At 44.4% G+C, this 144179-nt stretch overlaps 3 protein-coding genes and 1 long non-coding RNA gene across 8 annotated transcripts in view; 2 read left to right on the top strand and 2 right to left on the bottom strand.

Moving 5' to 3' along the window:
• Nucleotides 1-43163, bottom strand: part of ACSL5 (acyl-CoA synthetase long chain family member 5) — a 44955-nt gene extending 1792 nt beyond the window's left edge. The window contains exons 1-20 of one of the 5 annotated variants that reach the window (XM_043597520.1): nucleotides 41238-41241; nucleotides 35960-35964; nucleotides 23067-23251; nucleotides 20335-20440; nucleotides 15507-15571; nucleotides 15287-15388; nucleotides 13565-13664; nucleotides 12393-12571; nucleotides 11665-11697; nucleotides 11525-11576; nucleotides 10700-10773; nucleotides 10082-10159; nucleotides 8309-8443; nucleotides 5706-5840; nucleotides 5085-5180; nucleotides 3467-3539; nucleotides 3100-3188; nucleotides 2682-2798; nucleotides 1258-1401; nucleotides 517-618 (exon numbers count right to left, since the gene is read on the bottom strand). In XM_043597520.1, the coding sequence (XP_043453455.1) occupies nucleotides 517-618; nucleotides 1258-1401; nucleotides 2682-2798; nucleotides 3100-3188; nucleotides 3467-3539; nucleotides 5085-5180; nucleotides 5706-5840; nucleotides 8309-8443; nucleotides 10082-10159; nucleotides 10700-10773; nucleotides 11525-11576; nucleotides 11665-11697; nucleotides 12393-12571; nucleotides 13565-13664; nucleotides 15287-15388; nucleotides 15507-15571; nucleotides 20335-20440; nucleotides 23067-23222 (1836 nt within the window). In that variant the 5' untranslated portion in view covers nucleotides 23223-23251; nucleotides 35960-35964; nucleotides 41238-41241. Of the gene's footprint in view, nucleotides 1-516; nucleotides 619-1257; nucleotides 1402-2681; nucleotides 2799-3099; nucleotides 3189-3466; nucleotides 3540-5084; nucleotides 5181-5705; nucleotides 5841-8308; nucleotides 8444-10081; nucleotides 10160-10699; nucleotides 10774-11524; nucleotides 11577-11664; nucleotides 11698-12392; nucleotides 12572-13564; nucleotides 13665-15286; nucleotides 15389-15506; nucleotides 15572-20334; nucleotides 20441-23066; nucleotides 23252-23384; nucleotides 23495-35959; nucleotides 35965-40355; nucleotides 40622-41237; nucleotides 41242-42495; nucleotides 42608-42997 lie in introns of those variants that run through there. The other 4 variants (XM_043597518.1, XM_043597516.1, XM_043597517.1 and 1 more) reach the window with 4 other exon arrangements.
• On the top strand, nucleotides 1397-3537 carry LOC122493253. The gene is made up of 2 exons (XR_006299852.1): nucleotides 1397-1694; nucleotides 2626-3537. It is a non-coding gene; the product is annotated as an uncharacterized LOC122493253 (long non-coding RNA).
• Nucleotides 43164-53550: 10387 nt separating the features above from the next.
• LOC122492637 (guanylate cyclase 2G-like) lies at nucleotides 53551-96823 on the top strand. The gene is given in 23 exon segments (XM_043596120.1): nucleotides 53551-53931; nucleotides 55358-55703; nucleotides 57244-57353; nucleotides 60553-60738; nucleotides 62166-62331; nucleotides 63963-64098; nucleotides 64527-64533; nucleotides 65223-65325; nucleotides 65981-66144; nucleotides 68432-68568; nucleotides 70755-70866; nucleotides 71590-71694; nucleotides 72217-72288; nucleotides 79311-79479; nucleotides 81529-81651; nucleotides 81654-81683; nucleotides 87436-87610; nucleotides 89204-89343; nucleotides 90244-90437; nucleotides 92378-92552; nucleotides 93958-94056; nucleotides 95304-95395; nucleotides 96719-96823. Coding segments are annotated over 23 exon segments (3327 nt in total).
• A 3529-nt stretch (nucleotides 96824-100352) lies between these two features.
• Nucleotides 100353-117638, bottom strand: TECTB (tectorin beta). Its single transcript, XM_043597515.1, has 10 exons — nucleotides 117563-117638; nucleotides 116673-116863; nucleotides 115344-115486; nucleotides 115166-115238; nucleotides 109911-110014; nucleotides 109707-109790; nucleotides 105387-105549; nucleotides 103806-103878; nucleotides 102582-102614; nucleotides 100353-101435 (listed from the first exon to the last, which is right to left on the bottom strand). The coding sequence occupies exons 1-10, from the start codon at nucleotides 117636-117638 to the stop codon at nucleotides 101386-101388; spliced, it is 990 nt and encodes a 329-aa protein (XP_043453450.1). The 3' UTR covers nucleotides 100353-101385.
• Nucleotides 117639-144179: the final 26541 nt, after the last annotated feature.

The following is a 144179-nucleotide window of genomic DNA, read 5'->3' as shown; positions in this document are numbered from 1 at the left end:
TTTGATTCTCTATTCTCCACATTCATACTTTAAAAAGAATAGAGGGTTTTTTTTTTTTTTTTTTTTTTTTTTTAATTTTTTTTTTTTTTCAACGTCTATTTATTTTTGGGACAGAGAGAGACAGAGCATGAATGGGGGAGGGGCAGAGAGAGAGGGAGACACAGAATCGGAAACAGGCTCCAGGCTCTGAGCCATCAGCCCAGAGCCCGACGCGGGGCTCGAACTCACGGACCGTGAGATCGTGACCTGGCTGAAGTCGGACGCTTAACCGACTGCGCCACCCAGGCGCCCCAAGAATAGAGGGTTTTTGCTGTCGTTTGTTTTTAACTCCCCATCCCATCCTATCCTCCTATCTAATAAAACCAGTCAATTTCAGCTACAGCCACCTATCCTAAGTTCAAGAACAGCCAGTTCTTCCAGAGAGGATGGCATCATTGGTGCCTGAGTTGGTGGGGCCTTTACTCTCCCACGGTGGGCCCTGTGGGTATGCATAGAACTTTCTTAAGCAAGACTTACTTGGTTTTTGCACAGTTCTTCAAGGGAGCCTTTAACCCCAAGTTTGGCTACAAAGGAGGGCAGCACTTCTGGGTCAGGAACCACCACTCCCACTAAGGAGGACTGTGGAAGGCAAACCAGGAACAAGAACACGTGAGAGCTAGGATAGCGGTGTCCCACAGTGGATGACAACAGCAGGATTATATCTTTGTAATAGATACTTCCCAAGACCTCAGCTCAATGTAGTGTCCAACTCTTTTCTCACCATACATTTAAAACCTTCATAGAACTCTGATCCCATTTTCCTACTCAGTATCTTTTTACAAAAATGTTCTATTCGATATCGATTACTCAAAAAGAAACAGTGTTCAGCCTGAAGCCTAAAGCATCTCTGGCCTCTTTGCCAACCCTTGCCCACTCCCCAAAAGCTAAGTTTACGCACGGTATATATAGTTTGTAGCTCTAGAGGAACTCCCACTGTAGTGGGAACTAAGTGTGACATGGGGCTGTTTCTTATCAAATGACTACCCATTGGTGTAACCATGACAACAGATGCCATCTGTTTACAGATGCCATCATAGTTAAACCATTTTTGTTTTTTACATTGTATTGCCTTATTTGAGGGTTGAACTGTGGCTTCATTTCTTCGGTTTTATAAACTCAAATCTTTTCATCCTAAACCCATTTATACAGATTTCTTGTAGCTACAAGAACCGGCATGGCCTGTGCCTGAAAATGGCTAATGTTAAAACAGTATATTACCCGTAAGCTATCCCCGTGCACAAAAACTTGCAACACCGGACTACTCCTGATGTAGATATTTTCTATCTTCTCTGGAGCAATGTATTCTCCTTGGGCCAGCTTGAAAATGTTCTTTTTACGGTCAATGATCTTCAGAGTTCCGTTCTATACGAAACAGAAAACAGCATCAGTGTTTTTGAGCCCTAGAAACGATGTCAGTGTAGAGGCGGAAGAAGTCACAGGTATTTTCCTTCTACATCTTGACTTCGCTACAGACTTTTGAGCAAGCTTTAATTTCTCCTTTTTGGCTTTGGGGAAAGGGGAGGGGAGCAGCTTCCAGCAATAACCTATAGTGTTATGTCCTTGTGGAGGGTCAACGTGCAACCTCGGAAAACATCCCCAGGACCTGCTGAAGTTGTGTAAATGGTTGCCTCATCTAATGAAGAAGCTTTGCAGCTGTGAATTTCCAAATAATGTAATTTCCAATTAATCCATTTCCAGAACTCTCAGGAATAGGGAAGGACTTCTCTTTTTAAAACGAAATTTTTTTTAATGTTTATTCATTTTCGAGAGAGAGACAGAGACAGAGCATGAGCGGGGAAGGGGCAGAGAGAGGGAGATACAGAATTTGAAGCAGGCTCCAGGCTCTGAGCTGTCAGTACAGAGCCCAACTCAGGGCTTGAACCCACAAACTGGGAGATCGTGACCTGAGCCGAAGTTGGATGCTTAACCAACTGAGCCACCCAGGCACCCTGTGGGAAGGAGTTATCTTTCTTAAGACTTTTGAATTAGTTAGATCTCCCCCTCCTTGACTCCCTTCCATGTATCCCTCCTGTTAGATCCTGGAGCAGGGTAAGATAGCTTCATGGTGCTAATCAAGTCAATTATTGTGCTTCGTGAGACTGAAGCAGGGCTGGCGAAGGCTCTCTGACCAGCCACCAGAAGTCATGTGCAGCTTCATTTCTCTGAGCTTATTGGCCTGAGGAGCTTAGGGTTTTAGGGATTTAAATTGTAGAACTGGGCAAGTGGCAAATACAATCCACATGATCACACTCTAAGGACAATAGACTGAACCAACCATGGAAACATCAAGGAGGTTGACTCCAGAAATTAGCCATCAAGTCAGCCTAACAGACATCATCTGGAAGTAACTAATAAGGCTCAGCCTTTGGTAGTGTGGGGACTTTCTCAGAGTTATATTTTTGGTCCATGGGAGAGCTGGGTCTAGAACAACAGATGTCCCACCTGCCAGCCTAGGTTCTTCAACTGTATTTTCTTCTCTTTATAGTATGAGGATGCCACAAGCCAGGTAGGATTCAGACATAACTCCTCTAAGCTGCCTCAGCTGATTAATCTACTCATATCTCTGCCTGTCTTGCTTATAAGCAGGTAGTTCTCTTCAGTCCAACGACAGAGGCTCCTGGCAATTTTGAAGAAGCACCCACCGGGAGCCAACGACCAATGTCTCCTGTGTGAAGCCAGCCGTCCTCATCCAGAACCTCCTTGGTCTTCTCAGGGTCCTTCAGGTATCCTTGGAATACATTGCTGCCCTTGATGCAGATCTGCACATAAGACAGCACAAGCCGGTAACAGTGGGAAAGGCTGCAACTCCTAGCAGAGGCACTTCACAAAACGCCTGCTCCCACCTCCAATCATTTGATGGTTTCCACTACAGCGTGAAGACCACCAAATTTTACTCCCTGTTGTAGGGGATAGGAAAGTGAGACTCAGAGATGTCCATTTCCTTGGTCAAGATCTCAAGTCAAACCCAAGTCTCCTCCTCCTCACAGTTGTGTGCTCTTTTTGACATAAACAGATTTACTATGGATGTCTGGGCATGACTACAGAGCACAACCTACCCACCTCTCCTTCACTGTTCACTGAAAAGTAGTTCATGTCAGGCACATCTTCTAGCTTCACATGATTGCAAGCCAGGGGGACTCCGACGTGGCCTAGAAAACACCACCTTGAATCAGCTGGGAAACCATGAAACAGTGATAATGTCCAGGAATGTTTCTGACTTATTTATGGATTGACTCTAAAACAAGAAAACTGAAAAGTCATCCAGTGCCAATGCTGGATAGCCAAGATAGAAAGGTCTGGACTGAAACTTGAGTTTGGCATTTGCCACATTTGTCCAAAGCACTGAGGTTATCTAACTCAAGCCCTAGTTCCTTTAGAACCCTCCTGCCAACAACTGCATCTCCCACCCAGTAGATGGAGAACCTACCTGATGTCCAGTCTCCAGGTAATGTAAATGTACAGCCAGCAGAACATTCTGTTTGGCCATAAGCTTCAAACACCTGGGGAAACCAAAGAAGGGTTTGAGACTTACTCAAGAGAAAGCATGAGGTGGCAATACCCTGTGGAAAGACATGAGGAAGGCAAGGTCTCTGAGGCTTGGAAGATACTTGGTGTCCTAACACCTTCAATCTGCTGGTCGGGGGCAAACAAGCACATAAGCTACTGCACTGGGGTGGGGTGGGAGGGGGCAGTGAGGGGGCCTGTGATAGGCAGACTTTGTAGAGATGGAGAAGAGGGCATTTCCAAGAAGGGTGTGACAATAGGACCTACGTATCTGTTGGTTTTAGGGGCTGAGGGAAATGAAGTCATTAAGAATGGCCAAGAGGGTGCTAATTTGAAAGAGTAGATGACCTCTAGCCTTGGCCATCAATTAGAATCATTTTGATGGTGGTTATATACAGAAGGGGACACTATGAGGACACAGTGTTTCATTCGTGCCATGAATGTTGGTCAGATGGATGAACTAATTAGCTATTTGGGGGAAAAGAGAGAGAGAGAATTTCTACACCCAAGCACTTGTACTAAGTTCCAGATGGAACACAGGCTTAATTAGGAAAAAGTAAAATGATGAGATTATCAGAAAATAGGAATGAAAGCAGTCTTATGAAATACTGGAATTAGGAAGTCCTATCTAAGCAATTCACAAACCACAAATAGAAAAGATGAATCAGTTTGATTATGTAAACATTTGAAACTTTCATATAGCAATACACAAGGCAAAAAGATGAGACTAGGAAAAACATTCACAAAAAAACAAATACTACTATATGAACTCTTAGAAGCAATGTGAAAGAGAACTTTATTATCCATTGGCCATTTTTCTAAACGAAAATAATAGAGTACTCCCTGAAAGAAATACAAGTGCCATTAAGTGATAGAAAAGATGTTCAGTGCTAATAAAAGAAATAGAACTGAAGTGAGACTTTTCACACATCTGCTTGGCTAAGCTTTAAATGACTGGGAAAGCCTGACAATGGCAAGAATGTGGGGGAGATAAGATCTCGTGCATTATTTACAGGACTGTATAAAAAGACAAGATCTTTCTGGAGGGAAGTGTGATAATCTACATTCACATGTGGGGAAAAAAAAACAAAACATATATTTTGACCCAGTAGTCCCTACTTGCAGGCATTTAATACCCTAAATTGGTATTTGCATCAATACTAAAGGATACACAAGTATCCTTATCACTTCATTGATTATAACAGTGAAAAAATAGCGACTTAAATGTCCATCCATAGGAGACTAGTTACTTAGGTACATCCAATAAACTAATAACCATTAAAATGATGCTGGTCTTTATTTGACCAGGACCAATGTTGATGGGGCACTGTTTAACAAGTATTTTAAAACTGATGCCAGTTTATGTAAAGGTACGTATGTATGTATACAGATGCATAAAGAGAAGGCTATTTTCTCTTGACTTTGAGATTTTTGGTGACACTCTCTTTGGTGCTTTTCAGTTGCGTTTTCATTTTTAAAAGAGTGAGCTTTTTGTGTGCACAAGTGAAATAGGCTATTTTCAAAGAAGGTGCTTGGCTTACCGGACATCCTATTGCTGCCCGGAGGAACATCAAAACTGGGCTGGAGATGGGGGCAGCTCCAGTGACCATGAGGCTAACCCTCCCGCCAAGGCTGTCCTGTTCAGGAGAAACAAAAGAGCTGCTGAAACCTATGTCCTTGGCTTCAGTTTCTTCCACTGCAAAATGGGTAGAACAGCCTACCCAGTGTTTTTATAAGAGTTAAACTAGTTAATTTACAAAGCACTTACACCAGGGCATGCCATTGAGGAAAAGCACTTAAAATGTTAGCTTTTATTGTCACTTACATCCCTAGCTGAGACTAGACTTGCAAGTTTTTAAAAATTTCCTCAGATGATTTATATTCCCAGACGCTTCACATTACTTATAATCTCAACAGACCACCCAAGAGAATAAGACTGTGTGCCAAAACTTAAGAAAATCCATTTTCTACTTTTTGACCAATTTCCTTTAATGACAAAGTTGTCCCAGAGAGACCTCACCTCAAAAGGGGAGTAAACCCAGTAAGTGTGACAGGATAACCCATTAAAGAGACACTCAGCCATCAGAGAAAAAGCAAAGTATGATAAGCTAGCAGGAAGCCCAGATATTTGCCTGGCTCTGTCCTATACCCAACCAACCTACCTGGATCTTTCCAAAGATGAGCTTGTCCCAGAAACTGTCACGCCTGATGATACCCTTTTTTACTTCACTGAATTTACAGGAAATAGCCAGGTTCAACAAGAACTTCTTCAAGGGTGTCTTGGCTTCATTGTGTACCTGGAAAATGATAGTTCCTCTTAGTTGGAAACCTACTGGAGATACTCACCAAAGCCATTCACCAGTGAGCAAAAGACAGTGCCTTCTTGCTTCATACAGAAGTGACTTTCATGTCATGAACTGCATTGCTAAATAATGATTCCAGAGAATTAGGGCCACACTAAGAAATAAGTGCACTGAGTGTATAGGTACAGAATTCCAGCTCCTCCAGATTCCTTGTCCTTGGCAAACAACTTTGACAGCTGAAATAAGCGTGTCCTCAAAATGTTGTCAACATCTGCCTACCAAATCACCTGGGGGTACTAGATAAAAAACAGCTCAATGGGCAACACCTTTAGGGCTTTGATTTAATAGATCAAAGAAAGGCCTAGGAATCTCTCCCTCCTATCTCTCCCTCCCCTTGCCCTATAATGCTTATATACATTAAATATGGAAAAATACCACTCTTCTCTGTAACTAAAGTTTGTTTAACCACACCATACAAAACCCAACAGATTTTTCTATTCACTTATTCCATTTGGACTTAATTATGGCACCATTTTACCAGCTTATTATTTCCCTAGACTCCCTTACTCTTGCCTCACTGTGACTAATCTATAAACCATGTACCTGCCAAAGGAGAGCTTCAAGTACAACTCGAAGAAATCCCTTACTTCCAAAATGAAATCCTGAACCCCATATTCTGGCTTTCAGGACTCCATCCTACCAGAAGTCAGATTCAAGGAAATCAAAGTTCTTTTCCAGTTCAAAATTGGAAAAGAACTCTCTAGCCATCTTCCATATTTACACTTCCATTTCTAAGCCTTTAGCTAAATTGAGCTATTCATCCTTAGCCCCTAATGCCAACTGTGCTCTAGGTTCTAGGCATCTACTTATGCCCATACCATCATTTTGTCAATATCTCACCACCTCTCTCCGAGATCTATGCTCAAATGTTGCCAGCATCCTGTCATTCCTGATACCTCTTTCAACCTTAAGAGATTTATCTTCATCATTCACAAGGCAACTTCCTCCTAATATATCACTGACAGAGGCTGGAATTTGTAGTCACAGTAATAAAGCCCTTCATTTTTAAAATAAGTTGCAGAGTAAGCTGTGTGTTTAGTATTAACATATCATTAAAAAAATATCAAAAGTAAAAATGTCTAATAACATGAACCAAAACCATAACAGCCGCCAAATCTAATAATTCCGTAGCATGCCGACAGCTGCTAGGGTTGCTAACAATTCTGTTAAAACTAGCACTTTCAATATTCAGGGGTCATCTGTGTGCTAGAATGCTGCCTGCCCCATCACCAAAGCCCCAAGATAGTACTGAGATTCACAAGTGTGAAGGGGAATGCTAGAATCTCAGGGGTGGAGTCCAAAGCATGTGCAGAGTGGCCATGTGTTATTTCCTCGGGGATCCCATGTCTATGGAATTGTGAGATGATCAAATATCTGATTAAGAGCCTGGACTCTATTACTATATTTCCTGGGTTCAAATTCCAGTTCCAGGGACTCCCTGGAAAAGTTAGACAATCCAAGGCTTGGGTGAGAAACACAAAAGATAAGCTTGGGACATGTTATGGGGAGTTATGTCAAAAGGACACATGAAGAACTTGATTGGGCTCCCAACTTTGATGGTGGGACAATTTGAACATCAGAAAGAATGACTGAGATGGATTAAGCATACAACTATGCAAATCACGAGTTCAAAATATTACAAATGAAAAATCTTGGTCATTTCTGAAGATCTCTGGGGGCACCAATTCATTATTCTAAAGATTGATAAATAAAGGGAAAGAACACTTGTCACATCTTTCTAGAAGAATCTCAGCTAATGAATGCAGGAGAAATGATTAAATTGAATTAGAAAAATCACCGTGTTGTAAAGTCTAATGAAAAATAGAGGAGCGGTCAATGACAACTAACTACTATGTGACAGTTTGATTCTGGCCCAAACCCTTATTGGTTATGATTCTGGCCAGGTTTTTTTTTTTTTTTTCTTTTCTTTCTTCCTCCTCTCCCCTCCCCAAGGCTCAGTCTCCTCAGCTGGAAGTTGGAAATAGTAAGTGTGGATGGGATTTCCTGTGTTTTTGCAAGGATTAGATAGTGGAATGCATATGAAATGTTGCCCACGGGCCTGGTACCTCAGCAAGAAACTCAAGAGTCTGTAGGCATTATGAATCCAGAGTAACAACTCCTCAATAAGTCAGCTTAATTTTGAGGGGCTCCCTAAGTCCCTGACTTGAGCTCTTTCTCCGGATCTGGTCCAAATGATCTTATCCACATGAAAGGAGTTTTCATTTATTGTGGTTTTTCACAGTTGCATTTGTGAATGTGGCTATTAGGTGGATGCTCATGCAGAGTATGGGGCGTATGTGGAAAAACTTTCTTAGCAACGTAAAGTCCCTAAAAACCTTAGGCCTAAGCCACAGACCGTTCCTTCATCTCCAGGGCAAGCCCCGCAGAAGCAAGGTTGGCACCTTATCGTAGATTCTGTTGAGTAGTCGAGGCACAGAAGGAAACACTGTGGGCTTCAGAGTTTTCATGTCATCAGGAAGCAACCGAATATCTCCTTGGAAGAAACCGACTTTGGCACCACAAGAGTACACGACAGTCTAAAAGCAAAACCAAAGAGCAGAGCTCAGAGCCAAAGGCCCACTTCATGGTGGCGGGAGGGGGGCTGTCTTGGGCAGAATTGAGGAACTAGGTTGCCATCCACAGGCACTTTTCTCTGTACAGCACCCTCCCCACAAATTTCAGATACCCAGAACTCTGAGAGCCTGTGCCCAAGACAGGTTGGAAACTCATTTCTTTTTTTTTTTTTTAATTTTTTTTTTTCAATGTTTATTTATTTTTGGGACAGAGAGAGACAGAGCATGAACAGGGGAGGGGCAGAGAGAGAGGGAGACACAGAATCGGAAACAGGCTCCAGGCTCCGAGCCATCAGCCCAGAGCCTGACGCGGGGCTCGAACTCCCGGACTGCGAGATCGTGACCTGGCTGAAGTCGGACGCTTAACCGACTGCGCCACCCAGGCGCCCCGTGGAAACTCATTTCTGCTGAGGTGGCAGGACAGGGAAGACAGACCGTGAGATGGAGGGCCCACCCTATTCCACCTGTAGCTCTGAGTGACAGTTCGAGACACTGTCCTTTGTAAGAGACCGTCCATCATGTAGCACTAAGAAAAACCCTGCCACTGAAACCAGAACATGCCTACAGTTGGAAGACTATCTCAATGTCGGAGGTGTTAGAATGTGAAAAAGTATGCTTATTAGAGTTCATATTTTATTAATCAGATGCCACTACTTTAGCCCAAGGAACTGAATTGTTCATTTTGGCATTTCATGCATCAACAGATAAACTGGTTGAAGAGGTATTTAAGTGAGTAGCAGCGAGGGGATTTTCCATCCATACTACTAGATGTGTTTTGGGAAGGCCAGCACTATTTTCCGTTCTCAAATCAGCCCCAGAATTGCCTGACAAGCCTGGAGTCCACTGACAGAAAGGCAGCAGCTCTCTGGCATTCATATGATCCTAACTGGCTCTACCTTGACACATACTGAACATCTTACCCGGATCAAATGTTCCTTCTCTGCACCTTTGTGGGAAACTTCCTTTTCTCTAACCCTAGGTCTTTTTTTTTTTTTTAATTTTTAATGTTTATTTATTTTTGAGAGAGAGAGAGAGAGAGAGAGAGAGAGAGAGACCTAGAGCATGAGTGGGGGAGGGGCAGAGAGAGAGACACACACACACACAGAATCCAAAGCAGGCTCCAGGTTCTGAGCTGTCAGCACAGAGCCCGATGCGGGGCTCACCCCCACAAACCGTGAGATCACGACCTGAGCCGAAGTCTAACACTCAACTGACTGAGCCACCCAGGTGCCCCTAACCCTAGATCTTTTTAAAAAATTCTAACCAAAATGAAATGTAAAGGAAGAAACAATATTCCTATCCCAAAATAGAATTGAGAGCAGATAGTAAGCTCCTGGCTATGACGTCACTGGACTCACAGGCCCCTGGGTAAAGGCAGGAGCAACCTTTAATTCTGCTGGACATACATAGACACAACTAGAAAGGCTTGCAGCAAGTGAAGTGTAAATGCCAGGGTTAGGACTCAACTGCACCAGCTCCCTGTGTGCTTCTTTCTGATTAGAGAAAGGACCACAAATGTTGTATAGCTGCCTTTGAAATAAACATGGAACTACTAATCAAGACTGCCTTTTCACATACGTGGTAGGAACATAGGTCACTCACCTGTACAATCCTCTCAAACATATGAGCCAAGGGGAGGTAGGAAATGGACACATCCTCAGTGGTGGGCTTGAAAATACACTATAGATCAGAACAAGAAAGAGACACCATTGGATTAGTGCTAACTTTCTATTCTAAAGGAGATTTAAAAGCAGCTCCTATTAACTACAGTTAATAATACTGTGTTGCAGATTTGAAAGTTGGACTTGGAATTTATCACAGGGACCATTTTGCAGTACATACATATATGGAATCACGTTGTACACCTGAAATTAATACGTCAATAATATCTCAACAAAATTTTATCTTTAATTTTAAAGAAATTTCCAGGATTGCCACACATAGTTGCACAGGTTTTGCACTGTATGACTGAAGTTAAGGTGCTCCTTAACTTCACTGAGTGTAGATACAGGCAGTGATTCTAAGAGACCAAGGCTGGAAAATGCACAGTCCTCTGGACAAAGATGCACCAGTATTTGTCCACACTGATTCATTGTCAGGCCTTTAACGTGGCTTTTGGTTTTGTTTTGTTTTTTGTCTCTGCCTCCTGTAACATCAAGATTAAAATCTTATGACGGATTTACATTTTAATGAATACCTCTTTTTAAATTGACCACTGACCTCCATACATTTGAGGAAAGCAGAACTGTTTGCAACAATATTTTCATGGGTCAACATGGCTCCTTTAGGGTCACCTGTAGGAAATAGGACATGGAAAAAAAGACCCTTTAAGTAACTAATAGGTAGCCTTTGGTTGTGAAATAAGAAGCTGCATTCAAATGGTTCTGTTCCAGAGAGTCAAGAGCTTCTCTGGTCACTGTGTCTTTTTATGAATGGTATAGGACTCTGTTTATGAATGATTAATGCACCCAGAGACACTACTGCTGACAACATTGCTAGACTTCTACTACCACAGAGGGTACAGCCACAATCTCACATTGCAACAGTCGAAAATAAAACTCCAAGTGACCCCCCACCCCCCCCCAACCTTGCACTGTTTTCATGTTTAAGACTTCAGACCTAACTATATTTCCTAACTATCACATTACAAACTGGCACATGGGGCCATATCTAAATCTACTCGGAGTTATAACAGATAAGTAGCTTCAGGGGTAGGGATGGGCACACACTGATCTGTGTAGAACTGTCCCTGAGTCACCTTGATTGAAACCATTCTGGTGGTGTCAAGTTGAGAGAGTGGTGGTTGGGGAAGAAAATTGACTCTGATGCCATCTGTATGGTTCCTGAAGTCCATAGCATGGAAAAACCTCCCGGTGTGTTCCATGAAGTTTACTTGCTTATACTTACATTTTTCCATGTGGGCATCCATACTCAAAACTTAGGTTGTATGACCCTAAGGATAGGGTATATTTACCAGACCAGTGGTGACTCACACTATGTTTTTGGCTGAGCAGAGGTCTCTGGGACAGCTTCATGGGCACTGACCTGTGGTCCCACTGGTGAAGCAGATGATACTCAGGTCTTCTGGTTTAGGGGGCTAGAGGAGGAAGCACAAAGGATTAATCTACCAAGAGCTTTGGGAGTTGAATATGGCAAGACTCAATTTTGGGCAGAAGAAAACTTACCATAGGTTTTCTGAAGTTCTCTTTGCCTAGATTCTACGTGAACAGAAAGCCAAGAAAGGAAGTCATCGGTTAAGATGGACAGACTTATGACAAACACAGCCCTCTCTTTCCTTTTCCATGTAAACACCTCCCTTTTCTGTGGGAATCAAAGCAATGCTCTAACCCAGATCAGGCCTAGAAGCCAATATTCAGGCAGGGAGGAACATAAGGTTTCCCTAGAATACCAGCCTCAAGCGGGCAGATTTCAGATGTCCAAACTTCCCATTGTATTCTTGAGGTCCAGTCATCTAGGACCATTACTAAATCTTTCTGAATAATAGGAATAGTTGACATTTCAGGGCTCACTATATACCAGTCGCTGTCCTGAACACTTTATATAACACTTTACATTTAACACTTTACAACTCCTCTGTGAGTTAGGGACTATTTCATCCTTATTTTACAGAGGGGAAAAGGGAGATGTGGAGAAACTTGCCTAAGGTCACCTGACTAATAGATGTGGAGCTGGAATATGAACCCTGTAACCTGACTCCAGGACCCACATCCTTAGCTACCACTGACCTCAGTATTCATAAATCCTCCACTTAGAAGGCTGTGCCCATTGACCACAGACCTTTCTTCTCCTCTGGCATGGCTTCTGAATTGTTTTAGAGAAATAATTCTCAAACTTCACGGCATGAATCTCATTTACTCCTCTTAAAGCTATTATTTGAATTTAAAGCCCATACCTCAGCATCAAACAGCAATAAGATCTCAACTCCATTTTTCTCTCCTCTTTCCTTTAGGTCATCCTCAAAGGGATCCATGAGGATGATCAATTTCAGGCCTGGGGTGAGGCCCTTCTTCACATTCTCTATCAGGAGAGATGCCTTTTGGGGAGTGTCACAGATCACCGCAGAGATATTAGCTGGAAGCAGAAACAGAGCCAGAGGTCACCTTCATGCCCTGCTAGGTACCTGATTGCCTTGCAACAAGGAAGAGATTTTTGAAAATTTCAAAGCTAGTGGGTACCCAAAGGAGATTATGTCTGCAAATCAGATTTATAATGCAGAAAACCTGAAGCATTCCATCGATAATAAATGAGCTTAATTGAAACAGAAGCACATAGTTTTCATGCATGCTACCAACACAGTTTGCAGTTTCTAGAGTCATGTAATTCTTTCTGCTTAAGAATACAGACAACAAACATGGATCACTTAGGTGTGGTCCTGTCACTGTGTTTTATTTGGGGGAGGGAAGTAGGGAGTAGAAGAGAAAAGGGACAAATGGGATTTTAGCAGACAAACATTTTATGATTCTAAATGTTAGCATTTGCTGTGATAGTTGTTTGTAAAAATAAAAAAAAACAACAACTGCTGATTATGTTTATAGTTTAAATGGGTCTACTCACTCAACCTACTAGTTCTGGGACAGAAGGTAAGATCTTGGATATGTGAAAGAGCTGTTACTTGACCTTTGAGCTTGTACTTATTTCTCTAACCATGGTAATTTTTTTCTACAAATTCACCATGGACATTGGTGCATGCTGGCTAACTGTACTGACTTGGATTTACAATGATAGGAAATGAAATCAGAAGTTCCATAGTGATTTAGTCAATTAAATGACTCAGTCACTCACTCGATGACCTTTTATCCAGTGTGGCCAAAGTAAGGCATCTTATCTCTAAACTATACTGTCACACCGTGCCACCTTGAACATTTTATTGCACTTTCTATCTGTACATATCCCTGCTTGTGCTTTTGGTAACTTCCTTGTAAATTATATCCTCGGTACTACAGGACAGGAAAGACTTGAGCACATTCTGGCCATAGCATTCCAAGTCTGTTAACCAAAGCAGATATTGAGGAATCACTCAGCATGAACACAGAATCAAGTTATAATTTAATAGCAAAGTTTTACCCTTGTTGACAATGTATATGATGGCGTCTGCTCCCAAGGTATCATACAGGGGGACGGCTACCATGGAGTATGTGTAACAAGCCAACTCAGAGATGATCCACTGTATGGAGAAAAGCTCCAGTAAGAACTAGAGAACGCTTTGAAAGGGAAGAGTATTACTTCAGTCATTCAGCCCACAAATGCTTGTTTGAGGCCTTCGTGTTAAAAGAAATCACGTGGGGCCCTAGAGACTTCCATTGCTAATGCTGTAGAGTACAGCTAAATAAAGGAGATAAGCTAGGCACAGAGACGACTACTACACAAAGGACCAAAATCCAAAGGTGGAAGTGCAGTAAGTTCTATCCATAAGAGGTACAGAAAGCATTCGTTTTAAGGAATTTAAAGGAAGGAGAGATCACTTTTGGGGTGGGGTAAAGGCCATCTGGGACTACTTTGGGGAAAGTGATGGAAATGGGGCAGGGCTTTGAAGGACTGGTAAGATTTGACTATGGAGGTGGAGGCAGAGCAGGCATTCAGGGAAGAAGGAAGTGGATGAACAAAGGATAGCACAACATCACTGTATATACATCAAGAAGCGTGAAGGTTAATACAAAATGAATTGGAAAGGTGGGTCAGCATCTGCGAGTGGTGGGCCTTAAATTTCAGTCTAGGTGTTACGGACTGAGTTGTGTCCACCCCCCAACCCCCCTGAAAATCATGCTGAAACCCTAACACCCAATGTGACTGCTTTGGGAGATAGGGCCTTTCAAGAGGTAATAAATAAGGTCCTAAGGGTGGAACTCTGATCCAATATGACTGGTGTCCTTATAAGAAGAGGAAGAGGCACCAAGGATAACAGAAGAGGCCACGTGAGGACTCAGTTTGAAGGCAGCCATCTGCAAGCCAAGAAGAGAAGGCTCAGTAGAAACCAAACATGCTGACACCTTGATCTTGGACTTTCAGCCTCCAGAACCGTGAGAAAATAAAGTTCTATTGTTAAGCCACCCAGTCTGTGATATTTTGTTGTGGTTGCACAAGCGGACTAATATACCAGGTTTGGCATTAAGTTCCTAAATTAGAGTCAAGGATATCTCTTCCTATTGAGGCTGGGTGTAACAAAGTGGAGTGTGTAGATTCACCCAAAAGTACAGCCAGTGCCCTCTCAGCTTTTAGGTTAAGCAACTGGCTCTAGTAAGCATAGGACTTCCAACTATTCTGAAGCATACAAAGGCTTTCTCTGAGGATACTGGCCTAATGACTTAACTAAAGCTTGAGTCCAATCATCTTAATGTCTACATCTTTCAACTCACTATATAAAGATGGTTATAGCCATTCTCAGTAGCAATGGGTACCTTGTTTGACAAGTTCAAGTACAACATGAATGTTCCAATTCTAATACAAACACCTCCCCTCCTTTCTACAATGTCCACAAGCTCTTATTTGCCAGCTCCCCACAGCGTCCTTACTTTCTCCTCATTTGGCAGAGACTGACTTAAAGTGAATCATAATGGGCTAGGAAATAAGAGAAATCCAGTCACCAACTTAGATCATTAGACATCCAACCAGGGATTAAGGAGGCTCTGAGGTGTAACTCTTTACACTGGAACAATATTTAAAGAGTAGGAGGTCTTTAAATAGTTTTGGTAAGTCATCAGCAAGTATAACAGTATTGGTTTCAGGGTGGGGTTTAAGTCTTTAGACCTAGCCCTGACTCATTTCTGGAGTTAACTTCAACATGGTTACCTCTGGCCTATTCTGAGCAAAGATGCCAATGAATTGGTCTGTTGATGGCCCATATCCTTTATGCAAGAGACAGGAGCCCAGGTATTCTGCTCGATCAGACACCTACAAGACGGGGGTGGGGGTGGGGGAAAAAAAAAAAAAAGAAGAAAAGCAGTCAAGAGACCAAAGTAGCTCAGAATACCACAGTAAGAATCTATCCAATACCATGGGCATGACTTACCTGCTTGTAAGACAGCCATCTGTAGGGCTGGTTTGGTTTTCTATATCCCAAGCAAGGCCCATTATCTAAAAACATAACATTAAAAGAAAATCAGCTCCATCTGCAAATCCTTTGGACTATAGAATATAGCAGGAGATTCAGAAGAGACAAGACACAAAGGAGGAGAAATCCAGTAAGAATGTGAGCTACTCTTATGAACGAAATTCAAAGGCAGTAAGTACTCAGTTCTCAAAGGCAGAAAGAGTTTTTACAAACTACATTAGAAATATTTAGGAAGTGCATTTGGAACTACATTTGAAACATTTAGGAAATGTTTTCAAACATTCAGGGTGTTTTGGTGTTGTAATATGTGACCCTTATTGGAACAGACATTTGAAGAAAACCGGCAGGATGGACAACCCATATGATGTGAATAAGTAAAATCCCACAAGAAACACAAAGAACCTATATTGGATAATCTTGGATTGAGCTTCCTTATAATAAGAGAAATGTATGCTCATAAAAATATGTAAAAAATCAAAATATGAGCTGTCAATGATTCCATCACCTAAACACCATTATCATTATCAAATATCAAATTATCAAACACAAATATCATTAACACTGATCTTTATTTTCATAGTTCCTTTGTATAATTTTACAGGGTTATGTTCATTCCACATATACACTTTGGATCCTGCTTCCTTCTCCCATTTGACTTAAAAATTCCCATGTTGTCAGGTCTTCTCTATAGAGATTTCAGTGACCTTATATGACCATCTGATGAAGGGTTCTACTGCAGTTGAATTTATCTCAGTATGAGTATTTAGGTTGTTTCCAAATTTGACACCTTAAATAATGCTATAATAAATACTCTCAAATCCTAATTTCAAGTTTAGGACATTTTCTTGGAGTCTCTGAAATGAAACAACTTGGCTGGGGAGGGCTCGGGGGTTGTGGCGGTCAGTGGAGCTCTGCTGCACGAAGCAGTTGTGACAATTGGCTTTTCTCCCACCAGCGACATTTCAAGTAGTAGACACTAAATAGTATCTTTTTATCACACCTTCTGGTTTGATACGCTTAAAAAAGTACTTCCGTCTAAGCTTCTTTAACAGCTATTCAGGTGGTACCCTTTCCCCTCATTTCATTTACTCTCTTGAATCACCTGTTGATGTACTTAGCCTGTTTATAGAATGTCTTCTGAGATACTGAGGCTCATAAGGAACCATAGTGGCATATGTGCACTCGTGCACACACAGTTGCACACTTGTACACACGCACACATACGTTCACCTTCGATATTTTTACAATTGTGGCGTACATTTGGCAAGAGAAGAATTAAGCTTCCTAATTGCTGAAGGTTGGGAGCTCCACTTGCTAGAAACAAACAGTAAACGCGGCTTTGAAAGTCACAGAAGTGGTGTTGTCGAGCTAGGGAGCAACGCTAACTAACGGAGAAGCCCCCTCATCCAAGCCAGAAATAGACAGAGTTATAAATAGAAAAGTGGAAGTGAAGGAAATTTTACCCAGAGGATCTAGCCAAATTGCTGGAGGAATTAGGATCTTGCCAAAAGGAAGCATTCTGAGACAGAATTACTAAGAATTCAGAGGTAAATAAGTGAACTTCCAGCCTAAGTGACAGAAGGAAAGGGAAAGAAAGCCAGGAAGAGAGAACCACTCTGATTAAAGACATATTTAAAAAATGAATGAGGAGACTGTCCATGGGAAACGTTGCTACTTTTTCCTTCTGCTGAAACAGCTGCACGAATGTGCAAGAAGTCAAGCCTGACACTAACTTTCCCGGAAGCCGGGCACGTGCTGGTCTGCAAGCTGCTCCCAGCCACTTCTCCATCCCGGAGAACGCACCTCCCGTGGCCTACTGCTGGGATCCCTTGTATTAAAATCCTCACTAGTGGGGCGCCTGGGTGGCGCAGTCGGTTAAGCGTCCGACTTCAGCCAGGACACGATCTCGCGGTCCGTGTGTTCCAGCCCCTCATCAGGCTCTGGGCTGATGGCTCAGAGCCTGGAGCCTGTTTCCGATTCTGTGTCTCCCTCTCTCTCTGCCCCTCCCCCATTCATGCTCTGTCTCTCTCTGTCCCCCAAAAAATAAATAAACGTTGAAAAAAAAAAATTAAAAAAAAATCCTCACTAGTGATAGCTAGCACCAATGGCATGTGACTCTGGGCATATGGGTAACTATTGCTACCCCTAAGGCACGAAGCATCATGAAGGACTGGGGCAGTTTCTTCAAGCCCACTCAGTAAGAGAATGGTGATAAATGTGGAAATACCATTCTGCATCCCATCACTTCCCTAATGATGAACATTCTAGCAGAGGCCCACGGCCAAGGAACAAGTCAAATAATTGGCCCAAAGGGGCACCAACTGAAGCCTCATTAAACTCGGTGCCCTAATCGGCTTCAGCCTGATTAGCCAAAGTCCTGACCAGGCAACAGCCTTGCCTTTGATTAGCTTCGTCCCTCTGTTCTAAGGTGCGGCCATCTACAAAGAGCCTGCCGGTGAACAATTGCTTGGCCAAATTGCTGCCTTCAGCTAAGTAAGAGTGGAAACTCTGGCTCCCAGAGCCCCTGGGAAGCTTTGTCAAAGATTCAGATTCTTGGGTCTCACTGTGTGGAATTCTGATCTGCTGCAACAGGGCAGAACTAGAGGAGAGTGTAGTTTAAACACTCCCTGTAGATGATTTGCAACAGAGACCATCTATTGGGTAGGGGTTAAAAGCATATGTTAGGGCTGATGTTTTCATCTCCACTTGGGACCAGACGTGTCATTTTCTGTTTCACGTGCCTGCTTCCAAGAGAAACCCTTTTAACTTTATCTGCTTAGTTTTAATTTCGTATCAAAAAACATCTTCCTTTTTTTGAAAACTATGTAATGCTTCTTAATTTTGTTTTTGGGATAGACAGAGTGCGAGTGGAGGAGGGGCAGAGAGAGAGGGAGACACAGAATACGAAGCAGGCTCCAGACTCCGAGCTGTCAGCACAGAGCCCGACGTGGGGCTCGAACTCGCAAACTGTGAGATCATGACCTGAGCCAAAGTTGGAGGCTTAGCCAACTGAGCCACCCAGGCGCCCCTTGAAAAACCTCTTCTCAATGAAGTATCATACATGCCACTTATCATGTGCTAAATGGCTTGTTTCCAGTTACAATAACAACACAGTAAAGAAAACTCACTGAAGCAAATTTTGAAAAAGGGAAAGTTCTAGGGGCGCCTGGGTGGCTCCATCAGTTGAGCGTCCAGCTCTCGCTTTTGGTTCAGGTCATGTTCATGAGATGAAGCCCCGCTATCAGCACAGAGCCTCCTTGGGAATCTCTCTCTTTCTCTCTCTGCCCCTCCCCCTACCAAAAATAAATAAACTTAAAAAAAAAGAAAGAAAAAGAAAATTCCAAAGGAAAATCTTTTATGTTAGCCATATTGTATCTAAAGTTGCCAAAAAGTAAAGAAACTGATGGTTGGTTGGGGGTTTCTTTGTCATTTGCACGGAAGTCTAAATTAAGTGCTGACCTAGAGCCAGAAATAACCAAGTACAGTCCCCTTTGGAGACTTCAGAGAGAAGTTTGCTTTACAATAAGCCTTTCTTTGTCTGAAGGAGCAACTACTTTCATAAAACACTTAAGAGCTGACTGAAAATAGAACAATCTAGTCAAACGGACAGATTTCAGAATCAGCTGCAACATTTTCTCGTTCCATCACCTTTGGAATGTCCCCGAACCTCTGACTTGCTGTTTCCTCATTTTTAAGAATAGAGGCAATAATAACTACTCATGAGGGTTTAGGGGAGGTTAACAGGCTAGATGTGTGTTGTGCCTGCACGATTTGCACCTGGCAGGAGTTGGCTGTTACATATTGCCACAGGTAAAAGGCAGAAGGGAAGAAGGGATAGGAAGTCACAGAGGCAAGGGCGCCCGGGTGGCTCAGTCAGTTAGGCATCCAACTTTGACTCAGGTCATGATCTTGTGGTTCATGAGTTCGAGCCTTGTTTCAGGCTCTGCGCTGACCGTGCAGAACCTGCTTGGGATTCTCTCTCTCTCCCTCTCTCTCGCTCTCGCTCTGTCTCTCTGTCTTCCCCTCCCCCACTTCTGTTCTCTCTTACTCCCTCAAAATAAATAAATAAAATTAAAAAAAAAAAAGATGTCACACAGGCAAACCCATGTCTGGATAAAATGTCACCAAAGACTAAAGATGTAGGGAGAGCTATAAGCTGGTTGATTTTGGAAGGAAACTAGTGTGCCTCGCCTTGTGTTCAGTAATACAGATATAGGTAGTGAGCCTTGGTATGTACCAAATGAACCTGCCAAAGTGCATGTGGTGGTGTTTCTAAGGAGGTCCAAAAGATAATTGCCTTCTGTGATACTAAAGAGTAGTGGCATGGACCAGGATCGGGGTCAAGGACAAGGTAGATCGGGAGCCCTGGATGCCAATTCTGGCTCATATGTTGCATCTGTAAATTCAGGGAATTGCATTTACGAAAATCCCATTTCTGAACAAATATAATGGACCCGTGAGCTAATCAAAATACTTTCCTCCACATTATTGTCAACTCTTTACCAACTTGCCGGGGAGGTCCTCTTTGTGTTAAGTAAGGAACAGATTCAGAGGCAAAGTGATTTTGTACAAGGTCACACAGCAGAAAGGGAAGAACTGGTTTTAAACTCAAGTCTGTCTGACACTGGTTCTCTCCCCCCATTCTGATGCTATGTCTCCTGCATTTTGTATGTCAGCATTCTACTCAGACTACCATTGGGTTTAAGAAGGGAGACAGGGGAGAAGAGGTATACAACAAGACCACACGTTGGTCTTCTTGCAGTCAAGATTAGACTTCCAGGCCTACCAGACACAGCAAGTCCTCTTTGGAAAACTTCATACAGCGTCCTGGCATCTGAGAAGTAGTAATGTGAGTCATTGTCCTTCTGGCCAGCACCCTTCCGTGCTCCTCCCTAAAACACAAGACCAAGTTTAGGCCAAGCCTGAGTGTCTCCCACCCTTTCCAAACCACTATGGATTGAATTCTTCAATTCAACCATATATTATATATTCAACCATGTATACTGAACATCGAGGTCGCAGGAATGGCCCCTTTATTATTGAATGAAGTTTTAAATCTCAAAATTGTAGTATCTCCACATTATAGAAACCCAGTGAATGTCACAGTTACATTTTTGGCACTCTCCTCCAACCCATCTAGACACACACACACACACACACACACACACACACACACAGAGGAGACATAATACTATAATTTTATATTTTAAAAAAATCACACCAAGTTTAAACATCTGTCAAATGCATACTATGTTCCAGCACTGTGCAAATACTGCAGATGCAAAGTGAGTTAAGACAAAGTCACCATCCATCAGCATCTCATAAATGAGAGTCTACGGAGTGGAGGTGAAAAGGGAAAACATGCGACTATAATACTGTGATGTTCATACTGTAATACCAATGTACATTCTGGGAGATGAATAATGCTACCCACTCTGGGTTAAGTAGAAAGGTTGCAAAGAAATGATACTTAATAGAGGCTTTGAAGATAAGTAAGCATTTACCAAAAAGTTTTTTTAATGTAATTTTATTCTTAGGGATTAGGTGTTTCTTAAAATTTTTTGTAATGTCTATTTATTTTTGAGAGAGAGAGAGACAGAGTGTGAGCAGGGGAGGGGCAGAGAGAGAGGGAGACACAGAATCCGAAGCAGGCTCCAGGCTCCGAGCTGTCAGCACAGAGCCCAATGCGGGGCTCAGATTCACGAGCCATGAGATCATGATCTGAGCTGAAGTTGGAGGCCCAGCAAACTGAGCCACCCAGATGCCCCTACCAAAAAGTTATAGTTTGGTAACTTTGGTAGAGGGGAGGAAAAGGAGAACAATTCAGAGTGAAGAAACGGTCTGGATAAAGACGCAGAGGTGAGAAGACACATTGCCAAGCCTGGTGGATAGCTAGAGAGCAAGGTGTTAAAGAGGGATGGTATTGTGGCTGGGGATATGCCTAAAAATGTAAGTTACTGCCGAGAAAAGGGCCAACAAAGTACAGGGGATAACACATGAGGTTACAACAAGAGACCTAACTTAGTCTAGAGCATCAGGGAAGATTTCCAGGAGATGTCACATTAACTCAAGACGTCAACAACAAAGTTCCCTGTCTAGCAAAGGAAGATAGGGTCTTAATTCTTTGTTTATAAGGAAGAAGGAAGAAGGAAAGATGATTCAGACTCAACTTTTGGTAACCGGATGAGAAGAGATGCACTTAACTGAGAGAAGGGGAAACAGGAAAATGTGTGTGTGTGTGCATAAGGGAGAAGCTATGAAATACAGAGATCTGCTGAATTTGAGTGTCACTGAGATGGACTGGAACTGGGGAGATTTCAGAACTAGAAAGTTAGATTCAGGTGTCATAACCTTTTAGGTACGTGTTCACCAACCCTTGCGTGAGAGAAATCAAGAGATGGTGAGATGGAAACTCTAGACGAGGGGGAGGAAAGAAGCTAAGTGACAAAGAATACCTTGCAATTAGGAAGAGATCTCACTGAAGGATATTATGAAAGACAAAAAGAGGAGTTTTAAGAAAGATGAATTCTCAAGTCAAGTGAGAGGAAGGCTGAAGGAGAAATCATTGAATGTTGAAGTTAGGTTATGCGTGAGCCAGAGGAGCTTGGGGAGATGGTAGTAACACAGGTGAGATCTCAGCGGGTCAATGGTCAGAAAAGGACATCGACAGGCTATTCTTAAAGAACTCTGGTGGAAAACGGGAGGATTGAAAGGAGGTGGTGATCTGAAGCTGTGGGATGAGCAGCATAGGAAGATGTCAACGAAGAATGTGCAAACATCCCAGGATAAAAGCGGGGGTGGCGGAGAGTGGAGGCAGCTTGGAGGAGATTCTCGAGTAGAGGAAAGAAGTTCCTGAAACGATCAGAAGAGGTTAGCCTTATAAAAAATGAGGAAGAGAACATTCTGGGAGCTCTGCCTTTGCTCAGAGAGGTAGGAAGCTGTGTGACTTGCTGAAAGTTGGGGAATTGAGGCAAAAAGCCCTCTTCAGCTTCTGCCAGTTTTAAGAATGAATATGGACCCAAAGCCAGAATTTAACTTCAGGAAATTACCTCTTTACCATTCTCAGGTATTGGGTATCTCAATGACGGCTTTCTCCTGCCACCAACACTGGCTCTATCACCTAGATAACAGGTCAGCAAAATTTTCCCATAGAGGGCTACATAGTAAAAACTTGGGGCTTCGTGGCGCACATCTCTTTTTATTTGGTTAACATCTCTTAAAAGATGTAAAAACCATTCTTAGCTAGCTAGTTGCTCACATAAAGGTGGATTCTGCCCACGGGCTGTAGTTGACCAACCCTGATCCAGATTATTAGCATCCTAAAACCTCGCTGTGGTTTTATGGCTGTTAAAAAGAAAGTACGCCAGTAATAGAAGTTGAAATTTGTAGATTTTCTGGCGATGGTTAACCTAAAAGGCTTCCTTTCCAACGCTATACCTGATTCTCCTCCTGAGTTATGCCAAGGACTTGGATTACATTTTGCGCTTGATCAAACTAGAAAGAGGATTGGTCAGTTACCTCGATTCCCACCGACTGGTTGTTCAAATCCACAGGAGGGAGGACTGGCTGCGGTCTGTTGATCAGCCACAGGAAGATGGCAGTTCCTAAGGTCAGGATGCAGATGAGTGCCGGAGTTGGAAGTGGAGAAAACAAGAAGTTAAAGATAAAAAGCATCTTTGTGAATAGCAGCAGGAAATTCAGGCCTTAAAAAAAAAAAAGAAAAGAAAGAAGAAAGAAAAAGTTAGAGGAAATGGCCATATATATTTTTTTTTACTCGATAGTCGCGTTTACAAAAGGACGCACACACATACACGCATGCACTCCCGCACTTCTAACCCTCCAACAAACCAGGGTTGGACCTCTCTCGGGACAGAATTTCTCTTACTGTTTACTTTAGCAAAGTTGAAAATAATACAGTGCATTCTCTACCCGCCCCCCACCCCGCCTGGCCACAACTTGAATGTCCTCCCACAAGGCAGAAAGGATTAAAGGAAACAGGTTAATCATTTCCTAGACAATTTTGCAAAATGATTGCCTTTTTGTTTTTTGGCCCAACAGGGCCTAGAAGAGCCTTTCTGGATCCAAACTAAGCTGGTTGTCAGAGGAGGGCACTCTGGAGAGCTTCTCCTGACCAGTCAGACCAAGAGTCAGGAAGGACTCTTCTGGCTGGATTTTTCTAGTATAAAACAAACAGAACAGGGAACCTCTGTAGAGGTGACAGAGCAGATTTTAAAAATCAAGCTTTCTGCATGAATGACATTTCCTGCTGACCAGCTACACCTTGCTCATTGCTTGCTTTCTTGAAGCATCGGGAGAGTCTCAGGGATCAACAGCATCAGCTTGCTGTGTCCAATGTCCTTTCCTCCAGGGAGCCTTGGAGAAACCATTTTTACTGGAGGCAATGTCAGCCAGGTACATGGAAAGGATGCTGGAAAATGCACCTGATGCATGGTAGCAAGTGAGCACTGAAGATTGAGGCCAGGAGGAGATCTCAGGGAACTGAAAGCAGCAAAGCTTTTTCCCCAACCCAGCTTTTCTTGTAGCTTCTAGCGATGTCTGGCTTCAAACTGCTCTAGTAGAAGGAGCTAGTGTTTGGGCAAGTCCTAGGAATTTACTCTGGCTAAGGCCATCTCTTCCATCTCTTGCCTCACAGTTTTCAGACTGGATTGTTTGCGAAAATCATGGAATTTAATCCAACCAATGTCATGACATAGCATTTTACAGATAAGCAAATCGGAGCTCCCAAGGGTAAAGTGACTTGTCCCAGTTCACTCAGCATTTCCTGCTGCCGCTTCCCCATAAAAATATGCAAAACCCCTCTTTCATCCCGAGTCTAGCTTTGGGGTTCAAAGAGACTGAATCTGGCTGGAACCGTAGAGGTGACGGCAAAGGAACATCTGGGTGTTCTCAAGAACACAAATTCTGAATTGCCTTTACTGTCACCTCTAAGATTCAACGGATAAAGAAGATGTGGTTTATATATACAATGGAATACTACTTGGCAATGAGAAAGAATGAAATCATGCCATTGCAGCAACGTGGATGGAACCAGAAGGTATCATGCTGAGTGAAATAAGTCCATCAGAGAAGGACAGATATCATATGTTTTCACTCATATGTGGATCTTGAGAAACTTAACAGAAGACCACGGGGGAAGGGAAAGGGAAGAAATAGTTACAAACAGAGAGGGAGGCAAACCATGAAAGACTCTTAAATACAGAGAACAAACTGAGGGTTGATGGTGGGGGGTGTGGAAGAGAGGGGAAAGTGGGTAATGGGCATTGAGGAGGGTACTTGCTGGGATGAGCACTGGGTGTTGTATGTAAGCCAATTTGACAATAAATTCTATTAAAAAAAAAGTTTACTGCAGGGCCCTATGGAATAGTATCTCAGAGATGAGACCAAACATTCCCACTTTAAAATTGAGAGAACAAAGCAAGCCTGAGAGAACAAGTTTTATCAGATAAAGATCATAGTTGCCCTGAGAACTCTGAGAACTTTGGGGCTGCCGCCATTAGCTGGCATCTGGAACTTTCTCCCTCCACCCCAGCAAAGGCTAACCGAGCTCAGGAATTGTGTGTGGGAGCAGGCATGGTCACAAGAATGCTTCAGCCACCTTAGCATTTTTCTGCTCCCTGATTGGCTATTACCTGAATTTGGAGCCATTTTATGGAGGAAAACTGACCTTCCAGAGACTGGGATGACTGTCCCCAACTCCTTGGTGTCTTCCACATTGTGTTTAGGGGAAGAAAAAGACGACAAAACAAAAACAAAGGCAAGGCCCCACAGGTGCTAGGTCACATAAGGACTGGTGGTGCTACCTACTGTGACCGCCTGCCAGGATTGTGAGAGCTGGGATTTTTAGAATCCAGCCTGTCCTGGACTTGTGAAGTGGCACTCGGGGCGACAGAATGTGTTCAAGAGCCAGCCACCCCAGGCGGGGAGGCGGGGAGGCGGGGCCGCCCCAGGGAAAATTATGAAATTGACAAAGCAGGTAGCAGAGCTGAAGCGAAGAGAGACCTGCTCTGTGCTCACCCATCCTGCCACCGCCAGCCCGGTTCCTGAGCTTGGGGACACTGCCACAAGCTAATATCTTCTGATCTGGGATTCTCTCCTCTGTCCTAATCTCACCTTCAAATTAAGAGATTCTTACCTTCACTCTCCTTCTCACCTATGAGAACAGCCTGTCACACTGAGGACTTTTGCTCCCTTCTTGCAGATGGCAGATTTACATTTTAACAAGAGATTTTGCAAATGTTGTCTTCAAAAGAAGGGCTAGAAGTGAAATTTCTGTGGCAGGTGGCAGCCAGGGATGCGGGGAGGAGGGTGGTCGAAGAGATGGGCAGATAGCACAGAGAGAGGCAAGGAGAGAGACAGAACCCGTGACCAGAGCAAAGTCAGCACCTGCTGTCGACCCGGGCTGGTTGTTACCACACGGTAATGTGAACCCACGATCACGAGATCATCAGATTTTGTTCTCCCTAGATAATCTAGCACACTGGATTTTTATGAATCCTCAGTTTTAACTACAGGCCCAAGCAGTAAGAGTCTGGTATGGGATGAACAAAAAGACATCTGGATTAATCTGGACCATGGTCTGTCAATTCTTAAGCCTTCCTTTCAGACATACTGAAGTTATACAGCCCACAGATGTGATGAGACTGGCCACTGGGATACAAACAAGGGAGATACTTATGAAAGCCAAGTCCACAGCTTCAGGAGAATGAAGTACCTTGCTTGCATTGGCAAGGGATTTTTTTGCAGAAGACACTGAGAGATATATCTATTTGTCAAGTGAAATAGCTTACTCACTTTGTTTGCTATTGTAAATCAGATGTTGAACTCAAATAGGACATGTGCAGAATATCAGACAGCTCCTCTCTGCCTCTCCACATTGTTAAAAGTTTATTTATTTTGAGAGCAGTCGGGGGGGGGGAGGAGCAGAAAGAGAGGGAGGCAGAGAATCCCAAGCAGGCTTCATGCTGTCAGCCCCTCACAAACTGAACTGCGAGATCATGACCTGAGCTGAAACCAAGAGTCGGACGCTTAACCGACCAAACCACCCAGGCACCCAGCCGTTTTAAAATGTACAATTCAGGGGCGCCTGGGTGGCTTGGTCGGTTAAGCATCCGACTTCGGCTCAGGTCATGATCTCACGGTCCGTGAGTTCGAGCCCCGTGTCGGGCTCTGTGCTGACAGCTCAGATCCTGGAGCCTGTTTCAGATTCTGTGTCTCCCTCTCTCTCTGCCCCTCCCCTGTTCATGCTCTGTCTCTCTCTGTCTCAAAACTAAATGAATGTTACAAAAAAAAATTTTTTTTTAAATAAAATGTACAATTCAGCAGCATTTAGTACATTCATGATGTTGTACAACCATCACGTCTAGTTAGGTCCAAAATATTTTCATCACGCAAAAAAAAAAAAAAAAAAAAACCCAAGTGCCCCTTAAGCAGTTAGTCCCCCTCTCCCCTTCCTCCTCAGCCCCTGGCAACCACTGATGTACTTTGTTTCTATGGGCTTACAAATTCTTAATATTTCATATGAATGAATCGTGTATATGGGACTCTGTGTCTGACATTTCTCACTCAGCATATTTACAAGGTTTATCCACGTTATAGCATATATTAATACTTCATTTCTTATGGCTGAATAACATTCCATTGTATAGACAGACATTTTACGGATTCATTCATCAGCTGGTAGATATCGGGGTTGTTCCTACATCTTGGCAATGGTGACCAGTGCTATGAACATTTGTATGCAGATTTTGCTTGAATACCTATTTTCAGTTCTTTACGGTAAATTTCTAGAAATGGAATTACTGGGTCACATGGTAATTTTACATTTAAACCTTTTGAAGAACCACCAAAATGTCTTCCACAATGGCTGTGCCATTTTACATTCCAAACAGCAATAGACAGTTCTGATTTCTTTATATCCTCACCAACACTTACTATTTTCGGGGGGGTTTTGATAATAGCCATCCCACTAGGTATGAAATACCATTTCCCTAATGACTAATGACGTTGAACATCTTTTCATATGCTTGTTGACTATTTGTATTTCTTCTGTGAAGAAAGATCTATTACAGTCCTTCGCTCATTTTTAAATTGGGTGGTTCGTCTTTTTGTTGTTGAGTTGTAAGAGTGCTTTACATATTCTGGATACTAGACCCTTATCAGATATATGATTTGCCAATATTTTCTCCCATTCTTTCTTTCTTTTTTTTTTTTTTTAAGTAGGCTCTAAGCCCAGTGTGGGCCTTAACTCATGACCCTGAGATAGAGTCAGATGCTCTATCAACTGAGCGACCCAGGTTCCCCTGCTCCCATTCAGTAGTGTGGATAGCCTTCTTAAGACATACACATATTTTTAACCTTATGATGCTAGTGCCAGAGAGGATTTGCAACTATATCACGTAACTCTCTCACTGTTCAGTTGGGAGAAGCTGAGAGCCCAAGAGATGGTAAAACCTTTGGGCTACACCACTACTGAACTGGGAAGCTCTGGTTATCATCCCAACCTTTAGAATGAATCCATTACAATTTCCAGATACGTTCAAGTAAATGAGGAGAAAATCTACTGTCTCTTTTGTCACGTGTCCTTTGTCACTCAAATTACAATTCTGGTTCAGTCATTTCGTGGAACCCTCCACAAGGAGTTGATGTGGTGGCATTTCCTTCTCTCTTTATATCACTATTTGGGAAGGAATGGAGGAGGGGAAAGTGTGATGGTGGCAAAGAGGAAAGAGAGCTGTGTTATACCGTATGTAGGAATGCCTGTTCCAGGTCATCTACAGATTGTTGAGCAAGCCATACTACACATTAAAATGGTTAGGATGGCCCCAGGTGGAAAGCTTCCTTCACTTTTTGACGTGGTGATAGTGACATGCTGTAGTCCCTTACACCAGCATGTCCATTTGTCCCCAGTCCTCCCCTTGGCTCCCTCCAGGGTCTTCCCTCCTCTGTGGTATGAAGTCATTCGTCTCCTGGCTCCTGACACATTTAGTTCCCAAGCTAGCTGAAGGATACCTTCCACCTTTATACCTGCTTGCAAGCTCCCAGGACCAGCCCCCATGTATAGGTTATGACTACCCCATATTCAGCTCAGAGTTTTGCTCCTTTGAGGATTTGGGCCACCATTTCTTCATGAAGTCTCATTTTCTGTGAATGAAGTCCCCAAATGGACCCTTCTACTATTCTACTATGGTCAACTATGTTTATTGCCATGAAGCTTTCAGGTTATCTTCGACTTACAAATATTGTTTTGTAGTCCCTTTTCTTTGAAAGATCTTATTTTTCCTACATGAATTCAGGTTTCCACCCATATGTCAATTCCCTTCAAGCTTCTGTATTTGCTCTTCCCTTTGCCTGAAACACTATTCCCCGGATCTGAAACAGTGTGTAATACTTATAGGCTGGGCCTCAACTCAAATGTCACCTCCTCAGAGACTTACTCTCTCTGATCACCCTACTTAATACTGCCTTTTCCACTCCAGTCACTACCACAGAACCTTTCTTTCTCTTCTCCATGATACTGTTCACTATCTGAAATAGTCCTAGTCCCTTATCATCCGTTGTCCCTACTGAACTGATGTTCTAACTAGAACAGAGATTTTTGTTTTGTGCACTATTGTATCTCCAATGCCTCCACCATTTCTGGCAGATAGCTAGCTTTTCATGAGTGGTTCTTGAATAAATGGCCAGTTTTCTGGTTTAGAACTGTCTGCTTTAAATCCTCTGTTAGACCATGTTTCCCTTCCTAAAACTCAAACTCCCAAATCTTAGATCATCAAAAGTCACTCTGGCCAATATTGAGATAGGTACTCCCATATCAGTATTTGGCACAGTATTGGGTTAGGAATGGTAGGGAGTGAAAAGGAGGCATTTCTAACACATACCCAGGACTACTCAGGATGAGTATATACCTCTGAGCTTGAAAGACTCTACAAGATGAATCTTATCAAATGATGTCATCTACAGTAGTAAGTGAGCAGGAAATCCAGCCTAGAAAAAATAATTGTGTCAAAGAACAATAAGGCAAATTATCTGTGCTTTTAGGCCTGAAGAACTAACTATTTTCTGTGTGGTAACAAGATATAAATTGCAATCATAAGCTTTTGGGGAAAAAAAAATCTACCTTCTAGAATAGTAACTAATTTGGATTTAATTGGTTTCTCTGTTCCCCTACATGTATGGACTCATTTTGTGGTGATAGAGAGCTCATTAAAAGGGAGACCAGAGTCCCCAGGTTCTTATTCCCAGTTAGTTAACACATTCTTCTGTACTGAATCACTTAGTTTCTTCTAGGGACTAGGTCACAAGCCTTTACGACTCATAATGACTCCAGAGGGGCCTGTGTGTTATTTAGGAGGCTGTATATGAAAGTTATGCTTTCTTAGTTGGGCTTTAAATCACCTGCCCAGGCTCCATTGTTAGTTTCCCTAAATCCCTGCCTCCCCCTCCAATGTAGGAAGCTTCCACCTCAGTTCTTAACCACATAGTTAATATTTCTAGACAAATTCCAAAGTAATGGCAAAAGGTCAACAGAGCATTACAAACATACAAATAGCTTCATGAAAATAACTTTTCCTTAATATGCAGTGAACATGAAGCAGATGTGCATTCTATTTCAAGACCCTTCACCCAGTATCTTCAGAGGTCTGGAGCTAAGGGTTTTCCACCTTTTCTTACACCAGTTTACTCTTCTGCATCAAATATAGTTTTCTGCTTTTGAGAAATAAAAGATATGATACTGTTTCTTAAAACTTAAACAGTCAGAAAACCCTGATATTAGAAAAGCATTGACTTCAAAAGAGGTCAATCTCAGCTACTCATACTATTTAAAATGATGTAAAGGTCAGAAGGGTCAATGTTCGGTTATATCTGAGATAAAATTTGTTGTCATATTTCCCAATTAAAAAAAAAACAGCTGGGAGGGGAGTCTTAAAAACTCTCTAAGGAAATAAGAGGCAATTAGAAGCCATGAAATAATTCAATAACGTAGCTAGTTACCAAATTCGTAGCTAGAAACTCAATAGCTTTCCTTCATTTCATGCAAATAGCTGATTCAAAAGTAATGGGGGAAAAGTCATTCACAATAGCATATATAAGAGTAAATGTGTAGGGGCGCCTGGGTGGCTCAGTCGGTTAAGCGTCTGACTTCGGCTGAGGTCATGATCTTGTGGTCCACGGGTTTGAGCCCTGCGTTGGGCTCTTTGCTAACAGCTCGGACCCTGGAGCCTGCTTCAGATTCTATGTCTCCCTCTCTCTCTGCCCCTTCTCCACTCACCATCTCTCTCTTTCTCTCTCTTAAACACAAACATTTTTTAAAAAAGAATAAATGTGTAAAGTCTCTATTTAAAAAGTTTAGATCTGAGGGACATAAGAAAGGCTTGAAAACTGGAAACGCATGCTTGAGATAGTCAAGAGGACCCCATATTCCTAAATGTATCTATACATTTAATGTAACTTTAATAAGAACCAACAGAATTACTTGGGAAATAAAAAGTTGATTCTAAAGTTCAGCCAGAGGGGTGCCTGGGTGGCTCAGTCTGTTAAGCCTCCCACTTTGGCTCAGGTCATGATCTCATGGTTCATGAGTTCAAGTCCCGTAGCAGGCTCTGTGCTGACAGTTCAGAGCCTGGAGCTTGCTTTGGATTCTGTGCCTCCCTCTCTCTCTGCTCCTCCCCAACTCATACTCTGTCTCTCGCTCTCAAAAATAAACATTTAAAAAAAAAATAAGCTCCACCCAGAAAAATAAAGCTTATTAATAAAAGTCAGAAATTTTTTTTAGAGTTTATTTATTTAATTTGAGAACAGACAAACACTAGCAGAGGTAGGGCAGAGAGAGGGCGACGGAGATCCCAAGCAGGCTCCACACTGTCAGCACGGAGCTTGATGCCTGGCTCAAACCCACCAACTGTGGGATCATGACCTGACCCAAAAGCAAGAGTCAGAGGCTCAACCTACTGAATCACCCAGGTGCCCCAAGAATCAGAAAAGTTTTGAAAACCAACAGGAATTGGGGCTAGGGGGGGACCAGAGAGTTCAACATTACCACATTTGCTTCTGATAGAGCTAGAGAAGTTTTCTATTGATCATGAATACATGAAACTCTGTAACAAAATGATACTGAAACTCCCAGGGGATATATTCACATATACTAAATTGCATTTCAAATAAAGATAGATTTTTTTTCACTTAAAAGTATCAAGACAACTGGCTAGCCATTCAGAGAAAAGACATCAAGCTGATCACTGTCTTACCCCCCCCAACAAAAATTAGCTCAAGGTGGATCAAAGACTTAAATATGAAACAGTGACAACCGTAAGAGTATTTGGGGATAAAAAGTATGAGAGAATGTTTTCTTTTTATAATTCTGGTAGGAGGAAGACTTGAGATAGACACAAAGCCTAGAAGCTGTAAATGAAAATGTTGGCAAGCTTACATAAAATTTTTAAAAATATTTGCCTTGCAGGAAAGATACCAGAGACAAAGATAAACTGGGAAAAGTATCAAATACTTTGCCTATCTAAAGAGCTCATTTCCTCAATAAGGAATGCTTAGAAATCAACAAAAAACAAAACACAACAAACACAATAAAACACAAAGCAAAGGTCACAACCAGAATGTTCACAGCAAAACATTATTTATGAGAAAGACATTCATCTTCGCTTATCATTTAATAAATGCAAATTTAAATGAAATGTCTTTTCCCCCACCCATAAGAGTAGCAAAGATGAAATAGTGTAAAATGCACTGTTAGGGAAACGTAAATTAGGTGCAGTGTCCTTAAAGACGTGCTCATTGCCTTCTAACACAATTTAAAACGTGTGCCCTTTGAACTAATGACCCTACTAGTGACTCATCCTGTAGAAAGACATCAGTTCTATAAAATATATTACAAATGGCTGTTCAAGGTACTGGTTAGGAATGTGGTCTCCTACCCTAGGTAACCTCTGTGTGGTTTCTTTAAAAAAAAAAAATTTTTTTTTTAATCTTTATTTTTGACAGAGAGACAGAGACAGAGTGCGAACTGGGGAGGGGCAGAGAGAGACAGAGAGGGAGACACAGAATCTGAAGCAGACTCTGGGCTCTGAGCTTTCAGCACAGAGCCTGACACGGGGCTCGAACTCACAAACAGCAAGATCATGACCCCAGCTGAAGTTGGATGCTCGACCAACTGAGCCACCCAGGTGGCCCTGTGTGGTTTCTCATCTGTAAAATGGCAATGAAAATATCTTCTTCGTGATTAAAGGAGTTAATGTACCTGTAAAGTACTTAGAACAGTGCCTGGTGTATAGAATCAAGTATCAGCTATTCTGTTCACTATTGTTACATCTACAGGATTTTTTTATTATTATTTTTTTTATAATGCGGGAGACCAGGAAAGCCTACCTTGATAGGAGAGCAACCAAATAAATCAGAGCACTGTCACACAGTGTGCTCTGGGCAGGTATTATAAAGAATAAAGCAGATCTGTATGTACTGATGTGGAAAGGGCTCTATGATACATTACTGAGTAGAAAGAAAAAAAAAATCCACACTTGGACAAATGCCTATGTGTTTGTGTTTCTGAAAGTATATTCCTCATATGAAAAGATGTATGGAGGAAGAGGAATCATGAGTGGATTTTCCCTGAAAATTTCAAGTATTCAATCATTCAGCCAAGAGATATTTAAGGGCTTGACTGTATATTGGTGTCATTCCAGGTGCTGGGGACATGGCAGTGAAAACCCTGTCCTTGTGGGGTTGTATTTTCTCGGGGAGTTTGACAAGTCTGACCAATGACTAGATTGCATAGTATATGGAATTAAAAAAAAATAGAATCAGGGAAGAGGATTGTGGACAGCAGGGGTTAAGTTTTCAAGCAAGTCTCATCAGGAAGGTAACTTGAGAGCAGGCGCTGTTTAACGTGAAATACGCGTGCTTTACTGCTTTAAAAAAGACAGCAAAAACCCAAGAACAAACAAGAGCTCCAAATGACCCCACCTCGGCCTGAGGCAGCTGATCGAGAAAGTTCCACCACCTCGGTTGTTGACATTTCATGTGCATGTGCCTGAGAACGTGGCCTCAGCTTCATTTCTGCAAGGGCAGCCTTCCCACCACCAAAGCCACACTGAACGCGGCCGTTCTGAGCGCTCGCGTTGTGTGCAATCCTCTTAGCCACAGAGTGAGCCGGTTCGGACAGCAGCGCTGGGGGTGGAAACGTTTTTCATCCATTTCTTTAGCAGATAAAGAGAGCAAAGGTGAAGTTTGAGTCACAGGGCCAAAAGGGGCCCTGAAAGGGCACCTTTCAACATTCACTGCAAGGAGCCGAGAAGAGGCTGGCGTAAGATCCTGACCTAGGAGATGGCAGTTGACTTTCCAGCCAGTCACCGCTGCCCAGGTGCTCAGGCCACCACTCGCGCCAGCCTTCTCCAGCAAGCAGTTCCAGGTCACCAGACACAGACCCCTCTCTCCATCTGGGGCCTGGCACCCAGTGTGCTCGGGGGCACACACACCAGGCAATGTCCCCAGGCAGACGGCAGAGGGCCGCCTCCTCTCCACGGGGTCAGGCAGGACAGAGCAGGGAGACTGTATTCCCAAAGGGGACCCCTATGAAGTCCCGGGGGGTGACTGAGCGGTCATTTCCACAGCATGGAAATATTCTGTGAGTGTTTAATTAAAACAGGAAAGCGATATCAAGGTCACACGCCTTGCCCTTCCCCGCCCAAATGCTAGGCCATAGCCAACAACTCCAATTTGTAAGGCAGCTGGCAGGGAGAGGGGGAGGGTTAGGCTTGAAATGGTTTTCCTGGCCTGCGAGTAAGCACGCTATAAATAAATCAGGATGTTTTTAATGCATATCCATGGGTAATATCTTTGCTGCTGAATCACACAGGGAAAGCTCCAGGAACCAGAGCTCAGGAGGCTTGTACGAATCGGAGGTGGCTCCGTTCTATCCTGAGGTTTGGGCCTCGGGAAAGCTTCCTGTGACTCAGTGGATGCCTTGGCTGTGAGTGTTCCCAGGCAGTAGCTGTCTGAGCCTTCAGGGTCTACTACACCCTGCACAGAGCCTGAGGTCCAGCAGGAACCCTCTAGGTCCCAGCGAGTCACTTGTTCCTTTTGCTTACCAATGGCACAAGTTCAGGGGAGAGAACGAGGGAGGAACATCTGTTGAAGGAAACAGGTTGCAGCATTCAGTCCTACAAGGACCCAATGTGCTCCTACACACACAGATGGGGCAGAGGTGGCTGAGCCCTCTTCCGAAACGCCACAGCCAGGGGCCACATGCCATGACATTGACCACACCAAGCAGCTTGACCTGAAGGAGCTCAAGGGTCACTCATTCTACAAGCGTTTGAATATTTGAGCACCTACTATGTGCCAGGCAGTGTGTTCAGCGTGCGGAAAGCACGCTGGGACTTCACGGTCAAGGAGGAGATAAAACCAATTCCCCAGGCAGTAAACAAATGCTTAATGGCATATACACCAGTCTTGGCAGAATCTGGTGGACTGGAGAGGTCCATGTGCCAAGAGAGAGATTTACTCTCTATATCTTATTTATAAAATTACATATTTCATTTTAAAAAGGAAAACAAAAGGTCTTGGACCAACTGTGTGCCCAGCACTTTGCCATGTGCAGAGAAACACTTAGAAGACCTACCCCCTGTCAAGAGCCTATTGAACACACTTACAGAAGGATTCAGTGTGGGAGACGCAAGTGTAGACTGGACTAGGTGAAGGGGGCTGTGTGGAGACTAGACTCTCAAGGATGTGTGGCTCTCGATCTCCTAGGTTTATGGCCAGTGGTGTCATTTCCAGGGTCAATCAAGGAGGATGACCCCACCAATTAGGCCAATGGCTAATAAGTCCCCAACTAGGATTCTAACCATGATTCTGTCACCAAACCATCTTTCTCAACTGTCATCTCTGTCTCTCCGGTTTTTTTTCCACAGAGAAGGGAGGGGAGGGGAACACCCAGATGTGGGGGCAGAGGTAGAGTATGACTAAAGGTGCTGATGTGGGACAAGCATGATACCTGGGGAAGGGAAATAGTGAAGGGGTGTTTCTGATGCAGGTAGAGGATCCCTCTTGAGTTGAAAGGAAGGTGGGGGAGAAAAAGCCTCAAGAAGACTGAAGGTAACAGTATCTGGTGCCTGGTGGAGACACTATACAACTCAACTAAAGCCATTTCAGTTCATAAATACCAGAGAGCCCTAGGGTGCCAGGCCTTGCCCTGTTGAGTAGGATTTAACAAAAAAGCCCTCATTACATTAAACACCACAAGCCTCTTAACTTGGTCCATGAAGACACCATAGGATGGTTGAGCCACCCATAGGCTGACCCCCAATCTGGGTCTCAGATTGACACAGTCAACCTTAATCTACCAACAAACCACAGCCCAGCAGCCCTACCCTGAGGAAAACCTTGTCTCAACAAACACCCCTCAAGGCTTCCCAAGTGTGTTGCTCATTATGAGAACGGGGGTCAGGAGGATCAGCACCAGAAGTTCACGGGACTTGATAAGAGAGCCTGTAAAAAGATAGTCTGGACAAAGTGCTAGGCCCCCATCACCCATGCAGGAGAAAAACAGTGAGTTGAAACTTTGTGAAAGGGGCCTTCCTGCCAGAGCTCCTGCAGAGTCAGCCCTCAAATTACCTGGTTGGCCGCTGGTCATAAGTCACCGGATTCAAAGTGCAAACAACAAGCTTTATGGCCAACAGTCTCATTTACAGCAACAAACTTTCAAGGCCGTTGCCCTTCCAGGTGCCAGAGCAACAGCCCTACCCCTCGCGTGGCCCTGGGGATAGCTACGTAAAGTCAATGGCGTCAGTTTCCCTCAACTGCACGCAAAAGGGGACAGGTAACCATTCCTACTTAAAAGGGGTACTGTATACCGAGCCCTCTAGGCACTGCTGGTCATGAGAGGTCCTCAGGAAGCCGGGATCTCTTTCCCACTTCCGCTTCCCTCCGTTCCGGACTCCTGGCCAAGTACCAGGTGTCCTACCCAGAGGCTTCCTGAAGGAGAAGAAACCAAGACCTTCATATTGTCACTGCCCTCCACCTTGTGAGCCAAGGTCTTAGCAACTCCTCGTTTCTATTTAAACGAAGGATTTCTCGTTGCAGAGGGCATGATGCACCTCTGAATTCTGACCCAGCTATCTCCTCTGACCCTACCCCACCCCTGCATCCTCTTCCACAGCTACCCACCACTTCACACATCCTAGAGGAGACTGACCCACGGAGACCCAGAGTTTGGCTACCAGCTCCCCCAAAGAGGGTCAATACTATGGCCTGACCACAGAAGTACAGGGGCTGCTTCGCCTTCCAAACTCCAAATCTCATATATTTATTGAGACATCATGGATTAAGAGCCTAGGAACTATCAGGCCCTGTGTCCTGGGGAAGAGTGAGTGAGAGAGCCCTTTTTCGATGCAGAGGCATGGTTGCTTAAAAGAGATAAAGACCTGGACGTATTTACAGCAGGTGTGCTGAGAACAATGACGGCTGACTCAGGGCTGCTGGGGACAGGTCCCCCTTGCAGGGTGCTGCCACGCACGAGAACCACCTCAGACTGCACCCCAGCTGAGGGTCCACGCATCTACTGGCCAAAAATAGGAAACAGACAGGAACAGAAACTTCATTCCTGGTTAGTAAACAATTGCCAAATCCTGGTTTGGTAAGCCACCTTCCCAGAGGCAAGAGGATTGTTTTTTCTTTTCCCAGGTGCAGTTCACATACCATCAACCATTTAAAGTGAGTAATTTCGGGGAGAGGGGGCGCCTGGGTGGCTCGGTCAGTTAAACGTCTGACTTCGGCTCAGGTCCTGATCTCACGGTTCGTGGGTTCAAGCCTCGAGTTGGGCTCTGTGCTGACAGCTCAGAGCCTGGAGCCTGCTTCGGATTCTGGGTCTCCCCCTCTCTCTGCCCCTCCACCTCACCTACTTGCATTCTGTCTCTTCTCTCTCCAAAATAAAAATACATCAAAAACCAATTCCTTTTAAATAAAGTGAATAATTTCGTGGCATTTAGTACATTCACAGTTTTGTGGAATCAACCACTTCTATCTAGTTCCAAAATATTTTCATCACCCCTAAAGGAAACCCTGGGCCCATTAAGCAGGTACTCCCGATTCCTTTCCCAGTCCCTGGCACCACCGACCAATCTGCTTTCTTTGTCCACGGATTTGAATGGGAAGGATTTTCAAAAGAGAGATTTCTCCCAGTTTCTAGTTCTTTCATCACTAAACTAGACCAGACTCACTGGAACGGAGGCACAGTTTGCCCTTTGGTACTACATGAGCCAGGATTCAAATCCCAGTTTCTACCTTTCCTTAAGTGTGTCCAGTTTCTGTACTTGTAAGCCTCAGTTTCCCCATCTGCGAAACAACCCACCTGCCTCCCAGGACCGTTTCAAAGATTAAAAGATAACCCCTCCAAGACTAAGCCCAGCCCTGCCCCATAGGAAACAGTCAACGAACGGTAGCTGTAACATTGGCAGTTCTAGAAAAATGTCAACCTGAGAAGCATTAATAAGTATGTGAAGTCAAGATCTGCCGAGGTCACCACACAGGAAAACCTTTTCACGAATGCAGTTTTCTAAGAGATCTGAACAAAGGCTAACTCTGTAGCTGACTGGTTGGACCATGGTTTTTCGTGTCACACAGACAGCTTTGATCTCTGATGTTGGAAAAGCTACTTATTTCCCTGAGCCAATTCTCTCAGCCGTAAAATGGTGAAACCATCCATGTCATAAGGTTGCCTTAATTAAATGTTAAGAGCAGCTATTATGAGCTGGTGCTTAACTCTAACTGGCCTCATCTTCCTCTTCATTCATTCTCAGACCCCGAGCCTCTCTATAGAATCTGTGGCCCTCACTGCATGTTTAGCATGGAGGCATTCGATCATATACTAATATTATAGTAGGTGTTTTTGCCCTGAAGTGTTAGAATATAGCCTGAGAGAGAAGACTATGTTAGGTCAGGACCTAGCCAAATACCTGGCTGAAATATTCTGTTTGGCCTTAGCCGTGTGTTGTTGTTTTATTTATTTTTATTTTTATTTTTCAACGTTTTTATTTATTTTTGGGACAGAGAGAGACAGAGCATGAACGGGGGAGGGGCAGAGAGAGAGGGAGCACAGAATCGGAAACAGGCTCCAGGCTCTGAGCCATCAGCCCAGAGCCCGACGCGGGGCTCGAACTCACGGACCGCGAGATCGTGACCTGGCTGAAGTCGGACGCTTAACCGACTGCGCCACCCAGGCACCCCTGTTGTTGTTTTAAATTAAGTTGGAATGGGGGCACATCCACCTTGCATTTTGCTAGAGACCCCACCATCTGCATTTTCTTACCTACCATCTATTTAACTCTATGATCCGCCTGTTCTATAAATATCTGTGGCCCTTGTTCTAATTTTTTGTTCCTTTTATTGTGTCAAGCACACAAGTGACGCCCACAAGAATTTAGACCATGCCTCTTCTAAGAGGATTCTGTGTTCATCTCAAATACTCATCAATTGGAGGGGACCACTACAGAGTAACGCCCATGCTGCAGTAGAAAGGGAGCGTTCAAGTGAAACCAATTATTCTGTTTTTATTTTTTACTAAATAAACCTTTTTTTTTAAGTTTATTTATTTTGGAGAGAGAGAGAGGGAACACACAAGCAGGGGAGGGACCGAGAGAGAAAGAGAGGGAGACACAGAATCCAAAGCAGGCTCCAGGCTCTGAGCTGTCAGCTGAGAGCCCGAAGCGGGGCTTGAACTCACAAACTGTGAAATCATCGTCCGAGCCAAAGAAAGATGCTTAGCTGACTGAGCCACCCAGGTGTCCCTAAATCAATCTTTTTAAAATCAAATGACATTTTATTATTATTTTAAGTTTATATATTTTAAGAGAGAGCATTCATGCAAGTGGAGGAGGGGCAGAGAGAGGAGGAGAGACAGAGTCTCGAGCAGGCCCGTCACGGGGCTCGACACCACAGTTGTGAGATCATGTCCTGAGCCAACATCAAGACTCGGATGCTCAACTGACTGAGCCTCCCAGGTGCCCCTAAATTGTCTTATTTTTTTAGGATTCTGCTGCTGTTAGAGAATACCAATCATTTACAAATTGGAGTGATAGATCGATAGATTCAATTTTACTTTTCAAACCACTAAAGAAGATTAATGCCCACAGAAGGTAGCAATCCCCAACCATGGAGTCCCTTCCCAAAGCTCACTCTTTTTTTTTTTTTTTAAGGTTTACTTATTTTGAGAGAGAGAGAGAGATCAGAGAGGGAGATAGAGAGAGTATCTGCATCGTCAGCACGGAGCCTGACACGGGGCTCGAACTCGTGAACTGTGAGATCATGACCTGAGCAGAAACCGAGAGTCGGATGCTTAACTGACTGACCCACACAGCACCCCCCCCCAAGTCCTTGAAGTTCACCTTAGATTCAACATATGGCCCTACCCCTTAAAACTGATCTAAGTCCGTTCAGAAACCATCCATCCCTCCCTCACCCATTAGCTCTCACCATAGGAAGGAGTCAAATTTCACAATGAAAACTGAAGAGGTCTCGGTTCTGGTCCATCTCCTCCAAGAGAGACAGGTGAAAGAAAATCCAGTCCACATGCCCCACATTCCCCCTTCCCTTCACCCCTCCTGATAAGGACGGTTTAAAAGTGTCCATTAGAGAGCTGGGAGAGAGAGAGAGAGTGCTGACACGTGCCAGGCACACAGCAGGCTCTAGACTGGCTGAAGCTGGGGGTTGGGGCGGCCCCTCGCCTCTGCCCCATGCTCACAAGACCCCTTGCTAAATACTCCCTCAGGAAGGTCCCCTTACCCTGTGAAGGGGTCGCATCTGTTGGCGCTTCCTGCAAATGGGGTCTCCTGGCTCCGGGTTCCTCCTGGCACAGAATCCTTGTCCCTCTTCCCTCACCCCCAGTTCCTCCAAGGATAGGCTGGCTCCAGAGCATCCATGCAGAGGGATGGCTCGGCTCCCAGCGTCCCCAGTTGTGCCCTGTGTGAGCTGTCCCGAGTCAGGCCATGGCCAGGCTTTCTAACGTGCTCCGGGACTTCACTTCCTGGTTTTTCTTTCACAACTGAAAGTGGAAGCGTTCTGAGCAGCAGGAGAAAAGCCGCCAAGCTGCCTGGCTCCTTTTCAAAGCCCTTAACCCCAGCTCCTAAAGGCTGAAACAAAAGCCAGCCCGAATCGCACCATTCACCCTTGGCTCCTGTGACTGACTACCTTGAAATGAAGATCAAAACAAAACTGGACTGACTTGAGGTGCCCGGAGCAGAGCACCCATGCCAGAAAGGGGACACCGCTCCCCGCCTCGACTCCCAGGACAGGAAGGTCCAGCCCGCTGTTGCATCCCTCCCGATGGTGGGGCACTTGGCACAGTGTCCCCCTCCTCCAACCTCCGTCCTCCCTCCACCTGCCTCAGTCCCCAAGCGCTTCTGATAAAGCCAATGGAACCAGCAATGACAGTGACCCAGACGGAGAGCTTTTGTTCTTTTCCTCTGACACAATCAGCTGCCCATCCTTTTCACACCTTGAAATCTAAATTAAAAAATCGATTGTGCTGCCTCCTTCACCTCCAATTAAAGCTGGGAACTTTTGAAACCACAGGAAGGCAACGAGTACGTATGTCCTTAGCTGTCCAGTTGATCTCGTATCTTGCAGCTTCTGGAAAACCCACTGTACATGCATGAGCCACTTGACAGGAAAAGGCAAGTCACTTCTCAGTGTTACTGGAAAAATTGTCCCGCATGTGCAGACCCCTAAAAGGGTCCTGGAGATCGGTCTGCAGGATGTCAGAACCTATAGTAGCTTCAGAGGATTCACCTCGGGCTGTGGCCACAAAAGGGCGCAGGAGCTCCCATTCTTGGATTCGGAAGCAGAAATCGTGAGTTCTCCGGCTTCTTCCTCCTCACCCCCCACCTTACCTCCCAGATGCCCAGTGGTCCCTTCAGGAAGGCTCATGGTAAGTCTGACACAAGCCTGACCCTTTACCAGAGCTAGATGAGGGTTCATTTCGCTCTACAGAGAAGAGATCCTAAAAGCCTCCAAGCTAAAAAGCAGCCAGGGCGAGCCAGGTCAATCTCAGAGAATGGCACCTGATCCCTGGGCCTCACAGGAGCCCCACTTTAGATGTAGAAGAAAGACCAAGTACAGGAAGAGGAGGTTAGCCATCCTGTCAGTCTAGCTTATTGGTGATTTCGTGGCTGGAGGGACACGTGGCATTGCTTAGTTTCAGGAGCTCATTCCTTTGAGAAGTAGCTCCGTCCAGCAGAGGTCAGAGAATGGCAGAATGGATGTTAAGTCTCAGCTATTCTTTTTTTTTTTTTTAATTTTTTTTAACATTTATTCATTTTTGAGAGTGAAAGAGACAGAGCACAAGTAGGGGAGGGGCAGAGAGAGAGGGAGACACAGAACCCAAAGCAGGCTCCAGACTCTGAGCTGTCAGCACAGAGCCCGATGCGGGGCTTGAACCCACAAACCGTGAGATCATGACCTGAGCTGAAGTCGGACGTTTTACCGACTGAGCCACCCAGGCACCCCCTCAGCTATTCTAATACCCTGAGTGCTGGCTTCTTTTACCAGATGAATGGAGAGCGCTCAGGGCCAAATGAGCTTTTCCTTTTATTATTATTATTAATTAATTAATTTACTTTTTACTATTTTCCTCCAGGTGCGGGCACTCAAGTTGAGAAGTGCCTCGATCATTTACAAATTCTAGCAGAGTGGCATTCCCATTTGATTGTATGCACACGTCAATAACACTCCCAAGATTTCCGGAAATAACGGGAGGTTTTGACAACACAAGAATTCTGTATTCTATAGCAGCAGCCTAGAGCGACAGGACTGGTCAGAAGTCTAGTCTAAGCCACACAACCTGCGAACTAGGTAGCCCAGGCCAAGTTGTTGAACAGCCCAGAGACACTTTATTCATCTATGAAATGGGAACAATACCACTTACCTTCTAGAAGGTGGTGAGCAGACGAGGTAACACAGGTCACACACCTAGTACAGACCTCAGCACCCAAGGGAACGTCTGCTGAGGACTCTCTCCCCCCAGTCCCTTCCAAATGGGAATCCCTGCCATCAGCAGCTGGCAAATAGCCCTTGTAACCATCCTGACACAGAAATTTTTGAATGGAAGATGAAGGAGACATACATCTTGGTTTTGTAACTCTTAAAATGTTTGTCTATTTTAGTTGGATTCAGTGAAATTAACAACTTTCTCTCCCAAATCCACCTCCTGCCAGCATTCACATAGCCTTGATGTCTCCACGCCTTTCCACTTGGTTTCTGCTTTGCCTCCCCACAAGTCAGCTGAGATTACTACTAAACCAAATGTAATTTCATATAGTAAAAGATCTCCAAGGCTGAGGAGAGACATGTGTCTTCCCTCCCCACCCCTGCCCTTGCCATCCTGTCGGTGTAGAAACCAGAGAGTAGATAGTGTTATTGCAGCTTACCTTGTAGGAATAGGCTCACTTCCCGGGGCCAGGAAATGAACGCCTGACAGCCGGCTGCACTGGTTCAGCACCACATTCAGACACCTCTGTCCTTTCCTCAGCTCCTGCGATGAGGCCACATCTGAAGCCAATGCGTGCTGCCCTGAGAGTGACCAAAGACTCTCCTGGAACCTTTGTACCTGTTGCAACAGAGGTTCAAAGGTAGAAGTTACCTGTTCCAACACTTGAAATAACATCCAACAGCGAGAAGCACAGAATTTGGCAAAAGGTTAAAACAGAGATGGTTATGCAAGGGCTTAAGAGGAAGGAGAAGAAAAAAGACAGCCCTCTGCTCAGAAAGCTAACATACAACAAGCAAAACCTTTATAAAGCCCATACCTCAGGGGAAAGAAAGTGGACAGACAGGGCTTGGCATCTGCCTTTGGGACAGAGTCCCTGAGACCGTGATAGCAAGAGGGAGGTCTAGCGCACAAGAGGGAAAACTCGTTCCTTGAGTTGTGGTTGAGCAAAACATGAGAAGCCACGTTAATTGGCTCAAGCTAGGACTTTACGGATCAGATAAGAGAAGTCTGCATTTCGAGATCGGCCTTTTTCTAGAAGAGGCCAGTGACCCCTCCAGAATTAGAACATCTCCAAGACCATGCGATAAGGCAAGTGACTCTAGCATCCAGATCGAGGGACAAACCTACCCGGGTCATATTTAGAATGCAGAATCATGGATACAGGCTGCACCTCCCATGGATTTCTTGTGTGCCGGGCCAGCAGAAACTCGTGGAAATGCTGCACTAGGTTTCTTCTCATTGGATTCAGTCAAGCAGCCAGTAATATCAAAATCAGAAGCCAGTACCGCTTCCTGTTGACTACTGTGTGAAGCAGTGGCCACCACATTACCAGTGAGGTCTTATTAGGTCATATTCTCATCCAGGTCTTAGGTGCGTTAATTCTTGAAAGTCACTTCTTTGCACACAGCCCTAGTCCTGCCTTAGTACCTGAAAGAAAGGGGCTTTCTCAGAAGTGACTAAAGGAGATACAATTCAACTAGAACTGAGGCCATAAGTCCCACCTGATTGGATTCATGCCAAGTTGTGTTAACTAGCAGCCTACTGACGGCATACCTGCTGGAGAGCGAGTTACTACAAGCTGGTGGTTCTCAGACGTCAGGGAACATCACGACCCCCTGGAGAGCCTGTTCCAACACAGCTGGTGTCAGAGCTTCTGATTCAGTAGGCCTGGGTTAGGGCCTGCAAATCTGCATTTCTAATAATTCCAGGTGATGTGGATGTTGCTGGTCTGGGAACGACGCTAGGAACACACTTGGAGCCACTCTGCCTTCAATGAGCCTGACTGTTGAGATGTCAAGAGGGACTGTGTTTGGGGTAGTCTTGGTTATGGTGACCCTGCAGTTGGGGGGCGGGGCGGGCCATTTGGCACAGAGTAGAACTCACCGTGTGCTCCAGAAAAGAGGTGTTACTCAAGGTCAGTAGGCAGACCAGTCCCAGAGTAGCGCTTTGGCAATAACAGGACATATTGCCATTCCCTGCCCCACTCCTCATGTAAATATATATCAAAGCCACACAGCATGACAACTAGACAAGCCATGTGGGTATGAGCACAGGCATATAGGGGGCATCACTTGATCCAACAAACTTAGCTTTATTCTTAGGGTACCTGAGACAGTAAAAATGAGAAACAGCTGAGGCATGGACTTTAGTAGGAGAGGGGAGTCCAGAAGCCAGGTCTCCAGTGCCCCATCTCTTGATAAATCATTATTTCCCATAGCATCTCACTTCACAAAAACACGTGTGAGCTAAGGCTTCTATACCACATCCTCTATTTCTCCCCCGCTTCCCACAGCCATATGCATTTAGAATTCAATACAAGCAAACCCCTTCTGGGTTTGAGCTCCCATAACCCTGACAAAGTGCAAACCTTAGTTATTGTTTTAGGTCATTTATAGGCAATGTGCTCAAGATGTGAAGAGTCTGACCCAACAGCTACAGTTCAGACACACTCACACATGGTGCTCTGGTCAGTGTGTTTACATGCCCTCCCCTTTGGTAGGGACAAAGAAACGACAAATCGCCTACACAACAGTTCTAGAAGACCAGGAGCCAATACTCTAGGGTTTTGTAATACAGCCTTGAGAAAGCCAAGATACATCTCAGGATAGGGGCTGACAGCTCCTTAGAAACAGAACTCAGGTTTTCCCCATTTTTGAAAGCAGGGAAAGACAGACCTTATAAGCAGGTCAACTTCTTAAGTAGCCCCACAGTGCATTGATGAAGCTCCTCCCAGTTTGTAAAACTTTCCCAATCTATCTTTTAACAAACCTGTGAGGTATAAACGGGGACGCTGCCCTCAGCATCCAAACCTTCGGTGGCTATTGGGGCCCGTGACAAGGGCAGTTACGATTCGTGGCTTAAAGAACACTATTTAGAAAGGACCTTTGCCTGTTCTAACAGCTCATCCAAGTCTTTAGAAGTAGGGCAACATGACCCAAGAAGAAAGAGAAGAGTTCTAGACCTATCAACTGAATCTACTCATGTTAACTTAATAGTGATGGCTCAGAAAGAAAGGTGAGATGTTCCTCTCTAGAAGTGGTGGAATAGGAAAGACATTGTGGTGGCACAGAGTGGGGGACTGTGAGGGACTGACCTTTAGCTTCCCACATGGCAGAGCTGACTTTGAAGTTTACCCTTCTGAGATGTGAAAAGGAAGGGGCAAAGTTCCTTAAACTCCTACCAAGGGTGCCTTAATCAGCCATTCCAGTTATCAGAACTCCATACCCACCCTTTCCCTGGTTATCTGATGTTTCAAAAGGCTTATGGCATTCAAAGTACACCTTGCCAGGTAGCAACCCAAGGTTCTCATGCCAGCTCCTTTCTGAAGGCATTCAAGATGTTCATGAACATTACTGCGCACCTCCCGTGGGATAGCGCTGTTCTAAGAACTTCATCTGCATTATCGTATTTAATCTCACTGCATCTCCACGAAGAAGTTGTTATTTTGCAGAAGAAAAGCTGAGAGGCCAATTAACTTCCCCAAGGCACGTGGCTAATAGCGGACAGAGTCTCAGAGTCAGATATTGAATTGAAGTAGCCTGGAGTCCAGAGTTCAAGGGTGTATCTATGAGTATGATCCATTCGATGAACCCTATGCAATCTTGTGTATATATAACTACACACACACACACACACACACACACACACACACACACTTATCTTGGGAACTTTCATTGGTCTCCCAAAGAAAATTAAGAACCATGGTCCTAGAGGGAGCAGGACACAATGCCAGCCATATGGTTCTGATGCCAAGGATGAAACAACAGCTACCTTTTCCCTCCTCAAAAGGGCTTTTTATCTGCCTGGATATCCTTCCTGCCACTGAGCTCATTTCCCACGCACGGCCTTACTTCACACAACTAGAGGGGCCAATACACTATACATCCAGCTGCGCAAACCTCAGGTTGTTCTGCTCAGTTGTCACAGCTCCATGCTGGGCCCTGCTATCAATCCTGTACCATGGGACATCACTGTACACATGGGAGAAGCTGGCCCCCAGCTCGTTTTCATCAACCTGGGTCATGGACAGCTTGGGCACCCAGGCTCTTGAGGCCCACTTGCTCATTCTTTGTGGGAAGGAAGTGTTACTCAAGCACAAGCACTTGGTTGACGAGAATGATGTTTGCACAGATTGCAATAAGAAGTTTTCCCTAACCCCAGATAGGCCAGCCCCCCCCCCTCCCAAAGAACACACACAGCAAATTGCCTCAGACTTATTCTCAGGTTCATGATGTCAACAAGGTTGGAACACAGTGACACAGGCAACTTTCTCCTTTGTTAGCAAGAGCTTTCCAAGAGCGTTTCTGAATCAGACAGAAAGTGGAGAGATCCCCGGGAGAGGGGTCAGCTCTAAATTCCCAGAGCCCGCAACAACCCCATAAAAATCATTGCTGTTTCCTGGCAGGTTAGAAAGGTAGCTCAGAGGGAAAATGGAGATCTGTGTGGTCCAATACGGTAACCAGGGGCTGCATATGGCTGCTGAGCACTTGAAATGAGTCAAGTCTACGTTTAGAGGTGTACAAAACACACACCGAATTTTGCAGACTTAGTTTGAAGAAAGTAGCATAACATCCCCGATTTTAAAATGCTGATTACATGTTGAAGTGATAATATTTAGGATGCACTAGACAAGTAATTCTACCTGTTCCTTTACCTCTTGTAATTATGCCTGTTGAAAAATTTAAAATTAGGTATGTGGCTCGCACTGTATTTTCCTTCAACAACACCGATTAGGCCCATAATTCCTCGGCCTGATGCCTACGGAATATAAACAAAAGGTGGCATCACCCAGCAGCAGCAGCAAATGTGTTATAACTGCTCTGGATGAACTTAAAGGCAGCAGGGTCTTCTACCTGTACCCCTGGTTTACACATCCAACAGAGTTTATGACCTTGACTGAATCAACAGTCCCTTATTATAAAACTGCTAGCATTCCTATCATTCCCTGAGTGTTGTTCCATGCCAGACACCGTGCTGTGTGTCCTACACCTAGGACTCCATCTAATCCTCACGTGAGCTCATCAGGATAACTACAAATAAGGAAACCAAGGTTTAGACACTACATAACTTGTCCAAATGAGCTCAAGTCTCCTTCCAAACCTGTGCTCCCAACCAACTCACTACACTGCGTCCTCCAGGAGAGTGGGTGACAAACAATAGATGGGGGACATCAATACTCGGGGGGGTATGCCAACACCTCCTTCACCATCCCTTCAAGGACATGGTCCTCTGCTCCGCAGTCTTGGTTCACTGAGCTCTCTGCATGAGAGAACAATCCTGAGTGTGTGGCTAGAGAGCCATTTGGGAACTTTTCACATGAGTGGTTCAGGAATATCAGGAAGTGGGAGGGGTTCTGGTCTCTCCAGACAAGAAGCCAAAGAGGGTGGAGGAGTCAGAAGGGACATCCTGCCTTGCTTCACATGATTACATACCAGAGAGAGGCTGCCCAGATGACCAGCCGGCCCCTTATTGGATGGAGAAGCATATCGTGCTTAGGAGTTAAGTGTATGCTCACCAGAGAAAGATGTATTAAGGCAGGGGCAGGCTCTTTATTTGCTCAGTGTTTGGGACACTGTGGCACAAAGGTGTTCTTGGAAAACTTACAATTTGATTGAAACTGGCTTGGGAAGTAATTGTATCACTGTTAATCATTTAGGATCTTTGATTACTGAGCAGACAGCTGCCCTCCCCACCCTTCCCCACCCCGTCTGAATGTTTTGGCTCTTCATGCTAAGGCTTTACTGGGGGGGTCAGGAGCCGTCATCTGGGAGATAGGATTGAAGACCACAAAATAAATATTCAGATCAGAAATATGGCATTTAGGCTGGACCCACCTGCTAAACTTCAGGTTATCCCTGTAGCCAGAAGAAAATTTGAAAGTATTGATCAGAATCCCTAGAAGGTGAAAAGCACTGGCCAGGTGTCAAAGACACGTTCCTGGTGGAAACAGGTGTGAGAAAGAACACCACAGCACAGGTCAGAAGAAGTCTTTTAGCAGCACAGCATAAATATCAGGTGGTTGAGGTATGTAAGAGGTCACGTCCCTGTGAAAGGGGAATCTTTGCCCCTCACGTAAACATTTTCAGACACATGACTGGCATGTCTCCCTCAGAAAGCCAAGGTCAGTGGCCCATCCTTGGCCTGGTAGGAGAAGCGTGCTCATGGTTAACTAAAGGAATGGCTTTGGAACCAAGGAATCTGCCTTGTTTCAGTTTTCAGAAACACAAGTTCAACCTTTTCTCCCCTTTCCTATGCCTCGTCGAACACTTACTTACTAGAAGCTTCGTATTAACTGCATCACAACTATTTACAAGAGCTGAGAACACAACGAGGAAGTTGAAAGTTCACACTGAAGAGGTTAATAGCTACCTTTTCCTTGCTCTTACTTCCAGGATGGCTAGTATAAGGTGTGCTAGATCTCCAGGAATGCTTCATTTAGGAACCTGTAAGCAGGACCTGGAACGAAACTTGCTGCCATCATCAAGCACGGAGCACTTGGTTTCCTAGAAATCTACCAGAGTCCTAGGGTTTTAGGACAAGAAGCTCGTAAGGTCAAAGGGCTCTGGCCCCTGCCATTTTCCTATTTCACCAATAAGAAAACGGAGGCTCAGATCCAGTCTTATTTACTTGGCAAAACCTGAGGTTGATGCCTTTGCTGAGAACACACAACGGGATGCGAGAGAGTGTGGGAGAACGGGGGTGATGGTTGCCTCTCCTTCGGTCTTTCCCTCAAGGTGATTACAGGCTCATCTTGTTGTATTCCAACACCTTCTTCTGCTTCTGGACAAGTTCAGATCCGCACATTCCAAACCTTTACTTCTTCTCTACATGTGATTAGGCCACATATTTATAAATTGAAAGGAGATGGTAGGGGCTGGGGGGAGCAGGAGGGGAGGGAGGGCCGCTAGAAAAAAAGCAAGAGGTCTTACTAAAACTCTACCACCCTGGACGCAGCTAATCTCACCTGATCATGGATATTGAACAGCTGGCTCTGAATCTGGTTTATGGCCCAGGCTGGTCAGCATTGAGGAACCCATATGTCAGGCTAAAAGAACCCTCCCTCTGCAATAACCTCTTTAGGAAATAGAGATGGGATAAATTAGGAATCAAAGCACTACCCCACTGACATAGAGAACCAAACGCTGTACCTCTGCTGGCCATGCACAGTCTACCTTTGTTTTAAACCATCATCAGGTGGAACAGTGTAGCTGCCCCAGTCCACCACCGTGGCACTGGTAACTTGCCGGCATGAGAATCTCCTAGAGTGGAGGAGGGCTGGAGAAGCAAAGTGGAGAACCGCGTGCCCCCTCCCTGACACCACAGTGCCTATCCGGCCCCTTAATCTGCTTTTAACCTCAGGCCTTCCCACTCCAGCCAGTCAAACGCTTCACACAAAGTGGGTGGGCCCGTAACCATGGCCACCTTTCCACATGATGATTGCCATTACCTGGGCCGTTGCGTCTGTTTCTCTCCCACTCTGAGGGCAATGGAGAAATGGAAGGGACTGAGCTCAGCAGAGAATGATTAGAGCCTACGGAGGTAAGCCAGGTGCCTAGAGGTGTGTAGACTCAGGCCTCTGTGAGGTTCTTCTGGCCTGAGAATTCAGATACCATGAGTTAAAGCCCATGCTTTTCCTCCCCAATTCCAAGTCTGTAGGGTTTAGTTTTTATTTGTCCCCCGCCCCCCATCTCCCAGGGAGAGAAAGAGCATGCATGAATGGTAGAGGGAGAGAGAGAATCTCAGGCAGGCTCTACTCCCAGCGCAGAGCCTGACAAAGGGCTCGATCCTATGACACTGAGATTGTGACCTGAGCTGAAGTCGAGTCTGGATGCTTAATTGACTCAAGCCACCCAGAGGCCCCTGGAGGGTTTATTACTAATCAAAACTTTCACTTTTCTTTCTCATTGCAGACATGAAGACAAGAAACATGAGAAGGAAAGTAAAGAGAAGAAAAAAAACACCCATATAATTTCCCTCATCCAGAGAGAGCAACTTACAGTGATTTGGTGTATGCAATCTTTGCTATACAAACTTGTGTGCCTCCTTTAAGAAAATAAAAATGGAATAAGGTACATGCCACTTTTATAGTGTGCTTCCTCACTTAATATGATCTAAGTCAATAAGTGTACATTTAAAATATCATTTTCAATGACTGCATGATCCTCGATCATATGGGTTTGCTCCATGTTACTGATCCAGGCCCCTACTGTTAGACATAAAACTTGTGTCTAATTTAAAACAATTTTTTTTTGTTAATGTTTACTTATTTTTGAGAGAAAGAGAGAGCGTGAGTGGGGCAGGGGCAGAGAGAGGGAGACACAGAATCCAAAACAGCCTCCAGGTTGTGGGCTGTCGGCACAGAGCCTGACGCGGGGCTCGAACCCACAAACCGCGAGATCATGCTCTGAGCCGAAGGTGGACCCTTAACCGACTGAGCCATCCGGGCGCCCCATCTCTAATTTTTTAGATTAAAATTTTACTTTTAATTCCAGTTTAGTTACCATACAGTATTATATTAGTTTCAGGTATACAATGCCATTGTTACGTTTTATCGTATGATCTTATTCTTTAGGACGGATCCCCAAAAGTGGAATTTCTGAGTCAAAAATGCATATATCCTAAGGCTTTTGGATCCATGTTGAAAAACTGCTACCAACTAACATTTCTATAAGCAGCGTATGTCTGTTTATCAGACCCTCACCAACACTGAACCTCACTGGTATCTTCTTCTGGTTTTGACCATACCCGCTTGTGAGCACTTACAAATACAAAACATATTTGTACTTATTATGATTAATATTAATTTGCATGTTTAAAGGCCCAACACTGTGTTGGATCTGAGGATCCAAAAGGGGACACATACAGTCATCTTGGCTTCACAGTTTCTCAGAAAAAGACACTCTGTAAATGTGAAGAATCTAAAATTATCTAGAGTGGGATTATGAGCTTTAACACGTTTGTATATGGGAGGGGGAGACGGGATGCAGTGTATGTAATAAGACATATCCAGACTCCCAGCTTTGACATTATGACTGGTGCAATGATACATCCATCAGGGATGTTCCTTTTTTGAGTTCCTACTAAATGCAGAGCACTGTGCTGAGGAATTAGGTAATCTCACAATATCTTTACAACATCCTTCTGTAAGGGGTATTATCGTGTTCTTCTGAAATTGAAGAAACTAAGGCACAGATGTAACTGACTTTCCCAGGACCACATACATCTTGTAAGCATAGGAGTAAAAGAGGTTCATGGAATTCTAACTATGGTCAGAGCACGGGGGTCCACACTTGATTTTTTGGCCAATTGACACAGAGCTGTCCTAGCAGAGGAGAGAGAGAATCTGTAACTGGGTGAAGAATCAGTTATGATGAGTTTGGTTTGGAGAAAAGCAACCCCTCTAATGCACAGGTTTGAAAATGGACCTCTGAGGTAGGCTAGACCTAAGGCTCAGTAGTCCCATCCTGGGGGCTTGATACTGAAGGCAGGTAAATAGATAATGAATTGGCTATCCTTTCCTTCCTCTCACCTCAGACTGTCTCAAAGTCTCTCAAACCTTAGCGTTCCTGGGGATATATGAGGGTCTGTTAAATGCTGATTCCAAGGATAAACCCAAGACATTCTGGTTCAGAGGCTGCACTGGGAGCCTGGAATCTATACATCTGACCATCAGGAGAGACTGAGGTAGGTGGTCCTTAGATCAGGCTTTAAGAATCACAACAAGGGGCGCCTGGGTGGCTCAGTCAGTTAAGCGTCCGACTTCGGCTCAGGTCATGATCTCGCGGTCTGTGGGTTCGAGCCCCGCGTCGGGCTCTGTGCTGACGGCTCAGAGCCTGGAGCCTGTTTCAGATTCTATGTCTCCCTCTTCCTCTGACCCTCCCCTGTTCATGCTCTCTCTCTCTCTGTCTCAAAAATAAATAAATGTTTAAAAAAAAATAAAAAAAAAAAGAATCACAACAAGCCTACAGTGCCAAAATAATCCCGAGGTGAGTTGGAGATGCCAGCCTCTTCTCTGCCAGTGGGATCTAGAAGAAAGCTGATGGTAGATGGGGACTGAACCATTTATACTTATGAGCATTTGCCCAGCTGGTGGCTGGGTCATCGTACCTGGGGATAGCGATGGCTCCCCAAGGGGCCTGCCATCCCTGCAATGTAAAGCAAAATTTCTCTGTAAAATATTATACATGTAATATATCACATGTAATTCATCAACAAAGAGCTGTCCTCAGCTCTGCCCTGAGCTGCGCAGCGGGAGAGTTCGTGTTCATCCATCAGTAACATCTCCCTGGTGCCCTAGGCCTGGGTGAGGGATACAGACTATACCAGCTGTTGGTAATCCCACTCACAGCCATCACTTCACTTAATCTAGAAGAATTTCCTGGAAGATAGGTTCAGCAGGTGATAACAATCATTGTGATAATGATATCAACATCATCAATCACCACCATCATCTAACATTGACGAAATGGCTCTTTGCCCAGATATTATGTCGGGCACTCGATCACTTTTAATCCTTACCATGTCACTTTGGTGAGGATCCCTTTGCAATCTTACCCCCATTTTATGGATCAGGAAATGAAGGCATAGAGATGGGAAGTAACATGTCCTAGGTCACACAATATATGGTGAAATCAGAATTCCAGCCCGGGGCATCTGTCCACACTTGAGTGGTTCTCGTGATTTTATTTTACTAGCAAAAGGCTAGTGGAGATGGAGTGGGAGTTACGTGACCTTCCCAGGACCATGAATTTTGTCAGAGGTGTCACTGGACCCATTACCAGGGCTTTGATGACTCCTTGCCCCAGTTTCTTTTTTCAACACTGCTGCTTCTAGAGGTGTTAGGACAGACTCTGAAAAGGGAAGGTTTTGGTTAATTAATGCCACTGACTGGAAAGCAAGCTGCGGTCCTCAGGGAACTCTGCACAATCATTTAAACTCCTGGCTTGAGTGGTTAGGAGGCTCCTGCTGTGATACAGGTGTTAGCTGTCATCCATGGCTCCCAGGGTAGGTGCGGAGGCCTCACTCAGATCTGAGCTCCGTTGGGGGATTGAATGTCATGTTGCCCACCCAACACTAGTTCTGACACTCTTGGTCAGCATGCTGGTGACTTGGCTTGAGGCTGCTAAACTCACCGTGGGCTTCCAGGCCCCCTGGAACATCTCTCACCCATTCAGCATGCAAAAGCTGGGTGCGGGCCTCCAGATTGCCATGGACAAGATCAACTCAGAGACAGCAGATTTTGGAAACTTCAGCTGGGAGTTCACTTATACCAACTCAACCTGCAGCACCACAGAGTCTCTTGTTTTCACCAACCAGGTCCAGAGAGAATGGATTCCTGCCCTGTTCGGACCAGCATGCCCAGAAGCAGCAGAGGTAGAGTATAGCCCTTCAGAAACTTTGGCTGAGTGTCTGTTGGAAGGGATGGTTTTTAAAATGATGGCACAGGGGCACCTGGGCAGCTCAGTTGGTTAAGCAGCCGACTTTGGCTCAGGTCACAATCTCACAGTTCGTGAGTTCGAGTCCTGCGTCGGGCCCTGTGCTGATGGTTCAGAGCCCAGAGCCTGCTTCAGATTCTGTGTCTCCCCCTCTCTCTGCCCCCTCTCCAGCTCACACTCTGTCTCTTTTCTCTCAAAAAGAAAGAAACGTTAAAAAAATTAAAATGATAGTACAGACTGGAATAATCTCTTGGCAAGGGTGACATTATACATACTAACTATGTAGGTCTTGAGTACCATTTCTTTGAGATGTAATGAGACCATGTAATCATAACAGTTAACATTCTCTTTAAGGAAAGCCTTTCAAATCACTAATTATTAGTTCACTCCCTAACTTGTTGATTGTTTAGACTTGGTGCTATTGTACGAAGACCCTTCTTATTCACTCTAATGCTGTCAGCCACATGGCTCACAAAGAGTAAGTGGAAAGTGAATGCTTCATTTCAAACAGAAAAATATCATTTGCTTGTGTAGATTTCCCTTTGGTGGGTGTAATAAATTATTCAGCGATGGTAAAAGTAAACGGCAAAGAGTGAAGTATGACAGATTGCAGTAAGCCAGAGCAAGCAAAGTAGACACATGACTTGTAGCTGTTTAGCTGATGAGATTAGCTTTGTGGAAGTCCTTGGCATCCCGTCTCTGACAGGTGTTAATGCAAAGCTGACTAGGAAGGAACATCACAGTCCTCACTCTCAAACATACCGGGGAGCTATCAGTACTGGGTGCTAACAAATGAAGTTCACATTTGAACTTGGATCTTGATCTCTTCCGGAATTTCTCCTTTGACATATTTCTAGCTTTCCAGAGCCATCCAATTTCCAAAGGCAAATTCAAAGGCCGTGGAGTGTGTCTTCATTCCTCCACCCTGACCCTTCATATCCCCAATTCCCAAATCAGAAGTAATTTCTTACTTAACTCCTATAAATCTATAGCCGATAAGTATTGAATGGTATACTTAACTCTAAACTGTTTTTATATGCCTTAGCTCCTGAAAGAGTTGATCATAAGCTCATTTAAGAGCAAGATCTCCACAGTTCCTTGTAAATAGTAGGACCCTAATGAAAAGTATTGAGAAGTAAATAAGGAACAAATCGATCAATAAATGCTCGCTATCGTTATTCTTGTCCTTTGAGGTTTTGCATCCTGAGGATGGATCCAAGACATTATCATCAATATTCCAAAAGAGAGGATTCAGTCTGACCCATAGACTCACTGAATCCAAAGTTTACGCAGACACCTTCCAACGGGGTTTGAGTGTAGCCTAAACCGAGTTATGGAAAGGCATCCTTTTGGTTTCTTTCAAGGTTATTGGCTTCTTGGCCTCAGAGTGGAACATCCCTGTGTTGGACTTTGTTGGACAAACTGCAAAACTGGAGGCCAACTTATACAACACGTATGTGAAACTTGTGCCGCCCGGGCACAAAATTGGTGATGTGCTCTAGAAAAGTCTCCGGTACTTGGGCTGGAAACACATTGGGATGTTTGGAGGTCACTCTGGGACTTCCTTCTGGGACAGAGTGGATGAATTATGGAAGGTTGTAGAGAACAGACTCAAATCCCATTTCACCATCGTTGCCAGTGTGAAATACATCAACAGCGATCCAGCCTTCCTTCAAGAGAACCTTAGAAGCGTGTCATTGATTGTCAGAAGTAAGTAGGAAAGAGTCTTTCATTGCTTATGTTTATAGAGACAAATAGGAAAGCAGATGGTTTGGAAAAAACTAAGAACTCTTCATTTTTCTATGGATGTAAAAAGCAGAAGGAAATGGTGCAAAATTAATGATACATAAAAGCACCACCAAGAACAAAGTTATTTTTTCTTTAATGTAAAGTGAAATCCCTGATGCTATAGTGTTATGATGCACAGAGCCAGTTCTGGAAGCATCTTCCAGATGGGCTGGGTCTTTGCATTTGGGTTATCGTTTAGAGATGGGCTGTGGAGATAGAAAGCTCTAGGTTTGAAACCAGCCTCTGACACTTTCTAGCTGTGTGCTCTTGAGCGAGTACATTAACCTTTCTGTGCCTCTGGTAAGACGGAGACAATTATCTTAGCTACCTCACAGAATGGTGAGGATTAAATGAAGTCACGCCTGTGAAGTGCTGAACACAATAACTGGTCAGCATGTGATAGCAATTATTTTTGTCATGGTACTTATGAGGCTCTGCTTTCTGGCATGAATTAGTAACTGACTCCTTTCTGTTCTTCCAATAAACTAAGCCCTTATGGCCTTTACGGTCTTGGGACTTGGGGACGTGCTGATCCCTTGGCCTGGAGTGCTACCTGCAATCCCACCCCACCCCACCCGGCCCTCTTTCTGTGGAAACATAACTTCCTCTTCTCCTTCCAGACTCAGCCCAGAGCCCACTTGCTCCAATGAGCCTTTTCGGACTACCTGACCTGGAGCAGTCCCCCCTCCCACCACCACCTCACCCACATCAGTATGAGAGCATCCTTCCTCCCTCCCGAATTAGAATCTTAAATGCTCTCTGTAATCTCTTCACTTGCATGCCTTGTGGCTGTCAGCTCCCTGAAGGCAGGGGCCTTCTCTCTTGCTCACTGCTGTATCCTGTCTATAGTATAGTGCCTGACACACAACTGGGACTCAAATAAGCAGATTATCATTTGCCTCCTTTGAAAAAATAAGTCACTACTTCATTTGGGTGTCAAAATGCATGCTGATGTGTTTGGACGGCATAAAACCACCGTGACCTCTGCTTCCTGTCCCCCCCGCCCCCCCCGCCCATCCAAAGTCAGAAGGTCTGAATGCTCCTGGTTCTGGGTCTTCTGTGAACTCCTCCTAATTGCTGTGTGGCTGATGAGTCACAAGCCAGATCTGTTGCTCTGAGTGAATTACGTGAAGAAATGAGAGCCCAGAAAGTGGTCACAACCTTCTTTTGGCTTGTACTTTGGGAGAGAGCGCAGTGAGGACTTTTGTGACACCAGCTTATGTACTGCTGGTGTGGTTCCGGAAGCGTACATGCTGGGAATAGTCTGGGCTTTCCTATTTCCTAAAGCATGCTCAAGGAAAGAAAAAGTCCATGTCTCATTGGCTCATTTGGAGTGGCTTCAGGCTGGACTTTACAAAGTGTGTGTGTGTGTGTGTGTGCGCGTGCGCGCACGTGTGTGTGTAGTGTGGGCACATGTGCATGTGAACATGTACAACTGGCCGACTTTGTTTTCTCTTCTTAGTTATCATCTTAATCGGCAGCTCAGAGGATGCAAAAATTATGCTGCTGACTGCAGAGAACCTGGGACTCAACACAGGAGAATTTGTCTTCACTGTTTTGCAGCAGTTGGAGGTGGTGCTCATGAGCCCTCTATGGTTCCCACAGTAAGAAGTAGCAAGCAAAGAGCACTTGCTATGCACCAGATGCATCAGCTCACTGAGTACTCACTACTATCCCATGAGGCGGGTGCCCTCGTGTTCTCATTGTAGGATCAGGACCCTGAAACTGAGCTGAAAGAATTTACCCAGAGTTCTTCTGCACAGTAGGTGAGAGGTCTCTGGTGGAGCCCTAGGAAAAGCCTCAAAAGGCCAACATACTGGTCCCATTAGACAATTCTTAGGTGGTTTGGTTCATTCGGTAATGGTCGGGAAGGCTAAAACGTACCATGTACCTCCTCTAAGTACCAAGGTACACATATTACTTGCCTCGTTGCTCTCAACACTCCCAAGGGTCCCGTGAGACAGCTATTCCACGCATAATTTACACGCATCATGGCTCTCTTATTTCCAACAGTCTCGTAAGGTGGATGTCACTAGCATTCCAGACCAAAAAAAAACAGAGGCTGAGCTAACTAAGATACCCTACCCAAGAGCTCAGAGCTCTTGAGGGGAATAGCTGGTCTTCCAATTGGGTCTTGTGGACACTGGGACTGAGCTCTTTGCCCCGATAGCTCTGCCTTATGGAGTGTTTACTGGATGCCAGGCCCCACCGCGAGTACTTGACATACTAAAACCCATTTCAGCTCACACCACCCCATGGAGGGCTGCTTTTTATGGGTCCTCTGTGGACTCATAGATGAGGACTCATAGAACTTGTAGACGAGGAAACTGAGATCCTGAAAGCTGAAATAACTTACCAGAGGCCACATGACTGGTAGGAGAGAGAGCTAGTATTTAAATTTTTTTTTAACGTTTATTTATTTTTGAGACAGACAGAGACAGAGCATGAACAGGGGAGTGGCAGAGAGAGAGGGAGATACAGAATCTGAAATGGTCTCCAGGCTCTGAGCTGTCAGCACAGAGCCCAACGCAGGGCTCGAACTCACGAACCATGAGATCATGACCTGAGCCGAAGTCAGTCGCTTAACCGACTGAGCCACCCAGGCACCCCGAGAGCTAGTATTTAAAGCCAGTGGGCTGTACATTTAATCACCACACCACACTAGCAGGCCACTTGCACTTAGCTATGGACACACTGTATAATTTTTATGGAAGTTTTATCTTTCTAAAATGAGCTTGTTTTATACAATCATGAGCTGAAATAGGGCAAAAGAGAGTAAAGAAAAACGTAAAATAATGTTCCAGATTTCTTTTATCTTTTTATCAAGAGTATTTTCGATTGCCCGAAGTGTCTCAGATCTCTCTGGGCAGCCAGTTGGAATTCTACACATATGCCAGACTTCCCAGAACATCCTCCCACCTTCCCTTGTCACTGCTGGCCACTCCTTTATCTTCATTTCTGTCCCCTCTGCCTTCAGACAGATGAGGAGATGCTGGGCCAGGTCTCGGTATTGACAGAGAAGCCCTTCAACACCCTTGCTGCTTTTTCCCCAAACCTTGATGATCACATTCCAGCTGGCTCGTAGTGGCAGAAATCATATAGAAGTAAAAACATACCACACAACATCCATGCAATTGAATTCATGCTGCTCTAAAAAAAAAGAATAGCATAAATCCATTCTAGAAAAAGATTCCCAATGTAGGCTTAGTGGGGGACAAATCAAGGTGCAGAACAGCATTATAGTGTGATACTACTTAAGTAAAATACACATGCATGTGGAACTGACAGGAGGGAGCCATAGGGGAATCGGGGAAGATTTTGTGGTCTTTCATGTATATACAGGCAATGGGTGGGCGTTCATTTCATAATAGTAATAATATAGATAATAATGATCATAACAAACCACCTAAACCATAAGAAGAAAATTGAGAATCAATAGTTCTGATGAATGGATAATGAAGAGGTGATATATATATATATATATATATATATATATATCACCTCTTCATATATATATATATATATATGCACACAATGGAATGCTTCTCGGCGATGAAAAAGAATGAAATCTTGCCATTTGCAACAACATGGATGGAGCTGGAGGGCATTACGCTAAGAAATAAGTCAGACAGAGAAAGACAGATATCATATGTTTTCACTCATATGTGGAATTTGAGAAACTTAACAGAAGATGGGGGAAGGGAAGGAAAAAAAAGTTACAAACAGAGAGAGAAGCAAACCATAAGAGACTCTTAAATACAGAGAATAAACTGAGGGTTGATGGGGGTGGGGGGCCAGGGGTTGGGGAGAATGAGTGATGGGCATTCAGGAGGGCACTTGTTGGGATGAGCGCTGGGTGTTGTATGTAAGCAATGAATCATGGGAATCTACCCCCGAAGCCAAGAGCACACTATATACACTATATGTTAGCTAACTTGACAACAAATTATATACCTATCTGTATCTATATCTATCTATATCTATATCATCTATATCTATCTATCTATCTAAAGAAGTAAAAATCATATTACAAAAAAAAATCAGCAGTCCTAAAGTTTTCAAGTTTTTGCCACCCATTGCTAGAAGGTAAGGTTTCTGCATCCTAAGGTCTTGACACCCCAGGTAAGTGTTTTATTTATTTATTTATTATTTATTATTTTTTTGGCTTACTTCCCACTCTTTCAATGCTAGCTCGAAAATGGGTGGGCTCCCAGGCCCCCTGGAACATCTCCCATCCATTTAGTGTGCAAAGGCTGGGTGCAGGCCACATACAGTAATAACAGCCAGCATTGACTGAGGGCTTAACTTACACCAAGCTGGGCGCCAGGAGCTTCCATGGACTATCTCATTTAATCCTCACGCAACCCACAAGGCAGTGCTATCGCTGTCTGTATTATATTAGATAGGTGAGTAAAAGCAGGGCAGGAAGGCTGTATACCTGTCCAAGGTGGCAGTCATTAGCTGGTGGAGCCAGAAGTCACAGTAAGGCCTGCCTTTCTCCAGGCCTCAGGTTCTTATTGCTATGTAACACTGAAATGTAATTAAGCAAAACTTAAGAGCTTTGCACATAGTGTGTGCTCATTAAATGCTAGCTGTTTATGTTTTCTTTGGCTTATCCCTCGCCTAATAAATTAGAGCCTAAACTTTGTCCTGAAAGTTGTGTTTCCCAGGATCACAGTGAAGAGATTCAAATTTGACGTTGACTTTATGCGGTTCCGTTGAACAGGAGTATTTCGTACAGAATGACTATGTTTATTTCATGGTGTTTCAGGACAGTTTTTGGAAGGAGGTATTGACAAATCAGAAGGCGATGCACTCCTCCACGGTCTATGAGTCAGTGTTTCTCATAGCCTTTGGCTCCTATGGAGAAGGCCCTGGAGGTGAAGACTTCCAAAAACAAGTCTACCAAAGGCTGAGAGGACCACCCTTCCACAGCTCCATATTCACGGACGAGCAGGTCTGATGTGGGGCCTTCCTGCACAGGCCCCTGCCCCCTTCTTGAAGGATGTTTGTGTTTGGCTCTGAGAGTCTCCCTCTTATTTCCCCTCTGCTTGCCTCACTCCCCTAACACACACACACACACAGACACACGCACGCAAATGCATCTGTGCACACACACAGCCACACACTTTCTCATCTTCAACAGTCCAAAATATACAGTAGTCTGATGCTGTCTTGTGAAATCTGCACCCCAGGACCATAAAGGAGGACAGAGGTTACGAGATGAGAGGTCAGTGGCCTTTGGAATCAGAGACCTAGGCTCCTATCCCAATTCTGTTATTTACTAACTGTGGGCCTTGAGGTGAATTGCTTAATCTTCTACACATCTGTGTCTCCCCCCAAAAAATGGGACTCATAATGACATCTGCCTCTGGGGTGTGGTTTTGAGTATCTAATAATACAGAACATGGAATTAGCAGAACTGATACCAGTGGGACCTCAAACCTCAACAATTTCCTTTCCCGGCAGGATGCCAGGAGCAGGAACCAGAATGGAGGGATCAGAGATGTGGAGCTAGGACAGGTCAAGGCAAGTAGGTGGTCTGGAACAGGGAGAAGAAGGTCGGGAGAGAGATTAGCAGCCAGTGGCGGTCTCTGTATGTGTGGGATGATGGGGGAAAGTGTCTCATTCCCACAGAGAATTTTTTATAGAGACACCATTGGCCAGAGCTGGAACCACTTCCAGGGTGGGGCTGAGCTGACCTTGAAGGTGGTGATGGGTCACTGATGACAGGCATTCCATTAGGAACAAGGTGGCCCATTGTGGATCCTCACACAAAAGAAAAGATGATCAACTGACAAATATTGGGGGAGTCGTCTACTAAGTGTCAGCTCTGTACCAGTTTCTCCAGGGAGAACCTGCCTGGCCTCTAGTCAGCACTTAAATTTTTGTTGACCAAATGGATAGAAGAGAACATGTATTGAAGACCTACTATGTCCCAGGTAGTGAGAATGGGAGTATACCTATTCTACCTCATTTAACTATCCTTATCATTACCGTGACAGCGGCCTTCTCATTTTGTAAATCGGTGAGGTGAGATTCAGAGAGATTCAGAGAGGTTATGGAACTTACCCCAAGACTCAACAGCCAGTAAAGCAGCAGGGCCAGCCTGACTCTGAAATCTGCCCTCTTTCCATTAAACCATACTCCCTCCCACCCGTGGCCTAAAGAGCCGTGCCTGACCCGCAGGATCACGTGATCTCCCTGGGCCCAGGAGGCCCCAAGAGGCCAAGTGTGGTCCGTGCTATGGGATTTGATGGCACAGGCCTGGGCACGTGGAGGGCTCTCCTCTCCCTGGGGGACAGCGGGGACCACGGGTGTGTTCCAAGGTGAAGAGGACAGAGAGAGAGAGAGTCCTCCCTGCGTTTGCCTCCCTCCCTGAAGGTGAGCCCTTACACTGCCTACCTTCGCGACGTGGTGCTGCTCTATGCCCAGATGGTGAGGGAGCTGGCGGCGGCCAGGCGAGATTTCCGAGACGGGCGGCAGCTGGTGGGCACCCTGAGAGACTCCTGTCGTTGCACTGCGGGGCGAGTGGCTTGCCCGCTGCTGGGTTTCCTCGACTGGGGCCTGCTGCTGCTCCCATGGTCAGAGCCCGGAGAAGCCGGGCTGTGGCTGGAGGCTTGCCTCACCAAGTCACAGGGTCCCTCTTTCTTAGGGAGATTCTTCTTCAAGGGCTGGTTGAGGTTCAACCTCCCGGCTTCCATGGGCCACTCTTCCAGGTCTATCCAGAAGGCTGCCCGGACCAGGGGAGGGGGCCTCAGGGGCACATCATCCCCCCCGTCCCCAGCTGCCACCACCGCGCAAAGTCTCTCCCGCCAGCTCCTTTTGAGCCGAATCTGTCTAGAATGAAACTCAAAGTCTGTGAGGACTGCCTCATGGGATTGCTTCCACAATGCTTCCCATCCTGTGCCCTCTCTGACCGGGGTGCTGGGCCTGATTCCCGAGAATGACCTCTAATGATGGGACTGCCCGGTCCGGCTCTGCTCGCAGGGGTGAGGATAGGCTGGGAAGCAAATCACCCTGGGTGCTCAACAATGGCTGCCACCTTTCAGTGCACTCCAGTTTCTCATTCCTAAGACAGGGATAATACCCCCTGATCGGACTGGCCCTGGACAGAATCAGGATATTGGTCTCTGCTTCTCGTATTCGTTTCTGCCACACGGTGGCGGGACCACAGCCACAGAACTAGTGTGTGCCAGGGGCCTTCACACCAATCGAAAAGAGGCTCTTGGCCAAGGAGGTCAAATTAGGAGATGAACCCCCGTCGCCTTGTTGCGCCATAAACAAAGTACATGCTGAAGGCAGCAATTCGGGTTGTTGCATTTGTGCCAGCAATCTGTGCAAACCTCAGCAGGGAGCTGGGCTCGGCCCTCACACTCCGGATGCCAGCACGCGTTCGCACGGCCCGGCAGCGTGGGGTCCTGGGGAGAACACGGCACTTGGAGCCTAACAGGCCTGCCTCTTCCTGGCCCTGGAAACTCAGGGGAGTCTGCCTCCAGCCTCTGCTTGTTAAGGAGTGATGCCTCCCCAGAAGGGTCCGCTGGGGCTAGTCGTGTGAAATCACCATGACCCGCGGTGCTGGGCACACAACAGGTGCTCAATAAATGGTCATTTTGTGTCCTCTCCCCGGTGGGAACGAAGCTGCGATAAGTCCTATGTCAGACCATACGTCCTAGTCGCTGGTATGGAAGAGCCTTATTTTGCTGCCTTGGGATCTCTAACATGTCCTTTGTGCGTGGGGTTCAGCATACCCTGGGCCAGGACGGGGCACCATGTCGACACCAAGCACAAACCAAAACTAAGAGGGAAGAGGCTCGCTAAGAACAAACTTTGCAAACTCATTCCCTGGGGCCTGGCAGACCATCTGCCCCCTTTTGTCACATCTGATTGTGGGTTGTTTGGGTTTTTTTTAATGCTGGAAGGGCTCCCCAGCATAGGCCTAACAACACACATCTGCCTGCCCAAAGTGCCCTGTCCCACCAGGGGACCACTCTGAACCACCTTTCCTTTTTCACGCTCCTCTTTGACCCTGTCTCAGATTTCCTGAAAGGATAAGAACCTCACTGCTGGCTTTTGGTGGCTGCTGGGCGGGGCTTCTGCTCATCTGAGCTGACAGACTGGCATTTCCAGCCACATGCTCCCCTCTGTCCCCCTCATCGTAAGCATCTTCTCTCTTCCCAGGAATCACTGGCCCCGTGTTTGTGGACTCCCAGGGAGAAAGGCACGTGGATTACTCAATCTATGCTCTACAGAAATCTAGAAACGGGTCCCGCTTTCTTCCTTTTCTTCAATATGACAGCGATCAGAAAGTAATCAAGTGCCGGGTGGATCTTTATGTTTAGACAGTGCTACAGGAAGGGACCTGGGAGGGGGCGGGGGCTGGGGGTCCTGCCGGGAGGCCGGTTTGGGATCCAGCTCCTAGAATGCACCACACAGGTTGTCTGTTGCTCCTGAACTCAGGTGAAGGTCTACTCTGGGCCTTTAAAATAATCTCGCCCTTGCTTGTGGGTGTGGCTCAGCCACTTCAGATCCTAGTTTAGAACACAGCACCCCCCAAGTGCACCTCCACGGGGACCTAGGCCTCCTCTTGCAGCCAGGCAGGTCCCACAGCCCATGATCTCAGGGACAGGCCCTGCCCTAGGGGTGGGGGAACACAGCACCCCCTGCAGGGTAGAGTCCCCAGCCAGCCAAACCCACTCAACCCAGGCGGCCTGATTCCCAAACAGACAGCTTTGTGGACACCAGGACCTGGGTGCCATCCCGGCTTCCTGTACCAAGGAATCCCTGGGGGGGAAAATCTGTTTTTGTTCTCTCGGCTATAAATCAATGAGACAACTAAAAGGAAACCTAAAGCTTAATTGAATTGCTACTTGTCCCCACCATCACCACCCCCAATCCAGATTTTATTTGACACTTTTCTCCCTCCCTACCCTTATGGAATTTTCATGTGCCAAAGCAAACTGGCCCAGGAAATGAAATAATCATAATCCTCAGTAACAAACAGATCCTCGGTATTGTAGGAACAGGCATTCTCCACGAAGGGAGCGGTGTTTTGGTGTGTGCAATGTCAAGGTGCTGTGTAACAAGATTTGTCTACATCACACACAGGAGAAAATCCCAGCCACACCGGAGCATTGGCACATCACTTTTAAATCAAAAGTGACAGGGTTCCAATCAAAAGGTTAAGTCAGCTCTTCTCTGCAACAGAATGATAGTGCCCTTCCATGAATTAGATGATCTGCAGGTGAGTTTGAAGAGTCTAGGTGAGGTGTGAAAACTGGATGGGTCACCAAATGTTTGAATTAAGAGACCAAGGCCTGCTTCTTGCAAATGACGTGAATGTTTCAGTTGCTTCTGCTCTGCCTAAGGTAGTGACAAACTAGAATAAATGCAGTGGGCACTGACTTACAATTGTCTTTTTTTTTTTTTATATAAGACGAGAGAAATCTCTCCACTCTTCCTTGGCCCCAGGGCTCACTTCCTGAAGACAGACCCAGCTGTGGATTTGACAATGAGCTCTGTGGAAAGGCGCCTGCTTCTACCGGTCAGTGCAGGCGCTCAGAGAAGGCGGTAGGTAGGGATTCTCCCCAGGAGGGTATCTCAACAACGGTGGCACTGTTGATGTTTGGGGCAGGCTACTCTTTGTGTGCGGACGTGTCCTGTGCACTGAATAGCTGCATCCCAGGCCTCTACCCGCTACAGGCTAGCCACGCTCTCTAGTTGCAGCCACCCAAAAAATCTCCAACATCACCTGCCTCCCCTGTAGAGAACCTCAGCTCCAGGGAAACCTGGCCCCCGGGATGTGAGTCTCAGGGACTTCATTTCTAAGGAGTTAGAGTCTGCACAAGGGAGTATTGCCTGGTGCTCCTGGAATTAGATGGATCATAACAGAGAACAACTCTAAGAACTCATAGTGAGCGTTCAGTAACAGTGGTGGTGGTACTAGAAGTCATCCCCATTGTCTACAATGGAAGTTTCTATCCACAGGGGTAGGTGGGTGCAGTTGCCATGGGAACCAGAGGGGAGGTCAGAAAAGAATTCTTGGGAGAGACGAGTCTGAGTGGACCCGGGACATCCTAGCTTGGACCCAGGACTGGATAGCCTTTGAGGCATCTGTGTGGCATGACCAGGCTGGGGCCAGGATGTGCTCTCTTCTGTTCTTCAGCAGGCTGTAGTGATGACATGTCCCTGTCCTCCAGGCGTGACTGCTGTGATCCTCGCTATGACCCCCTTGATTACTGTCTTGGGAGCTGTCATCATAGGTCTTTGGTTAAGGATTCAGAGGGGAAAATGGCAAAGGCGAAAGGAAGACATTTGGTGGCAAATCAATTATGATGACATCACCATTCTGCCCCCAAACAAGGTGAGGCCACAGCCGGCCCAGATAGCCACTTCCTGCTCACGGCTAGTGATTTGTGGAAGGGACCTCATCTAGGAGTTTCTGAAAGCCGAGGCTGACTCATTTATAAAGTGGATGCTTAACAGAGCCTTTAGCCCCACATTCTGGCTCTGGGCCTCCCACTTCCTTGATGAATATCCCTGGCAATGTCATTTCTGGGCCTTAGCTTCTGAATCCTTATAAATGATCAGATGGTCTCGAAGATTCCCTTCAGCTCTATTACCCTGTGGGTGTAAGGACTCATATATCCTGCTCAAATATCAAAGCTGTCTCCCCGGCAGCATTTCGTTATTTTTAAAACCACATGAACTCCTTTAACCGGCTGATGACGAATATAGTAAGAATCATTTGCTCAACGACCTCTTCTGAGGGAGGCGAGCCCCACGGAGGTGTCTATAAGGTGAGACAGAAGCCCCATAAATGGAGTGAGTAAATGTCTCAGCCGCATCTTCAGAAAGCAGGTGACATTTGGGAAGAGGGATTTGCTAGAGATGACCAGGAGAGAAGTAACGCAGGGTGAGCCAGGATTTATATATTTATAAATATATTAAATATTGATTTAATATACATTAAACAAATAAATGTATATTTATTACATTTAATAAACATAACATTGTTTGATAAGGGTGTAACATTTACATAATTTCAAAAACTACTACCATGACTGTATCTTATGACTCAGTGTATTTTAGCTTGAAATTTTGAAGTGTCTTTTCTTTCTTTTTTCTTTTTTTTGTTATTAATATTAAACAGGGCAATCTTTGCAAGCATACGTTGATTATTTGGGAGGATTTATTGCCCTACCGGAAATGTTAGTAAGAAATGTTCTTTAGATTAGAAAGACGGATTCAAGTTTCTATAGGTTTTTTTAAACAATTTTTTAAGTTTATTTATTTATTTTGAGACAGAGAGAGAGAGAGAGAGATCACAGGGGAAGGACAGAGAGAGACAGGGAGAGAGAGTGAATCCCAATCAGGCTCCACACTGTTAGCGCAGAGCCTGATGCAGGGCCCGAACCTACGAACTGGGAGACGATGACTGAGCTGAAATCAAGAGTTGGGACGCCCTGCCGACTGAGCCACCCGGGCACCCGAGTTCCTGCAGTTTAATAAGAGCTCTCTGTTCCTGGGAAGAGGGAGAGGGAGGGAGTAAATTTTGCTTTCACCTCAATTTATTAAAAACCTACAACTGAAATGAATTTTAAAGATCAGTAATTTTAGAATTTCAGAGAGTACTTGCTCAGGAGTACATGCTACTCAAGATATCAAGAGAATAACAAGAATCTATGTATTTGACCAGATTTATGAGTCTTAAATATCTCAAAGCAAAAGAAAAGTGTTCTAGAATGTTGGTGCTTATTTAAAAAAAGCACTAAAGTGAGACCAAAGTATATAGGTTTGTTCTCACGGACATTTAGATTAACTGTGAAGATAAGGAATGCATTATGGGTCAAAATCAAACATTTCTCTCATGTTATGTATGCGTTGTTCCTGTTATATTGGCTTTCTTTTCAAAATTGTAGTTTGTATTATTCATTTCTTTTTAGTGGTATTCTTGAATGTACTATTCATTCACTAAATGAGTTGGGACTTTCAAAAAATAAAGGTGACTTAGAGGAGCTGAAATCAAGGAAGCTCCAACACGTTAGGACCAGATCAGACTTCACTAGCAAGTTGTTTCCAAAGTCCCTGGGGGTTCTGGGGCTCACTGGTCTGGTCCTGGGGTGAATGACAGATTGGGGGTGGAGATGTGGCGGAGAAGAATACTCAGCCTTCTTCCGTCTTCAACCAAATCAGCTCTGCTCTGTCCTGCCCGGTTTCTACATTAGGGTTCCAGGTAAGACTCTGCTTGAAAAACAGCATTCCTCTGTTTTAAATACATTCTCTAGGTGTTAGGGAGGCACTGGGGTTATTAAATAGAGAGGTAATGTGGTTAGGTGCTCATTTCAGAAGAGGATTCTGGCATCAGGAGACACATCGAATGAAGCGCCAGAGCCAGAACTTGAATTTGGGCCGTCTGACCCCAGAGCCTTATCCATGACAACTGTCTGTGGTGGTATAGGCACAAGAGTGACTCATGTAGTAGCCAAGCATTTACACTTTGGGTCAGAGGGATCAGGACTCAAGGCCTGACTTTCCCCACTTATTAACTGCGTGACCTTGGTGCCCATTTTCCTGAACTATAAAAGGCACACTCTCTTCGGTACTTGGTCGTGCTACGGAGAGCAATCGGGTTGCGTTGTGTTTTACAGCCATCCCAGAGATGCACGCCCGTGTCGAGAGGAAGCAACAGTAACTCATCTAGTGTGATGATTTCTGGGGATGCCAGTTCCCTTGTCAAGAGCCAGCAGGTGGAAGAGGTCTTTTATGCCCCTACAGGGGCATACCTGTACCTGTAGGGCCTTACCAGGTACTATTGAGGGCAAAGTGACTGCATGCATGTTGTAGTGTGTGTCTCTGTCCCCTGTCCTTTCTGCCAGGCAGGGCACTGTGAATACGGGAACACTCCAAGTAAAAGCCAGGGTGTTCTTGTGGCTCCAGAGCGGTGCGTCTCAAACTTCAATGTGTACATGAAATACCGGGGCTCTTGTTACAAAGCCGATGCTGTTGAGTGGGTCTGGGGTGGGGCCTGAGATTCTGCATTTTCCCTAACAAGCTCCCAGGTGATTCCTACACTGGCTTCTAGACTAGACTCAGCTCTGTCCAAGAGAACTTGCCATAAAGAGGAAAATATTCCAAATCTGCGTGGTCCAGTATGGTACCATTCTAAGACTATTAAACATGAGTGTGCTGGGGAACTGGTTTTGAGTTTTATATAATTTTAATTTGGGGGGAACCTCACGTGGCTAGTGGCTACCTTATTGGACAGTGTCTTCGTAGAACATGTATTACTGCCTCCTTGGTACCACTTCAGCACTGACGAATTGGCTGCTGCAGTATAAGCATGGACAGCCACCAGAGCCTGCGACATAATTCCTGCCTGCCCTTTCTCACCCTCTCTTCCACTCCCCAGACCGTTATGGCTGCCTGTGCTTAGCACTCCTCTAGAAGTTCAAGTCCTCTGGGTGAAAAATATGTGATAAAAAAAATCTCATATATAGTGTTTGAAATATACAAAAAAAAATATTATCTGGGAGGTCCTGGAGAGCAGGGGCCAAAAGCTCCAAGCAAGGAAAATTTTGTTCCTTGCTCTAAATTGGGTTTCATGAAGATTGGAACCAGAGCATTCCTCATGCAACTGAACTTATTTTTCTAAATGTTTACTTGGGTTTTAGAACTACAAAAAAACTGTCTTGAATATGATCATCCATAAAACCCTGAGCACCTTTATTCATACAAAACTGTGTATAATGGTCCAGTAGCCATTTAGAGATGGCAACCAGGAAGCCACAGAATATCTCTATTGATTAATCTTCCTGAAATATTTGCTCTCTTCTCCCTCAAATACCATCACTGAGGTCCCCAGCTCTTTATGGTAATGTCCAAACTCTTTAACAAGGGTTCAAGGCTGTCTACTGCCTAGTCCCAGCCTACTTTCAGAAAAATTGTTTCTCATGGCTGAAATCCTGTACTATCCAGTCGGTCTTACTGCTTAAGCCATGTGTGTTTTTCACCTTCGACGATGCCATGACTACTGCCCCTACCCCACCCCCTCTGGAACCTTCTTGCCCTTCAGAGTTCAGCCTTAGCATTACCTCTTCCAAGAACCCTCTCCTCTATCCCACAGGGTGCCTTCCTCCTTGGGAACCCCCATCATAGACCAGAGTCTTTTGCAATTAACCCCATACTAAAAGTGGGAGATCTTGGGTTGGCATTTAAATTGTGCTGAGGCTTGTGTGTCCAGATTCTTTTTTTCTATGCAGATTTTCCCAGGTTGTCAGATGATTTGTGGCAATTTGTTGACTCTCTTAAAGCAGACTTAATAGGTAATGGCAATGAGATATGCCACTTCCTGAAAGCCAGATATGTGCCAAGCATTGAGTTAACAGTGTTACGTATTTTAACTGATTTAACCGTTGTAAGAACTCGATGAGATAAGTTTCCTTTTTAATCTCCATGGTACAGATGAGGAAATGGAAGCTTGGAGAAGTTAAATCCCTTGTTCAAAGTTAGTAAGCTGTAAGCAGTAAGAGGTAAGCAGAAGTAAGGTAAGAGCAGTAAGGTCGTAAGCAGTAGAAATGGCCTTGACCCAGGTATCTGACTCCAGACTTACTCTTAAGACCTCAGCTCACCATCCCTTTGAATGAAAATGGGACATTACTGTGTAATAGAGTGTAATCTTGGAGTCAGATGTTCAAATCCTGGCTGTATTACCTACAAATGTGTGACCTTGGACAAGTTACTGAACCTTAGTGATCCCACCTGGAAACATGCCCGTCTTGCAGGGCTATGATACGTGGGAAATGAGATCTTATGTGTTAAGAAGCTAGCTGAGCACCTACACATAGCACAGTGCCACCCTGGCCTGATCTGGACTCTGATGTCCCTTTGGTAGGTGGATTTCTTGCTGGTTTTCCTGCTTCCCTTCCTAGTCTTTTCTGAGTAGAGCTTTTCTGGATCATCCTGGATTAAGAGCATTCCACTTTGTCTCTGGTTCCAGGGAAACCATGTGGCCATCTGCTACGTGGGTGACCAAGCAAAAGCCTCAGTCAGGAGGAAGCTGTCTGTGCTGCAGGAAATCCGACTGGTGAGGCTCCTCGCCCCTCTCCCTGGGAGAGAGAAAGTGGCGCTGATCTCTGGCTCTCTGTTGCCAGCTCCCTCTTCCCATCTGGGAACACCCCAGTCCAAAGGATCAATGATGGGAAGCTTCTTCCCTTACCTTGGCCCACTACCCCCATCCCCTGACAGCCCAGACATTAGGCTTAAGACCCTTTAGGCACCTGAAATCTGGGACCCCTTCCAGCCTTGCCCTTTTCCCTTAAATTCCCCCTGGCCTTCACTCCACCTCTCCATCCTCTGTGTCTGTGAGGATTGTTCACCTCTCTTGAAACTTTTCCTTGGATGGAGTCAGATTCATGGGGTCTGACTTCTTGCTCGAAATCTATGACCTGTCATGGCCCAGACACCGTGGCACTGACAGCCATGAACACCAGGAAGCAGGGCCAGGTCTGTTTACTATGATGTGGTTTTAGTTAATCCCCATGGCTAAGGTTAGACTTGGATCATTCCTCTGGTTTATTTGCTAGAGGCAGACTGCCTGGATTTACCTCCCAGCTCTGCCACTAATAAGCTGTACGATCTTCAACACATTATTTTACTGTTGAGCATCAGTTTCCTCATCTGTAAATGGGAACAGTCAGAGTTCCTTTCTCACAGGGTCTTTGTGAGAATTAAGTGTATGTAAAGCACACAGCAGAGTTCCCAGCACAGAAGACGTACTACGATCATAAGCTATTATTATTATTTTCAGGTATATGAAGTAGGGCATGAAAACATTGTCCCCTTCTTTGGCACTTGCACAGAACCACCCAATGTCTGCATTGTCACCCAGTATTGCAAAAAAGGGAGTCTTACGGTAAGCGAACTAGTAAACCTTACTTCAGGTTAGATTAATAGCAGCTAATAAAGAACTCGTCAATGTTTTGCCCTTTATCCAAGAACAGTCCCTCTCTGGTTTAATTGCAAGACCTGCATTATCTTGTTGGGCCGCCTACAGGGGATACAACTAGCAGTGGAATTGCCAACAGTCAATTTTTCTTTGCTCTGGGTGGAGATTGCCTGAGCCTGTTTTTGTTGCCTAAGACACTATTGCTACTTCTGAATTGTGTTTCTGGACCCCCTCCTACCCATAGTATGTGACCATTGGCTTCATGTCTGGAAAAAGGAAGCATTTATAAGACTCCAGACTTAACAATGAGTCAGGTTATAATATCTCCTGGGAAATTTCGAGTATTGGCTGTAGATTACTCTGCCTCAGGTGGCTATATTGGTTCTGGTCAAAATGATCCAACATATTAGAATCAAAACTATTCAGCACACAAAACTCCCTGTGCTTCGGGTTGAGTCAATGGTGATAATCTGAGTAACTGTCTTTCAGGATGTTTTGAGAAACTCAGATAATGAGATGGATTGGATATTCAAACTCTCATTTGCATATGACATTGTCAAGGTGAGTACGGCATAAAACTTAAGGAACAAATCCCATAGCGTTTTTGAGTTGTTCCGTGTTTTTGGTGAAGTTGAACTGTAATCTTTCCTGAAAACTCTGATCTTGCTCAGATCTCCTCAAAGTGATTGCACTTAAAACTCACCACTTCAGTCAGGTTTTCCATTCTTTTCACCCTCCTCGATTTCAAGTAGGCACACTAAAGTTGAAAGGGACGCTAGGTTTATCCAGTACCCAAAGAGCAGAGTATTTACATTTCAGGGTAGAACTTTTTACCCCGAAGAAAATCTAATTACTAGGCCATGAAGCAAGCTGGGGAGGAAGATTCCCAATACCCCTTCTTTCTGCCTAGTTTTTGATTCCTTTCCCCAGAAAATGGGAATTGGTGCCACAATTGCCTCAAAGCTCTTGACCTGAGAGGTGGGCTATGGATGCAGATCTGGAAGCTGTACAAGCAGGCAGCAGAGTCTTTCCTTTGGGCAAAGAGGGCTGTGGTGTTTGAAAAAAAAAAAAAGTAATAATAGTAGCAATCGCAGTACTTGTGGCCTTGTAGCTAAAGTATATTTAGTGATTATTTTTGCCCGCTTTCTACCCCTGTGTGTATTAACTTATTTAATTCTCACAACAAAATATGAGGTAGATCTATCATAGCTCCATTTCACAGATGGAAGGGGAGTATGGGGAGCAGCACGTCAGTGTGGCCCAGCTAAGTCTATCCTCCTCACCCCGGGCTAAAATCCAGCCTCATTTTGTAAACTTGCCCTGCCTGCTTTCACCATCAGAGGGGACTATGCCCACAACCTGGGAGTGGGTCTTGGTGAGGAAGTCCCTCAGTCTGACACATGGGCAGCAGGACAGGACTGGCCATCATCTGTCAATCAACAGTCCATTCATCCACCAACAGACTCCTTTAGGTTGAGACTTGGCCTGGGTGTTGTGAGGAACACAGGGTGAAATATAAGCTCTGCCCTCCTGCAGTAGTGACTGGTGAGTGACTTTGGAAAGTCACTTCCCCTCTCTGGACCTCAGCTTCCATGTGCGTTCAATAGATGAGGTTGGCCTGACTAATATCAAAGAGGTTTTTTCTTTTTTCTCTAGGATTTGATTGCTCCTTATTTCGGAGAAGCTGAATCTTACGGGCCTTGTGAAACTTCGGTTTCCTGGGCTTTAGTGGAAACCGGAATATTGTAATTACCAAGAAAGGTAGACAAATTGAAATCGCCTATGACTGGGTCCTCCCGGACAACCATGGGCCACCACTGTCATTATTTTAGTAAAACTGTATGGAACATCTATTTAGGGTTGGCCTTACTCTGGGAACTGTCATAAGAAGACAAGGACTTGTTTTCATCGCTAGATGGAATAAAATCTAGGTACAGAAAAAAAGTTAGGAAATATACATATAAAATTAAATGGTGGGATAGTTATAAATAGGATCTGATGTGGCATCCTTTTCTACCCTGGACTCCTCTCTCCTTCCCTTCACCCATACTCTCTTCCCTTCCTATCAAGCCCAGAGAAGTATTCTAGACTCCAGGGATCTGTCTCCTGCCCCAGCCAAAACAGATGACATCATGTATATTTGTTATGAAGAGAAAACGAGTAAGTTAGCTGTCCCCAGGTAAGATACGAATAACTAATAGATTTAGCTTTTTCCATCGGCATTTGGTTTTTGAGAGGAGATAACCCAAAAGTTTCTCTGGAGAAATGCTAGGGTAGGTGATAATGGCACTCTGAAAGGAAAGTCTCCCTGGTATTAATCAGTCCTTTCAGGTCACTGAGTCTCTATCCCCTGCTCCATGCCAGGGGAACCAAAGACAGCTGGACACCTTGTTTTAGAAGGATTGCTGTCTTCTGAAATGGAGCATGCGCATTATGGGACAGTGTAAGGAAGTCATAATGAGTTCAGTCAAGGTACATTTAGGCGCTTCAAGGTCAATTACTCTGCCAGAATTCCTTCGAAAGGGACTAGTAGTAACATAAAATTCACGAAAGCTTCTCAGAGATTTCCCATTGGTGACCCAGGCACTGGGCCAAACTCTGTGCGTCAGATTGTGCTTCTGGCCATCACATATCAATCATAAAAACAATTCCTCTCCTGATGTTTATTTGACCAGAACACTCTCGATGCCAGGTACCAGAGAAATTCCGAGATGCCACAGACTTTTCAAGTCAACCGACATATATTGACTGAGCACCTAATTTGACTGAGACCCAATTCTGGGCATGGAGGGCACAGAAGAATTGGCTCATTGTGCTGTTCCTGAAGAGTTCAACCCAGTGGAGCCAGGCCTGGGAAGGAGCTTTGGAGATTATAATACTCTTCTCGAGTGAGGGATGGGACTTCAATTTCTAAGTAAGAGAAGTCTTAATGGATTAAGAGGATGAGAGCAGTTGGCATTGAAGTTGTCTTGGGTGTTTGAACCCTGGCTTTCCACTACTGACCAGGTGACCTTACCTACCTTGAGCCTCAGTGTCCCTGTGTATAAAATAAAGATAACAACAGTCCCCATCTCGTAGAGTTGTTGCGAGAACTAAGATATGCTCAGCACTGTGCTTACCCATTAATAGGTATATACCAAATATCATTTGTTAGGTGAAGCAGTAGTGTTGCTGTTATCACAGATAACTCCATCACTAGTACTAAAAAAATGTACAGTCAAAAAATTTATTCCCCCAACAGTCCTATGGGATGAATTAGCACTGTCCAAAAAATACCAGCTGCATGGGACTACTAACCACTGGTAACGTAGGTAGCTCCAACTGAAGTGTGCGGTAAGTGTAAAATTCACACCAGATTCAAAGAATTAGTAAAAATATCTCACTATTTCTATATTGATTACATGTTGAAATAAGTTTTTTAAATACATTGGGCTAAGTAAAATATATCATTAAAAGTAATTTTACCTATTTAACTGAACAAGTGAAAATTATACACGTAGCTTGCACTGTGTTTCTATTGGACAGTGTTCTTAATAACCAGCAATTCAGGCCACTATTCGTTCACTTTTAACTCCAATATTAATAAAATTAATAGTTACTCCATTTTCAAGAGGCAATAAAATGAGGCTTAGTGAAGGTGAAGTAACCACCCAACTGGTAAGAGGGAGGTTGGGATTTGCAACCAGTCTGTCTCCAAAGGCTGAGTTCTTCCTTCCATGTTCTGCTTCTTGCCTGTATAAAGTACAAGAGACCCCAAATGTGGGATGCAGAAATGAGAGCACTGGGGGTACCCCCCACTCAACTTTCCATGAGGGGAGTAAATGTAACTAGCAGACAGGTCGGTAATAGAATTGCAAAAAGTGCATGAGATCTGGCACATAAATCATAAACCTCTCAGTTCTACTTGGCCTGTGACAATACACATAAAATCATACTTTTCCACCACAACAGGAAAAGAAAAAGAACTGAAGATATGTGTGGTGTCTCTTAAAGAGGACTCCATTTCTAGGATTTCCACTGTATCCCAAACATCTCCTAATGGAATGTGCTCTGTTAATAAACCTGGACCTCAGGAGTGATCAGTGGTGACCAGATGTAAAATGTCTCCTGCCTAGGGCGGGCCTGGCTCTAGCAAGGCCAGGGACAGTTGTGAGGGTCAGGGACAGCCCTGCTGCATGGGGAGGTCTCCATGAGGTGAGAGAGAATTCTTGATTGGACAGAGGTCTCCCCAGATTACGTGCCCAGACCTTGGCTTGTTGAGCCTCACTGGAGAATTCCAGAGACGGCCCCCAGACAGCCCCCTCTGGGTTCAAGTGAGTGGGTTGCAGTCCCAAAATGTGATTGAACTCTATCATCTCAAAAAACAAACAAGCCTCCTGAATTTGGGGGTAGGAGTAGGAATGGTGTATCCACTGCCCTGGGGGTTTCCTCACTGCTTTCTGCATTAGCCTGTATTTCTTTTTTTTTTTTTTTAAGTTTATTTATTTATTTTGAGAGAGAAAGAGAATGAGTAGGGGCGGGCAGAGAGAGAGAGGGAGAGAGAATCCGAAGCAGGCTCATACTGTCAGCACGGAGCCTGATGTGGGACTCGAACTCACGAACTGTGAGGTCATGATCTGAGCTGAAACCAAGAGTCAGACACTTAACTGACTGAGCCACCCAGGCACCCCAGACTGAATTTCTAATGCGTTATTGGCTCAGGAGTTTTACTAAAGCAGGATGGTGACTCAGACTATGATCACTGCTGGAGGGAGAGTGAGTCCCTGAGCTGGTGACCAAGAGGCCCAAGGACCCCATCTCTGGGTGCAATAGTCCACTCAGGGCCTCCTCACATTCATCTTTTCTGGAACATTGAGTGCTATGTACCACACCCATGGGTGACATCACCCCCCTTCTCAGCTGGGCTTGAGAGTCATTTGAACCTCCTATCATGGTGTTAGGAGAATAGGTGTGCTTTGACCGCCCCGCCGCCCTGGCCTCCTGGACAATCACCAGGACACCGGAAACAATAAAAGCTAATGATTTAGAAGCGGCTGTACTTTGAAGGCAACCCAACCTGGGTTTATATTCCAGCTTTGCCCTCACTCTTCAGGAGCAGTTTAAAACTGTGAGTTTCCTCATTGGGAAACAGAGAATGGGAATATTAATCTATCTCCAGAAAGACCAAATGTGATAATATGTATAAAGCACCCTGCACAATGCATAGTACAAAGTGCTCAAAGAAAGGTTTATTGATATTTATTTGTTCATCACAGGTCCACATCACAGTGAGAATCTCCATGGACCCTGGTGGCTTCAATGCAATGCTCAGTCACTCCTCACTCTCTGCCCTTCAGAGCTTTCTTTCTTCAGTCGAGGACATTTGTGCAGTTGGTCAAGGACAGGGACTTGGGACTCGGACTGTACTTATTCCCAGTCCTGCTCCACTGCGGGCCAGCGATGTGACCTGGGGCAGGTTAACTTCTTCATTTCTCCCTTTCCCTATTTGTAAAATGAGGTCAATGACAATACCACCTGACTCTACAAGGTCACTACGGGAATTACACGAGCTAGTTTAAATAAGGGACTTAGAATGGATGTCACATAAGGTTAGCATGATAACCTTAAAAAAAAGTATCCAGTAAGACCCTTGAGAAAGACACTGTCATTTTCACTCTTGCTCTGAAACCTCTTGGGTGAGGCAGGTGTGAGGAGATCCATGCTACTCAGGCTAATGCAATTAAAATGGCTCTGTGACAGCCCCATACCTGTGACATACTCAGGTTGCTGGCTCTCTACCAGCTCCCACGCTAAGTATTTTGAAAATGAATGGTTCAGAGATTCAGATCAAAGATCTAAAGAAACTTTATGTAGGTATTTCAACTCCAGGAGACAGGAAATGTTGAATAAATATTACAGAAATGTCTTGTTGTGAAGCCATCAAGGAAGGTAAGGAAACAAAGACCCCAGGATCATAAACAGTGGGTCCCCCTATCCCCCTGCACTGTTACAGTTACTTCCAAAACATAGTCAGCCCGTCCCCTTAGCCTTCGTTTCATTGCTTCTAGGTCTGCCCTTGGAAATTTCAGAGAAATACAAACATCCATCAATCAGATCCTGCTTCAAATGTGACCGTTCTCATTTTCAAATTCATCTCTTCTCTATCTAGCCTCCCCAAATACCTGTTTCCCTCCTCAATCCCAGGTCTTTCTTTAAAGCCCTTCCCTGCCTATGGAAAGATCTGTGCACTCTGCCCTCGTCTCCTTGCCAAATGAGTGTGCCCTTTGCCTTCATGACTCACCTCCTTTAGCAAACTCTTCCTGTTGGCACACTTTCCCCATTCTGATTAGTCTCTTTGGGTTCCTTCGCATCCAGCTTGGCTTGTGCCACACACAATCCATAGTTAATGTAGGCTCTTCTGTTCAGGTCCAACCATTGGTCTTTTCTTTTTAAGCTCCCCAGGTGATTTTAATGGGCGGCCAAGATGTGAAACAGTAGAGGAGGCCAGCTGTTCTCAGACTGTGTGCACATGAATCTCCTGGGGATTGGGTTAAAATGCACAGTCTGATTTGGTACATCTGGGCAGGGCCTGAGACTCTGCATTTCTGCCAAGCTCCCAGGTGCTGTTGGTGCTGCTGGTCCCAAGGCCATGTTTCAAGTGGTGGGGATCTAGACAGTCCTATCTTGTAGATGGTGAAATTGAGGCCCAGCCAGGTGAAGTGTCTTGCTTGAAGAGACCGAGCGGTGAAGTGGAGATGTGATGTATGCCTTCTGACTCTGGTGTTCTTTCTGGGCCTTTCATAAATAATGGTACTTTATTATTGCATAATAATAATAGATATAAATGTTTAAGAACATGGCAGATGACATGAGAATTTTCCAACGTTCCTCATTTTATTGCTTTTCCCCTCAAAGTGTTCAAACAGGACCCTAAAGTGCATATAATATAATATAATATAATATAATATAATATAATATAATATTATTATAGAATCATTACATGTAGGTAGGAGTAGAATATAACTTGCAACATGTAGGTAATAAAAGAATATTCTTAATTACATAGTGTTGTTTCCAAGTTGATTTTTTTAATCATTTTTATACACATTTTTCATGATAATTTTTGGTGGGTGTTTACTTTGTGTCATGCACCATGTCTGGTGTCTCATACGCATTATTGCATTTAATCTCCACAGCCTCCCTCTGAGGTAGAGATCGTCACATCCATTTTGATGAGAAAAATGAGGCTTATGGGGTCAAGTAACTTGCTCTCTGCTAAGTGTTAGAGCTGGGATTTCAATTCAGGAGTCTGACCACTTAGTCAGACTCTATTTTGTTTAGCTTATTGGAGCTTATTTATTTTAGGCTGGCCTTGCCTTCATGGCTGCACACTGGGGAGCCAGAAATAGTTTCCCCTACTTGGGTGACACTATCCAGGTTGACCCAAGGGCAAGGGGCTGTTAGTGGTTCTTGAACAGATGAACATAGAGATGGGCGGTTCCCCTCCTCTGGGTCATGTTTCTTCCCATCTGTTTCTGTCTGTGTCTTCCAGCAGGTTCCATTGGCCCCTACGCTAATTCATTTGCTTATTTTCACTCTTCCAGGGCATGCTGTTCCTCCACAGGAGCCCCCTGGGGTCCCACAGCAACCTGAAGCCTTCCAACTGCCTGGTGGACAGTCAGATGCAGGTGAAACTGACAGGCTTTGGGCTGTGGGAGTTCAAGTACGGCCGGATGTACAGAGCATACAACGAGGAACCGACAGACCACTAGGGTAACCACTGACAGATCGTGCACCCACTAGCCCACGTGGTAACGGGGCATCTGACCCCACCCTATTTCCTGAAGCTCACTCACAGGTGCCAGCAGGGGGCCTTCCTCTGGAGCTGACAGTGCGTGGTTGTTCTATTCACCCAAGGGAGCGGGAAAAAATAGCCTCCAGGGTGGTGAGTCCGTGGTGTGACGTCTGAATTAGAAGGTTAGGGCTCATCCTGGCCAGGCCGTGTGGCCCAAAGCGAGTCACCGGTCTTCTCCTTAGCCCCCTATACCCCACTACACTTCACCTGTGTTCTCAGCACACCATCTGCAGGCCCTTCAAAGACCATGGGTTCAGCGGTCCTACATCCTCTCGCTGCTCTGGTATCACTTGAGAAGCTTTACAAAATATGTGGGTGGCTGGGTCTCACCCCAGATATCTGAAGATGAAATCTGGGCATCAGCACTGTTTTTTAAAAACTCTCGGGGCACCTGGGTGGCTCAGTCGGTTAAACATCCACCTTTGATTTCGGCTCAGGTCGCGATCTCACAGTTCCTGAGTTCACGCCCCATGTTGAGCTCTGTGCTGATGGCACGGAGCCTGTTTGGGATTCTCTCTCTCCTTCTCCCTCTCTCAAAAATAAATAAATAAACCTTTCAAGTAAAATAAAATTAAATAGAAACAAAAACTCTCAAGTGATCCTGATGCGCATCTCAGGGCAAGACCTTCTGCCTGGAGTCAAACCCTCCTTTGCATATGAGCAAACTGAAGCTCGGACTCTTCCTTGTCCAAAGCTAGTGAGCAGTCTTGAGTCTTACCTCGCATGTATCCCAGCCGTCTGAACTCCTCTCCCTGGGGCAGCACATTGCCAACAGCTTTGCTGAGCGCATGCGAGGAGGTTCTGTAACACGGGATGAGGCCTGACAGAAAGACAAAGGGGGAAATTCTGAAAACCTGCTTGTAGTCACCCTACTTCCCCATCCCCCAGTATATTTTCTTTTAATGATTATAACCTACAATGAAATAAACCCATCAACCTCACACCAACAAATAAATGTAGGTATATAAAATATCAGGAACATAGAAATCTGTAAAGACAGAATGCGGACTGGGGGCTGGGGGTATAGGAAACAGAGAGAAACTGCTTAATGGCTGCAGGATTTTACTTTGAGGCCCTGGAAACGTTTTGGAAGTAGATAGGGTGGTTTGTTGTACAATCTTGCAAAGGGGCTAAATAACTAACACTGAATTGTTTGCTTTAAAAGGGTTCATTTTATGTTCTATGAATCGTACCTCTATAAGTTAGTTTTTTAAATGTAGACAATACAGGGGCGCCTGGGTGGCGCAGTCGGTTAAGCGTCCGACTTCAGCCAGGTCACGGTCTCGCGGTCCGTGGGTTCGAGCCCCGCGTCAGGCTCTGGGCTGATGGCTCAGAGCCTGGAGCCTGGTTCCAATTCTGTGTCTCCCTCTGTCTCTGCCCCTCCCCCGTTCATGCTCTGTCTCTCTCTGTCCCCAAAATAAATAAACGTTGAAAAAAAAATAAAAAAAAATGAATGTAGACAATACAGGGGTGCCTGGGTAGCTCAGTTGGGTAAGGGTCTGACTTCGGCTCAGGTCATGATCTCGTGGTTCATGAGTTCAAGCCCTGCATTGGGCTCTGTGCTGATAGCTCAGAGCCTGGCGCCTGCTTCAGATTCTCCTGCTCTCTCTGTCCCTCCCCCACTCACGCTCTCTCTCTGTCTCTCAAAAATGAATAAATGTTAAAAAAAAAACATTTTAATGTAGACAATCACAGAAAGGGGAAGGAAAATGAAAACTTCTTGTAACTGCACAATCAGGTGTTAACCACAGTTAAGATGTTAGTGCTTGTTCTTCTTGATCGTTCTGTCTGCATTCACGTACACACAGACCCCTTTTTGCTCTACAAGTCAGGCACCATTAGGGCGGATTTTTCGGGGGCGGGGTACTTTCAGTTCTGTGTTTTCCTGAGAAAGAGGGGTGACTTTTCCGTTTCTGCCTGTCCCTCTCCCACTCCATGCTTCTCTCATGACACCCGTTGCTTTGCAGAGCTCTACTGGACGGCCCCAGAGCTGCTGCGGCTTCCAGAGGCACCCCGGTCAGGCACCCCAAAGGGAGATGTTTACAGCTTTGCCATCCTGATGACGGAGCTGATCCACCACCAGAACCACGGACATTTGCTGACTTCAACGAGATGCCAGACGGTAAAGCTGAAAGTCTCTTTGGCAGGCTTTGGTCATGTGGGCTAGCTTTTATTTCTTATATTTGCAGGGGGCAGGGTGGGGGCAGTGGCAGGCTAGCTTTTAAATGATTGTTTTTTATGAAGTGTTCATCAACTTATTATTTATTCCATTGTTTTTCTGTCTTAAAGTTTCTTTTTTTTTAATTAAAAAAAGTAGTTGCCGTTTGCTTACAAAAACAATCAAAGAGCTCAGAACTACATACTTTATTATAGCAGAGTGATCCTGTTGGAAAATGAGTCAGGTCATGTCACTTCTGGTCACAACATCCTCCCCTGGCTTCCCATTTGGGGAATGAAAACTAAGCCCTTACAGTGGCCGACAGGATCACCAAAGGCCTCTGACCTGGCCTCTGACATTCTTTATTAGGGTCTTATGGCTGCCATTCTAAGTTAACCACATACCTGCTGGGTGTAGTGGACAGAAATGTATTTTCTTACAGTTGTATAAGGCAGAAGTTCAAAATCAAGGTTTGGCAGGGCTGTGCTCCCTCTAGAAGCTTTAGGGAAGATCGGTTCTCTGCTTTGTCCAGCTTTTGGGGGTTGGTCCAGATTTCATGGGCTTGTGGTCACATTTCTCCAATCTCTGCCTTCACTTTGACGTTGCCTCCTCCTCTGTATATGTCTCTTTTGTCTGTGTCTTATAAGGACATTTGTCATTGGATTAGGGTCCACTTGGAAATCTGAAATGACCTCCTCAACCCAAGATAATTAACTATACCTGCAAAGACCTTTTTTTCCAAATAAGGTCACGTTCGCAGGTTCTGGACGTTAGGACATGGACATATTCTTTGAGAAACAAAGTTCACTTCAATACACCTTTCTAATTCCATCTCCTATGGTTTGCTCATTTCAGTCATGCCGGCCACCTTCATGTGCCTCCAACATGCCAGACACATTTCTACCCCAGAACCTTTGCACACACTGTTCCCTCTGCCTGGATATCTTTCATCTCATATGTGTATACACAAATTTACCTCAATCTTTCTTAAGGACTACAGAATTTTCATTGTAAGGATAGGCTGTGTATTATTGATTGATGCACAGTTTGGTTGTTTTCCATTTTTCTTGCCATTACAGTTGATGCAGTGAGCAGCCTTGTATCTTTGTGGGCTTGAGATTGAAGAGATAAATGTATTTTAAGTATATTTAATTTTTTAAATAAATGCTGCCCAGTTGTCTTTATAAGATATATTTAGGCTCATTTTTTTGCTGAGGTGTCTCTTAACACACATCCCGTCATGGAATTAAGGGCAGAAGCTGGGGAGATAAAGCAAAATTTGATCAAGAATGATAAAAAAAAAAAAAAGTATAGTAGGTGTAACCCCCCAGCACTGTTATCTTCCACCTTGGCTGTGCCCTGGAATTACCTGGGGAACTTTAAAAACTACTGATGCCTGGATCTTGGCCTAGGAGGTGCTGATGCTATCGATCTGGGTGGCTGCCTGGGCATCAGCATTTGCAGGTGATTCCAACATGCAGCTCATGTTGAGAACCACTGTCTGAGAACAAGCATAGGGAGGTGTGCATGTGTTAGTTGCTAAATCAACTCAGCCCACCTTTCCCTCCTGGTTTTTCTTCTTTATCACCATGCCTACTTTTTCTAGTCCATTCCCAATGGCCACCCTCAAGTTTCATTGTTAGATCATGCATTCCCTGGAGAATTTCAAGTCAGGATCCTTTCTCAATGTATATAGTTACTTTAAAAATGGATTCCACTTTCTAATTTATGGCCAAGTGAAAAAGAGGGGAGACTAATCCAAAAAGGGTCATTCAAATCCAAGGGCAACTGACTTTAGAACCAAGAAGCCACTCAGATATTCCAAGAGTGAGCCCAGGAAGGATCCCAGCCACACTCACTAAGCTCAGCTGCCATCCGGTTGCACCAGGTGGGGTGGGGGCAGGGTGGGAAGACTGTACCCAATTGGTATATTTGCCTCTCATTGTAGTCTTATGCCCACAAAGTTCAATGAAAGCTGGCCATATGGGACTATGTATACACAGGACTGCAATCAGGGAAAGTACAAGGTGCACCTAATTTGTGGCCAAACACGCTTCTCCCATTAACATCTCATACTTCCCTACAAACAGTCCTGGTGCTGGGGACTGAATAGATATTGATGTCCTGTGCACACTAGACCAGTGGTTTTCAAATGTTAGTTGGTGTCAGAATTACCTGTAGGACTTGTTAAAAAAAAAAAAGAATTGCTGGGTCCCACCCTTAGGGTCTCAGACTCAGTAGGTCTGGGGCAAGGCCTGAGAATTTGCATTTTTCTCAAGTTCCCAGATGATGTTGAAGATCCACAGTTTTGAGAAGCCTAGTGCAACCCTAGACTAGCAGCTTCAGCATCGCCTGGGCACTTATTAGAAAAGCAAATTTTCAGGCCTGGCTCCAGGCCTTTGGAATTGGAAACTTTGGGGATAGGCCCAGAAGCTGTGCTTTAAGAAGCCCCCCACCCTGATTCTGATGCACACCGAAGAAGAAGAACAATGACAATGACAATAGAGTGACTGGTGACTGGTGGATTATGGAATGGCTGCATGTTACTAGCTCATAAACACGTGTTCCGAGGTGCAGGCCCATGATGTGAATTTGAACCCATGGTTCAAAGTTTTTTTTATCATTTTATTGATTCTCTCATGATATTTCTTAGAGCTGAGGATAAGAAAGCAGAAGATGCAACAATAGTAATTCTTCAGTGACTTCTTTTAAAACCATTGTTGTCCCATGTCTCAAATTACACTTAATTTGGGATGTAAAACACAATTACCCATAGAACTTTCTTATGTACAGTCCTTCAGATTATTTTTAGGCATTGAAAGTGTGCATTTAAACACAAGCATGTAGGGGTGCCTGGGTGGCTCAGTCGGTTGAGCGTCCGACTTAGCTCAGGTCATGATCTCGCGGTCCATGAGTTTGAGCCCCGCGTCGGGCTCTGTGCTGACAGCTCAGAGCCTGGAGCCTGTTTTGGTTTCTGTGTCTCCCTCTCTCATTGACCCTCCCCCATTCATGCTCTGTCTCTCTGTCTCAAAAATAAATAAACGTTAACAAAAAAAGAATTTGAACACAAGCATGTACATTTACAAAAAAACAAGATCATATTTTACACAGTGTTATAACTTGTATTTATTCTTATTCTTTTTTTCTTTTTTTTTTTATCTTTATTTATTTTTGAGAGAGAGAGACAGAGTGTGAGCGGGGGAGGAACAGAGACAGAGGGAGACACAGAATCTGATGCAGGCTCCAGGCTCTGAGCTGTCAGCACAGAGCCTGACATTATTTCTCCTCCTCCTCCTCCTCCTCCTTCTTCTTCTTAAGCAAAGGCCATACTCTTTTAGATTCCCTTAGTTTTCAACCCAATGTCCTCTTCTGCCCCAGCATCCCATCCAGGACATCATGCTGCATTTAGCCATCATGTCTGTCTAAGCTCTTCAAGAATGTTCCTTAAACTATAATTCTAATGACATTGTACTTTCGAGGAGTACTGGCCAGGTATTTTGTAGAATGTTTCTCACTTGGGATTTGTCTCATTATTTTTCTTCCTTATGATGAGACTGGACTTATATGTCTTGAGAGGAAGGCTACAGGGGTAAATTGTCATGTTCGTCACATCATGTCAAGGGTACATACGACCAACCTGACTATCTGTTGACTATCATGTTGACCAACATGACTGTTGATATTGACCTGGCTGAGGCTTGTCAGGTTTCTCCACCATAGAGCTACCCTTGGTTCCCCTCTTCCTATACTGTCCCCCGAAGAAAGAAGTCACTATGTGAAGTCCACACTTAAGGAGTGGGGTGTTGCACTCTACTACCCTGCGTGGAGACTATGTAAACTATTTGGGATTTTTCTCCACAGGAGGTTTGTCTCTTCTCTCCCACTTATGTATTTATTCAATTATTGGTATTATATTGTATTGTATTGTATTATTATGCATATCTATATTATAACATATGTGTATATTTTATATTATATATTACACTATATCTTTATTTTATCCTCTGAATTGTAATCTAATACTACTTTATTTTACTGCTCCAGTTGTTTCATCTTCAGCCATTCCATTTCAATTGATTTCTGTGTACCTTTGATATAAACCCATTGCTGTGTTTTGATTTGGTTTGTTTAGTACCGCCTTGCTTCCTGGTGGCATGAGAGGCTTCAGCCTCCTCTTGTATTTCCCTGCCTCAGTCCTAGAATCAGCCATGTCTTCAAGGACACTGGTTCTTTTTTATTGGAGGATGATATTAGAAACCAAGACCTGGATGCTGACTGTGCTCATTGCAACCGGGGTGTTGTTGCTTCTAGCCCCTCTCAGTGGACACAGTAAGGAAAAGCATGTGCACACTAGCCTCAGTGTATACACATTCTCATATCTGCGTCTACCCATCTGTATCTATACTAAGCTAAGCATGAGTTCATATTAACATCTCCAACACCATTACTTACCACCACACGGTTCATTTATTCCAGTGTCCCCCCCCCCCCCCCCCGCCTCTATCCATAGCCTCCCTTTCCAACAGTGAGATCCTGGCTCCCACCATCTGCCATCCATTTATTTATTTATTTATTTATTTATTTATCCAATCCCAGTATATGTGTCTAGTACTTGCAAAGTTTTTCTTCTGTCCCCAGTCTTGCCATCTACAATACAGCGATTATGAATGGGTCCTTTTGTTTAGTCTTAATGGTCTTGAGTCATTTCAGAAGTGCCTAAGTCAGCCGGTGATGTCATATAGTTATAATACATCCCCTTCAGCGAGGCAATGTCATACAGTTATAATACAGGTAGATTCTTTTGTCACAGTTTGCCTCTATCTTGGAGTTGTCCAACCTCCCAACTGATATTGTTAAAAATTTGTGTTCTTTGGGGTTTACTCTCTGTGCAGTAAAGTTCTACGGGTTTTGGCAAATACACAGTGTCATGTACCCTATAGACAGTCTCATCACCTTAAATAAATCCCTGGTGACTTATGTGTTCAGCACCTTCTCCTCCCCAAGCTCCTAATGGTATCTCACCTGTTTTCTGTCTCTATAATTTTGCCTTTTCTAGAATGTCATATAAACAGAATCATACAGCGTGTAGCCTTTTCAGACTACCCTTTTATACTTAGTAAAATGCCCTTAAGATTCATCCATGTTGTTACACCCACAGTATTTTTACACAAAAACATGTATACGTTGTTCTCAAATTATTATTTCCTCTGAAAAACCTGGTATAGCAGAATGTTTAATAAATGTCAGTAGAAGCCAATGCACAAGTGAAAGAAAATAGGTTTACAAAGTTGGACACCGAGGCAGCACATGATGGTGACATTTATTATTTGTTAAAATAACTTTTATGTGACATTTTATATGGAATGCAAATTGCAAAAGGTGTGCTTTGCGGGTTTCCCATCCCAGATGCTTATACACTCCTGAAGTCACATAGAGATATGCTTTACTTCAAGACAAGTTCCATTGGAAGAAAAACAACTTAATCTAAAAACAGATTCATTAGAAGGTGCTGATATGTTTTACAGTAGGATTCTTCATTTTCCACGAGGATCCCAAATATTTCTCATAAAATGTTCAGGTTTCTCTGAAATTCCAATCTGTTCAATATACTTATACATTCAATTCACAAATTTAAGAGCACATATGTTTAAAGTGAAGTGTACTACATGGCCCAAAGCTCAGACATTTTACTATTTAAACCCTAAATGAATTTCAGAAATCATCAGCCATATCAAAGACCCCATGGCCTCAGTTCCACTCCAAGCTTCCCTGTCAGAGAAGGGCAATGAAAAGATTGTGGCCATGGCGAGAGCATGTTGGGATGAATCTCCAGAGAAAAGGCCCACTTTCTCTTCCATCAAGAAAATTTTATGAGAATCCAGTTCCAAAGGGTGAGTTAGATGTGTGACATTTTCTCCCAATCATTTAACCATTAGAATTTTATTTTTTATAAAATATCTTTAATGTTTATTTTATTTATTTTGAGAGAGAGAGCACAAGCAGGGAAGGAGCAGAGAGCGAGGGAGAGAGAAATAATTCCACGCAGGCTCTGCACCATCAGTGGAGAGCCGGACGTGGGGCTCAGTCTCCCGAACAGCAAGATGGTGACCTGAGCAGAAATCAAGAGTCGGATTCTTAACAGACTGAGCCACCCAGGTGCCACTAACTATTAGAATTTTAAAACTACATGGCTGTGACTGGTTCTGTGTGGCCCACCCCATTCATTCATTCCTCCACTCATTCAGTTATTTATCCATTCATTCATTTATTCATCATATACCCACTCAATGCCTGTCACATGCAAAGCACCGTGTTACATGCTGGCTAGAGTTGGGTGATTAATTCTCCCTTTATTTCATTAATGACACAAAAGTGTATCAGACATCAGCACATCCATTGTCCTCCTTTGTCCATTCCAGATATCTCTAATCAATCAAGGCTCTCTTTCCCAGGGAATTTTGACATGACCTCAGAATGTTTTCCAAACCAGCATTCCAAAGGTCATGGCTCATCAGTTGGGGTTGGACTATAGTATAAGAAACTATTCACCAACCTTAGAGTAAGTCATCAGCTTGAATTATTCATGCCTCTCAAACAACCTCCTCGACAGTAGCTTGTTTCACATTAGGATAGCTGTGTCATCTTTTGGCACATTGAACATAGGCAGACATAGCCATGATAGAAGTAGCCTGAGATTATAGAAGGACCCTGGGCCGGGATTCTGGCATCTACTCCTAACTTGGCCAGTCTGCTATGCATTCTTAACACAACAGCCCTGTATTCTGTATTTTCCACATCAAAATTGTTTTGAATGGTATGTCTTGGGTCAGTCATGACTTTTACTTAAAAAAATCTGGTCCCCGATGTTAAAGCAAGTCTATTTCCTATGTGAGCCTCAGTTTCCTCATCTGAAAAATGGGGTATTTAAATGATTTTTCTGAAGACCCTTCTAAAACAAGAGCCTACAGGGTCTAGAAGTGCCCCCTTACATATGTCATCCAAAAGGAAAATAGTTGGTATTATTCAGGGGGAAAAAAAGACCCATCCTGAAATGTACATTTTTGGCTGACCATGATGATAATATGGAGCATATTGGGAAATGGGAGAGTGCCAGTGAAGGCCACCATTTGCTGAGTACCTGCTGAGTGCCAGACACAGCTGTAGGCACTGTGTACCCATCATCTCCCTGGATCCTCAGAAAAGCCCTATGAGGTATGCATTATTATCCTCATTTTCCAGATGAAGAAACTGAGGCTTGGAGAAATGAAGGGTGTAGAACAAGATCACAGAGCTGGTAAAGGGCAGTCTCTGTCCCACCCCATGGCTTCACTGCCATTGTCATTCCACTGCTGTCCATTGGCGCCCTTAGGTAGGAAACCTTCAGGGTGATACATGTTTTCTTGGAACGTATAGCTGGATGTTGTGCTCTACTGTGACCCTAATGTTCTTGGAAAAAAAGATGTTCATTTTGGGTTCTTTTAAAGCCGTGTGAACATCCTAGACAGTATGGTGAGCAAGCTGGAGGTGTATGCCAATCACCTGGAGGACGTGGTGGAAGAGAGGACCAACCAGCTGATGGCGGAGAAGAGGAAGGTGGATAGGCTTCTGTCCACAATGCTGCCAAGGTATTCCAAAGCACTGGGGGCCTTGACAAAGGACCCAGAAAGCAATAGCGTCACTATCTAAGGGGCCCCATGTACAGAGTACTTTTTTGTTCTTTTCCTAAGAGGAACTCAGGTTCTTCTAAATGAGTCAAGCATTTTGCAGGCAATTTGGTACACCCTGTAAACGGAGATAGAGGCAAAGGCCCTGCCTGAAATCTTGAATTCACAGGAGTAGAGAATGTCTCTTAACAGGGAAGATGGCGGATGCAGCTATGGGAGACAGACCACTAGATGGCGCTTTAGTGTCATGAGTCTGATTAATAGCTAGTTTCTCAGTACTTCAGATTGTGCTCCAAAGACTGCATAGTACAATATGCACTCATGACTTCAGATTCAAAACTTGCTTCATTTTTGGCTCTGCTTGCACCTTTACACTGTCTAAAAACTTGGCAGAAGCGTCGGCTATTAAAACTTCTGCACCCTTCTTGCGTGTCTTGACAGAGATGGAGTTAGGGATTTGAAGGTGTTAATGTGAGATTGGTTGATTGAAGCAAACGCATTGGCTTGTGGATTGATGGATGCTTCCTTTTGCTTCACATCTGCAAATTGCATTTTTACACTCAAATGCTATAGCCAATAGAGAAAAATGGGATGCGCTCCGGGAGAAAAATCCTTACTGCAAAGGCATTTCTGTGACCTGCCCCCCAGGTCTAGTTTATACCCACCAATTAAAATATCTCTTCAGAGAAAATGCAAGTAGAAAAATGGGTGTCAAAAGAATCCCTTTAGATGATGGATTTTGTTGACCGAAAATCTAATCCACTGAAGCAAAAGGACCTATCGGAAAGATTTTGCAGGGGTTTGTAGGAGGCAAGATGAATAAGAGTCCGTTCAAAACCAATCTCTATTCTTTGGTTTCGGCTTCACTGGAGAACAGCTCATAGCTGGAAGGTCCGTGGCACCAGAACATTTTGAGTCTGTGATAACCTTTTTCTCCGACATTGTTGGATTCACAAAACTGTGTTCTCTCAGCTTCCCCTTGCAAGTGGTAAAGCTGCTTAATGACCTGTACAGCTTATTTGATCACATCATTAAAACATATGATGTGTATAAGGTGAGACATACCCCGGGGCTGTGAGGGAACATGCTCCTTGTCCGCCGACTCTAGGACGTGAGTAAGGATGGACCCGGAGGAAGGCTCTATTTCAGGCTGGCAGTCCATCTCAATTCATGGCAGAAACTCAATATTTTATTCCTGTTTGTTTTCTTGGAAAAAGGCTTGATTAATCACAGATGAATGTGCTTGTCAATAATCCCCAGTTGCTTCTTGTTTCTTTCCATTATTTTATCTGGCTGTTAACACATTTCTAGAGAGGCACTGCCCTTCTTCTGGCTAATCCCTCCAGTTCCCTCCAGAATATATTTCCTTCAGATTCAGAGAGGCTCACCTTTAAAGGTTGTTTTTGGACCCTGTGTGAGTCTCACTGCTGTTACCGTGATCCTTAGCAATGCAGGTGAAGACAGACTCCTAAGTTTAGATGATCAGAATTATGGCTGAAATGAGAACGTCTGCCTAGTGCTACTTGGGGGTATGTATGAATATGGTCACCCGGAGTAAAAACTGATTTTTCAGGGAAGGATAGCAACAATGAATAATTTAGCTTCATTTAAGTGGTGAGGATGATGGTTGCTTCAGGTGTTTTCTGAGTTTTCTGATGGGGCCACATCATGACTGTGGGGTTCCCAAGCTCACATGTGCCTGGGACAAGTCACAGGTGGATCGTGATTGCAGGGCTTTACCTGTGGCCTGGGGGCTGGGGAGATTTGGGGGATAGTGTGGTCATGTCCCCCAGTGACATGCCTTTAATAGTTATCCCTAATGTTCCCCCCACAGATATTGCCTCTGTTTAAGGGTGAAAGAAAGGTGTGTGGATAATCTCCAAGAGCAGATCACACATACCTCAAAACAAAAGCTACTCTGCTTAGGAGGGCTTCCTCTGGGATTTCTTCTTGGCATTGTTTTCTGGGTTATGTTTTGCATGAGTTAATACTAAATCAGTTTCAATGTCCAAAGGATGTACCCATGGTGGGGAGAGGTAGCCTAGAAGCAATCTGACTTGTATATAGGTTGATTTTGTGTCATTCTGGGGTGACCAGTAGACAGAGGTATTTTCACTGCCTGGCTAATGCCTGAAATTCCACCTTTACCACATCATCTTTGGATTCTGCTAAAATGCAAATGTATCTGGAAAGAGCTGTATCTTTAATTTTTTTTAACGTTTATTTATTTTTGAGAGACAGAGAGAGACAAAGCAGGAGCGGGGGAGGGGCAGAGAGGGAGACACAGAATCCGAAGCACGCTCCAGGCTCTGAGCTGTCAGCACTGAGCCCAATGCGGGGCTCAAACCCATGAACTGTGAGATCATGACCTGAGCTGAAGTCAGAGGCTTAACTGACTAAGCCACCCAGGCGCCCCAGGGCTGTATCTTTAGAGTTGACACTGGTCATTGGTTCTCTAATGAGAATAAGGAATCTGAAAGTTAATTTTATTAGGATTTATTAGGGGAGAGAAGAGGACAGATCAGGCAGATACATGCATTTATACATAAGTGTATATATTGTGTATAATGTATAGATATGTATAAATGTATTGAAGAGCCATTGTATGGGGTGAAGACATTTCTGGTTGGGTAAGATGAATTCCACTTGATGGATGCATGTGATCCCTCAAGATTTACCCTATTCCCACACTACTGTCTGTTTAACTGGTTTTAAACTTGAGGAAATATGGTCACCACCACTATCAAATTTCAGAGGAGAAAACAGTGACTGTGCATAGGAGGGCTCAGGGAAGAAAGCTTTGTGGAAGAACCAGGACAAGAGCAGAAACGTGAGGAAATGCTGGGGCGTGGATGGAGTGGAGGTCGGGGAGTATGAGTCTCCAAAGTGCAGGGAATGCAGGGCTCAGTAACAAAGGGCCTTGGTCTCTGACCCCACCGCTACTCCAGCCTTTTTCTTGGAGAACACAAGGCCACTCTGTTGCTTTATTTTCAGGTTGAAACCATTGGAGATGCATACATGGGTGCTAGCGGACTTCCTATCCGCAATGGAATCCAGCATGTGGACGAGATTGCCACGATGTCCTTACGTTTCCTCAGTGCCACTGTCCACTTCCAGATTGGGCACATGCCTGAGGAGAAGCTCAGGATCAGGAATGGCATCCACACAGGTAGCCAGCCCTGATGCCAGGTGGCCTTATGGTCCAGGTATGGCAGCAGGTGGTTCTGGATTCAAGTCCTAAGTCTGACATTTTTAGGACCTGGAAATTGAATGGTAGCATCTTTTGAGGGAAACAAAAGTTCACATTGTCTTTGCACACGTATTTCCAGTTAGCCAGATTACTTGGTAACAGCAAAGATACCCAGAGACTCCAAGGTGTTAAACCAAAAGTTAGGAGGAGACCAAAAAGTAGGACAGTTATACCAGGCTACTTTCCCCCCATGCCTCTGCATCAAATGCCCTTTGATCTGGTCTGGTTTTTGTCAAACTCATGGGCAGGTGACCTGTGCAAAAGTGACCAGCACTTGGCTTAATGCTCTTCTGTCTCAATTTCTTAGTTATTAATATAATAATATTATAATATTAATTTTCTTAATTTCTTAATAATTTTTGAATGAGGGTTCCCTTATTTTTATTTTAGACTGGGCCCTGCAAACTATGTAGCTAGCCCTGCTCCTACCTGTCCTCCAGGGCTTGACCAAAGTAAAACCTGACCCCTAATCAGCATTAGTGCCCCAGTTGTTTTGTTTCCATCTCTAGTGCGTGAATAACACTGTCATTAATTTCTGCCTTAGCTTGGTTGTCATAACAAAATACCACAGACTAAGTGACTTAAACAACAGATATTTATTTTCTCACAGTTCTAGAGGCTGGGAAGTCCAAGATCAGGGTTCCAGCATGGTCAGGGTCTAGTGAGAATCCTCTTCCTATCTTGCCAAAGCCTGCCTTCTGATTATGTCTTCATATAGCGGAGAGAGAGAGCCTTGCGGTCTCCTTCTCTTTTCATAAGGGCACTAATCCCACCATGAGGGCCCTACCCTCATAACCTCATCTAAACCTAATTATCTCCCAAAGGCCCTACTTTTTAATACCATCATATTGAGGGTTAGGGCTTCAATATGTGAATGAGGAAGGGGGTTACAAACATTCAGTTAATTATAATGGGGCGCCTGAGTGGCTCAGTCGGTTGAGCGTCCGACTTTGGCTTGGATCTTGATCTCATGGTTCATGGGTTCGAGCCCCACATCGGGCTCTGTGCGGATGGCTCAGAGCCTGGAGCCTGCTTCACATTCTGTCTCTCTCTCTCTGCTCCTCCCCTGCTCACATGTTCTCTCTGTCTCTGACTCTCAAAAATAAGTAAGGATTAAAAAAAAATTTATAATTGATTATGTCGTTTTCCACCAAAAGTCTGTGGGTTCTGTAGGTTGCCTCTATGCAGACCCTAAGATCTATTGCCAACCTTTGCCTAGGCACTTGAGTATTTGTTGAATTGCCTTTGTTGACTTAATGTGTATCACGAGTCCAGCCCTCGGGGAGTGCAGGTTGGCTATGCCCTTCTGTTCTTCTCTTCGTAGGTCCTGTAGTGGCTGGTGTGGTGGGAATCACCATGCCCAGGTACTGTCTGTTCGGAGACACTGTGAACATGGCATCCAGAATGGAAAGCAGCAGTTTGCGTGGGTACTGTTTGCAGAACTTTGCGAATACAAGATCACTGTCCCTCTAGTCTCCTATCTTTAACCAGAGGGTGTTTTTAGAAGACCCATTTTCATTTTGTCTACTATTTTCTGTTTGGAGGATAAGATCATCACCTCAGACAACATTGATCACAAACTTTGTAGACAGGGTTTTGTGTAGTGCTTGCTATGAGAACACATATGACTTCCTTCCAAGATTTTCAATTCTAAACAGTCAAGGACACATATAATAAGATCATTTAAAGGAAGAGCAGAAGTTGGCAAGCTTTTCCCATACAGGGCCAGCCAGTAACTATTTTAGGGTTTATGGGCCATAGTCTCTGTTACTTAACTACTGTTGTAGTATGAAAGCAGCCATTTATAACATACGAATGATGGGTAAGGCCATATTCCAATAAAACTTTATTTGTAAACACAAGTGGTGGGCTGGATTTGGCTGGAGGGTGGTAATTTTCCCATCCCTGATGCAGAATATGGTTTTGGTGGTGCAGAATTGATCTATGGCCAGGAACTCCAAGGGGTATCATATTATTTTGCTATTGCTAGACAATGTATGCTATTTATGAGCTGTTTATCAGCTAGAAAAAATAATTACTTAGGGATTTAAGTTTCACAATGTTTAGGTTAACATTGTTTTGAATTTGTAAATTTTCCACAATATGTAAAAACATACAAAAATATTTTCTCTTCTGATTACTTCATTGTTTAAGCTAATCAGCCAAGTCTCAAACACTGGTTTAAACCTCTCCTTGAACTTGTAGGTCAAGATTTTAAGAGTAAATGTTGAAAGTGGGAGCCCCAAATGTAGGCTCCAAGCCTGATTCTGGTTGCAGGGCTGGTTGTGAACAATGTTTTCAGTGATGTGTCCCAGCTCTGGTACCACCAACTCTGGTATCCTCAGGAACCTGAGGAGGCCAGTGGACCTCCATCCATGGGGAGTACCAGCTTGCATATGGAGTCAGTTATGCCTACTGTTTCTAAACTGAACCTGTTAAAGCTTGAGCAACACTAACAATGTCTGAACAATGTCTGCAATGTTTGGGGGTGTCCCACCGCAAGAGTCCCAGACTTCAGAGAGGTTGTCTGTGATTTGCTTTCCTAAGAGGTACTAGCAGCCTAACAGTGTGAGCAATGCAGCATTCCCTCTCCACAGCAGCCCTGCCCCCTGACCCCCAGATGGAAGCCACAACCAAGGTAATAACTAGGCAATAACTGGTTTATGGCAGCTCTCCGGATTCATGTCTCTCAGAGCACTGCATCCAGCCTGCTGGCATTGGGAGGGTACGATTTGCAAAAGAGAGGCACCATCCCAGTCAAGGTAAGACCAACCTAGTGCACCCTGCCTGCCCCATTTGTGTCGGTGATGGAGATGTTGAGAAAGTTGATGGGATGAGTGTGTCTTTGCATTGTGGTGTGTGGAGACTGCCAAGGTCTATGTGGAGGCTCTTGTGACCGCCAAGTCTTCTTCCCTCAGAGAAGACTGTATGCTTCCCTCAAATGGTCAAACACGGAATCTATGACAGAAAACACCTTAGCTCCTACCTAGACCAACCCCCTAGGGGATGCCTCTTTTCTCTTGGCCACAAATGGTCTCCTGGCTTCTGCTTGAATACACCAATCTATTCTTTCACAAAGCAACAGCAAGGACGAGCTCAGAAATTATCATGCCCGCATTGCCTCCTATGTCCTTTCTGATTCAAAAGGGCCCACATAGAGGAGACAGAGGCCCATTGGTTTGGGGGCACCAGGATCTCCTCTCAATTCATTTAAATACCTTTTCCCTTCCCCTCTGCCTTCTCCTCTGTCCGGTCTGTCTGAAATACACCATTATGCATTCTCAACTTTCCTTATAACACCGGCCTTTGGTGGGGTGGGAAAGGGATGCTCCTCTTGAGATGTTCTGAAGAACATCTTGGAGATGTTCCTGGTGGAAGTGGTGGGTGGTTACTATGATGTTAGGTGTTTGGATGGGTATGGGGGTTCCTGGGAAGAAGTGAAAGGGAAGAGGACGGCAGCAACTCCCCAGTTTTCTGAGCCTGAACCTCGCACACTATACTTGATCAATAGACTTCAGGCAAGAGGCAGATTTTTCTAGAAGGTGGCAGTATAGACCTCCCTTTGAGTCGTGTCCTACTATTCACTGGTTGTCTGATTTGTGGGCTTGATTTTATTGCGAGTCAAATGCGAATGGTGACAAAGTTGTCCTCAAAGGGGAGAGGCAGGGGTTAAATGTGGACACGTATATGAGATGCTTCACCTGGTGCTCTGCTGATCATAAGAGCTCAATAGATTTTATTGTTATTTTTATTATTTTTATTATTTTTTATTTTTTAATTTTATTATTGTTTTTAAAAGATATTCAGGGAAATTGCAGGGAAATTCAGCCTTGACTGGCCCTCACCTCCTAGAGCATTGCTGACTATCCCTTTAGGCTTATCGGCAAAGCCCAAGGAAATCAAGGTTTCATCTATAAAGAGGCCTTTCCTTCACTGAGGCAACTCCTGTCTACATGCAGTTTTGGCTAAGAACAACATTTTCAGTAAATAAGCAAGGGACACCAAGTTGTCTGCCCAGAGCCCACACTTCACAGGCAGCCTTTCCACCTGAGTGATTCACCAGCACTCTCTTCTGCCTCCCACAGGGCAAAGGAGAACAAACAACTTTCTGGTTTAAAGACAAGGAAGGCTTTACTATTCCACTCCCTCAATTTATGGAAGAGGAAGCTAAAGTCCTAGAGATCTTCTGAGCTATTTTCTTTAAAGATGTTTATGGGGTCCCATGAAAGTCTGAGGACCATTCTGTGAGATGCATTGAATATCCCATTCAGGAGGTGTAGATCTGGGGGAGCCAGTAGGGGGAGCCATCTAGCTGGCCTCCCCTTCCTGCCCTAGAGTTCTGTGGCCTAGACCAAATGAGGAGTTCGAAGAGCTGGATATAGTGAACTCATTTTCTGGGTGACCAGGGCTGGGCTGTTGCTCCCAGACCTGCCAGTGAACTTGTCCTGGCTGCCAGATATTTCCGGCCTATTAGCTTGTGAATTTGCAGTGAACCCAATTTCATTCGGAGAGAGAGGAAAGCTAGAACAAAACCTGGGGCTGTTGGCCCCACCCTGTGCTGCCTTCCTTTGCAAGGGGCTGATCTCTAACCCTTGGTTATCAGAAGGCATCTCAGGAATGTTTTGGGGGGGATAAAGCTCTAGCTAAGGTGCGAACAACCACTGAAATCCAACAGGATCAGGCCATTCCAGGTACGCCAGATCTTGGCAGTCAGTCCCTGGAAGGCCTGGTCCTGAGCTCTGATTTTCTGTGAGCACAGCAGCTTTCAAATGGAAATGTACCATTCTCAATTTATTGCTTAATTTCTTTCCTATCCAAAGCGAAGGAGTAAAGATAGGCTTTTTTTCCAATCAAGGCTTGAATTTTAAGTGGAATTTTTCATTCACTTATGAATTGCTATTTTTTTTCAATCTCTGATAGACGAAGATGAACCCATCCATTCTGCAATACACATTTTCCCCTTTACATAAAGAACAGGATTTCATCGTGCCTGTCAAGTGGTTTCTTGTAGTAGACTTACTGAACCACTAATGAACTTACAGTCCTTTTTTTTTTTTTTTGATCCCTTGCAACTCCTCACATCCAGTTTTTCTTCCTTGTGGCTGCTCTTAAATATGGGAGAGTGCTTCAGATGATATATTGTGTTTGAGACCTTTTCCTGGTGAATTTCTCATGACTGGAAAAGTGAGAATCAATGAGACTGGGAATGTTTTCTTTTGTACGTGACCTGTAAGCTGCCTTTGTAGGGATATTTTTGACCTCTGTATAGGAAAATAAGCTACTTTTTGGTGAGTTTAGAGCCGTTAATAACACATTTTACAAAAAGTTTGGTGGAATTCCTTACAAAAAGGAATTCTTGCCTTTTTTAGGAAGAGAGACACTAAATAGGGGCCAAGGAAAATGCTTTACAAACAGTCCCATCTTCATGGAACTACTCTGTGCTTCCATTGGCAGGACTTTGCTTCTGCCCAGAGAGAGGCGACTGAGCTCTAGGACTTTCACAGATTCCATTCTCTCTAACATGATCCCATTTTTTATTGTGGTGAGATCTGCTCCTCTCTCTAGGCCTTTCATCCAAGATTGAAAGTATTAGTCAAAAGAAGGCATTTATCTGAAAGTGACAGGGGAGCTTCCCTTGTTACCTCAGCATAGCGACAATGGACCAATATTTGTCTTCTCATCCTTCAGGACTTCTTCCCTTATTTGGGAGCAGGGCTTCTGGATTCCAAACGCTTTGTTCTACCATGGAAGGGAATAGAACAACCTCTGCTATGAGGTCTTTCAGAGAAATAGCCCATTCCCCATCCATCCATCCATCCATCTATCCATCTATCCATCAATATGACATTTCATTTATTCAAAGAGCATTTTTATAGCACTTACTCTTTGCCAGGTACCATATGGTGGCTGTGGTGGGGTGAGGGGGTGGAGGGGAGATGAGGATATGACACTTTCCTTGATCTTTAGCTCTCAGTTTAGTTGAAGAGAGGTGACACAAGTTTTAGTACTGTTATATTAAGGACTAATACAGGTATATACCAAAGTATAGGGAACTAAGAAGTCCAATGTTGTTGCATTTAAAAAGCATTAGAAAATGATACACAGATGTAGGGGTAGGGTGGGACATAAGGATTGTCTAATATTATCCCAGCTTTGTATTTGTATGTAGTGTGTGTGTTTGTTCCCTTCCAGCTCTAGCCCACGTGCTGACCCAAGTAATGTTTATACAATAAAGACTTTGCTACTTCTGTCTTTTTCATGGAACATTATAAACATTTGGCGTCTACGCTCATACAAACACATAATACATATATCTACACATGTGCATCCACATACATTCACATGTGCACACACATGTACATGTATACACACATGAATGTCTGTCTAAATCTGTCTCTTTTGGTTGATCAATAGGTAAAGATTCATGTGTGTATATTCAGTATATATGTGTATATGTATATATGCATGTCTGTCTATTTTTTCTTTATATTACTCAAGCTTTGAGAGAGAAGGAGAGTCTTTAAGGATCATAAGCAGGAATTTGATAAGATTAATTTCCTAAAATCTACATCCAATGTTTTTTCTATGTCAACCAAGGATACCTAAGGGAAAATATACTCTTTATTTGTTCTATAAATATATCTTATGTTTGACACTCACAAGAATTTATAACAGATTCAGTGTTTTCTCTTAATTCCTTGATAGAGAAGTTAGAAGATACGAAGGAGTTTAGTTAACCTGAGATTGAAACATTTTTGGTTGTTGGTGATTGACATTAGGGCATTAGAGACGTGGAGAGCATACAGATGGCTTTGCCTCCTTGCATCAGAAACTGAATGCTGGAAGTTTTGGAAAGTAAATATAGGGTAGAATGATGGAAAGTCAGTGGTATGTATGTGAATCTAATAAGTTCTAGTTGTAGGAACCTCTGGGAGGGTCGAGGAGTTGGCTATCAATATGACATATTAACACTGTAAGCTGTAGCCATAGTTTAATTATTTTAAGGCATTTTATTTATTCCATAGCACCAGGTGGAGATACAAGATCATTAAACAATATGATAAAATAAAGCAAAACTAATACAGCATTGTTTTACTCTGACGGCCAAAGATATATGATAATGTCTCTATGCTATTTAAGAGTTTTTGAGTAGAACCAATAAAATATGTCTTTTGTCCTTCCTGACTATAAAAATTCTGAGTTTACAGGAAAAAGAGATCCCAAACTAGTTGGAACTCCAGCTTTGAGACCAGTTCAAGCTTCCTTGAGTCACTTGAATCTAGTCTGTGGCTAAATAAACACGTACTCCCTGTGATCAGAAATTTGGGAACTAGCTGAATTTCTCAGTTTCTTAACACAGTTGTAAAAGCCCCAACAAACTACAGATCTCAAAACTTCTCAAATACATTAAACATGGAGATACAAACTGATGTGTTTTCAAGTTATAAGGCCACTAATTAAGTCTGTACAAGATGAAGGAAGAAAAAGTAGAGCTCTGGCTTTTTCTAGCACATTCTAGCTTCTAAGGATTTGCCAGTTCTCTATGAGGATTGGTTCATTTACTTTTCTTATCGTGTTGACCATGTGCATCATTAAAATCAACGTCTTCTGGATCACTGGGGTGGCAGTATTATCAGGGTGCAGCACCACATGATTCCACGGGCCGTTTTTGCATGTGTGTTTCTGACTTTTGTGTGTGTGTGTGTATGTGTATGTGTGTGTGTGTGTGTGGGTGTGTGGGTTCCATTCTAATGATCAGAAGTTAATGAGACAAAGACAGATACCTGCTTCATTGTTAAAGTAAAGGCTAAATGAAGTCAGTCCATTTGGTACTGATGCTTTCTTAAATCAGGTAGAAAACAAATAGTGAGAGCATCGAGCATGACAAGGATACGGTAGGATTGGGAACTCCAGAGACCTTGTCACCGATGTCACTCCAGAGTCATGTTGCCAGCAGCAGGTTTCCTTTAGGCAGTGCCACAGTAGGAGGTTAAATTTATGTTGATGTGAGTTTTATTCTTTTTGTAGCTTTATTCCTTTTTCATCTGTAATTTTCTTTTGATTTTAGAAATCAATCAAATATAAAAATGAGTCTGTTAATACCTCTATAATGTTTATACATATTGAAGAAACATTATAATAAAAACAAATTAGGTTAGCACTGGGGGTCTCTCAGGAATTATTTTCTTTTATAATACTCAGGTTTAAGCAAAACTATTATATTCCACTCTGATTCCCACATATCATCATTTGAAAGATTGGAACCCCCTGCCTGGTGGCTCAGCCCTGGTTCTTAAATAAGCATTGTACAACATCAGGGACAAAGGCCCCCTCTTGGCAAAATTGGCTATTCCTGTGCGTTCTGTACTTAGCACTGACTTGGTGGTTATGCCCTACATTCTCGTCAAAATGTTCAGCTGCACTTGGTTGGGTGTGCTAGTGTTTTAAAATTAGAATGGCTTTCAAAGGAGTCCACTGCAGCCCTGACTTGAGCCTGGGGAAAGGAGACTTCTCGGCCAGCTGCCGGAGAGAGACTGTAGGATCTCAGAGCCACAGGAAGTCACAAGAGGAAGGAGGGCACCAAAGACAATCACCAAAAGGCGCAAAAATCATTGGAACACGTAATTGGCAAAGCGCTATTCTCCGCTCCTCAACGGTTTGTTCTTGTTGGCAGCACAATAAATGGGAGTTTGTCATCGACACAGGAGATGATGTTGGGTGGAGGAGATGCCACTGCCTGTCTGGCGATCCCCTACAACACGGCACAAATCCCCAGCATCACGATGAGGTGATAGAGGACGTCTGGGAACCAGATAGGAAAGCAGACACAAACAGTTTACATGGAGCAAGGACAGTGGCAACAAAGAGTTAACTCAACAGAAGAGGCAACTCGGGGGCATTAAGTAGGTTTACATAGACCGCTGCACATTTTATACAAAATCAGTTTTGTTTATCTTTTGGGGTTTCCGGAGCTTGGTTTTGTCAGTGCAAGGAGCCCGGCAAATTGACCTGGGTAACGGACCTCTGACAGATGGGACTCTGAACATGGATAACACAGTGACAGCACATTTCACCATAGGGCTTTCACTGTAGAACTTCCTCAAAAATGAGGATCTGGAATTAGAGTCTCAAAAAGTTGGTTTACATGATTTCCGGTAATCGTGAGAGCAAAGTCTACATCTGTGAGTTTGTTAATAAATAGAACCGTCTTACCCCATCTCCTCACATAGTTGTTCTCCTTCTCATCATTCGGGTGAGATCTTGGGTCTTAGCCGAAACGTTTCTTCTTCTGAGATGCTTCCCTGGCTGCTATCTAAATCACTCCTCTACCCCCACCCCGACGCGTCCCACTAGTGGGAAGGGCAGGGGCTTTGCCCATCTCTCTCTGCAGGAGGACCACTGCCTGGAGGAGTAATCACGGCTGATCTTTACTGGATGTTTGCCGTATGCTGGGCACTGTTTGGCGCCCATAGCTGTAACATTTAATCCACACAGCAGCTATGTATGATAGGAGCAATTGTTAGCCCAACTTCAAAGAGGAAACTGGGGAGGGGAAGGGTGACTTCATTGCCCACGGTCATTCAGTTAATGAGGGGCAGAGTCATAGCAGGGACTCAGAAATATTTGTGCAAAAAACAGATCATTGAAAACCACCTTCTCTAAATGCAGGAACCCAAGCAAAGCCCCTGGTGATGTTGTGCTGAGAAGCGGGGTCCAATTCTGCCTCGTCCCATTTAGCCCCAGCCCCACCCTGCCTGCAGAGCTCTGGGGCCAGCTGGAGAGACATCTACCGCCATCTCCCTCTGTCCCATTCAGGTGTGTTTTAAACAGCAAGTTTCAAGTCCTGAAGGTTTTGTTGGGGCCAAAGGTGAGCCTCTTTTAAAACACATGTCTACATTGTAAAGGCATTACCCCATGACGTTTCCCAGAAGTGCCTCTTTTCCTTACCTGAAAAGCTATAGAGACTGGGGAATCCCCTGCCTGTAATGAGTAAAGAGAGAGAATACTGAAGGTTTAAGGAAAGGTCATGGAAGGAGCCTCAGAGCGATGCTTCTTAAGTACAAACCTGACCACATCTCCCCCTGATTAAACCAGCAGACTCCCATTGCCTTTAGGACAAAGTTTATAGTGGGTTTCATAAAAGCTTCTTTGAAAGAAGAAGAAAATAATTTTCTCCTTGGCTTTCTCAGGCAGGAGTTGATGAACTTTCTGGAAGGGACCAGAGAGTAAATATTCCAGCTATGGGCCGTATGGACCCTATTGCAACCACCTGATGCTGCCGTTAGAGCATGAAAGCACCTGGAGACAATACCGATATGAACCCACATGGCTGTGTTCCCATAAAACTTGATAGAAAACTGAAATTTGATTTTTTTGTCATGTATACGTGGCACGAAATGTCATTCTTTTGATTTGTTTCCAACCCTATAAGAAGGCCATGGCTCGTATTCCCTAAAACATCAGGCAGCAGCCTGGATTGGGTCCCCGGCCGTAGTTTAGCAACTGTCCTCCAAGGTATGCAGCTACTAGAGGCCCCAGCCTTCCCACAGGCCCTGCTCACCATTCACGTCATACCACTCTTCAGGTTGTCCTGAAGGATTACTGACGGAGGTCTTCCCCGGCCCTGGACGGGGGTGAATCCCCTTGCTGTGAACTCCCATGGCACCCTGCCTCATCCAGCCCCATTGACAGTCATCTGCCTTTCCCTTGGCATTTAACAACTCTCTCCTTGCTAGATGTAAGTCCTTGAAGACAAGGGCCATGTGGGTCTCCTTTAATTCTGAAACCCCGGCGCCCAGCCCTGCCCAGGGTCAGCACTGACTGCTCTATGAAGTTTTGTCGACTTGAGCTAGATGTCCCCGGTACATTTCATCGTGTATTATCATTGTCGACCACATGCTCTGCCCGGAAGCTCAGAATTTCCTGATTCCTTGCGGGCATTGGAATTTAGGCTGCAGATAGAACATTTCTGGGTCGTTCACAAGCCTCAACTTCTTGGTTTGGCATGAGCTACAGCTTCCCGGCCCCCCAGCTGGGAAGCCTTGAGTTGCAGGTGCAGGTAGTGTCTACAGGCACAACTGGTTTGGCAATTCAGTGAAAATGCTCAAACCGGCTGTGCCTGTGGACGCAGCCCAGAGTGAACTCAACCATTCGGAAAACAGAGAAGCTTACTACGGAGGGAGAGCTCCACTACGAGGACGCCCCCTGTCTGGTCCCGAAGGAGTCGCTTCCGTTTGTCACAATTCTGGAGACCCAGGAGCAGCAGAGGGGAGGGGCGTGGAGAAGGGGGCCCGAGAAACGAACACAGGAGAGAAAAGAGAGAAAGACAAGAGATTAAAAACAGAAGTCACAAACCTGATAGTCAAAATTCCCCAACCAACAGGTGTTAGTTACCTTATTTGTCCGCTTATGTATTTACTTACAACCCAGAGCCAGAGTCCCTTCTCTAACTTGAGAAGAGGGCAAAGCTTTTCTTTATTAACTCTTCAGGCTGGAAGAAATCCCTCTGGGGGAGGTTGTTGGGTGTGGGAGGGATTGGCACTGTTTGTTTTGGTAAGCAAGGCTTTTACCCGCGGTTACCGTCATTGGACACTTGCAAATGTGTTCTGATTCATTTTCTTCTCTTTTTAATATATAGTAGCAATAATTACCCTTTCCTTAACTGTAAAGCATCTCTCTGCTCCCTCCCTTTTATTTGTATTCCTACCTGACCATTTTCCAGCCAAGCAAATCAGTAGAAATAGAGATTACAATCTTATTTTGGTTGGTTACTACAGGCTACATGAGCAGGTGTCCTCTTTAGAAACTCTGTGTTCCTCCTGACTGGGGTCTCTTATCCAAATAGACCAGAGCAGGCAACACTCTGTGATTTAGCACTTTTAGGTCTAAGACAGTGCTTCTCAAACCTGATGCATGCCTCAGAATGGTCTGTTAAAGCACAGGTTTCTAGGCCCACCCAGTGTTTCTGAATCAGGCGGTCTGAGCGACGTGAGAATTTGCCTCCCTAACAAGCTCCCAGGTGACGCCGAGGCTGCCTCGGACCACACTGTGGACCAACTGATCTAAGGACCAGGTTCACACCTGGCGGCAGCGGTAGAGTGTCTCCCAGCTGAACTTGCTATGCGTGTTGATGGATTCTGCAGCAGCTCCTTGGTGGGTGATGCAGAGGGGAAAGCTGACCCCCGGCATGGGCTGCACTGAACGTGGCTGTGAAGCAGGGGCGTCACCACCAGGCCCTTCCTCTCCCAAGGTCAGTTCAGCTGTGATGAGTGTCGGGAATTTCTGCAGTATCTCTCTAGTTCAAGTCCCAGAGATGGACCATTAGGCTGGCCAGGCAAGAGCTAAAAATACCCACCTTTTGACTTCCATCCAGTGCCTACTGCTACCGCCTAGGTTTTGAATTTTCCTTGTGCTTTTAACCGTCTCAAGGTATTTCCATGTCTGTCGTTGTACTCATTTTCCCTAACACAGCTCTCTGAAGAGGGAAGGGCCACCATGACTTATCACCACTGTCTTTAAAGATGAGAAAACCAGGCTCCAGAGATTAACATGTGCTAGACCATGTAGCTTGTTGGTGGCAAGGCAGACAGAGCCGGAACGTCTGCCCCCATACCCAGTGCCCTTTCTTCCAGAATGCCCTCAGCACACGCGTACATTGGTCTGGTTACGATTCCCAGCTAAAAATACAACTTCTCAAATTCCGCCCCCACCCCCACCTCTGGTCACATCTCTTTCTGGAGAGAGGTGGCTCACCACTGGGCAGGAGAGCTTCTCACTGTCACAGATGAATGTCTCACAGTGTAACCAAACCTTGGAGAGTTTGGGGATGTTCTGGAACCGGAAAGCGTTGAATTGGAAGGTGGCTCTATGATCTTTCCCATTCTCATGTACAAGGACTGTTTCATCTGTGGGGCAGCTGGAGCAGATGAGACAGGGGGAGAGAAAAAATTACCTCATGAACTCCAGCAAAGTCTTCTGAGGTAAATTCACAGACAACAGCAACACTCCCTTGAGCTTCTATACTGTACGTTATCCTCACAAAGCTCTTTGACTGGCAGCACCTTCCTTACCCTCATAATATGAGGTCAAGTTGAGGAGCTATGGGATGGGTGTGCTGGTTCTCATTCCATAGGGGTGGAGAGGAGTGAGAAGCTGCACACCTGGTAAGTCACCATACCTCTGTCCCCAAGAAGGGAAATCCTTGAGAGATGAAGTCAACTGAAGGACTGGGACATGTACAGACTCCCAGTATACGTACAAGATAAAGACACTGGTGCTGAGAAGAGTATTCCCAAAGTACTGCCGTAGATACCTAAGCCAAGTCATACCCAACATACTGCTCTGTGTACATTGTGAGGGTTTGCCACTGGGAATTTGAATTTATGTTATATTATTTAAATTCTGCATTATATCGTTACCTTTGTAAGAATTTGGTCATGTTTCTGATATTGGCATAGGAAAAAAATGACTGGAAGGATACCATCTAAATATTAACACTGGCTATAATGGAGTGGTAGAATTATGGACAGGTTTTGCTTTCTTCTTATATCTTTATATATTTTCCAAACTCTCTGCATGAAAATGTAATATTTGGGAAATTCCAAAGTCCCAAAGATAATCATTGCAATAGAAGAAACAATAATGACACAGATGGGCATTTTTCAAATTGCCCAAAAGTCAATGACTCTCACTGGGGGGCCATTTTGCGCTCTGAAGACATTTAACATTGTGGTTGTCATGATAGGGAGACGGTGGTACACATGTAGTAAGTAGAGGCCAGGGACGCTGCACATCATTGTACAATGCACAGGACAGCACCCCGCCCAACAAAGAATGATCCAGCCCAAAATGTCAATGGTATTGAGACTGTACTTGGTTTAAGCAAAATGCTTTTTCACTTACCGAACACATGCTGCTTCCCCATTTAAGTGCCAGATGTTCAACAAAGTGTTGGGAACAGACACAGTCATTCTTGGGAATGTACAGTGAGGCCCGCATGAGCTTTGGGAATTGTTGTCTTTAGGTGACAAGGAACACCAGAGTCTGTCCTCTGTGGAAAATGGTCTATGGGCCCAAAAGCTTAAGACCAGTGGATAAACACCACAGTGGACCCCAAAGTTAATGCCTCTCCCAGAACATCTCTCTGACTCCATTGTCAATCCAACTCAGTGTACATATACCAGAGATCCACCCTGCTACCTGAGAGCCTTCGAGATATGACCTCCTCCATCCATTCCATCCAAACCAGACATCAGGGGCAAATTAGAGGTAGGACTGAAGGAATGTCAACTCCGTGAGTTAGTGATTGAGATGAGAAGTGACAGTGTGCCTCATATCTGGACCAGGGGTCAGAAGCCAGGCCGTGTTTGTGGTGACCTCTGAGTCATGACAGAGCTGGAGGCATTTTCCGAGTTGTGAAACAAGACCTTGAAGGATCATTTGTTCAATAAACCTGAGATCCTTGTACGAACTCAAGACGTGAGTCCTTAAAATAGCTCTTTTCAGCTGGAGTGACACCATGCCAGTGGAAAACAATGTAAGCAGAGCTTTGTTGGGGGTGGGGAGGAGGCAAGTCCTGGGCAAGCTTAGATGTCTTGGCTCTGCCGCCTCTTGGCATTGGCTGTAGCACCTGCCCCTCTGTGACAGACATCTTGGGAAGACAGGACGCCCAAGGGAAGCTGTGACAACATCACCACAGGAGCCCCCTTCCCCACATAGGATCAAAATTCCCAATAATATATCTCTTCTAATCTCTCCGGGCACTCTTGAAAACTGGGTTTTCCTCGAAAAGGGCCCAGTGGAAACCTAAAGCATCTGGGAGATTATGGGAGTGGACTTTCTCATTCCTCCCCTTGGCACTGTTTTTTTCTGCCAGTATCTCCAACCTCAAGGGGCCATTTCAGCCAAGCAGAATATGGAACTAGATTAGGGCTTCTTCAGTTGGACTCTGCTTACGTGCAGGTTCCCAGGGTTTGCCCAGGAACCCTCTGACGGGGTAGGTTAACTATGTGCCTGCATGTGTAACAGGCACCCAGGGTGTGTAATTCCTGTGCACACACAGTCTGAGCACTGCCGGTATAGACTTCCACAAGGGCACAAGCCTTCCTTTTTTCCTGCTATTTTACCCATCGTTAGCTGGGAGTCGCAGTACCAGAATGATCTGCAGGGAGATGTTTCCATGGTATGCCAGAAACCTTTATCCCCGTGTGGCCATTGCCTGAGAGAGGTTTCAGGGCCTGATCATAATTTCAGGTCCCTGTAGGCCAAGAATTTATTTCACAATCTCCCTGAAATCATCTGATTACACCATTGTCCACAGAACCTAAATGAATCATTCAGTGACAGGTGTGACATCCAAATTAAGCTCCCATCTCTGCAGGAAGATTTCTGGGTTGCGTAGATGTGATTCTGCTGGCCTGTCCTACCTACACTGCTCAGGAAATAATGCTGCGTGAGTTTGAAGCCCAGATCATCCGTTCCCTTAGTGACTCTGGACTTAGGCAAGTTTCTGAAGCTGTCTCTATCGCTGATACTTCTCATCTGTAATATAGTGCTTATTATACTACCTACTATATACTACCTACTATATTATACTCCCCCTACTATATGGGGGGGCACTGATGAGATTAATTATATACTTTTAGAGAGAGGGAGAAAGAAAGAGAGTTGGGGGAGGGAAAAAAGAGAGGGAGAAAGAGAATTTCAAGCAGGCTCCACGCCCAATGCAGAGCCTGACACAGGGCTGGATCTCAGAACTGTGATACCATGACCTGAGCTGAGATCAAGAGTTGCTTCACTGACTGAGCCACCCGGGTGCCACTGATGAAATTTAACTAAATTAATATTTATAGAGCACCTATCTAGAACATGTTTGGTCTGTTGTAAGTGCTGTATAATTTTTAGGTAAGTAAAAATAAATAGTTAAAGGCCCAAGGTAAGGTGGCTCCACCTTTGTTGTCTAATTATTTTTGTCCGGGGCCCCAATATTGACTTAGCTCAGACGGGTTCCAGCAACAACATGGACGTGCCTGCCTGCTTGGGTTTGGGGAATGGTCTCTTCTGTATTTACTGTTCTTTGTGTGGCTGTTGCCCACATCTCTAGTCTAGCTCAATCTGTCCTCTGTTTTTCAAAGCTACAATTTTAAGTGTTTCTAGACAATTACCATCTCAAGCTCAACATGACATCTCTGAAGTCAAGGAGAAGCGAACACCCTTAGCCAGAAATCTTCTTCCCTAGCAACCAACAGCAAACATTCCTCACATTCACAACCCAGAGGTTTGATGTCCCATATTTCTCAGGCTTTTTGCCCCGTCCTTCTCTCCACCCCATATCCAATTGGTTGCTAAATTTTGATCACTTCTCCCTCCTTTGGATGACCTTTCTATTCACTTGGCTATGCCTCAGTTTGGGCCACGGCCTCTAATATGGTCTTTCTACCTCCCATGTCCTGCTTCTAAACCATCCTGTGGATGACTTCCAGAATCATCTTTCTATTGTACAATTCCCATAATTTTGTCCTCTACTCAAAAATGTTAAGAACTCTTCATTATCTACTGAATTAATAATAAAAATCGACAATATTATTTAAATTGATTGGATACTGACTAGGTATTACATGCTAAATTTTTTACATGGATTATCTAATTGAGTCCTCACCAGGGTTCTGGTGTCAGACTAATTGGATTTGAACCCACTTCGCAATAAACAGACACATACACACACACACACACACACACACACACACACACACACACTATGTTATATAACTTATATTACTTAACACCTCCTGTGACTCAGTTTTCTCACCAGAACAATGGGAATGGTAGGTAATAACCACTACCTCTTGCAAGGCAAATGAGTTAATACATAATAAAGCTCTCAGAACAGTACCTGGTACCCAGAAAGCACTATATAAAAGTTTGCTAGCATCAATACTCAGTGCGGAAACACAAGGTGTCACTAATGTGACCCTAAGAAGCTCCCCCTTTTCCTCCCCAGCTATTCCAAGCCAAAGTAGCCTTGGGTCCACCTGGTGCCCTTCTTGGCACTGTGCTCAAGGGAGTGGTACTCACCCCTTATTGATCAGCTGCCATTGCAAAGGATACATGAAATCAGCAGATGGTGTGGCCCAGCAGCTATTCAAAACCACTTTAAACCTGGAAATGAAATAAAAGGCATCCCTCTGAACCAGAGAGTTGTACGCCTAGAAACATCTTGGCTGATCTTTTTTCTTTTCTTTGTATTTAAAAATATAAACATGGAGGAAATATACTTACCTAATGCTCAACCCCTTGGCTTCTACTCCCGCAAACAGATCTGAACCGATTTCAGATGTCTCCAGGACAAAAGGGGCTTCCTTCTTAGTGGAGAACTTGGCATTCTTTAGAAGGAAATTGACACGGGGCATTACAACCTCTCAGACTGAGCAATTGAGCATGACAGGAACAGATGAATTGGGGTGGAGTGGGGGTGGGAGTTCCCCAAAAGGCACAGGCACATGAGACCACAGGGAGACCCTCCAGGACTAGAGAAGGTGTGGCTCCTAGGATGCTGGTACCATCTTAGAAAGGATGAGGCTATCACATCTCTGGATTTGCTGGTCACAATGAGACAACACATACTGTATGTCTCATCTATGCCGATGAGGAACAAGATTTGGCTGATGGAAAAAAGGTAGAATCCAAGAATGCTGAAGCACTGAGCTTTACTTAATCACCCACGCGAATAGGGATGAAACACATGCAACCCCACTTTGCTCTCGCTCACCTTGACTATCTACCCGAGCAGATTCTAGCGTGGGTCAGAAAGCATATGATCTGATTCCAGTACAGTTAACAACAGCGGCGATAACAACAACCTACTGGTTACCTACTAAGTGTCAGGCGCTGCTCTTCATATTGGGATAGTCTTTCATAGAGATGTATCTGAGAACAAAGCAAAGATCTCTGTCTCTAACCACCTGACTTTCTAGCAAGGGATGCAGACAATAGACAGCAGATAAGTAAATTACATAATATGCTAGAATAGAATATAATACCTTATATAGAAAAACTATATGTGTGTGTGTGTAGTTATCACTTCCTCAGGCAGTTCTGGGTGAGTTAAGAAAAATAGTAGGGTGTCCAATTGACTTACCCAAAGGAGACTGACTTCTCCATTCATTGCCCTGGTTTCATTCAACTTTAGTAGCAACCTTTAACTACTCTCTGAGTTTAGCCTCCAGAGACAAAAGCCTTCTGACAGAAGCACAAGGATCCTGGGCTAATTCTAGTGCCCACTACTAACTTACAGGCAAATCAGGCTTTTGGGCCTCAGTTTCCCCATCTGCAAAATGGGAACGTCCTGTGCCTTCATCAGCCTTGCAGAAATATTTTTATGATGGTGATTTTATGTAATAGAAGTATAAAGCCTAAGCCAGGATACTAGTTAAAAGACTGACTTTCATGGACTTGGAGGTAAATAGTGGCAGCAAGGATATAGTTAAAATGGACTCTAACCCCCTAAGGGTCAAATTCAGGGCATTTGCTGAGAGGTCTTAGATTCATCTTCCAGGGGTCCTTCATTTTTAACTGATTTCAGGTCCAGCTAGGGCTCCCTGACTCAGTCACCTAGAAGTCAGTTCTTTTCTTTCAGCCAACCCCTGCACCACTCAGATGGTTGCAATAATTAAACAATAACATTCTTAATCATAAGTGATTTACCAGCATAATATGCAGGTAAAGTGGCAGACTGACAATGACCGTTCCCGTTTATTGTTAGTTTCTGGGGTCTGTCATGTTTCAAGAGACTGTTTACAAATGTTGGACCTAATCTGGGGACCACAGTGAAGTCCCAATGTAGCCACTGGTGCTTCTCCCACCCCATCTCCCAGCGATCATCCCAGGGTATCAGGGTATTGGAATAATGCCTCTACTTGCAGAGAAGCTAGTGTGTTTCTGTTACAAAGTGGAGAAAAGAATCTGCATCATTAATTCCATTTCTGAAACAAAGCACTTTTAATGGTCAGTTTCTCCACTTCTCACCCTACAGCTGAGGCAATTATCAGTGTGATCTCCTCCTACTTTCTTTAGAACATGAGTTAGGGACCTATTTCCAGATAGCTTCATCCTATAATACTCAGACTGTATGTTCTGGCATTCCTGGAAGCACAGAAACACCGCATAAATTACCCATTCGCTGAACAGGATGGAAGAACACCTTGAAAAATCATGCCCTCCGGTCCTTTCACTTGGCAGAAAGATTGGGTCACAACTGGCTATTGACACGGTTAGGATGGGTACATCTGGCTTAGTGGCAGTTCTCATGGGCAAGAGCTGAGAGTTGCTGTTGCTTACAAGCTCAGTGTGAGATAGAAATGAAAGAAAACTGTGCAAAGCTAATATCCCAGAACATGTTCCTAGAATCTTTCAGAACTGAGAAGGTCACCTCTGACCCGCTGTGCCCTGCATAGGTTGGAAAAGGTCTAGAATATAAGATTTCAATTCCGAGCTCCACTTTTTAATAAGGGCACTGGCCAAGTGGATCGTTCTTAGAGAAGAAGGAGGAAGAGGATGGTAGAGCACCAATGGTGGAGAGATATTGGGGTAGGCGAGCCTAAGAGAGTTGAAGGGCCGTCGGCAACATCACGACTGAGAATTATTTCAGAAGACAGAACCACAAGCAATGGACTGTAGTTCATGATGTCATATCTAAAATGCTGATCTAAAACGGGAAGGGTCAACTTGCCCTTGTCCCTGAAAGAGGTGGGGAGCCCACCCCTTAGCAATCTTGCAGAAGGGCTTTGGACTTTGGGTGCAAAGTCAAGGTTGATCATCTCTTAAGATTGTTCTGACTTTGGAAGTCTGTGAGTTTGACCTCTATGGCTTGCACTTGTTCCATCCCATGCCTTTCTACTGGTCTCTGTCTAACTAGGAAGAAAGGTCAATACTATTTCGATCGAATAAGTCAACCTAGCCCCATACTGACATTGACGGCATAAAGGCAACAACACTCTAATGGCGACTGCTGGTGCTAGGAGCTCTCAGAGTTTCCACCTTAAATAGGGTCCCAGGCCCCAATCATGAAAGTAGCCCCAGTTGGCTACTTTCACAGGCACCTACCTTGTGTCAGGTACTATGGTAAGTGCTTCATAAGAATAATTTTATTTAATCCTCATAATAGACATATGGGGTAAGTGCTATTATTAGTTTTATTTAGCAAAGGCATAGATGAAGGCCTAAAGAGGTTCACTAACTTACCCAAGGTCACACAACTAATAAATGGTAGAACTAGACTTTAAACCAGTGGGTCAATGGCAGACTATTTTCTTAAGCACAGTGGTAGTCTACTTCTGCAAGCTGACTACCTTCCTTTATTTTGAATTGGGGGCCAAAATAACTTCTTACTGAGAACACCAACTATGGCCTGTTGGCAGGAGTGAGTGGGAGGGGGTAGAGAGAGAAGAGAGGAAGCATGTTGAGTAGAACTGGTGGTTTTGGAGCCCAGCATTTAGAGCCCTTGGAATCCTAAGCAATTGGCGGTGCATTGATCCTTTGTGCAATCTAGGGCACAGCTCAGTCTCTGGTAATTTGATGGAAATGTATGCAGGGAGCAGCTGTTGCTTCAGAAACACACAAGAATGCTCTCAAAGCGGAAGAAGGGAGGAGAAGAAAAATACCAGCCGCATGGGTCAGGCATAGGAAACCCAGACTATGGTAGGAATACTAATCAGTACAAAAGTTTCTGTTGCAACATCTGACTCCCTCTTTGCTGAAGTCCGTTTGTCCTATAAAGGTCTTAATGGGCCCCAGGAGATGCCTTAGCTTCACTTTTAGAACAGCTCAAGGAAATGTCCTGTTATGTCTGTCTATCCAGCCCAGAGTATGGTCTGGGTGATGAAGAGGATATGACATTTAATTTTTTTTCTTAAAAAAGAATAGGTTCCTTCCAGTTCTAAAATTGGATTTTTATGTCTGAAACAGCCTAACATGGTTGATGGTGAGAGATGATTTTTGATAATCCTGGTGCCTTTCTATTGCTAATTTCATAAAATCTTTATAGGATCATATCTATAATTTTATCTGGTTAAAGTAATAATCATGCACATCAGGACAGGGACTCAGTAGGAAAGACAGACTGTCACCATGATACCCCCTGAGACTGTTGTTAATGAGTAAGCCTGTTTTTCTCTCTGGACAACCTTCATCAGTTACTCAATGTTGTTGCTACCTTTTCATGCCCCTGCCAGTCCACACTGCATTAACTCTCCTGATTATAGGTCCAGGGGCTAATGGGATTTCTTTTTTCAGGACTTAACCACTAGTGGTTTGTGGTCAGGGGCAGATCTAGGTTCTTTGGGACCTCAAAGCTTATATAATTTAGAGAGTCCTTTCTAATAAAAGGAATCAAAATTTTGCATATGAAATGAGGCCCGGGGCCTTAAAGGAAGCCAGTGCAAGAGAGAGGTCATGAAACTTAAGTTCCATCCCCTTCATAGGAAGTAAGCCTCAGAAAGCAGTGCTAAGAGAGATCCGTATGCTAGACTGGGCACTGCTCTGAAGTACCTGCGGGATTGTGGGCACATCATTTCTTCCTTCTGGGCTTCAGATCTCTATCTGTAAAATGGGCCAAGTGACTCTAGGATCCCTCCTAGAGGATCTCTCACCTTCTAAGTTCAGCTGGATTGGTGGCTTCCAGGCAGGCGGTAAAACAAGTTCAAAGAGTTCAAGGTCAGTGGAGTTCCAGGTAATAGAGTCATTTCCTTTGTGAAATGAATAGATTGGGTGTGATGGCTTCTAAAGATATCTCCCAGTTCTAATGTTGTATGTAAAAGTTTCTATTTCTGCCTGCATCTTCCTCCAGCCAGCTGGAGTGTCACTATAAGTATGCTTCCTCATTGGAAGCTACAGGTTTAAAAAACAAAACACCCCTTCTAAACAGGAGGGCAGCTGGGCTAATGGCCACTGCATATTTAGTTTTATTTTGAGAGACCAAATTATGCCTTGAACTTCAATGTCAACATAGGCAGTGTGCCCAAATTAGACCAAGAGGAAGCCCACTATCCGAAGGGCTTTGGATACCAAAGAACTAGGCAGCAGAGGGCAACCCCATCCTCTCTCCTTAGCCCTGTCCTGGGTAGGAAGGTCACTACTCTGTGCCAAATGCTTTAACAAGAGCTGGATACTAATATAAATCTCTGGAGTGGATTGCAGTGGAAACTAATCTTGCCTAAGGTTAGATGTTGGCTGACTTACTGCCTATTGACCTTTGGCCACTCACGGGATTTCTCTTGCCTCAGTTTTCTCAAAATCTGGGAAGGGTAACTTTATAGCTCTATGACACCTCTCTCAGCTCCTCTATCCAGGCTATGAATCTACCTTTCTGTGGCATCTAGTCTTTGAAGAGATTTAGAACTAGACCAAAGCTTGTCTCTTCATTTCAATTCAAGAATGGGGTTCTGCATAGAGCTTAAGGAAAAGCAAACTTGGAGGAATTATCCTGTCATCTCCTGGAAAGGCCACAGGGCACTAATGAGAACCTGGAGACCACTTACAGTGTAGAAGTTGAGAGACAATTGGCTTTCAAATGTGCCCATGCTCCCGTTCTTCACGTGAACAGTGGCCACTCTGAAAAGGGGAGAGAATTTTGCATAAGGACTGAAACATGCCTGATTGACAGGGACTGCAGAACACACACAAGGCAGCCAGCCCTCCACTCTCAGAGTGACTTACCTCTGGTCAAAGGCAGCCTGGTTCACCAAGTAGGTGGAGTGGTAGGTGCAGGAGAAGGAGTAGTTCACGGGCTGGTTCTTTACGATTACTGTGCTGTCATTGGAAACGATGTGGCTGTAGAAGTGATAGATGGGGGGCTTGTACTGGAGAAAGGAAGAAGGCAGTTAGGGTGGCCCTGGACCCCATGATGAGAATGAGGGTTATGGAAAAAGTGATAGAAGATGGTCAGACCAATAGGAAGACATCAGTGTCTGCCAGTCATTGACGTCCGTGCCTACTCTTTTGGATGTGGGTTGACTGATAATGTTTGTAAAGAGTTCTTGAATACGTTCAGCTAAAATTGTTCAAAATAATCTGGGTTGAATGTTGTACACTTACAAGAAACCCATATAGCCATTGGGCTTCTGACCAAGAAGAACTGGCCAAAGAATCTGTTTCCCAGCATCACCTTTTTATCCATTTCCCCCGTCCAAGTAATCTTGCATGAATGCCTTCACTCATCTCCCACTTCTAGAACGTTATTATCTCGTTCATTGCTTTTTCCTTCTGCCAATAATAAGTACTATTTCTGCGGCTTTTTCCTCTGACTTGTTGAACTCCAAGATCACAGAATATTGAAGCTGGGATAGATCTCGAACATCCATGTGAGAGGTGACCTGCCTAAGACCACACAGATGATTTCTAGCTCATTCTTTCAGGATACTCAAAGACATGATGTTTCTGTTAATCATGCCCATGACGCTCTGAATTCCTGAATCCTTGCGGGGCCTTTAGGAAGAGGAAGTGGCCCTGGGTGCTCTTTGCTCTCATTTGCTGAGACCTTATTTATGTACAATCTTGTGCAGTCAAGGCAGTAGGAATGCTAGGGGTCAGCAGTGGCGCAGTCTCCCTTCGTGACTACACCCCAACTGGTTCTGTGGCCCTCAACTAGTGACTTTATTGGGAGGTTTCCAATGTCTCCTCTATCATCTAAGGATATTTGGCAAGAGGGGGTCTGTGGTTCCTTTTAACTCTGATTACCTGCTCCGGGTGCTTCATGAGACCCAACTATGAACTGTGTTCCACTTTGGTTACTTCTTTAAAATGCGCTTCTAACTCATCACCACTTCAAAGTCTCAGGCAGAGGATGCCTCACCATCCGGCTGGGGAGGATGGCGCCTTGTGAGCACATGCTCAGAACTCAAAGCAGGGTGAACGTGGGAAATGTACACTGTTCTACTCACAGAAGGTTGCCTACGTTGCTCAGGCAACAAATTAGGAGAATAAACTTTATCTTATTTTGGGGGCCTAGTTTTCTTAGCAACTCTTCATTGTGTGGCCTGGACTTACCTCGGACTGGGTCCCACAATAGGACTTGTTTTTAGGCGACAAATCTGGGATCACAAATTGATAGTAACCTCCTTCATGGACCCCATTGTAACACAGCCCGCCAAGCGCCAGCTGATGCACTTCCCAGCCGTAAGGACACTCGGGGATTTTGGTGATGATGGTTTTGGGATAACAAAACACAAGAATGACATCTAGAAAGAGGATACACATGGTTTGAAATCAGATACGGTGATCATATCAGTCTACATAAAGAACAGCAGGTTCTAGCCACACCTGAACATGCAAAAGAGTTGGTTAGAAACATTTTCCTCATTATCCTTCATGAGCTGTGATGAACGCTTTCCCAAAACCTCGGGACTCAAAATTAGTGCCCTTTTAAGCTTTGATCTATTTTAAAGAATATATCTGTGAAACCAGACTGAATGGATTAGAAATATATATAAATTTAGAAATATATACAAATTTCCATGGCCATGAAAGTGAGCATGTAACTTAAAATTTTTTAAAATGTCCATTTCATGCATAACATCATGAAACACTATTTTATAGCACAGAAGTTCAATAGTCAAATAGAAAGCAGAAAAACAGTGGTGATTTTATATCTATCCATCTATCTATCTATCTATCTATCTACCTATATACTCATCGATCCATCTATCCATTCATCCATCTATCCATCCATCTAGGATTCTCTAATTTTAAAAAAGTCTATGTTTATCCAATACATTTTCACTTCCTATGGGAAAAATCTCATTGGCACTGGAGTGCTTAACAGCTTCTACTTGACCATGATATTGAATTTTGACAACAAGATAAACACAGAGCTCTGAACTTTGCAAAGAAAAGCTTCAGGAAACTTTCCAGAAAGATGGACGAGCACCGGGGCATACCTGCTTTATTCGGAGTGCAAGATCTTGCAGAGGCTTCTGCAAAGACAGCCAACAGGACAAAGGCCCTCATCACCATTGCTTCTCAGAACACACTCTCTGCCAGGCGGCCAAACCAAGCTGGCCAAATGTTCACAGTCCTGCCAGAGCCCGAGCCTCGATCACTCTAGGTCAGAAACATGAGCGAGAAGTTAAAATCAAGGGTGAAAATCAAGCAGCACGCACCGTTGGGGGAAATTTCCAAGAGAGATCAATAATTCTGTCCCTCTTTCTTAATGGTTCCTTGTCTGTGCTGAGAGGCAGAAAGTGGGGCTCATACCACCGGGGACGTCAATGACACATGCGGTTGCTTATGTTTCTGACTGTTTCATTCTCTCTGGACTGTAGAGGCTGTCTCCCAGATGCTCCCCAAATCTCCGGCTTCAGTCCTAGCTCGACTTTATATCAGCTGAGGGTGTAAAAGAAACCGGCTCCAGATAAATCACAATGAACACGCATTATCCACTGTGGAGGGAAATAAAAGGGAACCTTGCACAATAATCCGATAGGAAGCTCAGTTACAGCTGCTTGAATCTAATTTATTTTACTTCACAGAGTTGTGAAAACTTTTTTTTTTAAAACTGCTTCAACCAGGATTGGAATAAAAAGTTGAATTTTTCCCCCTCATACAAAAAATAACTGTGATTGGAGACAAATTGATTTCTGTACAGTTCCAGGTGACAATTTTCTTTCTTTACGTCTTGCTTTCTTACATTCTTGTTTTTATGTGTAGGCTGTCTCAACTTTAAAGAGGATCCAAGTTCAGCTGTGTTAGACCTGCTACTCAAACAAAAATACGTTGTTTGTGTTAACGCAAACATGTGAAGGGTTTTTTTTTCCCCCTCTAATATTTTTTTAATATTTACTTATTTATTTTGAGAGAGTGGCAGAGAGAGGAGAGAGAGAATCCCAATCAGGCTCCATGCTGTCAGTGCAGAGCCCGATGTGGGGCTCAATCTCACAAACTGTGAGATCATGACCTGAGCTGAAATCGAGTCGGACGCTCAACTGAGACACCCAGGCGTCCCTCCCCTCTAATATTCTTTAATAAACGCTGAACCAGAATATCATTCTGGCATTTCTCTAGAACTTCATCCTGAAATATAACTTTTTATTTTACATCTGCAGGCTTTTAAAGTTCTGTTAGTCTCCCAGAGCAATATTAGAAAGGCAATCTTATGGCTCAATCCTTTATCACCAAGCAAGATCCCACTGAAAACAACAGATAAAATGCTGCTCCTGGGAAGTTGCTGAATATGTTACCTGAGATTTTTGGGCACCCAGAAATTTAAGAATGAAAAATCAGGGTTTGTTTTAATCTATGTTTTTAGAAGAAACAGACTCTTTTTATCAATCAAGTGAGGGTATATTGTGTGGAAACCCCTACATAAAGCCCTTCAAGAGACGGATGTAAAAAGTGCAGAAAAATGCCCTGCTTGGCAGGGCTTTATAATGTAGCTGAGAATCTAAGTCACCAAAACACACTGACTCAGAATCAGAATGCTGGGCTAACTCGTTATTTGCTACTTACCACATTTCCTTAGTTTTAAGATACACATCCCTTCCTCCAAGTGTATGTAATTGAATGTTGCAGAAACACTGGGATGTGTTTTACAAGCAATATGTATACATAACATGGTAAAGTTTCCTCACTTCTTAAAAACCTGTTGTTAAGTTGTGTTATGTCTTACAACAACGATGTCTAAGAACCAAGGAAGTAGCCATGTGGCAAGTCATTAAAAAAGTCTGTGACTCAGTTTCCCTCTCTCTAAATGTGGAAGCCATAGGCCTGGGCTTATGTCACAGGGAGGAAGAGCAATGAAATAAAGGTTTTTTTTAACTGTAAAGTGGTGGATAAATGGTAGATTACATGAAAAGACAACGAACAATTTCGTGCGAATGTCTATGTCCTGGAGTTGTTTTGTTTTCTCCTCAAAGAAAAGTACCACAATGTGTTGTATCCTAGATTCATTTAACAGGAGACATATCTACATTGTATAGCAGACATGCATGTATTTTATGGATAAAGACTGAGTGGGCTGAAGAGGGAAGGGGGGATGGAACATAATTTTTTAATCTATACATTTGGATCAAGTTTCATGTGGCCCGGAGAGACCAGCATGTTTATAGCGATCTCCACAGTTCATTACAGGTGTTATTTCCTGAGTACAAAAAAGGGCACGTGACTTTGACAAATATGTGTGAATTCCCTGAGTTTCTCTTTTGTAGGGTTTAGCACTAACTCTGTGCTTCTTCCTCCATCCTTTTCCTTAAACATTCGAGCCCCAACAGTATACCATGCCCTGGGAAGACACAGGCAAGTCAACTGGGTGGGAGGTGAGGGATGCGCAGAGTGATGGGATATGGGATGTAGGATGGAGAGGAGGGAAAAGGGGAAAATCAAGATGCTTGGCAGAGGAATTACCAAGTAAGCCAAGTCACAGAGGCCCAAAGCAGCCTAGCCCATGGAGCATGGCCCCTCTGATTCAACATAATGATTGCTCATCACTGATAACTCAGTATTGCTCTTACAGGTATGCTGGGATATTTGTTTCTATTTCAAAAAGGTTCTTCTCACACATCTTCAAATACATCCTTCCTTTCAGCCAACTTGGGCCCAGGTAGGTCAACAGGATCATCTTGTCTCTGACCTGGAAGGGCAGCGTTCACTCAAGGAAAGTGTTGCAGCGGAAATCAGAACCTTTCTTGTCTCCCAGTGGGAATGTCTGATAAATGCCTATAAGATGCTGTGAGGCAGAATAGGATAGGTTGGGCAGACAGACTCTGCTGTTGGCCTGAGATCAGAAGTCCATCAATACCATTTACTAGCTGTGGGTTCTTGGGGAAGTTACTTAGCTTCCACGAACCTTAATCTCCTCCTGTCCTAAAAGGATATGAATAATATCTATGACATAGTTTTAGAGTATTAAATGAGATATAAATCATTTTACAGAGACCTGGTTTATTTTCCTCTATAAGGGGCAGGGCATCAGGGAGAACTTGTTTTATGCTTTGTTCTGCTTGGGAAATCCAAAGAGGGAAGCCCATTAGGAGTGGGTCATCACTGGGTAGTATATACATTATGGTCATCAATGCTGAATGGTGTCATATGTAACTAAGCACAGGTTGTGATTGAGAGATTATGATTCGTCACATTTCCAGTTGTATGATTTTACACAAGTAACTTGACCTTTCTAAGCCTTCAGTTTCCAAATCTGTAAAATCAGGCTTCCTGTCTCCTATGGCCGTTGCAAGGACCTAATGAAATGATACATGTAAATTGCTTAGCACAAGTCTTGGCACACAGTAAATGGTCAGTAAAGGTTTACTGACATTGAGTTTGTTCATCTGAGATTGGTATCCTCAGGCTAGGAAGACCTATCACTAGTGTTCCCATATGAACTCTGGGCATTTTCTAATGGGAATATTTCTCTCTTTAGAAGCCCACCTTATCAAAGAGCAGGTGCTTTTGATTTCTAGAAAAGCCTGATAATGATAAGATCTTGCCTACAATTTCTTAGAGGTGGGGGCCCAGCTAACAATTAGGTATATGATACTCCTTTCAAGGGCAAATTGAATGAAGTTGGGGAAGCGGAGTCAACTTTTGTGGCAGGCAGCTCACTAGATGTTGAATTTGCATAAGAAACAGAACAGGACAAAATGTACTTGGGCTGAACAGTATTTGATGCTTGCTCTGATAAAAGGTAGGAGGCTCCTATTTTTTCCTGGTAATTACCCACTGTCTCACTCCTCCACCCCATCCCTTCTCTGCTTTCCAACACCCCTCTCCCTTCCAGAGATGATGATGGAGTCAGAGGGAGGCCACTGGGGGATGGACCCCGGGGCAATGTCTCCCACAGAGACTTAAATTGCTATTTCTCCATGAAACACAGAAATGAAACTGATGGGAAGATTTCAACAATCCCAGGATCCTGAAAGAATCCAGTAAAGGGGATTTTATGGCAGACTCATCTGAAAGGTGAGCTCATCTTTCCTGTACTTTTCTTTTGCGAATTGCCAGGCAGTAGGAGTTGTCTGTTCTATTTGAAGGTCTTGCATGATCTGTGAAAGCTGACCCAGACACCAAAGGGTTGCCATTTACAAAGTTCCAATCAACATTTTCATTCATAGCTCAGAAATCATATAGGTGATGAATCATGATGAAAACAAACTAGGAAGCACTTATAGTAACAGATGGTACTTTAGAAATAAAGCTAATAAACATGCATTAAAGTTTAAAAGGCTTCTTTATTAACTTATTTTTTAAAGCACACTGTTTTGAGTTCATTAAGTGTTGGCTTTGTTAAATGGACTCCATTGTTTCCTTTAAGCCCTGAATCAAGCCTTCTTCTACTTTGTGGGAGACTCTTTTGCCAATTTGCAAATGAGTGGGCGTTCCCATACAGGCTTCAATGGCTTACTCCTTGGGAATTAATAGTTCTCCAGAGAAAGTGGTGTTCCCCTCAGAGAAAATACACTTCAAAAGGAGAACTGAGAAGTGAGAAAAGAGCCTGTGCTGATAGGGCATCAGAAATTCAGAGCAAGAAGCTCCACCTCCCCCATCCCTCCCCAGATCCAGCAGCCACCATTTTCTGGGAACCAGACTGCCCCAGGCAGATAAACTGGTCTTTCCAGGAGAACCTCCAGTCTTAACTGGCTAATCTCTAAGCAGGGGGATAAAACCTTACCATTTTCTCAGGAGAGTAGAACCCATCAGCCCCTCCCTTGCCTGTCGCCCCACCACCCTCCTCACCTCTAATTGTAAGACTAGAGAATGAAAAATAGCTCCTTTTCAGTTCAAGATTAGGGATCTTATTGTTGGTCTAAAACATTCAAGGTGAATAATTTGTTAAAACTTCCTAAGGTATCATCCTTTTATTCTCTCATTCATTCATTCACCAGACACATAATGAGTGTCTCTTATGTACCAGGTAGTAATCAAATAACGTATATGAATATGTAGACAGATGGTCCTCGACTTAATGATGAGTCGACTTAAGATTTTTTGACTTTACAATGGTGTGAAAGTGATGTGTTCAGGAGACACCATACTTCAAATTTGAATTTGGATCTTTTCCTGGGCTAGCGATACATGGTACAACACTCCTCGTAAAGCTGGGCAGCCCCATCCTAAGTTGAGGAAGATCTGTGGATCCTCTACTTGGGGTAAATATAAGGATATTGAGGAAGGACACATATGGGTTATAAAGATAAAGAATAACAGGAAAGAGAAGAAGCATCTAATTTAGACAACCTGGTCAAGGAAATCTCTTTGAAGAGATTTAAGATGGAGCCTGAAGGATGAGAATGAGCTGGGGATTTGTTCACGTGTATACACACATGTATGTGGGAGTATGTATGTAGAGGAAGAGTATTCTAGGCAAAGGGTATGGCATTTAAGGAGGCTCTGATTTAGAAAATATTTGTCGAAGTTGTTCTTTGGAAGAAGTCAAAGAACTTTCAAACTGCCCTCAAACACAGGAGAGTATTATTCTGTATTTCTTTGTGAAGTCAGTTGGGGACATTTTGGCCAGTTAGCCAAAAGAGCCCTAGTTAGACTCCTTCTGAAGTCCTATAGATGTTCATCTCTGATGTGCCGTGACGAATTCTCTCACTGGTTCTCATTACTGCAGCCCCTTCAGGCAGGCACCCTTGTGTAAGTGTGTTTCTGAGGAGAAGGCCATTTCCATATTGCACCAAAAGGGTTTCTGTGTAACTGCAGGGCACATACCTGCCAGGGGTTCCCCTTTGCTCTGAGAACCAAATTGCATCCTGGGGTTGGGGAAGGAGTGTTTTCCAAATCTTGCAGCTCTGTTAGCATTCTCCCTGCAAAATGTATGTTCCACAGAGTGCTGAATCATCTCCTGTGTCAAATTCTGAGTAGTTCTATTCTTCTGCTTTTCTGACCCTGCACATGGGGGTCTCGTTTGTTTAATAAACTGGCAGAGTGACCTGTGACACTTTTAAGTCTGCTTTGCATCTTAATGCAAACATTGTGCTTTTCTGAACCTGGAGAATTACAATGCCTGCCTTAAACATTTTGGAAAAGTTGAAAATTTGGGAAGGTGGAACTGATTTTAAAGGCTAAAGGGCGATAGTTTTGATTAAAGCAAATTGTAAAGCATGGCAGAACTGTCATCATAGCATCTATAATTCGTTGTTTGATTGAAGGAATTTAGAGGGGTAATTTTTTGTTGCATACTTTCTTTACAAGGTAATGGTTAAAGTACAAAGTCCTTTCATTGGATCCATCAGGGTTTCTTTTGTTTGTTTGTTTGTTTGTTTGTTTCTGTAATGAAGATTTTTTTGCCTGTATGGCCAGAGGGAAATCGTCATTAAAATGGATTAATTGATCAGTAGCTGCAAGGAGCAAAGCAAAATGCTGGAGCAGTATGTGTGCATAATTATCTCTCATTTACCAGCCATTCTTTTAGAGCCATAAGCCCAGGGCTGTGATGGATCCATGGGAAAGGGTACCAGCAATTCTGAAGCTGGAGGTCCTTCCTTTCTTGAGCCGGGGCTTCTGGGGGATAGAAAGTAGGTGTTAGGTGATTTCAGAAGGTTGCAGATGGGTGAAGGTCAAGGTGGAAACTAGGACCAGACCACATTGGACATCATTGACAGAAGACATGAGCAGTAAAGAAATATTGGTACAACCTGAAGGGCCATGGGAACGGATACTGGATGATGGGGGATTTCTTGTTGATGTTTTTAAATGTAAGTGAATGAGTGGAATCTCCATGATACAGACAATCCAGTATTCATTCTTCAAAGACAAGCTCAAAGCAACCTGTTATGCGAAGATATCTCAGATCCCCCTACCTCTGAGGACTTTGAACTTTTTGAACTTCTGTTGTCTGCCTCATGTATATGGCATCTAGTATGTGCTGCTATGTGCATGTTTTGTCTTCGTAAATTGAGAACTTGTAGGTCTCTGTATTGCCTATGATACCGAGATGTCATAATGATTGTTTACTGAAGGATGATATTGTCAAGTCCTGTAAAAGAATAAAATAGAAATAGAAGATCATTTCTCACTCGTGTGAAGTTTCAAATGGGTTTGCTCAGTTGAAAGATGGTCTTCCTGTGGTTACCCATGGAAATGAGCTTCTCCATTCTCACTGCTTGCTCTGCTCTCCTCCAAATCCTCAGAGATCTCTGTATTGAGCAAGCAGATAGAGAAGAGTATGGAGGCCTCCAATGGGGAATGGGAAAAAGCCAAGCCTGGAAGAGGCACACATCATTTCTACTCATAATCCATTGGCTAAAACTCAATCATGTGGCAACATTTAGCTTCCGTGGCATGCCCAGAGATTAAAAATGAGTTTTGGTGAGTAGATAGTAGTCAAATATAGATAGCTAACTTTGGGAAGATTATGTGGCTATCTACCTATTGTCTATCAAGAATTAGTTTTATTTATTTAAAAAATTTTTTTTAAATCTTTATTTATTTTTGAGAGGGAGAGACAGCATGTGAACAGGGGAGGAGCAGAGAGAGAGGGAGACACAGAATCGGAAGCAGGCTGCAGGCTCTGAGCTGTCAGCACAGAACCTGATGTGGGGCTCAAACTCATGAACTGTGAGATCATGACCTGAGCCGAAGTCGGACACTCAACTGACTGAGCCACCCGGGCGCCCCAAGAATTCGTTTTATTATTCCCATTTTACAGATAAGAAAACTGAAATGGGAAGATCAAGTCACTTGCTGGAGTAAGGACTGGTGCTTGAATGTAATCCATGATTATCTGGCTCTAAAGCTACCACACTGTATTTGCTTATTAACCTGATTTCTTGCACTATTCCATCATCTTCTATTTCCCCTGTCACTGTTTCTATTCAGGCCTCAAACATCCTAACTTAACTGCTATGATAGCCTTAGGCTGTGTTCCTTAATGTCAGTCGACCAGGCAAATTATTGACAGATCAATCTTCTTAAAGGACAGCTCCAACCTTATTGATTCACAGCCTGAAAATCTTTAATAAATGCTCAGTAAACATATGTTAATTCCCTAGTGAATGAAAAGCAAAGGCCCTGACCAGGGCTCAAGGCCCCAGATTAGAGAATTATCTGGAAAAAAATCTGAGAGCATACCCTGGGTCACAGAATGTCCTAACATTCTGTGGGTAAGCCTGTTTCAGAAGCATTAGTTCTGGGTTGGTAAAGAACGACTTCTTTCCTGATCTCATTCTAGGAAGGGTTCGGTATCTTACTCCCTGAAAATCTTTAGGTTTAACCACATAGACCCCTGTTTTTGGCACAGAGAGAGAAGAAACTGCCATTGGATATGGCACACAGCTCTTAAATCCACACCCATGCACATGTTCAGTGAATATCAGCCTCTACACTGACTGTGGGCACGGAAAGGGTCACGGAATGCTCCTGAGACTGTGCAGGGGCTCTGTTTAATTAATCCAGTGATTCATCTGGAAAAACTTGTTTATTTTGGCACAATGGCAGTAGCAGATTTTCTATAAGGAAGGGATTTAAAGTAACATTCCAGTTGAAAAGATGGGATGTCTCAGTGATTAAGGGTAACTTCCATAAGACTGAAAAACCCTAATTGCTCATAGTGAGGATTGAAATGGTTGATATGGATTATAGGAAAATGGAGGTTCCCAAACCCTCTTTACTGCTACAACTGCACTACTGTCCAAGTGATGCTTTTCGCACTGTTGAGATTCTCTGCCCCTTCTTCATCGCCTGGTGCTTCCCCTTCTGCTTCCTTTGGCAACATGGCAAGGCTGTGCCTGTCAACCCCAGCTCTATTAGAAGTGCCCACTATCGGCCATCTCCTGGGCCCCGGCCCAGCAGAATTGCAGACAGTGTGATGGTTACTTTGATGGCAGCTGACTGTGTGGGGAAAAAAACATCAAACAAACAAACAAATAAAGAAACAGAAAGGGGCTCTTTCTCTCTTTTGTGTCCTCCACTGCTGAAATCTGAAGAGCAGACCCTGCAGTGATAATGGGAACAGGGTTCAGTACAAAGACTTTACACATTTCAGAGTAGCCAGGCCTTGTGGCCCAACGCAGACAAGCCTCAGGTCTCAGAGCACAGGGTGGTGGTCTTCCTCCTTGGTGGGGGCTGGAGGGACAGAAGAAATTAGGGTCCGGAACTGGATATGTCGGTGGCTCTCAGAGTTGGCAGGGCTTTTGGTGGTTATCTGGCTGGAACAATAAATCTTGGCACAATGCTGCTGCACCCCCTTCCCATGCCCGGGGCAGACAGTCCACTGCATGTTGAACTTTTCTGTATATTAGTGCTCAGCCCCAAGAGAGGATCTTATTGGTCAGCTGGTACCTTATTGCAGAGCTCTTTTGCCAGGCCAGCTATCTCAGTGATTACTGACCAGCCTATAGAAGGACCGACCCCTGGTCCAATCAGCTGAGATCCAAGTCAAGCTCATGCTGGTTGAAGTACAGTAATCAGGTGTAAGAAAAATTTGGATTCTCTTTCTTTCAGAGGACGGTTATAAGTGGGTGGCCCTTAAAGTGTGATGTCCACTTACATTGAGGAGCTATGTGTATGATGAGTAAATTAATTAACCTCTCTTTCTCCCACTTTCTCATTTGGAAAAAGGTGGTAATGCCAATACCTGCCTCCAAGGGTTGCTGTGGAGACTGAGATAAGACAGATAAAGTACTTGGCACCCAGTAAGTGCTCATAACTAGTAGCTATTTCTATCACCTGAACACCATTTCTCAAAGTCCCCGGAGGGCAGTTTTTTCTGGGTCCTTCTATGGGGTTCAGTTCCCTTCATGTAAAAGACATCTTTCATCTGAGCCCTTAGGGCTCCCGGATAGACTCAAGAACTCACATGTTTCAGGAGCTGGGGGGTCCCACCTCTTCAATTGCCAGCAAGTGGCCTTCAAGGGTCTGGGAGATTCAAGGGTCAAGGTGCTTCTGGCCCCCAGCGCTGCCTTTCTGACACTAACTCTTCTTTTAAATCATATCCTATGGAACCATTTATCTACCCGTATCTGCCCCTGTGCTGAGAAATCAGGTCACAGCACAAAAACATGCAGGGTTAGAGCTTGTAGGAGAAATTTAGGTCAACCCCCTACCATCTTCCACCTGCAGGATTGGGACACAGGTGAGGAGTCTTTCTGGTTTTGTTCCCATTTGCTTTTATCTTCATCGTCTGTCTTTACAGAGTCCATTGATTTAGTGATTTTGTGGTCACTGAATATTTGTTATATTCAACAATTCACAATCAAACGGTGTTATCTGACAGTGACCCAGTGAGCCAACGGGTTGGCCTGAACAATGATACGGGTATCCTCCACTTTTCAAAAGTTTTGCGTTCTGCCACTTCGCTTTTACGAGAGATCTACATTAGTACCTGTCTTCACTAACTGAAAGAAATCCAAGGAGGATTTTTGCTTGTACAAAAAAAGGAAAAAAGCAAAAATAGCAGTCAGCGTTTGTTTCCCAGCGAGCTGTTACAGAGAGGCAGCATGTACCTCGGGCAGCAAGAGCGGTCCGCCAACCTCCTTCCCCAGAATGACTCTCAGCATCTCCACATGAAGCTTCCAGAGCTGTGAACTGTGTCTGTGAGCACCTGTGTTTTATCTCCATTTATTTTGTGCATCCGTTAGCAAGATGTATCCTAAGGTATCAAAAAAGCCTAAGAGAGGTTATTTGTTGGGCCTGGAGATGCTCAAAAAATTTCCCATGTAAATTAATAGTCATTGCTTCTTTGCTTTTACTCTTTCAGCTTATTAAAGGTTTCGTAGGAACACTCTACATTCAGATAGCAGAGGGAACCTGTATCAATATTCTGGGACCATCCAGAATGTACACACAGCTGTAAGATCCTTTATGAGAGAATCTAGTGTGGTGATTTTTTTTTTCCTTTACTTTTTTTAAAGCAAAGCAAAACAAAACAACACAGAGTAGCCCAAAATGTTGAATCTGAGCAACTTGGACAGCTGCATAGTCCGGCCTGCAATTTTTTTTTTTCAAGTATTGCAATTGCCGGATAGTTCTGTGGCTTTGTGCCCTGCCCTTTGTGCCCTGTGACCCTTACTGGTTACTTCAGACCATTTACACTGCTTTAGTTTCTGGTTGGAAACTAACTCTGCTCTCTTACAGATGGATTAAAAAGCTATGGAAATCAATCCTTCCCAGAGGGACGTGAAAGATGGCTCAATCCGATAGGAAATCCATTTGTGGCTCTATGCACACTCCGAGATAGGCACAGCCCAACACAGTCTTCCCTTGGAGAACAGAGGGCTTGGGTTTGGAGGGCACTTCGATCCCACCCCCACCGCACCCCCCATTCTGGTCCTGCTTTTGGTCAAATGGCTCCACTTCTCTGGCCATTCATTTGCATCAAGCTCCTTATGAGGTTATGATGAAGATCAGAGGAGAGGCATCAAAAAATGTTTTAGAAACTAGAAGTTGTATATCAAAGTATATAATTGCAATGATATAATTTCTTGCTACTAAGCAAAGTCTGCAGACAGGTAGGTGGAGGTTGTGAGTGCCTTTTCTTTTTTCTTTTTCTTTTTTTTTTTTAATATTTTTTAAATGTTTATCCATTTTTGAGCAACAGAGAGAGACAGAGTGCCAGCAGGTGAGGGACAGAGAGAGAGGAAGACACAGGATATGAAGCAGGTTTCAGGCTCTGGGCTGTCAGCACAGAGACTGATGCGGGGCTCTAACTCACTGACCACGAGATCATGACCTGAGTTGAAGTGGGACGCTTAACGTGCCACCCAGGTGCCCCATGAGTGCATTGTCAATACTCTAAGATCACACATATATGCAAGGTCCTAGTAGAGACCACCATTTCTTCTTTTTTTTTAATTTATTATTATTATTTTAATTTTTATTACTTTTTAAGTTAAATTTTAGTTAATATACAATGCAATATTGGTTTCCGGAGTAGAATCCAGCGATTCATCACTTACATACAACACCCAATGCTCATCACAAGTGTCCTCCTTAACACCCATCCCCCGTCTAGCCCATCTCCCACCCATCTCCCTCCATCAACCCTCCGTTCTCTATCTTTAAGAGTCTTTCATGGTTTGCTTCCCTCTCTTCTCTTTTCCTCTCTCTTCCCATATGCTCCTCCATTTTGTTTCTTAAATTCCACATATGAGTGAAATCATAGGGTATTTGTAGAGGTCACCTTTTCTAATAGGGAAGCTGGTCTGGTGGCTGATGGTGTTTTTAGCTGCAGGAAAGCCTGCCGATTAGACTGCTTTGCTGTGCAGGTGGAGAACGGGTCTTGAGTGGTGGCTCTGAGCTGTGGCTTTTGCACAGCTGTGGGCGGTGAGGCTGAGACACTTCCTCGGGAGCTTACCAACCTTTTCCTTTCACTTTTCCTGCCCTCACTCCCCTTTTTATTTTTAGGTTTTTTTTACTAAAGAAGTTATACTTGCTCATTGCAGATGGTCTAGGAAGTTTAGAAAATATTAAAGACACAGAGAAAAATGCATAATCCCATCTCCTTGAGGCAACCCCTGTGGAGACTGTGAATTGTTCCCTTTCTTTTATTGTTGTTGTTACTGTTGTGTTAGCTGTACATTTTCCAGACATCATTGAGAGCCTATGGTTTATGACATTTTGGTATCCTGCCCACCTCCATTTCTGATTGCAGCATAGTAGAACCTTTATGATCCCTAGGGATAGATCTTGGGACCCTCTTGAATCCCCATATTTGCTAACACTGGTATAGAGTATAATTTCCTCAATAAAATTTCTCTCACCCATTTCACCAGCAGTTGACTCTCTGTTCAGGATAAGTTTCCACTACCTACCGTGAACTCGTACATCTGTGACACTAACTGCATTCTACTGTAGCCTGTTGACTGGGCTCCATTACTGACTATGGAACTGGATTCCAGAACCCAATCTTTGACTGCTTGAAACTCAAATCCACTTGACCAGAAAGAACAAATGACTCCATGTCTTGGACTTTCAGGGTCACTTGTGAATAGTTTAAACCTCAAATATTCAACTGTGGCTACCAAGGGTGTCCTGATCCCTGCACCGCTGAAGAAGGGCAAGTCAAGATTCTGTTTCTCATCCATCTTTCTTGACCTTCTCCCAGGTGGAATTTGGAGACTTGCAACCTTGGAGAATCACCTCACTTAGCCTCATTGCCATCCAGGGAGGGCAGACACACAGCAAAAGTCTTCTGTTTTCCAGCTGGTGAAAGGGATTGAGGTGGGGATAAAGCAATGTGACCGTAAGCTGCCCCCTCCCAGAATCTCTCATGGGGCCCAGTAGAGGTCTCCTATCAAATGGCCACTGGAAAGATGCAAATGTTGACCTCTCCCTGCTGCACTTGAGCTTATCCTGAGTGGAATCAGAATTCTCTCCTCTGCATAACTCAAGCCTATGACTTCATGCCAGGGCCTCCTTTTGTGAACACACTAAAGCCATTATCCTAGCAGGCAATCCTTGTTTTTCTACACTTGTGATTTCAAGGGAGCTGATAGTGCCATCCCCCCTGGAGCCAGCCTCATTGTCCCAGGCCTTTTGGAACCCATATTGAGTAACTTCGAGGTGGCCCGTTAGAGGTGGCTTACACATTGTAAGTGAGAGAAGGACAAGAAAGTCGCTTTAGGAGAAAAGAACAAAGCCAAACCAGTGAGTTGTGAAGCTGATTTGGGCACAGGTTTCAGCCCTCTGCTACTCGTCCTTTGATGGCAGCCTGCTAGTTTCATCAAAGGGAGGGAGATAGTGCCACACTTCAGAAGACATCCTAGGGATGCCCAGATTTTGTAAAATCTTTCTGCAACCAAGTGTCAGTCACTCTTTTGCTCAGATGTGTTTAATGGCTCCTTATGATTTCCAGGATAAAATCAAATCCCTGGGTATCAATACTTGGAGGGACCCCTCAGTGATCTCCCTTAACTTGCCCTTCTAGGTTTTATTCCTTTTTCTCCATTCATTTAGTAGATTCAGTGTGGTCTCTTTATTGTGTTCCACTGATTAAGCCCTCCTCTGCTGGCAATGGCTCCCCACCTCCTTCCTTACTTTCTCTTCAGGTCACTTCCCACTACTCACCTAACACATAACTATTTGCTGACCTAAGGAAAAGTGCCTTTCCTTAGGTCAGAGGTTAGGAATAGGCAGGCCATGGGGCACCTGGGTGGCTCAGTCGGTTGAGCATCCAACTCTTGATTTTGGCTCAGGTCATGATCTCATGGTTTGTGGGTTCGAGCCACACATCGGACTTTGAGCTGACAGCATGGAGCCTGCTTCAGATTCTGTCTCCCCCCCCCCTCTCTGCCCCTCCCCCCCAGAAAATTAATTTAAAAAAAAAAGGGAATAGGCAGGCTATAGATTGATTCAACCAGCAGGCTACATGACTTGTTTGGCCCTCAGAGAACTTTATGAATTTGAGCCAACATTTAAAATTGGGAGATTTCACATAACCTTTAACAACCACCTTTATCTCAACTCAATCTGAAGAATAACATGCTCTGACCATACTGTGCCCACATTTCGGCACAGTGGTAATTGTGCTTACAGACTGACTCTCACATGCGGTTGACAGGTCACATGCCCCCCTGTTGTCATGGTCCCTACCATTCACAGACAGTTTGTATGCATGTTTCCACCTGCTTCTGCTTCTCAAATTCATATTCCATCTGGACTCTGCAGGCATTTGTGTTTTTAACTCCTGCCTTAAGTAAAACAACAATAATTTTACAATAATAAATCATGAAAACACATACATAGAGTCTTCCAAAGCACTACTAAGACAAATGAAAGCACCGCCTAGAACATCACACTGCAGAGTGGGAGAGGATATCTGGGTTGTGATCTTGCGGGGAAAGCCTATATTTCCCCATCCTGGATGGTCTCTGCAGCACTTACAGGGACAGGCAGTGAGGGGCGAGATGGGAGATGTGGAAGAGAGGGAGGACTCAGGGGTCCTAATTGCCCAGGCTTTTACTCTGCAATTAGAAGAATGGAGTTTCCATGCAGGCAAGACCATGAGAAAAATAGACTGTGGGGGGAAATTTAGAGCTTGATTTTGAGCCTGTTAGATTTGATGACCTTGTTAGACATCTTTAATGAGTTGAATTGTGTCCCCCCAAAAGGTAGATTGATGTGCTAACTACCAGTACCTCAGAATGTGACCTTATTTGGAAATAAGATGTAATTAGTTAAGACAAGGTCCTACTAGAGCCGCAAGGACGCTTAAACCAGTATGCCTGGGATCCTTTCAACAGAAGACAACACACACCAAGGAGAAGATGGCTTTGTGATGACAGAGGCAGAGATTGAAATGCTGCATCTACAAGCCAAGGAGCCCTAAGGATTGCCAGGGACCATCAGAGGTTCAAAGAGGCAGGAAAGGATTCTTCTCTACAGGTTTCAGAGGGAATATGACCTTGCTGACCCCTTCTACCTTCAGAACTATAAGAAAATAAAATTCTGTTGTTTTCTGCCACCTAGTTTGTGATCCTTTGTTAAGGCAGCCCCCAGGAAACTAACACAACATCTGACTGCAAATGTTGAACATGAATAGGATGTGTGAAATTGGAATTCGGTTACATTATTTTATTCTTCACCAAAGCCCTAAGTCTTTTATGCCCAATTGTGTCAGTCAGGAGCCCCGAAGCAATATGAATAGTTTAGAGAAGGATTAATAAAGGGAGTATTTTCCCAGGGGTGGGCAGGATATAGGAAAACTTCAGGGAATAGTGCGGGACCCTGAGATTGCTAACTGCTAGGACTGCAGAAGTGAAAGAAAGGGCAGACAAGGGAACTTGGGGACAAAGAGGGCTATGAGGATGGGTTACTCTGGCAGGGAAGAGAAACACCCAGCTGACATGGCACTGGGGAGGGATGCAGGGAGGATTACATACCCCAACCTTATTCTCCTCCCTCCGATCTCATGCTTGTCTCTCCAATGACGAACCCAAGGGGAAGGCAGAGGACAAAGGAGCTCATTGAAGTGATTCATAGAGGTCACACACCTGGGGCAGAGAACAGGCTGGAAATGAGATTGGGAAGACAAACAGATCTCCAGCTCATCCATTTAATACATGTACAAATTGATCTCAAGAGAGGTAAAGTGATTCACCCAATGTCTCATGGCTCAAGGGTCAGCCTGAGTGGCTCCCAAGACTGGACTCAACCACTCCATAGTGGGGCTTCCTCTAAAGGGCTCGCAGGCCTCTGGAACACAAGGAATGCTTTTCTAACTGTGGAAGTCAGACACTGAGAGAAGTTGGGGGAGAAGGGAGATGTCAGGATGAGTCCATCTCAAAATTCATGTAACAATAAAGATGACAAAGGGGCTAGCCTGACTCACTCAGTGGGACCAGCACTGCATTTAAGCCAATCAGGGAAGACAAGATTTGCTCAGCCTGGAGACAGAACTAGTGGAGATTCCTATGTTCCATGGTCTGTTGTAACATGGCTAAATTTGCTTCAATGAGGGACGCACTGGGAATTAGTTGAAAGTGACTGTGAGACCATCTCCTGGGGAAAAAGAAATCAAGACAAAGACCTCTTGGTCCAAAGAAAAATGGAATTAGGAGGGAAGAAACTGGACAAGGCGCTCTCTTGTTCTCCCATCTATTTTGGCAAGAGCAGGCATGGCATATGGGCTTTATCTCCTGTGCCAACTCAGACCGATTGGTTGTGGCTGTCTAGAATGCTGTGCTGAAATAGATTCTCAGATCAGCACATCGACATTTGGATAAAATGCTGTGCTTGACTTAGTGATGTCTGCTATGAACATCGAATTGGAAGTAACAAAATGCCTGACACGCGTTTGCATCCTTGGGTGAATGTATTCGGTTGTCAGCAAAGCATTTCCTGACCTCCGTGGAGACCATGACATTTTGGTATACAATGTGGTGATAGTTACTCTGTATTTTGGGGAGTTCTTTCTTTTTTGCTTCTCCATGGTATTCCAAAGGTTTTTATTGTTTTCTTTATAAGCGACAATGCTACTTGGTTTTAGCTGTACTGAAAGGAACTAAAGAGAATCCTTTTTGGATCCTTCTGGGCCTGTGTGTCTAAAGGGGAAGACCGATCCTGGAGCTGGGGGTGGGGCCGGCACAGGAATTGGGAACCTGGCAGAAGGTAACCAGCTAATGGGTGTGACAACCTTCAAAAGGCCTCAGGACACATCTTGTCAGCCATTCTCCTGGGTCATCCCCTCACGGATGGTGTTTTTTATAGGAAATCCTCACACAGCACCAGGGGAGAGGGCATGGAGGGGGAACAGGAGGAGGTTAAGGGGCTGGGCTTGTTATTCTTACCAGCACCATTGCAAGAGAGGGTTTTATGTATCAATACCATGCCAAGAACTTTCTCTCCCAAATTAGGTAGGTTCAGAGGGGATGGGGTAAGGAATATGGGCAAAGATGCTTACTTCAGAAGAGCCCCTCTGGCCTCTACCCAACATGCTCACAATATGATTGACAGGGCTCCACTAGCCTTGCCTCTAAATTTCTCTCTCTCTCTCTCTCTCTCTGTCTTTGTTGGAGTCTAAAATTTCTACCTGAGAGCTATTGCTTAACCCTAACTCCAGTTATTCATTTTCAAAGGTTACTTACCCTTCAAAAGATGTTAGAGTCCGTGGAGCAGGTGTTCTATTCAGCTGCCTGGGGTTTGAGGTGGGCACAGCACTGATGCAGGACTGCAGAGTCCTGGATTGGGTCTGGACTGCCGCCAGGGCATTTGAGTCCTTCCCTTGGGTTTTAGTTGCCTCATCTGTGCAATGGGAGAAGGGAAGCCAGTGAGCCTGGCCTAGCTCTCATTTCTCTCTGTGTGGAATTAATTCTAATCCCCTCCCACTCGGGGCAACTAGGGGAAATCCATGTACCTTCCTCTTCTCTTGCTGTCCTCCAGCTTCCAACAGCTAAAGGTCAATGAGAGAATCACGTGCAGCCTCTTGAAAGGGAAAAATGTCACAGGAAGTCATCATGCTGCCCGAGTGGGTTGCGAATGTGACTTTTGGGGAAAGGGAGGTGGATGTTTGAGATACGAGCAGGGGGGCTTGGGGAGGTGACACAGAGCAAAGCTACAGTGGGCAGTGCAGAGTCCCTAAGCCCCAAATACTCATGTGTCCCCCCTCTCCTACTTGCAATTCAAAATATAAACAGTGTATGGCAAAAAAAAAAAAAAATCAAGAATCCAATGTAGTTCTGAATTTTTAATGCTCTTTTGGAAATCTAAAATAACAAATTCTTTAAAAACACTCTCTCTGAGGGTGGTGGAGGGAGTGGGGGATGCTTGTGCTTGGCCGAGGTCATTGCCACAGCCCTGGTCTGGTCAACAGTTGCTGAGGAGCCATCTCCCTTTCCTGGTCATCTTGGCCTTGTCTGACCCCGAGTAAGTCATGTCTCCCCCAGACGCAGGTATGTTGCTTGAAGAACAAGGGGTTTGGCAGGAAGGTTCTGAAAAGATACTTCACAGAGTCAACAGTTGATTACAAACAGGGTGGGTACTGTGGTTTGTTTTTAAAAGTTTATCTATCCAGGAGTCTGTGCTCTAACAAACAGTAAGCTGAAACAAACAAATAGAAAACACACAAAACAACGGAAGTGTTTTGCATGAAAAACAATCAGGTTCTCTAGAAGCCTAACCTATCCATCCTGTTCAGGTTTGGTAGACTGAGGGCAGGAAGTGTGGTAACAATAATACTTTGGGCATTTTGTTTTCTTTCCTGCAAACGGGGAGGATGTGTGAGAACATATGGAACATTCCATTCTGGTATCATCTGGTTCCCATCCTAATATTATTAGAGGAATCTTGTAACAAAGCGCTGTTCCAAGGAGCTTTTTGTTGCTTTCGACTGCCTTCCAAAAAAGTTTTGTTTTCCTCTCCAAAGGCTGCGGTAGAGAGGAAGGGTCCCCAAGGAGATGTTGACAGGTGTGGTTTGTTCTCTCGTCTCTCCTCAGCCGACCCCTCTCCCCTCTTTCTCGGGGCCAAAATGGAGAAGGGTCTTCATTGGCTTCAAACAGAAAAGCTCTTTTCAGAGGTGGGTGGGAGGGCTGGGGAGGTTCTTGGTAAAACTGGCCATTTTCCAACCTCTGAAACGGCCTTTTCTGTTGGAAGAAAACATGAGAAACTGGAAGCAAGAAAAAGGGATTTTTATCAGATTTGTGAAAGCAGTAGAGAGGTGGGCGAGGTGGAGAAGTTGGGGCCATGAACCAGAGTGGTTTTACAACCTCTTATAATACTCCTGCTCCTACCTTTTCAGGAAGGTTCGGAGTGATTGAGAAAAACAAGGTGTTGGTAAGTTGGTTCAGCAACGGGTGTGTTGTTTCGTGTATGTTGAGAGTGATGTCTTATCATTTCTTTTTTTTTTTTAAGTCTACTTATTTATTTTGAGAGAGAGAGAGATCACAAAAGTGAGCAGAGGAGGGGCACAGAGAGAATCCCAGGGAGGCTCCACACTGTCAGCGAGGAGCTAGATGTGGGGCTCAAACTCACAAACAGCAAGGGCAGAACCTGAGCCAAAATTAAGAGTCTGACTCTTAACAGACTGAGCTACCCAGGCGCCCCTTTGCCTCATCGTTTCTTATGGATGATACCATCCTACGACACTTTCTGGATAAACCCCTGGCTGGTGCCCTCCCTGGGATGGTAAATCTCTTTATTTCTCTTACCGGTTAGAAGTAAAACCAAATAAAAGCTCCTTTTTTTGGAAATAGAGACTATGGCTGGGTTGTTCTGGAGACCTTTGAGAAGCCATAGGTTGTGATTGATGCCTCCTTGTCCCTAACCTCATATCCCCGGCCAGGGGCTCCTTGCCTCTCTGGGACCCTCTGCAAGGACTTCATCCTGGATCTTAGCCACAGGGGCCAGGTTTCCCTGTGTGGGTCCATGACTGGCCAGCCTGGGCTCTGGGAGGGCAGAGAACTCACCTCCATCCATGTCTGGTCTGCAGGGGAAGGTCTGACTATCAAATCCGGCCTGAAGTTTCCCAGAGATATCCTTTGCCAAGTCCCAGCTGGTACATGGTAAAATTCAGGTGAGGTTCCTGGTGTGATGTGAATATAATTCCATTCCTGGAATGTTGCCTGAATTCATTTCTACCTTCTAGAATAATAGAAGTCGCCATCCTTTGTCAAGACCTCAATGGTGGTAACTGCAAAACCGCTCATCTTTTAGTAGTGGAACTAAACTTTTCGTTGTGGAACATTGAAGCACTCAGCAGGTATCATCTGATTAATTTTTCAGGGCAATCCAATGAAGTAGGACTGCCATCACCCTCTCAGATGAGGGCCCTAAGGCTGAGGAGTTTAGGCTGGGGGACAGTAGAGCTCGGATTATGTGCTCAGACTAACCTGGCTTCAAAACCTCTGCTTTCTCCACTGTTATATCTCTCCTAGGAATGGAATGGATTAAATGCAATGTGTAGTTGGAAGGGACCTTATAGACCAGTGGCCACAACAGTCTCCTTTTACTGAGAAGGAAACTGAGACCCCGTCAGATTTCAGAGTGGTTAAGAGGCTGCCTGGGTCTAAATTCTGGCTGTGTCTCTTACTAGCCCTGTGACGTGGGACAATCTACTTCTTTCTCTCTGCCTCCATTTCCTCATCTATAAAATGGGACTGATAATACCCACCTCATGGCATTGTTGTGAAACTTAATAATGAAGGGGCCCCTGGGTAGCTCAGTCTGAGCATTTAACACAATAAAAATGAGCTATTTTTGCTCCTATTGTTTATAATAGTGAAAAATCAGAAATAAATTAATAACACTGTTTAGTTAATCATATATACACAGATACGTATATTTAGATGTATACATAACTGTGCAATTGAAAAAATATATATATACACATATATATACATATATATTGTCTGACTACACAGATGGTTCCCCAACTATGGCGATTTGACTTAATGATGTTTTGACTTTACAGTGGTGTAAAAGTAACATGCATTTATTACAAATGGTACTTCAGATTTTGAATTGTGATCTTTTCCTGCACTAGTGATATGCAGTATGATTCTTGTGATGCTGGAAAATGGTGGCAGCTACAGTCCCGTCAGCCACGCGACCGTGAGGGCAAACAACCCACACACTTACAGCCATTCTGTTCTTCACTTTCAGCACGCTCTTCAATAAGCGACACGAGACATTTAACACTTTCCAAAAACACAGACTTTGCGTTAGATCATTTTGCCCAACTGTAGGCTAATGTAAGCATTCTGAGCACATTTAGAATGGGTTGGGCTGAGCTGTGAGGCTCAGTAGGTCAGGCACGTTAAATACACTTCGACTTCTATTTTCAAGTCGCAATGGGTTTATCAAGATGCGACCCTAACGTAAGTGGAGGAAGGTCTGTATGGGTATTGAATATGTATATTATATTGAATGAAATATAATGACTTATAGAAACCATAATTTTGCAGAATAGTTACATGGGGGAAATGCTGATAATTTAATGTTTAGTGATAGAAAAGCCTACAAAACATTGCTCATAGGACAATTGCAAATGCAAAGAACATGCATCTATGAAAAGCTATACAAAAGTGGTAACAGTTATTTACTTATTATCTCGGGGAAGGCAGATTTTATGAAACGAATGTTTGTGTTCCCTCAAAATTCATATGTTGAAATCCTACCCCCCCCCCCTCACTGATGGGGCCTTTGGGAGAAGATTGCATCATGAGGACAGAGCCCTCGTGAATGGGGTTGATGCCCAGAGAGCTCTCTCCCCTTCCATCGTTGATGACACAGCAAAAAGATGACACCCGTGAACCAGGAGGTGGCCCATCACCTGACATCAAATCTGCTGACACCTTGACGTTGGGCTTCCTGGCCTCTGGAACCGTTAGAAATAAATTTCTGTCATTTACAACCAACCCAGGATCTGATATTCCGTTAGAGCAGCCCCACCTGACGAAGACAGGGATTATGTGTAACTTTTACTTCTGGTTGGCACTTGCCAGCACTTCCTCAATTTTATATGATAAAATGAATTGCTTTCAAAATGCGAGCAGTGCCCAGAAATGTCAAGAATTTTGTCCTTCTTGATGCTCGGTTGACTTGTGAGCTTTCTTTTATGGGAACGTTGACAGTTTCCGGGTTTCCTTTCACACACAGGAAGAATGGCTGGTCCATTCCCTCCCTGCCTTTAACATCTATCATAGGAGCACTTGCCCCAGCCCAGGGCATGTCCGGGAGTGCCTTCCGTTCTTGGCGTAAGTTGGGAACATTCTCCCAGGATCATGCAGCCCTGCAGGCTGACAGCAGGGAGCTGTTGGTTCATGGGCTGTCCCTGGCTTGCTTGCCTTGGAAGGTAATTCTTTTCAAGGTGAACTTGAATTTTCTCCCCTAGTTTTACATTTTAATTTATTTGTTTGTTTTTGCTAAGCTGTGACAGTCTGAGGCAGGTCTGGAGCTGATGCAAATACACAACCACATGAGATTTTAGGGAGATCATCCTGTTCCAAGTTTCTGAAACTTCTCCCTCATGGTAAAGGATGGGACTAGATTGTGCCCCCTCCCCCCATCTTCAGAATTCATAAAACCCTTGTGACACCATAATATTTCCGTTTGTTTTAATGAAAGCAAAAATAAGGTTTTATATTGCTGCTTGAAAAACTTAGCATGAAAAATAAAAATTAAAAAAAAAAATTGGAAGAAGCCTGGTGTCTTAGGAAGACGGGTTGGCTCACTCTGTGTCTGTGTCTTTAGCCCCTGCTTCATTCCCACGAGGGTACCAGTCTCTGAATTTGAATGTTTTAAAAAAAAAATTTTTTTTTTAATGTTTATTTATTCTTGAGACAGAGACAGAGCATGAACGGGGGAGGGGCAGAGAGAGAGGAAGACAGAATCTGAAACAGGCTCCAGGCTCTGAGCTGTCAGTACAGAGTCCGACGCGGGACTAGAACCCACGAACTGTTAGATCATGACCTGAGATGAAGTTGGACGCTTACCTGACTGAGCCACCCAGGCGCCCCTTGAATGTTTTTTAATGCTTATTTATTTTTGAGAGCGTGCGCGGGGAAGGGGCAGAGAGAGGGAGACACAGAATCCAAAGCATGGTCCAGGCTCTGGGCTGTGGCCACAGAGTCCGACCCGGGGCTCGAACTCACAAACCATGAGATCATGACGTGAGCTGAAGTCAGATGCCCAACCAGCTGAGCCACCCAGGCGCCCCGCCAGTCCCTGAATCTGAGAAGCACCCAATTCCACCTAATTCTGCAGAGTATGGAAGGCCTGGACGCGCCACTCCCTACAGTTTTCCCTTTGCGGCTGCTAGAGGGGCGAATGAAGGCTGATATTTCCTGTCCTTCAGAGAAGCGACAGCAAACAGGTTTCTCTTGATAATATTAGCTGATACTTACGTTGCAAATCTTTGAGGCATTATTTTACTAACAAGGTTTCTGTGTTTTTTCTTCTTCTTAATAAGAATTTCCTCCCAAGGTACCTGGTAGCTAAGCTAAAGGTAGGAGGTGAGGGGAACCAACATAGGTCTAATCTGATCCTCTCCTCCTGATGACTATGAACCTGGGGTCCAGGAGGGGAATCAGGATGAGACAGGCATTAAAATTATCATAAACTGAGCACAGGGCTACAAAGCCCTTTCCACCTTGTTAATCCCCACAACCCTGTGAATAAGGGGTATCATCTCTATTTTTTCAGTTGGAGCAATAGGGGCTCAGAGAAGTCATTAAACTTCCCAAAGTCACACAGCCCGTGAGCAGCGTTAAGATTTGCTTTCCAATTGATGTGATGGTAAAGCAGGGGGTCTCTCCACCTCCGCTGTAGTCCTTGAGCTCAGTATGCTTATGATCTGCCCGGAGATATGTCAGAGGAGTTTGTAACATACACTCGTCAAAGCGCTCGTGTCTGGAAACAATGAACTTTTAGATTAAATTAGGAGGAATTGCTGTGGTTCGCCTGCTTATATGCTTTCTTGGGTGGAAATGAAAGGGAGGCTACAAGTGGGTGAGGAGTACAGGGGCATGGAAAGATGGGGGTGTGTGGTGTTATAAAGAATGTTCTGGAATATGCTGTTAATATATGCATAGTGTTTATGAATTATTGTCACATTTTACTTTTGAATACATTAACAAGTACTTTGGGGCACCTGGGTGGCTCGGTTGGTTAAGTGTCCGACTTCGGCCTAGGTCAAACTCGCCGTTGGCCAGTTTGAGCCCCATGGTGGGTTCTGTGCTGACAGCTCAGAGCCTGGAGCCTGTTTCAGATTCCGTGGCTCCCTCTCTCTCTCTGCCCTTCCCCCACTCGCGCTCCATCTCTCTCCCTCAAAAATAAATAAACATTAAAAAAATTAAAAAAAAAAGTACTCTTTGTTTCCCTATGGGACAATCATCTGTCATTTGGCTGTGGCAGAATACGTTTAAGAACAGTCACAAACCACCTTGCCTTCAGGGACTTGCGCAAGGCCACTCTGACTGATTAGTAACCACTTGAATCAGAATTCAGGTCTCCCGGTTTCCAGTCCAAACCTTGTGTCACGTTGCCACTTTTTTAAGATTTGGCCTGTGAGTGTTGACTTAAGGGATCCCCTAACTGAGAAGAAGAATTTGACCACGTGGGAGGACTCCAAAGGCTTTCACTAAGACCAGTGAAATAAATAGACCCATGCTTAAAAGTCTGCTTCCTGTTTCCTTCTTTTCCTTAATTTGTTCATCCATAGAGCAAATGGTTGTTGAGGAAGTGCCCGTTCCACACTCCTTGGAGATGTGAGTGAGACTTAGGAAATAGGTCTTCACCCGCTCTGGGAATTTGATGAAAGGTATGGATCCTTGTGGCAGACAAATATTTACATACATTTTTGGGGTGTTATTGGACCTACTCAAGTCTGTCCATTGAGGTCATGGGCTTCAAGTGAAGAGCTTTTGATCTAAGGGTTCAACCTTGAATCAGTTTCTGTTCCCAAGTCACTCATAACCTAGTTGCTTAGTACTTAACCTTGAACTTCACAGCCCAATCATTGAAGGATCGACAAGCATTTTCTGGTAATGAAGTAAAGTTTGCTTCTCTTTACCATTTTCATGGCACCTACAGGAAATTCATTTCTCCTCAAGCTTTAATAAGAAAGGTTTTATACCAGGGGCACCTGGGTGGCTCAGTCAGTTAAGTGTCCAACTCTTTTTTTTTTTTTTCAATGTTTATTTTTTGAGAGAGAGACAGAGTGTGAGCGGGGCAGGAGTAGAGAGAGAGGGAGACACAGAATCCAAAGCAGGCCCCAGGCTCTGAGCTGTCAATACAGAGCCCAGCGCAGGGCTCGAACCCACAAACTGTGAGATCATGACCTGAGCCGAAGTCAGGCCCCTAACTGACTGAGCCACCCAGGTGCCCCTGGTATCCGACTCTTGATTTTGGCTCAGGTCATGATCTCACGGTTCACGGGATCGAGCCCCATGCTATCAGCGCGGAGCGTGCTTGGGAACCTCTAGCTCTCGGCCCCTCCCCCATTTGTCTTCTCCCTGTCTCTCTTTCTCAAAATAAATAAATAAACTTAAAAAAAAAAAACCCACAAAGGCTTTATGCCAGATGCCACGGGGGACACAAAGACATATTCCACACAGGCTCTGCCTTCAAGGTGTCTTTTGTCCACTAGGAAGTACAGACAGTAATACCAGAATAGAGCAATTTCAAGGTCCAGTGAGTGGGACAGCTGATGATGATCACGGGCATTCGCAGCAGGCAGGGCACCTGGTGGGTTCAGGTGGTGCTCAGGTGAGAGGAGGGGAAGCTGGGGCCGAGTTCCTGCCCTTGGTTCCTGTGAGGGAGACTGAGAGCAGGAGTCCAGGCAGGGTGAGTACTCGGACAATGCTGGCTGTTCAATCTCACCCCAAGGGCCCACATCCAGTGTTTCTGGGAGCGGGGTGGCGGGGATGGGAGGGGGGACCTGGCTGGGAACCCTGGCTCCACAGTTACTGCCTGGGTTTCCTCAGGCCAGTTTCTTAATTTCTCTGAGCCCCAAAGATGGTTGGAAAAATCAGTCCAGAGGGTGAGAGTCAGCAGGTTGGATAGAATTTCCTTAACCAGGAGCTATTGAGAAAAATCTTTCCGAGCCTTTTTGGGTGCTGGCTTGACTTCATTTGGTCCCCTGGAAGCAAAGCGGTACCAGTGGCCAGAGTATTGCTGGGTCGTAGGGTTGGACCAGAACAGTTACGGCTGAGGTGGGAGAGGCGGTCTCACCCCTGGTGTGTTTGGAAGGTATTAGCACAACAGAGCCAACGCAATTGTATGTCACAAGTATGTGTTGTGTGTGCTCGCTACACTCGAGATAAATAAAGCTCACTTCTGAAGCACTCTCCGCAAAGATGGAATGATAAGAAAAGTAAATAAATAACTGCCAATAAAAGGCAGCGTAAGATAAGCACCAGGGAGGAGAAAATCACTAGGGGAAATCACTCTCACTCTGCTCTGGGAGAGTGAAAGTCTTTGCTAATCTGGCGCTCGAGATGGGTTTTCAAGAATGGGTAAGGCTTTTGAAGTCTTTTTATTGTTCTGATCATAAAAGCAGCGTATGTTTATCGTAGAAGTGTTGTAAACACAGAGGGATAAAAATATAAGCACCAATAATCCCACACTCAGAGCTAATCACTATTAATATTTTGGTGTGTTTTCTTTTCCCTTCACCTGTAAATGCGC

Source organism: Prionailurus bengalensis, chromosome D2, assembly GCF_016509475.1.
Source record: "Prionailurus bengalensis isolate Pbe53 chromosome D2, Fcat_Pben_1.1_paternal_pri, whole genome shotgun sequence".
Lineage (NCBI taxonomy): Eukaryota > Metazoa > Chordata > Mammalia > Carnivora > Felidae > Prionailurus > Prionailurus bengalensis.
This window is presented reverse-complemented; position numbering and strand designations above follow the sequence as displayed.

Bases quoted from the DNA above. Each gene is read 5' to 3' on its own strand.
- TECTB (XM_043597515.1), bottom strand. From the start codon at position 117,638: ATGGTGATGAGGGCCTTTGTCCTGTTGGCTGTCTTTGCAGAAGCCTCT. The intron at 115,239-115,343 runs GTAAGTCACTCT...TCCCCTTTTCAG, and splicing joins CAGGCTGCCTTTGACCAGAG to AGTGGCCACTGTTCACGTGA. The intron at 109,791-109,910 runs GTAAGTATATTT...TTTCATTTCCAG, and splicing joins GCCAAGGGGTTGAGCATTAG to GTTTAAAGTGGTTTTGAATA.